This window comes from Prinia subflava, chromosome 2 (assembly GCF_021018805.1).
Source record: "Prinia subflava isolate CZ2003 ecotype Zambia chromosome 2, Cam_Psub_1.2, whole genome shotgun sequence".
Taxonomy (NCBI): domain Eukaryota; kingdom Metazoa; phylum Chordata; class Aves; order Passeriformes; family Cisticolidae; genus Prinia; species Prinia subflava.
In genome coordinates this window covers 55,707,163-55,848,060 of record NC_086248.1, presented here as the reverse complement: position 1 = coordinate 55,848,060, position 140,898 = coordinate 55,707,163, and the positions used below count along the sequence as shown (strand labels likewise).

General features: G+C 40.8%; 8 protein-coding genes, 1 long non-coding RNA gene and 3 other non-coding genes across 21 annotated transcripts; 8 read left to right on the top strand and 4 right to left on the bottom strand.

Annotated features, from left to right (window-relative positions):
• Nucleotides 1–5,639: 5,639 nt before the first annotated feature.
• On the bottom strand, nucleotides 5,640–9,629 carry RPS12 (ribosomal protein S12). The gene is made up of 6 exons (XM_063390041.1): nucleotides 9,539–9,629; nucleotides 9,348–9,399; nucleotides 8,815–8,931; nucleotides 7,020–7,122; nucleotides 6,445–6,546; nucleotides 5,640–5,734 (listed from the first exon to the last, which is right to left on the bottom strand). Exons 2-6 carry the CDS (start codon nucleotides 9,359–9,361, stop codon nucleotides 5,672–5,674), a joined length of 399 nt encoding a protein of 132 aa, XP_063246111.1. The 5' UTR covers nucleotides 9,362–9,399; nucleotides 9,539–9,629; the 3' UTR covers nucleotides 5,640–5,671.
• On the bottom strand, nucleotides 6,029–6,163 carry LOC134547845 (small nucleolar RNA SNORA33). The gene has a single exon (XR_010079634.1). It is a non-coding gene; the product is annotated as a small nucleolar RNA SNORA33 (small nucleolar RNA).
• On the bottom strand, nucleotides 6,614–6,700 carry LOC134547846 (small nucleolar RNA SNORD100). The gene has a single exon (XR_010079635.1). It is a non-coding gene; the product is annotated as a small nucleolar RNA SNORD100 (small nucleolar RNA).
• On the bottom strand, nucleotides 8,000–8,074 carry LOC134547837 (small nucleolar RNA SNORD101). Its single transcript, XR_010079626.1, has one exon. It is a non-coding gene; the product is annotated as a small nucleolar RNA SNORD101 (small nucleolar RNA).
• A 6,134-nt stretch (nucleotides 9,630–15,763) lies between the features above and the next one.
• Nucleotides 15,764–32,101, top strand: SLC18B1 (solute carrier family 18 member B1). Of its 3 annotated transcripts, none has more exons than XM_063390039.1 (14): nucleotides 15,764–16,152; nucleotides 16,551–16,690; nucleotides 17,728–17,823; nucleotides 19,509–19,582; nucleotides 20,334–20,481; nucleotides 23,342–23,498; nucleotides 24,966–25,102; nucleotides 26,121–26,204; nucleotides 27,121–27,212; nucleotides 28,359–28,454; nucleotides 29,023–29,097; nucleotides 30,529–30,622; nucleotides 30,723–30,769; nucleotides 31,583–32,101. In XM_063390039.1, exons 1-14 carry the CDS (start codon nucleotides 16,116–16,118, stop codon nucleotides 31,653–31,655), a joined length of 1,350 nt encoding a protein of 449 aa, XP_063246109.1. In that variant the 5' UTR covers nucleotides 15,764–16,115; the 3' UTR covers nucleotides 31,656–32,101. The 3 variants fall into 3 exon arrangements, with proteins under 3 accessions (XP_063246109.1, XP_063246108.1, XP_063246110.1); XM_063390038.1 differs by having other exon boundaries at nucleotides 15,769–16,152; nucleotides 26,121–26,222; XM_063390040.1 differs by lacking the exon at nucleotides 15,764–16,152 and adding an exon at nucleotides 16,321–16,461 and having other exon boundaries at nucleotides 26,121–26,222.
• Nucleotides 32,102–36,708: 4,607 nt separating this feature from the next.
• Nucleotides 36,709–50,364, top strand: LOC134546840 (pantetheinase-like). Of its 2 annotated transcripts, none has more exons than XM_063390033.1 (9): nucleotides 36,709–36,935; nucleotides 38,677–38,908; nucleotides 39,013–39,143; nucleotides 40,876–41,068; nucleotides 42,482–42,773; nucleotides 43,898–44,271; nucleotides 46,455–46,625; nucleotides 46,996–48,540; nucleotides 50,128–50,364. In XM_063390033.1, exons 2-8 carry the CDS (start codon nucleotides 38,696–38,698, stop codon nucleotides 47,113–47,115), a joined length of 1,494 nt encoding a protein of 497 aa, XP_063246103.1. In that variant the 5' UTR covers nucleotides 36,709–36,935; nucleotides 38,677–38,695; the 3' UTR covers nucleotides 47,116–48,540; nucleotides 50,128–50,364. The 2 variants fall into 2 exon arrangements, with proteins under 2 accessions (XP_063246103.1, XP_063246102.1); XM_063390032.1 differs by having other exon boundaries at nucleotides 36,711–36,935; nucleotides 38,667–38,908.
• LOC134546841 (pantetheine hydrolase VNN2-like) lies at nucleotides 48,405–61,448 on the top strand. Of its 4 annotated transcripts, none has more exons than XM_063390036.1 (8): nucleotides 48,405–48,540; nucleotides 55,214–55,445; nucleotides 55,550–55,680; nucleotides 56,725–56,917; nucleotides 57,512–57,803; nucleotides 58,692–59,065; nucleotides 59,222–59,392; nucleotides 60,733–61,448. In XM_063390036.1, exons 2-8 carry the CDS (start codon nucleotides 55,233–55,235, stop codon nucleotides 60,850–60,852), a joined length of 1,494 nt encoding a protein of 497 aa, XP_063246106.1. In that variant the 5' UTR covers nucleotides 48,405–48,540; nucleotides 55,214–55,232; the 3' UTR covers nucleotides 60,853–61,448. The 4 variants fall into 4 exon arrangements, with proteins under 4 accessions (XP_063246106.1, XP_063246104.1, XP_063246107.1 ...); XM_063390034.1 differs by lacking the exon at nucleotides 48,405–48,540 and adding an exon at nucleotides 52,971–53,308 and having other exon boundaries at nucleotides 60,733–61,377; XM_063390037.1 differs by lacking the exon at nucleotides 48,405–48,540 and adding an exon at nucleotides 53,870–54,193.
• A 5,931-nt stretch (nucleotides 61,449–67,379) lies between these two features.
• Nucleotides 67,380–77,429, top strand: TAAR1 (trace amine associated receptor 1). 2 transcript variants are annotated; one of them, XM_063391862.1, is made up of 3 exons: nucleotides 67,380–67,610; nucleotides 71,432–71,559; nucleotides 75,068–77,429. In XM_063391862.1, the coding sequence occupies exon 3, from the start codon at nucleotides 75,168–75,170 to the stop codon at nucleotides 76,167–76,169; it is 1,002 nt and encodes a 333-aa protein (XP_063247932.1). In that variant the 5' UTR covers nucleotides 67,380–67,610; nucleotides 71,432–71,559; nucleotides 75,068–75,167; the 3' UTR covers nucleotides 76,170–77,429. The 2 variants fall into 2 exon arrangements, with proteins under 2 accessions (XP_063247932.1, XP_063247933.1); XM_063391863.1 differs by lacking the exon at nucleotides 67,380–67,610 and having other exon boundaries at nucleotides 71,379–71,559.
• Nucleotides 69,835–73,382, top strand: LOC134547616 (uncharacterized). The gene is given in 5 exon segments (XM_063391762.1): nucleotides 69,835–69,933; nucleotides 72,861–72,882; nucleotides 72,885–73,022; nucleotides 73,025–73,309; nucleotides 73,312–73,382. Coding segments are annotated over 5 exon segments (615 nt in total).
• A 3,499-nt stretch (nucleotides 77,430–80,928) lies between the features above and the next one.
• TAAR2 (trace amine associated receptor 2) lies at nucleotides 80,929–81,931 on the top strand. Its single transcript, XM_063391761.1, is given in 2 exon segments — nucleotides 80,929–81,636; nucleotides 81,638–81,931. Coding segments are annotated over 2 exon segments (1,002 nt in total).
• Nucleotides 81,932–86,309: 4,378 nt separating this feature from the next.
• LOC134547738 (uncharacterized) lies at nucleotides 86,310–92,770 on the top strand. The gene is made up of 3 exons (XR_010079585.1): nucleotides 86,310–86,387; nucleotides 87,104–87,161; nucleotides 92,150–92,770. It is a non-coding gene; the product is annotated as an uncharacterized LOC134547738 (long non-coding RNA).
• A 3,373-nt stretch (nucleotides 92,771–96,143) lies between these two features.
• On the top strand, nucleotides 96,144–128,001 carry STX7 (syntaxin 7). 3 transcript variants are annotated; one of them, XM_063390028.1, is made up of 11 exons: nucleotides 96,215–96,267; nucleotides 102,480–102,558; nucleotides 102,654–102,794; nucleotides 117,374–117,443; nucleotides 118,990–119,080; nucleotides 120,706–120,843; nucleotides 121,494–121,546; nucleotides 122,224–122,314; nucleotides 122,956–123,028; nucleotides 124,006–124,088; nucleotides 126,632–128,001. In XM_063390028.1, the coding sequence occupies exons 3-11, from the start codon at nucleotides 102,713–102,715 to the stop codon at nucleotides 126,728–126,730; spliced, it is 780 nt and encodes a 259-aa protein (XP_063246098.1). In that variant the 5' UTR covers nucleotides 96,215–96,267; nucleotides 102,480–102,558; nucleotides 102,654–102,712; the 3' UTR covers nucleotides 126,731–128,001. The 3 variants fall into 3 exon arrangements, with proteins under 3 accessions (XP_063246100.1, XP_063246098.1, XP_063246099.1); XM_063390029.1 differs by lacking the exon at nucleotides 96,215–96,267 and adding an exon at nucleotides 96,342–96,701; XM_063390030.1 differs by lacking the exon at nucleotides 102,480–102,558 and having other exon boundaries at nucleotides 96,144–96,267.
• The last annotated feature ends 12,897 nt before the right edge of the window (nucleotides 128,002–140,898 follow it).

Here is a 140,898-nt window from a genome sequence, read left to right as displayed (position 1 = left end):
CACTGGCTGCTAACAATACAATCAATACAAAAGGTTACTTAGGGGTCATGGCTTTTTTTCTATCCTCAAAATACAAAGCTTATTTCAACAGGGATTTGAACTCTTTCATTGCAGAAAATGTCTTAGAACCACTCAGGTGAGAAGGGAAAAAAAGCATACTGGAAGTATGATTTTTTAATATGAAAGCAAGTAATTTAATAAACTTTTTTCGGTAAATCCACATAAAGTACGTTTTTTCAGTTTCACAACTTGATTGTAAATTTTACAGGACAGCAACCTGGCATGCCAGGCACTGACATAAATGCCTTTTTCATCAGTTTTGGAACATAGTTTCTGCTTGCTTACACATAAGTATATTGTAGAACATCAATATACTAACTCTACTGTTCTACCTCAAAGTGTAAAACTTACCTTGCCTTAGATCTTAGTCAGACTACAGCAAAGACAAACAGATTCCTGACAGTGACTGAGCTATAGGACAAACTAGGTTGATTTGTACCTGAACATTTTCTCCCTTATACATTTTTTTACATAACTTTTTTGTGCCTATTAATCTTTCAGCAATATAAAATATTAGATATCAATAAAAAAAAATTAAACCAACCCATCAGGTACAATCCAAATTGTGCCTAAATTTTTATGCCTAAAAGCATACTTGTTACTTAAAGTATGCCCATTTCATGTAATATTGTGTTGCTCAGAGGTCTCAGTGAAAATATTTTAAATACTTTTACTTACAAACTATAAAAAGTCCCCTCTAATTGTTTTTGAATTAGAAAGGAGGGGGAAAACTCCTTAAGGCAAGGTGATTTTCAGATTAGTTTCCATTAGGTCATATAACATAACATGACTTGGACACTTTCAGAATGAAAAAAAAGCATGGTAACAAATGGCTGAAAGTTCAGGTATTTGTATAGTGATTTATTTCTGTAAAAGACTGTATCATAATTTAGAGTAGATCAGATATATGAAGCAGTTGATATGTGCACTTAGGGCTTTCTGTGGTGGACTTTCATACACAAATAATGCCAGCACACCAAGAAATTATGAATGCATGTGGGATCATTACATACAACACATACTAACCACTCCAGCTGCCCATTTTACTAAAGAGAATCTCAAAATAAACATTTGCTTGTTGACCAATGGCTGAAAACATATCTGTGCATTACTTAAATGTCTAAAACCATTGAAAAAATAATTTGTCCTTACTTCTGCTTTCCTTAAGGCTGAAAAATACAAACCACATCTGTGCTCACCTAACATCTGCTATCTGGTTCAATGGTCTTGATGCCTAAGATGTTTAGCTTTTTATTTTTCATGTATTTGTAACTTTGTGAATCACTAATGCACAGCTGTAGCTCCTAGTAATTTTCCTATCCTCTTTCCATACATTTAGGAACAATAAGCAAACCTTCTAGACACATTCCTAAAATATTGTTTAGTCTTATTCCAAGACAAAAAACAATCATGAGGATGTTCTGTTTTCCAACCAGAATCAGGACTGGGGATAACAGAATTGGGGCAAAGAAGCCCCTGGGCCGCTTCCAGTGGGGCAAGACTCTGGGAATTACTACCTAACCAGCCAACCTTTTAATTGGACAATATGTGCTAGGTATACTGATCAATTAACCTTATAAAAATTGTAGAATTACTTTGCCATGTACAGTTTTTGGCATAGTGTGTACCTGAACGCTTTCAAGTTTGCTTTTATGTTAGCACTCTAATTTGTTAGGGAAGTTCTATTTTCCAGGCAATATTCTAACACAAATTACAAATCCTACCAAGGGTTCACATCCCAAACATATCATCTTCAAGATATCTTCAAGGCTGATAAACAGATGTATGTTCAGAGTTCCTTCACACCCTTGGGTGAGAGACCTTTGCAGTCTCCAGGAAAGGGAGCAGGTTTCAGGGACAATGCTTGCACCAGCTTCAGGAACACAGACACATGAGGAACACTGGCTTGCAGCTGGCATAGCCAGGTTTTCCAAAACTAACACGGAACAAAATCAGACAGGTAGAGGCAATTCTCAACCAGAAATGTTATTAAACAGAAAATATTGGGACCTATGCCTAGTTTTTTACATATTTTGTGGATATTTTGTTGTTTATTATTAAATATATTTTTTCTATATGTGAGATTAGTTCTCACCCTTCATAAAATACTTAATGCATTAAATAAGACAGGAACACACTCTTTTCTTGGCAAAGCAGGCAAAGTAAACAATGCTCTCCAAATTACTGGCTGAAGCCCACAGAAGTGCTTGTGCAGCAGCAGGAGATGTGCTGCTGACAAGCCCCGATGCCCCAACAGTTGCGCTACTGCAAAGCACATCAGCACATTCCAACAGGACCCTGCTGCGAGCGAGCTGTCCTAGAACAAAACTCCCATCAAGTGAGCTCTCAGGCTCACACCTCGGAAACATGCATAACCCCTTTTAGCCAGAAGTAGCACAGTAGCTGTGCCATCATCCCAGACTCCAAGGAGCTGCACCAGTGAAATATGCACCGCCATTGCTAAGAGGGGAGGCCAGGTACTGCCAATTCTCCTACAGGAGCCACAGTTGGGCCCATCACTCCATCAAAGCAGCAACTCTGCAAATTGGTGGTGGTGGTGCTGCTGCACAGATACCCAAGCTTTTATGACCTGCAGCAAAACACGTAACAGACAGAAAAACAGTAGTGGCTCAGATGACACACAGGTGGTTCTGACAGAAAATGAGCTTAACTGGTTTCAAGACTTTTAAATTAACACATCAGATGTTCTCCAATGCTGTTCCTGACACCTTCACAATGACCTACCAGAATTTCTTAAAAGCACTTCATTAGCTTTCTGCTTCATAGTGAAACATAATTTAGGCTTGGAAACACCTACCCTTCCACACAAAACCACCCAAGCCTGCTATTCTAGTTCAGGAAAAAAATCTGATGCTTTTGCCAACCAAAAGCCACAAAACATACATCATTGAGCAAATCATTGTATTATGAGTTTCAAAAGGAAAACATGAAAGTGACATTAAATATGATGAACAGAAGAAAAGTCAGGGTCGGTCCTGGAACCCTAACTCTGAAGTCTTTAATTTCCATTCCCATGTTTAATGCTGTCTGACCACATCCATTCTGCAGACCAGTAATGTACCCCTTTGGGCTGGAACCTCAAGTAGAACCCCAAAGCCTACTCAAAAGACTTACCCGAAATCCTGCAGGACATATCAAAATCAGTACATCTTCTACAGTTAAATAAAAATACCCTTGATCAAGAAAGAATGAAGATATGGGGTCTCTTTAGTCTACAATGCAAAGGCCTCAGAGAAGCATTTACTAAGTGATGCAGCAAGAAGGACTAGTAATCACTTCCTTGCTTCAGCCAATTTAGAAAAATAAAATAAACTTTTAATAAATGTCGAGGTAAATCAAAAGCTGTGAGTGGAATTTGGTTCTCAGGAAATTTTTGAAAATAAACAAAACCCTAGGGATAATCTTAATTAAAAAGCATAAAGCAAACTTAGTTCTCCAGTGCTTACGCTGCATAAACTCCAAGGTCACTTCTTGTCACGATTCATTTCCAGAAAAGCCCTTATTTGACACCTAAGCACTTTGGTAAGAAAATCTAGATTTCAACCTAATTTATTCTTTCAAAAAATACTTAGGAAGTCTTGATTCCACTCCAATGAAAAAAAAACTGGCACAAGAAGGTGCCATTCCCTAGTACTAATATTCATTGCCATGTAAAATGGCAAGGTGACAGTAAAAAAAATAGCATTCCTAAATGTTTACTGAGGTGTCATTCCACTGCAGCAAAAGAAACACTGCCTAACAAACTTGCTTGTAAACTACAACTCCCCTTACTTGAATCCCTTCATAGTAATTCAGAGGAAATATAATAACCCAGCTACTGCTGTTGCCATTCAACAGGCATAAATCAAGCACAAAAACCACTTTGATGTTATTTCTCTCACCGAGTTAAAACATGTTAAATGAGTGTTTTGTAAACCCATAGTTTGTGTGAGCTGGACTCCCCTCAACTTGGTTGCAGGCTTAACACACAAATTGAATCATGGAATAAATTAGGTTGGAAAAGATCATGGAGACCAACTGCAAACCAAACACTGCCAAATCCACCACCAAACCATGTTCTCAAGTGTCAAACCTACAAGTCTTTTAACTGCCTCTAGGATTGCTGATTCCACCTTTTCCCTGGGCAGCCTGCTCCAACGCCCAAGCATATTCCAGAATACCCAGTTTAAACCTCCCCAGGACATTTCTCTTAACTTGTAACTTGCTGCTTTGGAGAAGAGACCCCCACCTCATTACAACCTTTCAGATGGCTGTAGAGTGGCATGGTCCCCCACCAAGCCTCTTCCAGGATAAACAACCACAGCCTCCTAACTGGCTCCAGACCCTACACAAGACTTGCCACCCTCCTTTGGACAAATTCCAGTACCTTAAGGTCTGTTTTCTGAGAACATGCATGAAGTTTAGCAAAAGGATACAGACCTCACAGATTTGAACAGGTGACTTTATTGAGTACACCTGAAAATGTTACTACAGAAACCTTTTCAGCAACTGAAGTCACCCAGATCTAGCTACTACAAAGTAGTAGACAAGGCCAAAACTAAGAGCCTCTCCAAGAGCCTAAAGAGGACCTGTAAGAAAAGTGCATCTGAGCCTGGCTGGAGAAGATGCCTGCCTTCACTCGTACACTTATGACAGGGATATCAAGAGGGGTTACAAACCATAATGAAAATTGAAGTTTAAGAGCATGAACACAGGTGAACATTCCCAGCTCCTCAGGCATAGGTGCTCAGCCCCACATATTCACATTCAATCTTACACATCAGCATAACAGTCCAATTCTTTGTGATTTACTTCACTTAAGAGCTACTCTGCAGAAAATTTAATTCACGTAAAACTTGCAGGAGAGAAACAAATCACATCTTCCAGTCTGAATCACTTGGTTCTAAAAAACAGACAAAAAAAACACATTCTGAACTTTAACTACTGCAGAAACCACAACAGTGGGCAAGTTAGGAGTTTAACACTGCCTTATCTGAGCAAATGAGAACTCACCTCTTTGGCTACCCTACCTACTCAGAACTACATAATCAGATCTACAAGTGCATGACAACACTATTTAGAAGATGCTATCACCTATAATCTGAGGCAGAGGAACACGGAAAACACATCTTGTGTCTTTTAAGTCCCCTGGATAAACTAAGAAAGCATTTATAGAAATCCTGCAACATCTCAGAAGACTTGGGAAACAGTTAAGGCTGTTCTCATCTGTCTCAGCAGAGGGGCCCAAGTTTTTATCACAGAGGCAGCAATACTTTAGACAAGTTACTCAGAATCCTAGAAATACAGACCAAAGCACTACCAAGCAAGGACAGTATAACTGTCTGCACTATTGCAACTTGAATCTGTGCCATGTTCTAGCTAGCAACTTCTGGGGTAGGAACTGGAAACACAATTACCCTAAACAGGAATGGGAGGGATCCCCATGATCTTTTTAGCAAACTGGAACAGTTAAAATGCTAATAAACTACACCAGCATTTGCAAAGTTTCTGCACTTTCTGATGCTATCCTTTGCAACTCAAAACAACTGTTTTACAGACACCAAATCATTAATCACACATACACTAGACTGGTTCAAAATTTATTTGTCATTCATTTCTTGCACTTGAAGTACTCTTCGATGACATCTTTGGCCTGAGATTCCTTGCCATAGTCCTGTAACACAAAATAACCCATTATTAACATACAGACCCATCCTTAATTTTACAAACTGTTTTTTTTTCACAAGGACAAATGGGATTCTGACACTTTTTCACAAGGAATTCCCAAAACTACACACAAGTAAGCTCAAGCAATTTGCCAGTTGTTCTCTTGTTCTTTAATAAGGCTGTTCTAATAAAGTACTGTTCTACTACATTCAAATGTAACACCCGTTGACAAGGACACAAACAAAATCTTTTCTGCCTAAGTAACTATGAAGATACATGCAGATACTAGTACTGATTGTGAGGATGTAGCCATCTCTTGGGACCTCAGAGACCACAAAGTCTTCAAGGCTCGTACTGTGGCTTTACTTTGCCAGTGTTCATGTGAAATAAGCTCCGCAAAACACTTTCAAGTTGAGCGGACGCACTGAACTGGCTTTTTTTTCTGGAGCAAAGCTTCCTATCTTCTAAGTAGGCCTCTCCCTTAAATGACTACTGGCAGGTAGGCATGGATACTTCGAGGACACAACCATTTAATCACAAAATGTATATGAGTAAATAAACATGACAGGGACTATGATACAGGAAAGCAGCTTATCAACAATATAAAACCGTTAAAAAAATTAGGAGCTGTATTTAATGGTCCCTTATCTAAAGCAACCTTTTGTTTACTACAGATTTTCAGAAGTCAAGAAATAAAGACATAATTAGCAATCTTACTTTGACAACCACACAACTGCAGCCCACCACTTTGCGAGGTTTTCCTTCTCTGTCGATCTTGCAGAGACCCACCCATTCTCCCAGCTTCTTGTTATCGTCCACCTGTGCAGGGCATCACATCACATTAGAACCTGCCATTTCTGGCACACCTGGCTCCAGCCCAGAAGCTGCTGTACTGTCAGAAGTATTGGGTAACGGATGGCTGCTCTCCTCACAGGCATCAGCAGAGGGAGCCAAAGTATCATCATTGTACAGCTTGAGCCTCCCTGGAGTCACTGAATGCGCCCCCTGCCCTCCACTCCCAGCAATCATTTCATTTCTTATTGCACAGGACACCACCAGAATTCACTTTAACTGTGCAAAATACCCAATCCACACCCCTTGCCATTTACATCCACAGGTCTACTACTTGGAAAAATGGTAATTACACAGAACTAGAACAATCTGCTGCTAAGGGAAGTTCTGCCTAGGTAAGCCATACAGAGAATTACAGCAGTGTTCTAAAGGTTCAGCTCTCTACATGCTGAAACAAGAAGCATAACTGTTCCAAACTTTTGTCTCAAATTGACACTCACCTTTATTAAGTTGATCTGATGTTCTGCACAGAGTGCTTCAACTAGTTTGACATATGTGGGTTCATCACAGTTTGAAGCCAGAACACAGAGATGGGCTTGGCGTCTAAAAAAAAAAAGAGAACTGAGAGTTGTTACTTCAGTAATTGAGATTTCTTGATAAACAAAACCAAAAATAATTGAATTCAGCACATGCATTTCTAGAGAACCACTTCCTATGTTTAAACTTCGCCGTGATACACCACAAGCTTTTGAAATACTTTTGATGTGATTTGTCACTTTTTAGTTTTTCATATATACATTACAGGCTATTCATACATTGTTAGCTTTACCCCCAGATTCTATTCCTGTTTTAAAAGCTTTTAAAAATGCCTCTAAGTAAATTCTCAGCCATTGGAAAAAGGTTTGATGACTGGATAAACACCAGGTCCCCTACAGAACTGTCATTGTTACAAATTAACCAAGCTACAAGTCACTTTTTCTTATTTACCACAGATTATAGTAATTTAACATTAGAAGTGTAATCACTAAAAGCTTGAATTTCCATGTCAAGGTGTTGTGAGTTCTTCAGAACAATCTTTTCTACTTACGTTCAGAGAAGCTGTTATGACAGGGCCCCAATTCTAATTAGGATCTTTGTATACTGTGGTACAATGTTAAGATACCAAAGGGATACCTGACAACAAAGAGAGCTGAGTAGGTCTTCTATGCTTCACCTAATGCAACGTGACCCCTGCAAACAAAGTCATTTTTCCCTAGAAAGACCTTCTTCAGCAGGTGTCACCAGAATGCCAGAAACGTTTCCAAGCAAGAACCATCACACACAAATGTCTACAAAGCTCACACACACATCATCCTTTTAACACACAGCTTATAAAGCTGTAGCTGAACTCAGAAGAACTCATACAAACCGGCTGTCAGCGACCCAAGGTGAATTTCTCTGCCCTTGATCAGTGCCTTGTCCCAGCGGTTTCTGCATACAGGTTTGTCAGACAGCAGTTGTCACTCACAGGACGAGTGAAGGGGTATCCGACTAACTGTGAAGTCATCACCCAAACACTGCAGCTTTACATTTAGGCAGACTTTTCTTGCAAGGCAGGTACGGATTTGCATATAAACACACACACACAGGTGTGTATGTATACCTATATATATACATACACACATACCTACATATATATACAGATATATATATGCTTTGCCCTACAAAAGACCGTAACTGATTACTCTAGGACTGGCACATAAGTTTAATATTGTATCGATATTGCACTTTGACAAATTATTTACTGTTGCAATACTAAAAAAAAAAAAAAGAAAGCTATAAATTTAAGGCTTTTTCACAAAAACGAAATAAACTCTTCAAGAAAAAGTCTGAAATACATACCAACCCAATTTAAGTCTTATAAAGTTTTGAGAATGCTTGATTACCTTCTAAAATACAATATTCTTGAGACCCAGATTTTCATAGCTACATAGAGCAAGTATCATTCCATTTTCTTCACAAAACCCAAATACCCACATGAACACTCAATGGCACTGCGGCCACAAAAAGACAGGACCCAATACACCAGAGGTAGTTGAATCACCGAGTTTAGCTTCTATATTTTAAGATTGTACTTTAAAGCCTCAAACCAGACATTACAAAAGACAAAAATTACTGGCAGAGAACTATAGTCTTGTTAAGTCCTAAACTAAACACCTGGACAAAATGGCCACTGCACGTGTTTAACACACCTCATCACAAGGTCTCACATGGTTTTACTGTTCACATTAGAGAAACCAGTGACACCACACTTACTTGTCCAAGGCTTTGGCTGCTTCACGGATACCGCGAGCAAGGCCATCGTGGATAAGTGCGGTCTTCAGCACTTCTTGCAGAGCGGTGTTAACATCCATTACACCTCCAGCAGTAATGCTAAAGAGAAGACACACAATGTTCGGATCGTGCCATCAACTTTAAACGAAAAGCAAAAGCTTCCCGTTCACCTGCAGACACCCGGCCATTAACAAAAGTACAGAAGAAGAGCAAGTTAAAAAACTAAGCCACAGGAAGAACCGACGAAAGATGAACTCGAAAGAAGCTGTAGCATCAAATCCTCCTGGCGAGCACCGGGCCATGCTGCCTGCATGCTCCTTTAGGGAGGAGAGGACGCCATGCGCACCGCGGCCCTGCCAGGCGGTCCCCGCGCCCATCTCCCGGCCTGCAGGACGCACGCAGCAGCACCGCGCCGGGGCAGCACACACGGCACTGCCACAGCTCCCAAGCCTGCCGCGCAATGGAGCGACCCGGCCCCTCCGCCCGCCGCCCCCGACGGCCCCGGCCCTGCTCACCCTTCCTCGGCCATGGCGCTCTCGGTGGGTGCGGTCCCCGCCTGGGTTCCTACTGCAAATACAGACACAGGCCGCCCCGGTGAGCGGCGCCGGCCGCCCCGGGGCCCCCGCCCGGCCCGCTCCCGCCGCGATGGCCCGAGGGCCGGGGGGATCCCGCCCGGCCGGGCCCCGGCGCCATGGCGGACACTCACCCGGCACCACCGCGCGCCGCTGCACAGAGAGGGGGCGTGGCTTCCGCCGCGCGCTCTTATAGCGCGACAGGACCCCCGGCCTGCGCGCGCATGCGCGTGTGCGCCGGGGCTGCCCGCCGCGGTGCCTGATCTTCGGCCTGCCCGCCACTTGTCCGCGGGAGAGGGAGATTTGTGCGGGTTTGAAACCAAGAGCTGGGACCTGGTTTGAAACAGAAATTAAAGGATGAAACTGAATGGCTGTAAGCAATAGCTGCAAATGGCTTTGTCAAACAAATACTCTGTGATAGATACTCCTGCTGTTATCAATGACTGACCCCAGCAGTCACAGCAGAGGCCCTTCCTCAATGAGGGTTAAATAAAGCCTCACAAGAAAGTTATTTTGCTATTTTCCAGGGAAAGAATGGTGCAAATCAAGTCCCTGAAGGAAAACTATAACCCAAGAAGTTGCATAAAAAGGAACAATGTTCTTTTAATGGAAAAAGACACTTTTAAGTGCCTAAAGTATCCATTTGATTTGGGGGAGCAGCCTCTTGGGGGAAAACCAAGTGTGGGAGCTGGGCAGGAGTCACCGAGGGGTGGTCACCAGCCAGGGGTCACCTGGGCTGCTTCCCTGGGGCAGGAAGTGCACCTGGTGCTGCCAAAGGAGTCTGTCCCCACCTGACACCATCCCTCTGTCGCTGGTAGATGGGGAGCATGGGGAAAACTGATTCCCCTCTCTGCCAGTGGGTCACAACACTGAGCTGTAGACTGGAACCCTCGAAACTGCTCACTCCTGTTCCCGTCACACACACACAGGTGATTCAGCTGATGGCGAGTGCAGCACGGCCACCACACTGAGCGTGTTCCTTGCTCAGGGACTGTCAGTCTGGCACGGGGCTTTGTCCATCCCAGCTGCTCCAGACTGGATGACTTGACTGTTGTGTGCTCTACATGTCACCGTCTTTGTAAAAATAAATAGTGACAAAATAGAAGAGAAATAAGTAACAAATATCGATAGCCGTGGTTTGTGGCTAGCGCAATCAAACACATTTGTCACCAGTGTTGTCAGACACCTTTTACACAATGTGTTCTTCCTTGGTCTTCTGGTGTTACCAGGCAGCAGGATGTAGGCTAAATACAGCTAGGGAAGAGACACTTATGCACAAAGTGAGTCACTGGAGCTGGTCAGGGCAGAGGAGGACAGAGAGGAAAAGTGGAACCTGCTTGGCTGTCTCAGAGCCACCCCCCATGCCCCAGTTCAGGCAGCACAGCCTTTCAGAGCCTGCCCAGGGGAAAGGCCCGGCTGGGGGCTGCAGCACTTCCAGTCTCCAGCTGTGAGACACAGCTCATGTCAGCTCTGAGGCGGTCACATACTTACACCGCAGAGGTCTAGAAAGGGCAGAAGCCAACCTCTGAGCAAGTCATGGAGAGAGAAGCACAGTGGGGGCTGTCCTCTCCCTGCAAGCTGAACTACCAAGGACAAAGTGGGTAGGAACAACAGTGCCCACTGGTAACATGGGCACCCTCTGAGATGCATTTGGCACCTCCAATGCTGCCATATATTGGTTGAAACTCTGAACTGCAACTCCTGTTGCAATACCCCAGTGTGTTGCAACCACTGCAGTCCTAACACAGATATTCTAATGTAGCAGCTGTGAGACATGTGGTCCTGACTTCTTCTCCCCCTCCACAAGAAGTGGGAATGTGTGATTTCCTTTGTACTGCTCTGAAAGGGTGCTACCACATACAAATAATGCTACCAGGTTTTTTTTCCCATCTCCTCAGGGGGTAATGTTTTTCCCTATATCCACCCATCACTTAATCTTCTTGTGCCCTTGAAAAGCCCCAAAGGCACCTTATCTATAGGGTAGGTCTTGTACTGAGTGCAACAACATACCATTATCTCCCCTAAAGGTCTTGAAAGGATAAGAAATCTGTATGCAGCCTAAGACACATCAGTTTCTATATAAGTTCAGCCCAGGAGATGGTAGTATGCACATCTGAAAGCTTTGTATTACAGCAAAAATGATGGTAACAGTCAAAGTATTGTCTAATATTTTAGTAGCAGAACACTAAAAGCAGTTTTCTTAGAAGAGTTGCAAGAAAACAAAGCCATGGTGAGATAAGTTATGTATGTGTAGAGAAGAGGTTTTCATTGACACTGAATTCAGTGTGGAAATGTTGGTAGAGCCTAGAAGGAGTCTTTTATTTTTGTCTAATAACTAATGAAAGTGTGTGATCCTGTTGGAAGTTGCGCTTCATTGCACAGTGTGAGCTCAGCGTTCATGTGGGCATTCTGTATGCTCTTGGTACTACTCCACCTGCTCCACCTTTCTGCCCATATTCCTAGAAGCAGTAGCCAGTTTCTTAAGCTCTGCATTTTCCCTTGGAGTTACATTCATTGAGCACCCCACAGTTCAATGCAACCATGGGGAATGACATGTTTAAGCCAAAGATTGCAGTCCAGTGCTAAAAATATTTCTAGTGCACTTGAGGCTGGATGGGTGGTGTAATGAGAGTGCTAAAAAATAAGGAGCTGCCAGATGCAGGGCAAGAGCCTGCCTGGGTTCTAAAGGGCTGAGGTGGTATCAGTGCAGATGCTGACCTGCAGCTTCAGTGAGCAACCAGCCCGAGCAGAGGAACTCGGTCCTCTCAAAATTTGGTTATATTACAAATACCATAACATGCTACCTGTAAACTTGGATTTGGGGAGAAGAAGACAAGCTGCTGTCACATGGCATTCAAGAATTTTGATTCTTTCCAGCCTGCTGCTCTGAGTGATCCATTTGGACTCACCATCTTGCTGCATGTATTTAAAAATCTTTTGGTTATAGCTACTACCCTTTGAGCTTGCCATTCAGTTCCTTGATTCTCCCTGACTGTCTCCCTTTCCAGGCTGGCAGCCTTCCTTTCTTTCTCAACTCTGATAAAAATGAGAACTGAACTTTTTCAGAAGAGCAGTACTGCAGTTCACTCTTGTCTCAGCCATCCTCTTCCTGCTTCTTTCTCCCATTATCTCTCATTGTCTCTCGCTCTGGTAACATTTATCTTCCTCTTGTACTCACCCTGGCAACCACAACCCATATATTCTTCAAAATGCCAGACTTCAGGGTTAAAGTGCCATATTGTAAACTGTGGAGACTCAGAAACTGAGTATTGAGCAGTTTAGACAGTGGAACAGTGTGGTGAGGCAGCCCCGAAGGCAGATGAAAGTATCAGGTATTGCAAACTCCCAAAAGAGGTCCATGAGAGGACCTCCCAAGAGAGGACACTGCTAAACTCTGAGCAGTAAGTTCTGATTTCAGTTCTGGACAATCTTTGCAAAAACTTACTTTCATCACACAGGCATGGACAATAAATAAATGCCATAGGATAGAATTATCTCATTTTCCTTGCAAAATGATTTCTCAGTCTTGTGGAAAATCAAGCTGGAAGCCTTCTTGTTCTAAATCCACAGAAGTTCTGCTCAGTGGGGAGAGATGTGTATTTCCAAGTGCCTCCAGATGTAGAAAAGAACAGCCCCTCACATGCAAGAGATGTCTGTGTCAAATTGCAAGTGCTTGGAGAAATTATGGAGAGTTTGTTCTGGAGTTTCAGAGAGGGGACAAGCTATGGTAATTCAATAGCACTTTGAAATTAACTAAGGCCTTGATACATAATAACTGAACAAAACAGTTTTCTGGTTTCTGTTGCCTTCCACAGATTTTGCAGGAGATGCTAAAAGGATGTGGTTATCATGTGGTCACACTGGAGTAATTTTAAACTATTTCCCAATAGCATTGTGCAGCTGCTGACAAAAAAAAATAGTAATATGATATAAATATGCACTAAGGATTTTCTTGATTGCAGTGCAAGTCTTTCTAAGATCTCTACAACTATACAGAGCAATAGTAAGGAATATGTATTCCCACATGTGCTGAGCATTTCATAGTGTTCTGGATATCCATGAAGGAAGGTATTCTCAATGCAATTGTCCTTCATATGTTTTTACCTTGTGGACATAAGCCATGAATTTGACTCTATGTCTAATATTTATAGAGAACTAGTGCTCTAAGCCTTGATTTCTACGTACAATTTGGGATCTGAGAGAAAAAAATACATGTTATTAAAATTGTTGCAGTTGTGACATAAGCAAGAAAGGCTGGTATACTTTTAAAAAATATATATTTTATTAGACTTGATAAACTGTTGTAATAGGCTGGTAACAGGCCCCGGTTCAAAGGTTAGCAAGTATTTGTAGCTGTACTGGTTTTGGTTCAGGTAGTGTTATTTGTCCATACAGTGGCTGGTATGGGGCTGTGCTTTGGATTTGTGTTGTAAACATTATTGATAACGTAGGGATGTTTTAGTTTCTGCAGAGCAGTTCTTGCATAGAGCCAAGGCCTTTTCTACTTCTCAGCCCACTACAACAGTGAGGAAGCTGGGGATGCACAAAGAGCTGGGAGAGGATTCAGCCGGGACAGCTGACCCCAACTGACCACAGGGATATCCTATAATGTATGGTGTCATGCTGACCATATGTAGAGGGGGAAGAATAAGAAAGTGAGGGACATTTGGAGTGATGGCATTTGTCTTCTGAGGTAATGATTACATGTGATGGAGCCCTGCTTTCCTGGAGATTGCTGAACACCTGTCTGCCCATGGGAACTGGTGAAGAAATTCCTTGTTTTGCTTTGCTTGCATGCATGGCTCTTTCTTCACCAGTTAAACTGTCTTTATCTCAATGCGTAGGTTTTCTAACTTTTGCTCTTCTGATTCTTTGCCCGATCCCACTAGGAAGGAGTGAATGAGAGGATGTGTGGGGCTGAGTTGCTGCCATTGTTAAACCACAATGATAGCTTACTAAGAATATGTGAGGAATTAACGAATGTGTTCTATCAATAAGTTTTTTTGGCAGTAATGAGCAGTGCATAAGCAAGGAAGTTCATAGCCATGTTTCATTATTGGAGTCACGTATCACTGCTACCTCCCACATTGTGCACACTGACTCTGTCAAAATCTGACTCTGTAGGCCTTGTTGGGTTACTCATATGTAATTATTAATGAAAGGAGGATTGGGTTTGAAAGTAGTTGGAAGCTGTGGAGTTGACTGGAAAGAGCAAGTAGTTGTAATAACTACTGTTTCATCTCCTGAAGATAACTGATTGCATCTCCAGCCACAAAAATGAATACTTTATTCTCTTGCCACAATTTTATTCTTTGTAAGTTTCTCTTATTCACTCTATTTGTGTGTCATACTTGGAATGTATCATGCTTTTGTTATTGTCCTTTTGTGAACTCATTTGCATTGAATGGCAACAGTGACCATCGTGTCCAGGCAGGTGCAGCCGCCGGCAGGGAAACAGACAAGTCGGTGTTTTGTTAAGCTGGAGAATCCATCTTTATTTCCCCAGGACCAGGGAGGGAGAAGAAGGCAAAGACAAATATAGAGAGGGGAAGCAGGGTCAGGGTCATGGGGTTTTATAGGATGGTGTAGGGGCGGAGTTTTAGGGTTTGGGTCAAAGGAGTAGTTAACACAAGGAGAGTAAGATCAAATTCCAGTGAACTTGAAACGGGAGCACTCACAACTCATGATGACTTGCAATCGCTCTTCCTTTTTTTTTTTTTTTTTTTTTTTTTTTTTTTTTTTTTTTTAGATTTTTTTTTTTCGTGGAGGGCATTCCTAAAGAATTGCTCAAGAGGCAATATCTATGGAAAGTATTTAGGTTTATGTCTTTTTCTGAAGGCAGACAGGAAAAGTTCAAAGTACTTCTTAGGGACTTTCCAACAGCCATAATATATGCCACACAAAATATATTCTCAAAGTAGGTCTTCAGCAAAGGAACATGTTGCTGTTTTTCTTTGTGGCTGCTAAATAGCTTTTAAGTTTCCTAATCTTATGATAAGAAAGTTGTTCTGCTTTTTCCCGTCATGCGGAATGTGGGATTCTAAATTAGGTACATGGCAATGTTCTGAAATGTCCTTTTTAAGCATCTTAATATTGTAACTGGTGATTAGGTGGAATACTGATAGTTTAGTTAAAATAGTGTTTTTAAGATGTAATTACTGTTTTTTCTCTCCAAGAAACAGGTGTTCTGTCTCTTATGATGTTTGGAAGTTATCGTCAGCTCACACCTCATCTCCTTCCTCACTTTCCCGCCCTGTGGATAGGACCTCGTGCTAAATGCACTGCTTATACCACCTCTTCGTCATCTCCAGCTTGAATTTACTCCTGGCCAGTTTATAGCTATTAGTTCTTGCGGCAACGTTGTCGTTAAGCCCTTGTGTCATGAGTCCTGCAGCTTGCTGGAGGCTGTGTAACAACCGGCGATCTCGCTTGGTCTACGAAGCTGACAATGCATCGCGAATGCCCTGAGCGGGTGTGCACGCCCCGGGCCAGGTGCGCAGGGCACCCCAGCAGCGGGCACGCTGCCATCGGGCTGGGCGAGCCCGGCGCTGCCCGGCCCGTGCGGGCAGTCCCGGCGGCCCCTCCCGCAGCCCGGGCATGCTCAGTGCCGGCGGCCGGGCTGGCGCTGGCCCCGGTGCTCGCTGTGCTCGCTGAGCCCGCTGAGCCCGCGGCCGCTGCCACACGGGCGGCGGGAGGCGCCGCTGCGGCCCCATGGGCAGCCGGGCGGCGGGCGGCGGGCAGCCCCCAGGTGCGAGGCGGCGCCGCCCCGCGTTCCTCCGCCGGCACGGGCCGCGCTCCCCCGCGGGCTGCGGCCGGGCCGGGGCCGGGAGCGGGGGCGCAGGGAGCGGGACGGGGCTGCCGCCGGGGCCGCGCCGCCGAGGTGCAGCGAACACGGCGCGGGCCGGGCCGGGGAGCTCCGGCTGCAGCCCCAGCGCCTCCGGGGCGGGCTGAGCGGCGGCTGCGGCACCTGCGCCGCGGCCAGGTCTGCGCTCCTGCACGGGGCAAAAGGCAGCGAAGCTCGACTCCGTTCTCAGAGCCGGGAGGGTACAAGTTTTGTGTGGGTTTTAATTTTCCAACCTGGTCTGTAAATTGTTCCTCTTTGTCAGTCTGTAATGCTTTGTTATTCTTTTTATTTGGTATTTTTAGATGATGGCGTGTCAGAAGCAGTTGGTGAGCAATCAAGACGGCTTACCAGAGAACAGCTTTTTACAATAATTGCAGCAGCTTCTATAAATTTCAGTTCAATGATGTGCTACTCAATCCTGGGACCCTTTTTCCCTTCAGAGGTAAACAACTTAGTCAGCTACTCTCTTCATTACTTTTTTGCATGTTGAAACTTTCAGAAATATCTTGAACTCCATCGGATATTTATGGCTGGGTGTAAGCTCCGAGTTAAGACTTTCCAGTTATGAGAATTCAGTGATTAGATGATGCTGGTGTAGTGCATAAAAGGGTGACCTGGATCTTGTCCATGGACTAATCTTCCCTATGACTGCAGAGGAGACAGCAAACTAATGAGATGAGACAGAAGTCAAAGTGGATTCTTTGAGAAGTGAAATAATTTTTTGCTTAGTGTTCCATAGTAGTTTTGTAGAGCTAAGATTAAACTCTGCCAATGTCCTGACTTGGATTTCTATGCCGTAGCCACTCAATGACTTTATTTATAGCTTTCTCTGTAACATTAACTGTGCTAACTTCCTGACCTAGGAAGGGAAAAAAAACCCCATCTCTGCTTGTGTTGAATGAATACAATGTTTAAATATAGCATGAAATAGATGGTCATGGTGCCTTTCAGCAGAAGGCCATTTCTCTCATGACTAAGTTATTACCTAGTATTTGCAAAGAAATATTCTTTTTTGTCTAAATATTCCTATGTACTTCTTGTGCCCAAGTGAGTGTATTTGGACAGCTAAATAAGTAAAAAATAGTCTGGTGCTTGTTATGGGGTGGCACGTCACAGTGAAGATAACAGATATCTCCATTTACTGCCCTCTCACTGTGCAAGAGATCAAAGTTTTGTAGCTAGTGCCCTTGCACATCAACTGAAGCCACCTTTATATAGTCTGGCTGCCTGTTAAGCAAATAACACAAGGTTTCCATTCACTAAAAAATTAACCTTGGTTTTCCCTTCATTACGTATTAGAAGCGCAACATGTCTTTAAATTTTGTTGTTATTTTATGAGCCCCTGCTGTCTTTGAGAAAAGAAATTGCTTTCTGACTGCATTAATAGACAATTAAAAAGATTTAAATGTGCAAGACATGAATGTTATTCACCTCAAGAATTTGGCTGTGTCTTTACATTGTTGTGATCTTTTCTTGCAGGCAGAAAAAAAGGGTGCCAGTAACACAATTGTTGGCCTGATTTTTGGATGTTTTGCTTTGTTCAATTTCTTGACTTCAATAATATTGGGGAGTTATGTAAGTAAAATTGAAGCTGTAACTTTTTTCTGTGATGACACAGGTTGGTACATGAAGACAGTTCTGCAAGCCTGAGAAAAGAGATGTCTCTTCAGTAGTGCTCCTGCAATTTTCTGTCTGCAGTAACTGGAGGCTGACCAGTCAGTCTGAATGTGATCTAAGTCATGTCAGTACTCTTCTGTTGTTTCTGAGAGTAATACAGGGCAATGGACATGTAACTGTTTTGTTTCTCTGGTTAACTGTTCTGTTTGCTTTAGAGTAATCTGATGACCAATTCTGCTTTCTATGCCCTCCTTCCTCCTAACAGCTTCATTTTATTTGTTGCACTTAATTATGTATTCTGTTTGCCTTTGGCATCACTCTTAAGGTGTTTTGTTTTCTGTTTTGTTTTTTCTTTAGTTAGCTGCACCTCCTCTTCTTTTCTGGTATGTTGTCTTTTTTTTTTAACATTTGCTCCTGTTATGATTCTCTGCTGTTTAACTCAGTTTCCCCTTCAACTTCTTTCTATAGTAATATGAGAGAAACGTCTCCAGTTCTTGCAACATGAGCCTTCCCAAAAATTCAGGATTTTTCTCATGTTGAAGAAATCAAAAATAAATGACGTAAATGTATGTTTATTTATGTGTTGGAGCACTGCAGTCTGTGCATTATTTGCTAGGGCTGCTCAGGATCATTCCCTAAGCTGGGGCTGCTGCAGAGTCAAAATTGTGTCTGTCTTTGGCTGGGCAGCCTCTTTGCTGACTCTGTGGTGAGTGCTTTTCTGTGGTGCTGAGGTGGCTCATAAAGTGTCACATAAGTGCCATTACTAAGTCCAAATCTTGGTGCCTGTAGTGGCATTCAAGTATGGCACAAGCCTCACCAAGTACTTCACAGGATGAGTGTGCCCTGCCATCCTCGTTGCAGACAGCTGAAGTGAGCATCAATAGACCTGGACAGTGCAGCATTCAGAAATCCGAGCGTTTCAGTGAAACTCAGCAAAATATAGGCTTTCCTAATAATGGCTGAAAGGCAGGGACTTCGTTCAGGCCTGAACAAAAAGAAGCCTGAAATACCTAGTGTCCTTAGGGGAAGTTGCAGCATGGAATTAGAAGCTCAGCTGTATTTTTGTTGTGGGATTGAGTTTGCCTTATGGCATGCTTCCCGTCATCCTTCATTCTGGTGAGAGAGTCTGAAATGAGGAAAAGTGGGGTCCTTCCCTAATGATGAATGGGGAGGCCTGAAAGTACCATGCTTCCCATGCCAAAGCTTGGTGCTGTTAAGGGTTGTCATAAATTTCCTTAAAAATCAGCTTGCATTGACTCACTAGCCAGATACGTGATGAGTATTGCTGGCCTTGCCTCAGTGATAGACTGGAGGGGAGGTTTGGAAAAACTTTCTGTTTGTTTATAATGAGGAATGCTACTCTGCTAATTGCTGCTCTGCAGAAGCTGCAGCATGCTGCTGTGAAATAATTAACTGCAGCATTATCTTACCTTTCTAAACTGGGTTAAGTCACTTAACTGTTCAGAGTATTTTTAGATTCGTTATTGAATGAAGGCCCACCAGCAGAAGCAGTGTTTCCCAATCTTATAGCTGCAGGTGCTATAAAGTTCTCATAATTTTTTGATTTCTTAACAGTAACTTACCTTGAAAATTTTTGACCTTTTTTGAAATACTAACATGTAAAAATGGTATTTAATTTACAGCTTTCACAAATTGGAGCAAAATTCATGTTTGTGGCAGGGATGTTTGCTTCAGGCTGTGTGACCATTCTTTTTGGGTAAGTAATTGCTGTTGCTTGATTTTGTTGCATTTGTCTTCTGATCATTTTCATACCTCTGAAAAGATGGACGCAAAACAAAGTAGAAGCTCTTGGGCATCTTGTGTGTTTGTTAGGCATCTAACTTCCTGTATCTTTTATTTTTATCTACCTCTTGTAAAGCAGAATGAACACTTCTCCCTTTCACTAGGTTTCAGAGTCTGTTTAGTACTTTGAAAAACAGAGGAGGTAGGTTCTGTCTATTTAAGTAGTAGTTCACAGACAGGAAGAAGCTTGTCAAAGTGCATCAATAAGAAAACTATTTCTGCATAATGTTTTAATTATTCTTTCCTTTAAAATATTTGGCTTAAATGGGAAGCATTGCCTGGCAAGTGGAGAGGCTAAGTCACTAATTTTAGCAAAATAAATGCTTTATTAACAATGAAGGAATATCTTATTAGTTAGTTCTAACACATTGTATCAGACTTCTTGCACAGGTGCTTGGAAAAGCTATGAAATACAACAAAAGTTATGGTTTTCATGCTCTTTTCACTGCCAAGCAAAGGGGAAAAGGAGAAAGCTGCCAGAAATATTTCGGTGGAGTTGGAACAATTTCACTAATGTGGTTCAAAGATAAGTGGTAATAGAAAGCATTGAGTGTCTTGTAACTGTGTCTTTTAATAAGCAAGAAATTACACTCCTGAGCCTTTAGTAGATGGCTTCATCTGTCCTGAGAGAGGTCCAATTTACTGTTGGGATTTTTCTTTTCCAGAATGCTTGACAAGGTGCCAAGTGGACCAGTGTTCATCGGTTTCTGCTTTTTAGTAAGAGCAGGGGATGCAATAAGCTTTGCAGCAGCAATTACAGCATCATTCTCAATCCTTGCAAAGGCATTTCCCACTAATATAGCTACTGTCCTGGTAAGTTCAGAAAGCACTGTTACAGCTGAGTACCAGCAATATGACAAACTGCCAGTGGGCAGCCTAAAATCAAGAGGAGAAAATCTGTTGTCTCTTATGCAGGCTTATTAAATCATCACGTAAAGTTTTGTTTGTAATCTAGAATCACAATCCTGGAGTGAGTTTAGACCTTAGCATAACTCTGGTTAGATATAAATTAAGCAGTATTTATTAGTTGCTTGTGCTTTGAAGACAGCTGACCATTAGTGGCAGTAGTTATTTCTTCAGTGAAAATTAAAGCAAAATACTAATAAAATACTAGTACAGCTTTTAGTGACTACTTCTACTTGGATAGTAAGGATCCATGTGAGTTGATTAAAAAAATGATAAATTAATTCAAATGGTGTTGATTTAAATGACTGGAAGATGCAAAACTGAAACAGTTTTGGCTTAATTTTTCTAATCTGTTGATAAAAGTTATGTATGAAAAGATGAGAGACAGAATTTCTTGAAATATAGAGGGCAGTATTTCTGATCATCAACAATTCATTTCAACCACAGATATTACCCTTTTTCAGTTGGGGTTTTAACGTGTTAAAGAAAAATTTTGTGTTTAATAAAACGCCGCTTTCTCCGTCTATTTTTCAGTACATTCTGGTTTTCAGTTCAAATATATTCTGTCAGAAGTAACTGGGTTAAATTTTAATGAGTGAACAAATTTTGAGAACTTATTTAAGAACATTAAATAAAATTAGAACAGTTGCTGCTTTTATTAATATTGTTGTTAAGCTGTTTAATTACTTCTATAAATAAATGTGTATCTATAAGAATATGTCTTTCTAACTAGAAAAACCTACTAAGTTGCATCAGCGGTGATTAGCTGACGTTTTCATTGGAGAACAATTTATATATTGTAATCAGGTTTTAGATGTATTCAGTTAATAAGGTTAAGGTTTCCTGCTTGCAAATTTTAAAATGTAATTTAAATAGATAAGTAAAGTAACGTTGACTTAAAGGGATTTAGTTAGCCATTTTATAATCAGAATTAAAAAGAAAAAAAATTCTGTGGTGGCAGCACAGTAACCACGATGCATGGCTGAAAATGGTATGTGGTGGTGAAGGTCATCTCAAGACCAGAATCAAAAATGCTACACAGCTGTGGCTTAGTACCTACCTTTGTTTAAAATCTAGAAAGGATGCTGTAAAAAGACAGATGACTTCTAAATGTTTGTCTTTTTACCATTATGTGTACTCTAGTGTCTTGTTCTGCATGAGAATAAAACCTTTTCGTATTTATTCCTGTAGATTCAGTGTCCTTAAATGGACATGATGGAGAGTTCTTGTCACTGTGAGCTCTGAGGCAGGAGGCAGAAGAGCGAGCTGATTGTTTGAGCAAGGTCCATCCTAGGGTAAAATTGAAGCCTGAAGGAGTGGATGAGGTTTTTTTAGCCTTGCTCTCTATTGTCCTTCTTGACAGTGCTAGATGCTGAAAAGCACCTTTCCTCTCCTTATCTTTTTGGTACCAGTTTTCAGCCTTCCTTTTACTTTTTAGGTACCCTAGAGAGTATATGGGGAAGTTATTAAATATAGGCACATTAGCCTTGTGTAAAGTGGGAAGTTGAGCATCTGTCAATGCCTCTGTGGGAGGAGTTACAGACTTCAGAACATAAGCAATCTCACTTGTCTTACAGTATCAAGTTTATTTTATCCTCTGATCTGTACATTACAATGTCTCAGCTTCCCCCTCATGCCCTCCCCACTTCATTAACTTAGAGGGGCTAAATGGTGTACTGTCCCAAATCATGTAAATTATTTGAATCAAAGTCTCACAAACCAAGTATTTCTTATGGTTGGTAAGCAACAAATGTGAATGCATCATCTGGATGCAGTGATGTTAATGGCCATTCCACATAGTTATAGTTTTTCAGAATGTCTCAAATCTACCTGAAAATTTTGCATCATACTAGTCATATGTTGTTACTAGTTTTTTCTTTGCTAGGAAAGAAAAAGGTTGCAATGCTCGACTGACCTAGAATAAAGAACTTGGCATTTGCTGACTCTGCCTGTTTTCAGGACATCTGAGTACTCTGACTTGTTTCAGTGAAATTAAAGATGAGGATGATTCCTTGGAGTTTCTTTCCAGGTTCTGGACATTATCAGAACTTTTATCTGTAAGCAGTTATTACCACCAGCTTTTACTGGTGATCTAGGCATTGATTAATCAAATGTTGAGGCAGATTTTGACAGTAGTGACCCTGACATTGCAGCACAAGATGTGTCTATATTACTGTCCTTCTACAAATCAGCATCTTATAAAAGATATAAGATTATTAAATTATATCCAAAATAATCTGAGTTGCCCCCACTGCAATTTAATTATTTTTTCCTACCCCTAGGGAGAGAGTCCAAACAGTTGTTTATGAAGAGAAAGCTTTAACTTGGCACATGTACTTCATCCCATGAGAGAATGTCCCATCTGAGTAGGTTTGTTTAGATCCTTTCCCTTAGGCTGGAGTGTAATGGCAGGTGGGAAAGGTGATCCTTTCATCCTGAGTTGTCATGTGGATACTTTCTGCCACTGGATCCTTGCCTCAAGACTGAGATCTGTTAGGTGACAGCAGAGTTGTGAATGCTGCAGTACAGGTGGTTCCCTGTAGTGAAGCAAAAGAGGTCATGGCAGTCACACACATAACTGTGGAATTCCTTTGGCTATTCCACCCTATGAATGTCACTACTAGCTCTTGTTCTAGTGATGCAGTGTCTTGTTTTTCACTGTCCTGGATATGTTGTGCTGCTCCTCAGACACATGGCTTTTTTGTTTTGTTGCACTGTATTTTCTGAACGTACTGACTTCCTTTCTGCTTGCTTTTTCATCCTTTAGGGCAGCCTTGAAATTTTTTCAGGACTTGGACTGGTGCTGGGCCCACCTTTGGGTGGCTTTTTGTATCAATCATTTGGTTATGAGGTCCCTTTCATCACACTGGGATGCATAGTGTTGGCTTTGGTGCCTGTGAATATGTGCATATTGCCAAAATATGGTAAGCACCCTTCTACCTGCTTCTTTCACTCACATTAACTTCTCATGTACTTAAGTGTCGTTAAAAAAGTGTCAGCTTCTGGAGTCTGATCCAAGTCAGAGGGCAAAACTCCAGTTGAATTAGCTGACCATCTTGATCAGGCCCATGTTTAATGCTAACTTAAATTCATGAGATGGGCTGGAATTAATACAACTCCTCATGCCCCTTTCTGCAAACACTAGAAACTCTGTATGGAAATGAACTGAGATATATTTTTTCTCTTTTGTCTTAGATTCAGGGCTTGTAAAGGACCAGTTGTGTCTTCTTCCTATAGGTTTGTCATTGCAGCTAGTTAAAGAAAAGCTGGAGACAGATTTTGCCTAAAGCAGGAGAATTCAACATGTTTGAAGAGTTAACAGTGGAGGGGAAAACTAATTATAGGGAGAAAAAAAAGTGTTTATTTGTACTGAACAATGCAGGATCTGATTAATACAAAAAAAGTTAAAGTTAATAAAGGAGGGGTTTAATGAAGTGATGGAGGTCATATAAATTTATTAAATTTTAGATGATCCTGCTTGGACAGAAAACTAGCTTAAAGATAAGCCCTCACACAAGACTAATTGTAAGGTTCCAGTTCTGTTATTCTTTTCTAGAGAAAAAAAAAGCTAGTAACTTTTAAATGCTTTGTAATATTTTTTATCCTTTAACATGAAAATCATGGAGAATAACTTCAAGTATATTGACTTTTAGAAGAAACTTACAATGATTAACCATGTTTTGCTACTGCTGACTTTCCCCCTGACCTCTCTAAGCTCTGAAATCATCATGATATAGCTGCCAATTTGGAATTATGTTACATAAATGTTAGCTCTGAGCTGGTGGATGCTAGTGCTTGAACTTTTAGTTCTTTGTATACTTTGAGACCACATTCAGGTATTACAGGGAGAGGGCCTGATTTAAAATTCCCACATAACCATGACATCTGAAAGAAGTTTCCTGAGTACAAATTGAACATGTCGGAGTTCAATTAATTGCTTTAAAACTTGGATAGATCTCAACTGATAAATAGCAATCTTTTTATCTGACTCTCAAAGCATGTTTCTTTTATTGGATATGAATTCTTCATCTATGTGTTCATGTATCAAGCTGAGACATAACCATGAGGATTTCATTGTATAACTGCTGGCAGAGAAGCAAATAATTTTTTCACATAATTGTAGTAATATATGTTTCAGTTCTTTTCACATTGGGGATTTGCAGTGTTAAAATCTAAATTGTATACTTTTCTTCTTCACCTATCAATTTTTGGTTTTTACTATAAAAATAGTATAGCACCTAATAATTAACTATTGACTTTCATCTGTTGTGCAACAGGACTAAGAGGACTAAAAAAAAGGAAATACTGTTTCTTTTCTAAGGCAAAAAGATCAATCATGAGCTTCTGCTGCTGAAAATAATGCACTTTCCCCTCCTCTTCTATTGAAACAGATTCAACTCCTAGGAAGGAATCCTTCTGGAAGCTCATTCTTCTGCCGAAAGTCTTAATACTCTGTCTCACTATATTTTCTCTAAGTGCATGCTTGGGTTTTTTGGATCCCACAATGTCTCTATTTATCCTAAAGAAGGTAAGTCCTGCTAACATGCAGTAAAGTCTTGACTTAACAAATAGTAACTGGTTATAAATGTAAATATCCTTAACAAAATTGAGCTTCATCCAATTAACACTGTTTTAGTTAACTGTTAGTTGTATGAATTCCAAATAACTTGATTTCTACAGTACTGATAAGTCAATATCCACTGCACCATCTCAAGACCTGCTGGGTTTTGATAACTTTGAGAATGAAGAAATGTAAAGCTTTTTAAAATGGGCTTTCTCCACTTAAATGTCTTTCAGCTGCAAAGTACTGTCTCTGAATAGGGCATAGAAACTGCTTTTGTAAAAAGGGACTTCTTCCTTCCCAAAATCAAATTCTTGACAGCTGCTGCAGTCACTGACAGTGTTACATCTCTTGGTGTGAACCCCTTTAAGATTCTCTTCCTAGGTGAAATTAAGCAATAGTCTTTGAGGGCTTTATTTATGAATTATTTTCCTAAGGAGTGGTGTTTCACAGATGGCAGTGCTGCTTTGTCTGCCTAGTCTGTACTTTGAGCACTTGTCCAGGGTGGAGGGGAGTGGATGCTAACCTCTTTCATCAGTGGAGATGTGAATGTACATCTTCCATCTCCCAGGAGGGATCTGGAAAGGTAGAGACTAAGTCCATTGAAATTTCAGTGTCTGAAGTGTCTGTTTCAAGTTTGTTAGATTTTAATGTTGGAATCCAGTGTGCTGCTGTACGGGACATAGCATAATGTTTTCTCCTGACATAATTTAGGTTTTATATCAGTGCAGTTGTGTCAGGTGTTTCCACCACTCTATGCTTAAAAAGAGTTGGTGAAAGCAATGAAACTGAAGCTCTGTGGGTGACTTCAAATACTTAAAAAAACTCCGTGTGGTATCAGTAAAATACTTAAAATTGCTCATTTCAGTATTTTGACTTAATATATTAAGTCTCTTTTGCAAGGTCCAGGGTAATTATATTCTTCAACGAATGTAGCATACATGGTTTATCTTGGTTTTTGTTTTATTTGTCTTCCTTTCCATAGTTCAAACTCCCAGCTGGTTACGTGGGCTTGGTGTTCCTTGGTTTGGCACTCTCATACTCCGTGTCTTCTCCCCTCCTTGGACTCGTAAGTGACAAACAGCCGGTGAGTCCTACCCTGCTGTGTGTGCAGAGTTACTAAAGTACTCTGTGCATTTACTTAAAGGTGGGGGCAAGGGATGAAACAAAGCATGTAGGTCTGGTCCTGTAAGGGCATCTGCCTTTCAAGACCTTGCACATGCACCCATTACTGCCACGTGGGAAGTCTCTTTTGCAAGGTCCAGGGTAATTTAAGAATGTCCAAGTCAGTAAAAGGAAATTGGACAAGCAGTTAAAGTGTGCTGAGCTTTTCTAGTGGACTAAGCATAATCCTTTTCCAAGCAATGTGGAAAAGAGAGTGGGAAAATATGTCCCAGTTATCTATGGTTTTAACCACATCTGATTTTATTAGCTCTTGAGAAGAGGAGTAAAGATGTTCTGGTTAGCTGTGTTGACTTCATCTCTTAAAAAATGTAATATTCAAATTAGATCAGCACAGTGGGCTGCCTATCCTTTAGCCTGGTCCTTTAGCTCTTAACAGCACCATAGAAAGAGACTTTGACTGTGATACACCTAAAACTGCCAGTGTTGATTGTCCAAGGAAAACCTACACTTTGAATGCTGTGCCTGAAGGATAGTGACAGTTTTCTGACACTTTTTTCTTGACACAAACTAGTAATGCCCTTTGTACATGAGAATTACATAGAATCATAGAATGACCTGGATTGAAAGGAACTTAAAGATCATCATGAAATGCTACAGGGTGTTTCTTATATTAAACAAGACTAAGACCTAAAATACTCTGGGAACCGAGAAGGACCATTGCTCAGTATCCTGAAATCTCTCTACTAAGCCACTGCTGCCAGTGGTTGCATTTGGGGTGAGGAAACAAGAATTTATTGTTTCTTGATGTAGATGACAAATTCCCAGTTTTAAATTACATAGCTCTTCCTTTTCTTACACAGTACATCAGGAAGTGGCTGCTGACATCCGGAGACTTAATGACAGCAGTGTGCTTTTTCATGCTAGGACCTGCTCCTGTGCTGCACATTGAAAGGTACTGCCTCTACCTGAGCCTGTCCCGTTGTACGATGTTTTCAACCATAGTCGTGTATGCCCGTAAGTCTGTAATTAGCAGCTCTGACTGTGAAACAGATTTGGTTGTTAACTTCTACCTTTGACCAGAAACATGGTGGTTTTTTGATGTGTAACATGAGATTGTGAATGTAAAGCAGTGAAAGCATCTGAAAATGGAGATTTTACAGCTTCATAAAATAGAGCCTTTTCTTTTGCTTTTTACTGTTACTGTGTTCATGTTAATGTGTATGGTAGGAAGAATGTTGCTTTTTTTCCCCTTCCCTCACAGTTTTGTGGTATTTCCAGTTCAGCAAAACAAAGATCTCATTTTGTCTTAATTTCCAAATTTTTCTATTTCATCAGTGTTTTTTAACTATGGGGTTTATTTATTATCAGCAGTACGGATTTTACTTTTCTCTGTCTATAGCTTCTGAGAAAAGTGACAGATTATAGCTTTGTTTTCACTAGCAAAGACAATGCCTGTTGCACCTGAATGCTGTAATGTCATATTTCTCAAGTTAATTCACAGCAAAATGCTTTGCTACATTTACAAACAACTACACAATCCTTTTGTCCTAGGTTAGATCGTCTGTTAAAGTAATAGGCTTGTTAATGCGTAGAACTCCTCTTAGGTTGCTAATTTTTAGAGATCATAGGTTTGAAACTGGTGCAGTTTCAAATTTAGATCATAGATTTGAGCTGGGGAGAAAAATAAATTAGTAAAGTCTTCAAAATTCTTTAGCTAAGTCTATTTGGTTGTAATATATTAGGCTACAAAATTTTAACTTCGAAATCCTTCACTTCTGCAACAAACCAAGTCTGGTGCTTGCACAAAGGCATTGCTCAGTTAACCTCATTTGTCTACCTCTTCCCTATATGTACCTCATAAAATGAACCGCATTTGATAAGAAAACATATAATTTGAGCACAGGTTTTTCACATTCTTTTACAAAGTTTTTTTCTAAAGCATAGAACTGGATTTTTCAAGTATTAGTATTGGCTTCAAGACTTCAAAACATAATTTGCTCATCAGTCAGGGAGAGCTGATATAACAGCCTTCAGTCAAATGCAGTCCTTACTGGAAAGAGTCTTCAGCAGCTAATTCTTGTAAATTCCTCTCTTTCAGTCAGCTGTGGATGTTTGTGCTGGTGTTGGTTTTGATTGGCTTTTCCCTTGGCATGAGTGCTATCCCAGTGTTCCCAGAGATGCTGCAATGTGCATAGTAAGTAACTCAGTCCAACCTTTCTTTCATGTTACTGACACTAGGAACCTGCAACTGTTTTTCAGGGGTGAATGTGAAATGTGGCTTTTTTGCCCCTTTTTGAGGCAAAGGCAGATAGTGACATTTAAATGCTTCCACTTGTCTTAGTTTTTTTCTGACTGAGCTCCCCAGTCATTATCCTCCCAGTATAACTTTGTTCACGTGTACCTCAGTAATGACCTAGAAGGGTCTTGATTTACTCTTTGTAGTACATGCCTTTTGGAACAAGGTCTTTGCTTCTAAAAAGCCACCTGTCACAGTTTCACACTTGCCATATGAAACATGAGGAATTGGTGCAATGGTGTGATCTTACCTGGGAGAAATCAGAGATGAGGTGTAGCACTGCATTCCTCCAGAGAGGCAGCAAAGAAGAAAGTACTGCGTAAACAGACATTCTACTGTACACTTTTGCTTGTTAACTATTTATGTGGTGTGCACATTAAAAGGACAGGGAAAAGTCTATAGGGAAAGGCTACAGACTGAGACACAGTATGTATTGTACTACTCTAACTGGTCTGTCTTTCTGCAGTGAGAATGGATTTGAAGAAGGTCTGAGTCTTCTGGGACTGGTGTCTGGACTCTTCAATGCCATGTGGTCCCTTGGGTAAGTGTAGCCCTTTTTGTAAACTCTGAGAGTTTAGCTGTTCAGCACTACTGCCAGGTAGAAACCTGGCTGTCACTGTGTTGACCTTGATTCAAAAGTTTCTTGTTTGACAGGTGCCTTGTAGGCATGTTAAAACAAAGCTTTTTACCTAAGAAAAGATAAAACTTTTGTTTTGACAGTGCTCTGAACTTGTCTTTCTTGAAACATATTGCTCTGTATATCAGAAATCTGCAGTGATTTAAGTGGATGTTTGCTTGCAGTTCTGTGTGATCATTTTTTTTTTTTCACTAAAATCTCTAATGCTTAATACTGAGAGATGTGGACCTTAATTTTTTTAAAAAGCTAAGTCTACCCAGATGGAGTGAGCTAGATGTCTGCTCCTGACTAATTCTGTTTTCTATTTTCCACATTTCCTCCTTTTATGTGGGATAGCTTAAGGTAGAATCTTCTTTTTAAGCAATTCTTTAAGGTCTGTGTTTGTATAACTCAGCAGAATATGTCTATATAACTCTATATAATGTGTTTATAACTCAGGGTCATCATCCCAGAAATAAGTGAAAGGTGCTACTGGCTGAGTGACCCTTCAGAGCTGTCCCTCAGTGTGGAGGGACAGAGTGCCCCTCTATAGACAGCCACTTACAGGATATTTTTATCTGTCCTTGTAGTCTTCTGTGGCTGCAGGTATGTTTCAGTGGCACAGATTTGCACCATTTTTTTCCAAGATCCCGCTGTCTGGAAGTCCTGTATGTTTGGTATAGGATTCAGTACAGACACAGGTAGTATAAAGTTAGCAAACCCCAGGTTTATGCTGCTATCAAGCCTGGTTTTATAATGTAACTTGTTTCCAGGAAGTCTCTCTAGTTTTACACAATTTTGTCTCTTTCTGTTTTGAGAGACCATATAATGTAAGACCTTTCATAATGAGACAGCATCTGCAAAACCTTTAGAACCTGCATTTTTAGACAGGTTTAGAAGGTGGAGGGCAGTTACACACAGCTCAACCTTGCAGTGACCATGTCTGTCACATTGTACATCCCCTCCTGCTTATATTCATCAGATCTTTGTCTTGAAGTTTAGAAACTTTGTGTTTTGAGGGATTGGACTTTGAATTTCTCTTATGGTAGAATTGATCAGTGTAGATGTTTTCTCAGAGCATGGTCCTTAGTGGGGTCTCTGTACTGAAAATGACTGCATTCAGCTTTCTGATGTGGATCCTATTTCCAGATGAGGAGGTAATTAGATTTATTAGGGCCTTGGCAAACAACAAAATCATACCTATTGTGCATTTTAGGAAAGAGGTCTGTGGAATAAAATCTCTTTCTTGTCAAAGGTGAGATTCTATGAAGGAAGGCCACAAAACCCAATAAAACAGTTCTCTGAGAATATGGTATGTTATCCTTTATGCCAATACCTGATTTTGATTTGATGCAGGTCATTTGTAGGTCCAGTTCTGGGAGGATTTCTAAATGAAGAGCTGGGTTTTGAATGGGCCGCAGCCATCCAAGGAGGATGGCCACTGTTAAGTGTAAGTAATTACACTTTTTTTTTTCACATCGATTGCAGTTATGAGCTATTGTATAAGGTTGTTATAATTACTACAATTGTAACTGCCTGTTTCCTCAAAGGGTCTTGCAACTGGAATATTCTATATCATTGAGGCAACAAGGAAAAGGTATGCTGAGATATTTGTTCTTTATTTTCCTTGCAATCATATAAAGCAAACCTTTGAAATCTGTGCTTGCATTTTTTCCTCACTACCAACTTAATATTGAATGATAAGATGAGCAGTAAAAACATTGCTTAAATAATTTGTCTGTATGGTTTCCTAAATCCCTACTGACCTGAATGGACAGCTAAAACAGGCAATGTCTATTCTATACAAGCAGCAGGACCGTAGCATTAATGAGCAATCCCTACTGATGGTTCCTCCAGGAGGGTGTCTGTGAGCTGGAATTGGTTGGATGGTCACAGGCAGAGAGCAGTGGTCAATGGCTCAATGTCCAGACACAGATTAGTGACAAGTGGTGTCCCTCAGGGGTCTTCCTTGGGACCAGCACTGTTTAGTATCCTCATCAACAGCTAAAAGAAAGTAGATTCAGACTAGATATGAGGAAAAAAATTACCATGAGGGTAGTGAAACACTGGACCAGGTTGCCCAGAGCGGTAGTGGATGCCTTATCCCTGGAAACATTCAGGCCCAGGGCGGAAAGGGCTCTGAGAAATTTGGTCTAGTTTAAGATCTTCTACCCATGGCAGGGTAGCTGGACTAGCTGACTTTTAAAGGTCCCTTTCAATCTGAACCATCATATGATCATAGGAATGAACAGTACATGGTTCTGTGCAGTAGTAGAGAACCAAATCCAGTGATCCAGGTAGCTCTTTGCATGTAATGTGCTCTTTTGCTTATTATGTTGGTATCACATCAAAGTATCTAGAGAATATAAAATCTGTGTTATCTCTCCTGTTCTTTTTCTTATGCAAACAGTTCCAGTTCCAGCCTGCAAAATCCTCCTGGTGGTAATGAAGAAAGGACTCATCTAATGGGCAATGAAACGTAGCCAGACATACTTTTAATTCTCTGGTTGCTAGTGTGGTTTAACCTAATATTGAGGTGACTGGCATTAACAGTGCTTCATTATTCTGGAGCTGGGACATGATCCCTTATGAACAACCAGTTGTGGTTTAATTGTAGAGGCATTACTGTTTTGAAACACTAAACACTGACTGCCTTTCTTTTGGAAGTTCTCCTAAATGATGAGTAACCCTCAGCTGTCAGCCTGTTTGTGTTCCATGTACAGTGTACCACTATATGTGAAAAGATGTATTTTCAAATGTCTGTTCCATACTTGCGTGTGCTGTGCATTATTCTTGGGTAAAGCTACTATTTTGCTGCCATGACTTTCTGTATTTTTTTAAAGGAAGTTCATTATCTTGTAAAAGCACAATTTGAAATTATAAAGGACTAAGCACAATATTGTTTTCAATAAAGCAACTTTTTTCCTAAGTTTTGTAAATTTTCTTTGACAACTAAAGTCTAAAATACTTATTGTCTACTAGCACTTGTGTTATCTTGAGAGTGCCTGAAAATGAGATTCAAAAATAATGAATATTTGCCATGTCTGTACAGAAAAAACTGATCTTCAGTCCTGAGTGAGACTTGGCATCTGGTCTATACATTGATATAAATACACAATAGATAAATGCATGTTTGTATTATATATGAAGACTCAGTTTGTTAATTGTGAGACTTATTTTGCTAACAAATGCTAGTTGGAATGTTTGTAATAATTGCTTCTGCAACAGCAAATCTATCAGAAGTTTAGGGCTACTTACGGGGGAGAAAACCCACATTTCCTCACCTCTTCCAAATGCTCAGCTAAAGATATTCAAGGGGAACTGAGACAAGACACTTGACAAACTCACACTAGACTTATTGACTTTGGTTATGATAAAAGTCTTTAAAATTGTCATTGAGCCATAACTGGTTTCTGAAAGAGGTTCTCTGTGGTGGCTTTTTCCCCATAAATAAGTTTGTGAATAGTTCCTGGATTTTAGATAAGAAATACTTCTTTCTCTGCCAGAGCTCTTTTGGACTAGAAGGGAGAACTGCTGTGATAGTCTGTGAAACTTCAGGATACCAAAGGGGAGGCTTCCCCATGGAACATCTTGTTAATAGCTTCCTTTCCTTTTTGTATCAGATGTTAGACTACTGAATCCAGGAATGTACACCTCAATTTATTAGGAAATGCTGACCATGCTGGTGCTGATGATGAGCCAGGTGAGAAGGAGCTGAGAGGACTAGAGTTTGATGCAAGATACAGATCTGTAGGCATGGGACTTAATTGGCTCATTTTGTGCAATTTGTTCACTTACCTGATGTGTGCTGTTAGGACTTGAGAGTGTATAAAAAAACAAAAAGAGCACAAATGTCACTGAAATTATTGAGCTGCTTTGCAATGTGTGAACTTCACCAGACCACCAGTAGAAACAAGACAGGCTTAACCAACCCTTGTAACAGAGGAGTCAGGGCTTCTGTGGGAAGCTAAGCCACCACCCAGGTTAGTGCAGGCGCAGGTCTAAATACCAGCCTGCCACTGCCGACACAGCTGTAGAAGCTGTGATGGGCAGACTGCACCAGGTAGAGCCAGACTGCAATTGGCTGGTCTGGGGCAGCCCGGAGCAGGAGGCCGTGTGGCAGCACTGAGCTCTTCCACAGCCATGCCTGCGCCCTTAGGTTTGGACAGTGCTGGTCTCTGCTGAGATTTCCCAAAGTTGTTTTCCTGCTGGGATCCAGGCTTGCCTCATGCTCTGTCACTACAGCCTGGCTGACGCACAGGTCTGGCAGGCGATGCATTTCTTTGGCTGCAGCACAGTGCTGACTTCCCTTCTGTTCCCAGCTGCTTGGGTAAACACCCTTCCAGTGCTGTCAGCCATCCAGCTTCACTCAGGGTGGGCCATGGGAATGGGGGTCAACTTCCTTTCAGCAAATACACACAGCTCCACTTCAGACATGACAGATAGTGTGAGAGTGCTCTAACTGATCCTTGTTCTCATGGGCAACATTTGTATCTGTGTAGTGCAGCTGACCTGAGCAGAAATTTCCATCAGCTTCAAGCATGCATACTCATCTCAACAGCACAAGGACATGAGAACTTGTAAAGTTCTTGATATAAAGGAAATAAAAATGTGCTATGTAAGAACCTGGAAATCTCTAAGTCGATCACAACACCTCTAGTCTTTGTTAAAGAATTAGTCCTGGGAGTTTATGAGCGGTATTCTTCATCTTCTGACCCTGGTGTTTTATTGGTGTTTTGGCCATGTAAAGACCCAAACTTCATTTTCTCCACTAGATGGAACCCTAACTCTGACAAACGTTCTTGTAAGTTATGCAAATAGTACTTCTGGGCTGTAGACCTTGTGTCTCACATTTTCTTTGTAGGCTTTGTTTTCACTGTACATTTTTCCTGAGCAGGTGCTAGAAGTCAAGCACAAATTTTGCGTGCACGTGTTTTCAGAATTGAAACTTACTGATAAAATGTAGCTCTAAACTTGGCCATCCAAATAAAAGGAGATGTGAGCCATTCCTTTAGTTCTCAGTTGTTGATGACCCCATGTCATACAACTCATGTTCTTTATGAATAGGTTTTACTCTGGGCTCTAAAAATTCCTCTATTTGTGTAAACCACTTGCATAAAGATGTGAATTTTGGTAATAACTTTTCCTTACAGAACTTTTTGATTGGACAATGTTACCACCGATTTTAATCAGAATTACTGATTCCTAATGCAGTTAAAGTCAAAGAAGAATGCAAAGCTTCAGCCACTTAAATAATATATAATCAGGACACTAATCTTGTCATTTACAATACATGAAACATCAGAGTTTGATCTACTTTCCATTGATGGCAAAAGCCATTAGGTTAAAATTGTAGTCTGTGAAGTAGTTTCAAAACAGTCTAGTAAGTATTAGAATTAAATTTTGCACGTATATAATTAGTGACTACTGCATACCTGTCCCATATATTTGCTTTCAGATTAGAAAATTTCTGGTATTACATGTTTGCTGGGAATGGTATTTATGCCCCAGATGGCCCAAGAGCATATTACTACAATACTGAAGTGGATAATGGTCACCTTTTTGGTGCTAGAATGAGTTCACACCCACATCTCTCTCCTGACTATGCTGCTGCTGTTAACTGGACATTGTGTGCCAGCCAGATCAAACAGCCTCCATCAAACACTCTTTCAGTGGGGTCGTTTACCATGATCTGCTTCATGGAACTCACTGAATCTGAGGGAAATCGAGCCATTTGCCAGCAGGACCTCTGTTGCCATCTGAGTTACAAGACGGTGGGGAAGCAGCAAGATGAAATTTATGTCCTGGGTGCCTTTAATGGGTTACATGTTGTTGAAGGACAGTATTCTTTTCAGGTAAGAGTCTTCTGCTATTATTTGAGCAATGGGAAGCTGCAATATTCTCTTTGCAATCTGTTTGCCTTTTTTTTTTTTTTTTTTGGGGGGGGGGGCATTTAAGACCAGGCATTTTTAGCCCCCTCCCCCCCCAAAAAAAAACCCAAAAACAAAACCAAAAAAACCCCCAAAAAACCCCAACCCATTTGTCTTCCTCATGATGCATTTTGACTTCATTAGGAGTGTTAATCTGATTTTCTGTGTTACAAATGATGGAAGTGTAGACCTTGGGTTGACCCTATGCTGTAACACCCTTGAAGGTGAGGTCACCCAACAGTTTTGGCAAGGACAGGACAGGACAAGTATGTATGTTTCTCTGTGCTGATTGTACCTCTGCAACACATCTTGCAGAAGTTGTTCTTCAGGTTTTGCAGGTTGTAGGGTTGTCAGGAGTTATTGCTGAGGGGAGATTTTGCTTATTGCTCCCTGCAGCTACCTGAAAGGAGGTTGGCGAGGTGGGGGTTGGATCAATCACTTCCCTTAAGTGACAAGACATGAGGGAGTGACCTCAGGTTGTGCCAGGAGAGGTTTAGATTGGTTACTAGGAACAATATCTTCACTGAAAGTATTGTAAAGCATTGGAACAGGCTGCCCAGGGAAGTGGTTCAGTTACCATTCCTGAAGGTATTTAAAGAATCTATAGATGTGGTGCTTAGGGACATGGTTTAGTGGTTGGTTTAGGAGTGCCGGTTAATGGTTGGACTTGATGATCTTAAAGGTAATTTCTAAACTGAATGATTTCATGATTCTAAACAGGTTTCTGTATATGTATACAAAAAGGACAGAAGAATGTACATCTCTCCATGTCTTCATAGGAATGCTCTTGACACAAGAGAGCTGTTTTCTGCTCAGTGGTTTCTACCATTCTGCTGATGTGATTATCTACCATCTGGTTATCTAATAAAATAAGGAAACTGAATATGGATATACCATTTGTATTCACCTGACTTTTCAGTGTATTGATTCTTCAAAATTTTGCTGCTAGGCTTCTTCTTAGTGTGGTACAAATAAATTCTATATACATAGAAATATATACAGAACTACACAAAGTGTACAATAAATAAATGCATAGATGTATTGGATCACTTTTTCATCATGACAGCTTTTCTTGCTACCAAATCCAGCTTGTGGTTATGGAAAGCTTAGTGTGTGTTGACTTCCTGTCTCCTCCTCCACACAGATCTGTACTCAGCCCACTTGAACACGTGTGGGCAGCCCGTGGAGACGGCTCAGACCAAGTTTGAGATGTTCTCCCTCAGTGGCACGTTTGGCACCAGCTACGTCTTCCCAGAAGTGCTGTACAGCGGGGTGCAGCTGGCCCCCGGGGAGTTCGAGGTAATGGGACACCCTTGTGATTTGTCAGACATCAGTGGTCAAAAGGGACTACAAGAGCAACTCAGTTGTTATCAGTGCATATTAGTGTTTTTTTACAGTGGAATGTTTTAAAAGTAAGATTGTAGTCTGTGAAAGGAGCAAACTGAATCCCGCTACAATTCATGTAGGAGAAGTAATGGGAAACAGTCTACTCGTGGGGAAGGAAAAGCGCTGCATCTTTAAATTTCTATCTGCGCCCTAGGGAAAAAGGTGTCCTGTTACGGCATCAGTAAGATAACTATGTGCTGTTGGCAGCAGTGAGCGCCTCCTGACTCGCTGAGCCCTGCTCGCTGTGCTCAGTGCTCGGCAGTGCTTGCGCGGCTGCCGGAGTGACCTCTCACACCGCCCTCTCCAGACAAGCCTAACCCTTGGAATGCGCAGCTCTCTTCCTCACGCTCTCCCGAAGAGCACGGAAAGAAGCCGGCCCACAGTCTGACGACAGACTCCCTCTGCAGCTAAGCTGATTTATCACCGAATTGCATCCTGCTTCACAAAGTAAGTCCCCAGATAGCCCCCACCATGGGGCAGTAGCAGAGATGGGGGCGGGTGCAGTACGGGGGTGGGAAGAGTGGATTGGGAGGAGAGAGGTGTGGAAAGTAGGCGGACCTCTAGATTAGTTTCCCCTTGCATTGTCCACTGCCGCCTATAGCCTGGATGCCTGCAGTTTTCTTCTGTTTATTCCGTGGATTTGTTTCTCTACCTGGTGTCGGTTCCTTGCTCCTGGGCGAGCTCCCGTCTCCGCAGGAAACAGGGAGCGGTGCCTGCTGGTGCAGAGGCAACCAGGGGAAACTCCACTGCACCTTGTCCCGGCACTGGGACCTGAATTCTGCGGGCATTCCCCTGGCACCGCGTTTGTAAATATTTCTGTTCAGCCCTGGCAGGACGGTCCCCTTTGTGGCTGATGTCCCCACTATTGCTAAACAAGGGAGCCTCTGCTACCTGCTCCTTCCCACCCATGTCTGATGGTGCCTAATGTGACTCAACCGAGATTTCATGTGGTCAGAAGAGCAAGGCAGAGAGGGAGGAAGGCTTCCAAGCTACATTCGTTCAAGTGTTACTGAAATCTCTGCTGCAGCCTTTAAAAGGCTTGTTATTAAGGCTGCTGAATGAGCATGCTGGATCTAGTAATGTGTGTAGAGGAGTACTTAGGGATGAACATGACCAGATAAAAATCCAAGTTGCTAAAGATTGAAGCCCTCTGTCAACACTACTGTCTGAGAGAACTCTGTGCTATCTGCCTTCGTCTGCTGGTCTGTGTTTTCTGAAGCAGCTGCCCCGGGCCAGTCTGCTGTGGCTGAAAGCAGGCTGCCCGTTCTGCTTCCCACTGCTCAGCCAGCCTTTTCCCAATGAGAATACTGCAAATACTAGAAAGTCAAAACCTGGAAAATGTCATAGCAAGAGATGAATTGAAGATGCAAAGTGAAGGTGTCTCAATACACAGCAGGTTCCTGGGGACAGAAAGGTGTGCAGAGGAGCAGGCATGGTACTGCACCTGGTGAAATATCCTGCTCTTTTGCTTCAGGCTAGTGAGAGCCAGGCAATGACGTACTTACATGCCTTATTTCAGATGACTAATTCTGTTCAGAATCATATTTTCTGGTGGAAGGCTGTTGGGAAGTAATGGCCAGCTAAACAGGAGTGACTGGGAGAGATCTTGGGATGAAGTCAAGAGACAGTTCTATTGTTGGCATGTTGGGTGCATGACATCTAAGTACAATGAGATGAGCTGCTAATGCGATTTCTTTGTTCTAAAGAAACTCAGAAGCAAGCTGCATGTACTGACACATAGCACAGGAATTGAGGAATATGAAAATACTAGAATAAAGAGGTTTTCAAGACCCTGAGTTTTGCCACTCATAATTCACAGAAGACTAGCTCCAAGGGTGACAATATCCACCTGGGTATCAGAGCTCAGCCCATACTAATATAAAAAGTCTTGCTGTAATCAGTGACAGAGGAAACTATAAGAACAAAAATTGGGCTGTTTTTTCTATGTATGTTTCTAATGACTTATTTTTTACTGGCCCCGTTAGTCTTGGCATTGCCCAGCACTTTGGGTTTGTTTTATTGTGACATCCTTACTGTGTACTGCAATACTTTCTTATATGTCACTCTTGGTTCCAAGGTAATGCTTTAATAGACCTGTGGTTCATTCCTCCCTCTCTCAAAATAAACTTTGTCCCCATTCTCTTTTCTGTGCATATTCCTTTGGCACTGTTTGTCCAGAGCACTCTAGGATCTGGGAGGCTGCAGCCATGCTCCCTCCCCAGGCTCTCCTGCCTGCTGTGGTGTTTGCACTCACCGCCCTTCAGGCCCTTGCCTCCGACACCTTCATCGCGGCCGTCTACGAGCACGCTGTCGTCCTGCCAGAGCCCACCGACAAGCCCGTCTCTCCCAGCCGTGCTTTGGCCCTGATGAACAAAAACATGGATGTCTTGGAAGGGGCCATCAAGGAAGCTGCCCGGCAGGTACGGGGGGTACCGTGAGGGCTGTCCATCGGTGTTTTCTGTTCCTACTGACCCTCGTGGCTGTCTGTTGATGGGTGACCTTTAAATGGAGCCTGTTGTGACAGGGTGCCCACATCATTGTGACTCCTGAAGACGCCATCTATGGCTGGCAATTCACAAGAGAATCCATCTACCCCTACCTGGAGGATATCCCTGATCCGGCGGTGGACTGGATTCCCTGCACTGACCCCTCAAGGTGATCTCTTCTGCAGTGGTTGAGTTGATTTCAACCTATTATCTCATGGAGTCTTGAGCAGCTCACACTAAATGAATAAGAGCTGTTAATTACTCTGACATAAATTTTAATTAAAATTGAGCATGAAAGTAGTTAAATGGTTAAATATATAGCATGTCCATGACTAATTGATGAGAGAAATATTAAGGTTTTTTTAATTTAGCCACTTAAAGAGAAATTCAAACTACATACAAATTTGGGTTACTAAAAGTTGAGGAAATGTCTCTTTTTGATGCCAGAATATCCTGCTTCTCATTCTGCTTTCAATTTTCCACACTATTTTGGTTAGAACTGACTGTAAATTATTAACACTAGTATTCCTCTGATTTTTTTATCTGTCTTTTACAAATGACATGTTGAAACAAAAGCACACAAACCATTTTTGTGGACAGCCAAGAAGTAGTCTCTGAGCAAATAAGAGGTGATTAGGTCAGTAGTTAAAGTCCAAACTTCTGAATGATAAAAACCCAGGAAATTTTAATCTTGGTTTTCCACAATTAAGGTAAGATAAAGTCTGAATTGCTAGAGACATTGTGCTGTAGAACATGATCGGTCATTCAAGCAGCATGTTCCAGCAGTGACAAACTAAGCTATAGCTGAGCACTGAACTTTAGACTTTTACAGCAAGCAATAAGTGTTCAGCCATGGAATTACAGCTGTGATCTGCCCTTTTCACCACAGCTTTCTGCACCTGCTTGATGAGGATCAGGTTATTATATCTGTGACAATATAATAACTCAATGCTTCCAAGAAGAGTCACAATGGGGCAGAATGTGCAACTTTTTGCTGAGCTATCAGTAGCTAAAATATACAGTCTTTCATTGAAGGTAGAGTGTGGGCTGGCAGTGTGTCTGAGCAGGTCTTTATTCTAGTGCATCACACAGGTTTAGCAGAGGTGATCTGAGTGCCTCCTCACTGTTCCAAATCGGGGCTTTCACTAGTGGCTTTTGGGAATATAACACTTGCCATCAGTGTCTGGCATGCCTTATTCCTGGTGCTGTATGCGTACCCTGCATGCAGGTCCTCCTTGTGGCTCACGCACACCTTGCAAAGCCATAGGAATTGCCACACTACAAAGGGGGATGGCTGCTCTCTTTGTGGCCTGGTATGGGTGCTTCAGAGTTGCTGCCAGTTTCTGGCACATGCACCTTGTCAGATCTCAAAATTAATAGCCCACTGCTCTTCATGCCATGGTTACAGGTCTTTGTGCTCCTGTCCATGGCAGGAAATGAATTGCTGAATTGCCTTGACCATATTATCTGTGCTATCTCACAGCTCAACTCTGCATAGCATGTTAAGGGCTGAGCTGCAGTCCTCAAGTGCCAGTATGACTGATGATAAAATATTTGCTTGTATGACACCAAGCTAATGTCTTCCTCTGCCCAGAGATTGCTCTCCTGCCCTCTCCCAGCCCAAGGATAATCTGTTTACTACAGAGCATGTTCCAGGTGCTGAAGGGGACTGGCAGGCATGTCCCTGCAGAGGCTGACGGGAGGTCTCCAGCCTACCCCAAGGAGCAGGAAGCAATCTGAGGAAGCACTGCAGCAGCTCTGTGTATCTGTCTACCCTGCCACGGCTGCAGGGTTGGAGATGCTGCTGATGTGACCTCAAGCACTCCAGAAATGGACACCACTGAAAGCACAGGTTTTGGGTTTGTTTTTTTTTTTTCTTCTCCTTCCCTAAAATACATTAGATTTGGTCCAGCACCAGTGCAGGAACGACTCAGCTGCATGGCCAGAAATAACTCCATCTACGTGGTTGCAAATATCGGGGACAAGAAGCTGTGTGACTCCAGTGACCCCAAGTGCCCCGAGGACGGTCGCTACCAGTACAATACGGATGTTGTCTTTGACACGCAGGGGAAACTGGTGGCTCGTTACCACAAGGTAAAGTGGCCTTGGAGAGACAGGAACTAATTTTCCACTACTTCCAAAATGTCTCAGTTTGGGAAGAGAATTAGATGCCAGTCATTGTCCACTGGCAGAGTTTTGCTTTTCTTTATAATTTGAAAGAATATCTCTCATGCTCTGAAGCATGGATGCCAAATTTGCATTTGTTGCCATGTTTCTCAAAACAGACTGGAATGAAAAATGATATGCTCAATTTAGTGGCATATGCTTTTAGCTGGCTTCCTCAGTTCATTAACTCTGTAAATTCTGCTGCTTGAGCAGTTTCAGTTTTCAATGCCAGCTTTTCACCAGACTACCCCTTCATGTTCCAGGATTTCAATGTTCATCTCCATTTCATCGTAGGTGAGCAGTCTGATTTCAGAGAGGCAAATCCCTTTTTTTCTGGTGCTGTTTTGGCACAGTTTTTGAACAGTGGGAATTATTTGGACAAAACAATGGACCTAAGATGGGTGTAAAACAAGATAAGGATATTGAAACTTTTGCACCCAATGGAAGTTCCTCTTTCAGTATTATGTGCCTACCTGCATATTCCATCAAAGCTGTTTATGAATCGTGTGCCAGATATAATGCCAATGTGGGTAGAAGTCAGTTCAATGCACTTTGGGCCCAGCATTTCATCTGGTTGTTTAGAGACAATGCCAAGATGCCTATTTGTGAGCAAACTGGGTGAGTGAAACACTGATAATGCAAGTCTGTCCCCCAGCCTGCCGTGGCCCAGGTGCTGAATTACAAGATAAGGAAACTTGAACTTTTTGTCTGGTTTGATGTCCATATTGACTTTCAGACCACCTGGACATTAATAAAGGACTCTTAAAAAATATGTATGTGAAGGAAAAAGGAAAATGTTGGAAAGCTGAGAATGGCACAAAATTCAATTTTTTCTGTTGGCTGAGATCATCTGCCTTTCCCCTATCAGCACAGCCTTCGTTTTCTACTCTGCAGTGTCCCAAATATTGTCTTGTGCTTCATGCTGGTGCTCTGTATTTCCAGTGCTTCTGGGCATCTCCACACCAAGGTCACCAATTTTGTCTCTTGGCACCACATCCCCCATGCCTCTCTTACACTACCATTCCTCTTCTGGTTGCATTTGGGTCACCAGAAGTATAAACTACGTGGGGGGAATGGAGAGATTACTCTTACACAGCTGACACCAACAGACCTGAAGGCAGTTGGCTGCTTTCCTAGCTAGATGCTAGGACAATACGTAATATGTGTTCCATATTTTGGGTATGATGATCATATAACTTTAGCCTGATTTCCTACCTGTGAGGGCTTCCAACACAGGTCAAAAATTTTCTCTAGTCATTCTGAACAATTTTAGGGAATGACTCTAAGACATATGGTTAGCAAGTGCCTCTAACTGGTTTCTCTATTTTCCTTCCCCTACAGTATAATCTCTTTGTAGTAGAAAGTCAGTTTAATTATCCAAAAGAGCCACAAGCTGTCACCTTTGAGACTCCTTTTGGGAAATTTGGCATTTTCACTTGCTTTGACATCCTTTTCTATGAGCCTGCTGTGGTCCTGGTGAGCAAGATGCAGGTGGACACCGTGCTCTTCCCAACAGCTTGGATGAATTTCCTGCCCTTTTTGACTGCAATTGAGTTTCACTCTGCCTGGGCTATGGGCATGCGTGTCAATGTCTTAGCTGCCAATACTCACAACACCAGCATAGAAATGACAGGTAACTTAATTTTCACTCTGTGTAAAAACCTTTATAACCACAAATTCCTTATTCCCTGTTCTACAGAGTGATTTTGCAGAGGAATATAATGTATTTATCTGGAAGGTGAAGAGTCTAGTCACCAAATTTTAAAGCTGATGGATCCCGTTCCTATTGGTTTCATAAAAGACACAACAAAACCTGTAGAATTTCCTTTGCCCTAGATTCTTAGGATTATCTTTTCTTTTAGTGGCTCTAAATAAGTAGTAGGTTACTGCCCTTATACCTGAATAGAAATTTTTGAGGTTTTTAAGGCTCTTTTCCTCTCCACTTCTAAGTCAATGGTTGAATGTCAAACTGTAAATATACTCAGAAACCATATATGTGGCTACATTTATTCTGCCAAATGAGAGACTTATTTTTATGTTAAAGAAAATAATTTTAAACTGCTGTAGTAACACTACTAAGAAGTCCACATCTTCATTTTAGAATGTAGCATTGATTATTTTAGAGCTCAGCTTACAGAATAGTATATTTCAGTTAGACAAGTATCTTCACTGGGCTGTGCAACCACCATATTGTTTTGGGACTTTTCATTTGAAATGCCTGATGGCCTTCTGCAGTGAGGGGTTTGACAGAACTTTGATTTCCCTCTGTTGCTTGGTACTGGTCAGATATGACTCACCCATGAGGGGAGGAGTTCTCAGCCAGTGTAAAGGGGGCTGGACAATTGGTCTCTCCTGTTCACCAGAACAGGCCTGTGATACTTGCCTGTGTTGTGTTTTGGATCATCTCTATCCATAGCTGGTCCTTTCACATCAATCAGCTGAGAAAAAAGGAATTATCAACTCTATTGCTTACAGGAGAAATGAGAACCGAGGAGGCCATAAATATAATCATAACATAATATAAAAACCCAAACATCCTCTGCCTTTGGCTACACTGAGCAGACCTCAGCTAAGACAATAAATGCTATTCTTTGCCAAAGCCTGAGTTCTGTGTACTGAGTTGCTAATGGTCACCTTTGATGAGACTAAAATTACTGTAATCTGTGTGGAATAGTGGATAAGCTATCAGTAGAGACACTTAGACAGACGACATGATTTTTTAAATTCTTCTTGGACTGACTATTGTGCTCTCCTCAGGTAGTGGCATTTATACACCAGCTGGAGCCAAAACATACTTCTACAACATGGAAACTGAAGATGGTCGCCTCCTCATTGCTGAACTAGATGCACACCCTCGTCTTTCTCCTGCATCCCCGCCTGCTGTCAGCTGGAACTCATATGCTTTGAGTGTTGAAAAATTCTCACAGAATGACCATGAATTCACAGGAGTCATCTTTGACGACCCCTTTACTTTCATGGAGCTCTCTAAGCCTGAGGGAAATCTCACTGTCTGCCAAAAAGACCTCTGCTGTCACTTGAGATACAAGATGGCAGAGAAAAGAGATGACGAAGTTTATGTGCTGGGCGTTTTTGATGGCCTTCATGTTACTGAAGGACAATACTATCTGCAGGTAATTTTGGAGAGGGTTACTTACTTTAGGAAGCTTATTTACAGGGAGAAACCTCCAGCTCTGTGGTGGAAAAAGAGAAGACATTGACTCTTCTATGCTGGAGTCCTAGTGCCCTGTTTGTTAGTAATGGAAAGGAGTTACTAAAACTTCCAAGCCTATTTGCCTTCAAATCCAAGATATGCAGTAGAGAGGTCTCTAAACCTCTTGTAAGTGCTCAGAGTGCACTGACTATTTTGGGGGGTGTGCAATATTGGCTAAAGTTAGGTTCTCTTCTGTGAATATCTGCAGTAAGCGTTCTGAATCTCTTATCACAGAATCACACAATAGTTAGGGTTGAAAGGGACATCTGAAAATCACAGTCCAATCCCCCTGCCAAGGCAAGGTCACCTAGCACAGATTACACAGAAATGCATCTGGGTGGGTTTTGAGTGTCTCTAGAGAGAGAGAATCCAAGACCTCCCTAGGCAGCCTGTTCTGATGCTCTGCCACCCTAAATGTTCTACTTCATGTTGAGGTGAAACTTCTTGTGTTTTTATGGCCATTGCTCCTCATCCTGTCACTAAGCACCACTGAAAAGAGTCTGGCACCATCTTCTTGGCACACTCCTTTAAGATATTTGTATCAGTCTTCTCTAGACTTAACAGGCCCAGCTCCTGCAGTCTCTCCTCGTAAGAGAGATGCTCCAGACTCCTCATCATCTTTGTGGCCTTGGCTTGACACTCTGCAGTAGGCACTTTTCTTTCTTGTACTGAGGAGCCTGGGCACAGTACTCCAGATGTGGTCTCACTGTATCTTCATCAAAGAGCTGCTGCTAAAAATCAGTTGATCATAGTTATCTTTATGAGTTGCTCTGATAAGTTTGGGTCACAGAGATGTTAATTTTTTGTCATTATCCAAATCATAGCAATGAAGCTTACTCATATGGCTTATGACTTTTAGTGGAAATATCGTCTCTTCCTCTCTTTATATCAAATATTTGGGAAGACAGTGAGTTACATCCTGGTTGAATTTGCTTAAAGCCATATTTGAAAATATCCTTTGCCTTCATAATTAAGTTATTTTGTCAGCAGATTATACTTTTTTTAGTTACTTCTGTCTGTCAGCATGGCCTTTTTGGACCAGCTGGTACAGACTCCAGTACAAGACTGAATAAATTCAGTTCTTGGTGAGCTTGGTTACAAAATATATTTCAGTGATTGTGGAAGTTGCCAGATAGTCTCTGCCAGTATTGAAAGTTCTAGAGAATACAGGAATTTCTACTCTTCCTTTTTCTGTCAGTATTTTTTTCATTTCTTCAGAACATATTCCTCTTTTCTCTGCTTATTTTCATTTCAACACAAAACCATATTTGCTGAGGAATAATACTTCTGATTCTTGCAAACATGCTTCTAACCCCCAATACCAGACATGTAGAAAAACTCCATCACCTATCAGCAAAACCAGGCAACATCCTTCAAATCCTTCCTGAATCAGAGGAGTGCTAGCTCTATTTCATATTTCCTCATGAAGACCATAAATATTTTGTCAGCTGGATAATTAACTCTCATGACAAAAAGGAAACAACATTGTGAATCCTATTTTCCTGTATGAGCTGCAGCTACTAACACAAAACTGAAACATAAGATGCTAACTTTATCTCCTTGGCCTATATTAACTAGGATTTGGACAGGGAACATCCAATTCAGACTTCCTATGGACTACCAACCATCTAAGGAAGTACCATTAGCAACATGTACAGTTAACAGTAAGAGGACCTTGATGTGCACTTGTACACTACACCTATGTGCAGGATTTTGTTTCATTTGCCTAAAATTTCCATTCACAAACTCATCTTACTAAGACATGTGGGAAAGAAACCTTCAAACAAGACAACTGGAGATTGAAAGAATTATTGAAAGAGACAGGATCGGGCTTCAGAGATGAAATAAGGTGCTCTGGCTGCACTTACGTCAGAGACAATCTATTTGTAAAATTATAAGACTAAGGAAATGCAGGTCTGGTATGCTCCCAATCAGACCAAGGGGTAAAAAAATAAGCTACAACTGAAAAGGAGTCACCCAAGGATTATGAAAAAGATCCTGTGACTGTCACCTGCTCTGACGCACATTAGCTTTGGTGACACAAGGCTTTCCTACCAGTGCTACTGTCTTGCTAAATACATTGTTATCTCCTCCTCCCCACAGATCTGCACTCTGCTCAAGTGTCCCAGCACAAACCTGAGCATGTGTGGGGAGTCTGTGGAGACGGCTCAGACCAAGTTTGAGATGTTCTCCCTCAGTGGCACGTTTGGCACCAGCTACGTCTTCCCAGAAGTGCTGTACAGCGGGGTGCAGCTGGCCCCCGGGGAGTTCGAGGTAATGGGACACCCTTGTGATTTGTCAGACATCAGTGGTCAAAAGGCACTACAAGAGCAACTTAGTTGTTATCAGTGTCCTCTGTCCTCTGCTGTGAGTTCAAGGCAGCTTCATTTCTGCCTGATTTTCTGGGTTGTATTCACACCGTAAGTCCACCTTGCCAATTCTCCTCTGCCCTGTTCCCCCAAATCCTCTAGAACAAGATTTCTCTCAAGATAGAAATGTAGTTCTTCTCCGACTTCCTGCTAGCTCCAGCTGAGACTGGAGCTCTCTCAACTAGATCAACATTACTGAATATATTATTTTGTGCTTGCCATACAATAGCAATGCTTTGATGATGCTCCTGTTTATTTTACTTTTTCATAACCAGGTGCTAACTGATGGACGTCTGATAAATCGGAATACTACATCAAAGGCAGTTTTGAGTGTAACACTCTTAGGGAGGTGGTATGAGAAGGACCCACCACACACAGATCAAGCTTCACCATGATTTCACTGCAGATCCTTCAAGCTTTCATCTGCTTGTTTCTGTGATGATAATTAATCCCAAATAATGGTAATTAATACTAACATTGATAATTAAAATGGCATTCTGTTTCTCAAATTGCCTTATCTAACAGCATAGTCACTGCATTTGGATTTGCTGACTTGATTTTGCAGAAAAAAATCAATACTCTGAGGGGCTGGTGTGTATGTGTTTGTATATGTGGCTTTGGTTGGCATAGGCTTGGCCTTAACACTGGGAACAACAGAAAATAAATTCCTCTAATTTCAGTAGTGTAGGATTCAGTGGATTGTGTCTGAATAAAAAGCAGTTTTTAATAATTTGAAATTTTTGGTGGAGTATTAGCAGCATGACACTGTTCCCAGCCCATTTCTGAATGCACACTTTTGTAAACAAGAGAGTACCAGAACTTTTGAAGATTCTAATTTCCTTTGAAAAAGAAAACAACCCTCAAAACCATGTGCCTTGAAAAAACATTTGTTCATCTCAGCACACAGCAATGTGTTATCATACCACAATACTTCATGAGGGAGGAGTCCACTTTAATCTTCCTGGCCACATTTTTAGGATATGGAAAATCTCCCTAGCACAGAATTGCTGGTGACTCTTTATAACACAAATGCTCAAAACAAGCAATTTCTCAGGAGCATGTTTGTCTTCTCATGGAATGGTTGCTCCTCCAGTGTGAGGGAGGGTTGGGACTGTGCCGGCAGGTTTTGAGAAAGGGGGGTGAACAGCTGGAGCAGGTAGGACACGCTGGCACGTGTGCAGATGTGAGCCCTGCAGGCTGTATTTTTTAGGCAAGTGGACCAGATTATTTTGTGTTTCCCAGCTAAGAGTTCTACGTGTGCCTGATTCTGTTGTTTGTTCTGCAGGCATGTTTTGAAGCACAAACAATGTTTACATTTAATCTGACCAACATAATTAAAAAATATAGACTCGTAGGAGGAGAAACACATTAGTGTTTTTTTACAGTGGAATGTTTTAAAAGTAAGATTGTAGTCTGTGAAAGGAGCAAACTGAATCCCGCTACAATTCATGTAGGAGAAGTAATGGGAAACAGTCTACTCGTGGGGAAGGAAAAGCGCTGCATCTTTAAATTTCTATCTGCGCTCTAGGGAAAAGGTGTCCTGTTACGGCATCAGTAAGATAACTATGTGCTGTTGGCAGCAGTGAGCGCCTCCTGACTCGCTGAGCCCTGCTCGCTGTGCTCAGTGCTCGGCAGTGCTTGCGCGGCTGCCGGAGTGACCTCTCACACCGCCCTCTCCAGGCAAGCCTAACCCTTGGAATGCGCAGCTCTCTTCCTCACGCTCTCCCGAAGAGCACGGAAAGAAGCCGGCCCACAGTCTGACGACAGACTCCCTCTGCAGCTAAGCTGATTTATCACCGAATTGCATCCTGCTTCACAAAGTAAGTCCCCAGATAGCCCCTACCATGGGGCAGTAGCAGAGATGGGGGCGGGTGCAGTACGGGGGTGGGAAGAGTGGATTGGGAGGAGAGAGGTGTGGAAAGTAGGCGGACCTCTAGATTAGTTTCCCCTTGCATTGTCCACTGCCGCCTATAGCCTGGATGCCTGCAGTTTTCTTCTGTTTATTCCGTGGATTTGTTTCTCTACCTGGTGTCGGTTCCTTGCTCCTGGGCGAGCTCCCGTCTCCGCAGGAAACAGGGAGCGGTGCCTGCTGGTGCAGAGGCAACCAGGGGAAACTCCACTGCACCTTGTCCCGGCAGTGGGACCTGAATTCTGCGGGCATTCCCCTGGCACCGCGTTTGTAAATATTTCTGTTCAGCCCTGGCAGGACGGTCCCCTTTGTGGCTGATGTCCCCACTATTGCTAAACAAGGGAGCCTCTGCTACCTGCTCCTTCCCACCCATGTCTGATGGTGCCTAATGTGACTCAACCGAGATTTCATGTGGTCAGAAGAGCAAGGCAGAGAGGGAGGAAGGCTTCCAAGCTACATTCGTTCAAGTGTTACTGAAATCTTTGCTGCAGCCTTTAAAAGGCTTGTTATTAAGGCTGCTGAATGAGCATGCTGGATCTAGTAATGTGTGTAGAGGAGTACTTAGGGATGAACATGACCAGATAAAAATCCAAGTTGCTAAAGATTGAAGCCCTCTGTCAACACTACTGTCTGAGAGAACTCTGTGCTATCTGCCTTCATCTGCTGCTCTGTGTTTTCTGAAGCAGCTGCCCCGGGCCAGTCTGCTGTGGCTGAAAGCAGGCTGCCCGTTCTGCTTCCCACTGCTCAGCCAGCCTTTTTCCAATGAGAATACTGCAAATACTAGAAAGTCAAAACCTGGAAAATGTCATAGCAAGAGATGAATTGAAGATGCAAAGTGAAGGTGTCTCAATACACAGCAGGTTCCTGGGGACAGAAAGGTGTGCAGAGGAGCAGGCATGGTACTGCACCTGGTGAAATATCCTGCTCTTTTGCTTCAGGCTAGTGAGAGCCAGGCAATGACGTACTTACATGCCTTATTTCAGACGACTAATTCTGTTCAGAATCATATTTTCTGGTGGAAGGCTGTTGGGAAGTAATGGCCAGCTAAACAGGAGTGACTGGGAGAGATCTTGGGATGAAGTCAAGAGACATTTTTGTTGCTGGCATGTTGGGTGCATGGCATCTAAGTACAGTGAGGTGTAATGCAATTTCTTTGTTCTAAAGAAACTCAGAAGCAAGCTGCATGTACTGACACATAGCACAGGAATTGAGGAATATGAAAATACTAGAATAAAGAAGTTTTTAAGACACCTTTGAGCTGTGTCCTGCTGGGTCCTCTGCAGGATAGCTGTTGAATATATTCTCTCAAAGCAGCCAAAGTGAACCTGCTCATAGTGATTAATCAGACCTATTAAATACATTTTAATGAAATGACTAGTTTCAGTGAGAGATATGGTGTGATGTACCTTCTTCCTGTTTCGTCAGATTTTTATGAGCTCTTAGTTTTTTCATATGGGTACTCCTCTGTTAAACTCCTTGATTCATGTTTTTCAATCAGGTCCTGAATGATGGAAGCTTGATAAGTAAGAAAAAACCATCGAAACCAGTCATTACTGTGATGCTCTTTGGATGGTGGTATAAAAGGGATCATCTGAAGCAAGACCCACAATCAACATGCCTCCCGCATAATATTTCCATAACTGAAGCCCTACATTGTTATTCTGATGTCCAAATGACATACAGTATCCTCTACAACAAGAATCCCAATTGTGCTGCTCATTTCCAGTTGCAAAAACTCATCAATGTGTTTGGTTTAGTAATAATTCAACCATATTACCTTGTTCCTACTATTTATTGAGAAGAATATATGCCATAAGATTACTCATATTTTATTAATTCAAAACAGCAGCTGTTTTTCTCCATTTGCTGGATTTTAATTTTTCTAACCCTCAGAAAGCCTGAATTGTAGTCCAAGCATACATTCCTATTAAAACAGCATTCAATATTTTTTCATTGCAGATTATTATGGGACCAGTAAATAAAACAGTTAAAGATTTGATTTGTGGCATGTCTACAGACATGCTCAATATTTTCTTGTCTCTGGAATATGGCTGTGCTAATATATGCCAGTCTGCCCTTTTACCACAATTAGACCTTTTTTTTTTCCCCGATTTGTGTTTCTCTAGTTTTATATCTTTATGCTATTGGTGCATATCATGTAGTAAATGGCAACACAGCGCATCATGGAAGCTGAATGAGGACTCCAGTCAAAGAGCCCCTCCTGAAACAAAATATGACACCACTTTGTGGCCAGAGCATGATTTGAATCATTATTCATATGAAACCTCTGTTGAAACAAAACTTAGAATTGAAACCTCAAATAATCCTGGTTGTCAGTTCTGAAAAACAGCTTGATGACACCTCTTGACTGCACTGGATGCTATTCAGTGACAGAATTTTTAATGCAACCAGTCAACAAGTCACTGAGTGACCTGGTATCTCATAGCAGCTCTTCTGTCCCATCTTCTCTGTTTCTTTCTAGTCACGTAACACCAATGGATGTGAAATAAGCCTTGACCTTTGCTCCTTCTTGTTAATGCTGGGTGGTGCTGCCCTGCAGATGAATTTGCTATAGGAATTTGGGGATTTAAAGTTCTATTTCAGACCAGCTATTCCTGGTGAGATGGCACTGTTCACATTTTTGCTTTCTCTTCTCCCCAGTGACCTGTGTTTTGTTGACACTGCAGGACTTTAGTGACCTTCTTTCAGCACATTAGTGTATATAAAGATGTGCATGTTCCATGGGCGTGTCCTTAAGCGTGGTCAGAGACCTCTGTTCATGTAATTTCTCCTTCCTTTTCCCCACACTGCTGGTCTCACCATAGAGACCATAGAATCATAGAATCTCCAGGGTTGGAAGAGACCTCTGAGATCATCCAGTCCAGCTGTGAACTTGGCATTGCCATTGTAACCCCTAAACCACTAAACTATCACACAGTGCCAGATCCAGACCCATCTTAAACATCTCTGAGGCTCCACCACCTCCCTGCACAACCTATTCCAAAGCCTGACTACCTGAACAGTGAAAAAAAAAATTTCTAATATCTAATCTGAATCTCCTCTGTCTTAGTTTAAGGCCATTACCTCTGGTCCTCTCACTGCAGGCACAGCAGGAGAGACCAGCCTTCACTTCACTATGAACTCCTTTCAGGGAGTTGTAGAGAGTGATGAGGTCTCCAGTGAGCTTCCACTTCTCCAGACTAAACAAATCCAGCTCCCTCAGCTGTTCCCAGTAATACATGTTTTCTAGACCTTTCAAGGGCCTTGTTGCCCTTCTCTGGACAGGTTCCAGCACCTCAATGCCCTTAAAGTGAGAGTTCCAGGACAGAACACAGCACTCAAGGTGCAGCCTCACCAGTGCTGAGTACAGTGGATGATCACTTCCCTAGTCCTGCTGGCCACACTGTTCTTGATACAGGCCCAGATGCCATTGACCTCCTTGGCCACCTGGGCACACTGAGCCAGCTGTCAGCCACATCCATTTCTGCCAAACAGCTCTCGAGCCACTCCTCCCCCAGCCTGTAGCCCTGTCTGGGGTTGCTGAGACCCAAGTGCAGGACCTGGCCCCTCACCGTCTTGAACCTCCTGAAATTGTCCTTAGTCCAGTGGTCGAGTCTGTCCAGGTCTCTCTGTAGACCTATCCTGCCCTCAGGCACAACACTTTCACCTAACTTAGTGTCATCTAGCCATTTTTTTATTCATCAGAGATTTTTACCATGATGTTCTCAAGGTCCTCAATCCCATGTACTTCTGTTCTGGAGCTGGTGAGACACTGGGAGTGTGAATACTCTCCAAACTCCACCACTGATTACCACTGCTGTGCGCCTTGTGACCTTTTTTTTTTGTTTCCAAATGTAAATAGATGCTCACACGTGACATAACAGTGACATGTCTCACATAATGACATGTTTATCAAAAACCCCAGACAATGTGCTCTGACTCGCGGAAGCACAACATTATTGCTGCTAAAGTCACACTGTCTTAAGATCTTATTCACTGTTTTGATTCAGTTACTGTGTGAACACAGACTGATCTCAGTCCAGCAAGGGATAGTCCAGTGTAGTTCTCTTCCCATGGCTACTATCAGTGCAGAAACTGTACTTGTCCCCAAGGAACCTGGTGGGTGATACCACAACTCTCTCCCAGTGAAAGGATCTGGATTTAAGTGAAGTTATGGCACAAAAGGAAGTCTCATCTTGCAGAAAGGATTCAGCAAGAGTGTGTGGCCAGTCTCAAAGATGAAAGGTGGCTTCTTCAGCTTTGTTCACTGCCGATGCCAGTCCTCTGGATAATGGAATGTGTTGCAGGTAGTGTAGGATCCCAACCCTAAATGCGGTGAGTATCTTGAATCCAGGATTTGGTTGAATGCTGTTGTGGTTTGGTTAAGGTATATTTGTATGTTGAGTATTTTCCTACAGAAGACTGGCAAAAGCCATAACAACACTGAATTCTTTTTGCTACAGACATTGTGTAACGCTTACCATTGTGAAATGTGTTTTGTGAGAAGTGAGTCAAGCGTTCAGAAAGTAATCCTGTGCAAGTCCACCCACTATCCACATACCAACTCCCTCTGTATAAAGACAAGGCTGTGTGTAACCACCGATAACAATAAACACTTCTTCGAGGGCAGTGCAGAAAAAACCCTTTCGTTACCTGACTGCTGAGTCAGAACAAAGAAGGTAAGAAACTTGGGTGCCAGCTACACGATAAAGATACAGATAGAGATACAGATTTTTGTGCACGTGCAGCTTTAGCTTCAAGATTTCTGCTGGAGTGATCTACGGATATAAGAAAGGACATTGCAGCAGGCAAAATCTAGAAATTGTGTCTCCTATTAACGACAGTCTTCCTACAGAGACCTTTGAGGACCAGAGATCTTCAGAGTTGGGTTACTGAGTGGTGGCTGTGCTGATGGTTTTGCTCAGACAACCAGCCTGCCTGGCAGCTCCCTCCCAGGATATACAGCAGTCCCCAATGTCCCTGCAACTCTGAGCTGTGCCATGCTGAGCTGGGGTGGCACAGGTATTACCCTTGCTGGGGCCTGGCCACCTGCCTCCCCCAGCCATGCCTGCCCCTCACACCCTTGAATTTGGGCAGGAATGTGTCCCTGCTGGTCACTGCTGAGATTTCCCATAATAGTTTTCCTTCTGGGACCCAGGCTTGCCTTGAACTCTGTTACTACAGCAATATTATGCCGGATTTTTTTGTATATCTGGTAAGTAACATGTTTCTTCAGCTGCAGCACAGTGGTGACTTCTCAGTGACTTCCCTGCTGTTGCTGTGAGGCAGAATTGCTCAATGCTGGCAGCTGCCTTGCTTTGATACTGAGTCTTTCCAGACAGGGTGATTACACGGGTGTCAGCTTTTAGCCACCCTGGGGAATTCCCAGGGTTTGTGCAAGACTTCCTGTTTTTAAAGTCCCCTGCCTTTACCTGCCTGCAGACTCCTCTTGGGTGACTTCCAGGCTCCAGACATGGGGCTTCCTAAAACTTGTGCCTCTGCTGTGCTTTTGGTGCCGTCTGCTCTGGAGGCCTGTGCCCTGAACACAGATGTTGCAGCCAGCTGTGAGCAAAATAACATTTTAGAATCATAGACTTGATGAAGTGTTGGTTTCTTCTGAGGAGGCCTTGGTGCCGATGGAGAAGAATCATTCTTTTGGGTGACACTATATAGTGAAGAGGAAGATTTCACAGGGAGGTAGAAGGGTTTTTTTGATTTCTTGCTAAGCAGTAAATGATGAGTCAGGTTATGTTCCTTACTTTCACTGATATACCACAAGTCCTAACTAAGGTTTTTCTAGGCATCATCTGAAACTATAGTACAAAATACTATGTTAAAAACTTCTTTCCCTGAGAAAAAAAAATGCTGTTTTCCATGAGTAATTTCAAGTTGCTTATTGTACAAAAACTTCCTTTTGAAAGGACCATCATAGAAAAATATTGTGTTGTTGCATTCTTTCTCACAAAACAAGCAAGTCTGTTAATTCTAGTCAGAGAGGTCAGCACAATTCAAGAGATAGTTTATATTGCAGTGTGAGCCCAGTGGGGAGGACACTCTCAGGCACCACTTGACCTGTAACAAGCCATTGACGAAAAGCAGGAGGTACGGTATGGTGGGACCACGTCTCATAAACATTGCTTAATTATCTGCACTCTGAAGCAAGAGGGCTGTACCCCACACAGGTGGTCTGTCTTCAGCACTGGCTGAAGTTTTCACTGATGGCAGCCATATGCAGCAAGGTGATTTGGAGCAGTGTATCCTAGTAGGGGAGTCTGGGCTTGCCCCGAGATGGCTTTAAAAGCCTGGAGAGGGATGTGCGAATTAAATGTGTAAGTGCTCCTTCCAATGTACCCCTTGTAGAATAACATGGCCTCTGACAAGCTCTCTTAGCCTTTTGTTCTACTTTTATTTACAACATTTCGTATTGTAAACAAGATCAAATTCCTAGAAAAGCTTCTTTGACTTTTTGGCCGAAATATACTGTACCCTCTCAGATTACTCTGCAGAAGATTATTTCCAAAGCAGATTTGTTAACCTTTACTCCTCCTCTTCCTCTCTGGTTTATATTCCCCATGCTGATCCAGGATCTGGGAGGCTGCAGCCATGCTCCCTCCCCAGGCTCTCCTGCCTGCTGTGGTGTTTGCACTCACCGCCCTTCAGGCCCTTGCCTCCGACACCTTCATCGCGGCCGTCTACGAGCACGCTGTCGTCCTGCCAGAGCCCACCGATGAGCCCGTCTCTCCCAGCCGTGCTTTGGCCCTGATGAACAAAAACATGGATGTCTTGGAAGGGGCCATCAAGGAAGCTGCCCGGCAGGTACGGGGGGTACCGTGAGGGCTGTCCATCAGTGTTTTCTGTTCCTGCTGACCCTCGTGGCTGTCTGTTGATGGGTGACCTTTAAATGGAGCCTGTTGTGACAGGGTGCCCACATCATTGTGACTCCTGAAGACGCCATCTATGGCTGGCAATTCACAAGAGAATCCATCTACCCCTACCTGGAGGATATCCCTGATCCGGCGGTGGACTGGATTCCCTGCACTGACCCCTCAAGGTGATCTCTTCTGCAGTGATTCAGTTGATTTCAACCTATTATCTCATGGAGTCTTGAGTAGCTCTAAATGAATAAGAACTGCTGCTAATTCTTTAATCTATAAAAATTCACAAGTACTGCAGTAATGAGATGCATCAAAGAGAGTTCTTAATTAAATGGTAATGGGAATATGTCAGGTAAAGCATTGAGACAGCTTTGCTTGTAAAAGGACAAAAATGAGGACTTTTAAGGCAAAACAATTATTTCAAAAACATGCACAATTTTATCCATTCAGATCACTAGTGAAAACCTTCTGTAAGTAGAAAGTAAGTTATTATCATGTTAGATGCATAGATCAGACAAGCTGATTCAGTGCTCAGTTCAGGTGGCTGAGTGATTTCTAAACCAAATTGCACAAAATGTTAATCTAGATCTGAAAGAAATATCTTTTGGAAATCCAGCCCCTTGCACAGTCTGCTCTGTTACAGAGGTGGCCCCAATGTGTGTCAGCTGGGGACACCAAAAAGACTGAGTTCATGTCTAAGCTAAACTTTTATGTTCTCTTCTGAGGCCTTATGAAGCTAGATTTCATGAGTCCTGAGCTCTAAAGCTGTGCCTGCTTTTTACTAAAGGCTTACAGACAACAATTCTTAGAAAAGGCTAAAATTGTCTTCTCAATCAGGGCTTAGAGCTGCTTGGTAATTTGCTTTTAAGCTATTTAAAATGTATGTCTCTGTACCGATTTATTCCTGTCTTTGCTTTGTGAAGCTCTCCACATCTTTGTATGCATGTTAGCTGGGAAATCTATCCACACCAAAAATAACATTGTAATGGGTACAGGAAAGAAGAACACAGGGAGACCATTTTTTAAAGATAAAAGAGACTGGCAATTTTAAATTATGCTATGAAGAGAGAAGAAAATGAACAGAAACTATGATTTGATCTATTACTTTTTCAGCATCTGGGGATGTGCAGTTAATGGAATAGTAATTCTGAATGCATCTCTTCTATGTGGGTACTTAAACTTCTAAAAGATTTTTTTTTCTTTCACTAAAAATGCAATAGATTTGGTCCAGCACCAGTGCAGGAACGACTCAGCTGCATGGCCAGAAATAACTCCATCTACGTGGTTGCAAATATCGGGGACAAGAAGCTGTGTGACTCCAGTGATCCCAAGTGCCCCGAGGACGGTCGCTACCAGTACAATACGGATGTTGTCTTTGACACGCAGGGGAAACTGGTGGCTCGTTACCACAAGGTAAGGAGGGGCTTCAGCATCAACCTCTGATTTATTATCAATAAATTATTCAGCTCTCTGGCACCAATTTCTGATGCTTTACACAATAATTTTTCATTATTATAAAGTGACAACCAATCCAGGATGATTTCATGATCTGATGGCCAGAAGGAAAACCAAGCAATTGTTTGACCAGTCATGCAAATTATTCCCAGGAGCACTGCAGCTGCAGAGTGCATTCCAGCTGCCAAACACTTCAGGGCTACATTTATGACAGTAAATGGTAAAGAAGCAGTGACAGAATTTTCCATACTCAGTGAACACTAGTTTTTCCTTGACACATTCATAGCCAACTTAGACAGTGCTTTTGCATGGGCCATCTTGGTCTTGGAATTCAGCAGCTAATACTGGATGGCCATTGCTTTCAGGAGGTAGATGGGGCACAGACACTCCATTTTTGGAGGGGAGGATCAGCTGGATGGATAAAAACCAGCTGTGCCAGCCAGCTCAGGTACCTCAACTCCCAGTTCTGCATTAAAACCTATCTCAGATGCAAAAGCTGCTCATAATTCAGCTTCTTTTCAGCTTCTAATATGCCGTTTTCTTTACCTGCAGTACAACCTGTTTAGAAGTGAAACTCAGTTTAATTATCCAAAAGAGCCACAAGCTGTCACCTTTGAGACTCCTTTTGGGAAGTTTGGCCTTTTCACTTGCTTTGACATCCTTTTCTATGAGCCTGCTGTGGTCCTGGTGAGCAAGATGCAGGTGGACACCGTGCTCTTCCCAACAGCTTGGATGAATGTCCTGCCCTTTCTGACTGCAATTGAGTTTCACTCTGCCTGGGCTATGGGTATGGGTGTTAATTTACTTTCAGCAAATACTCACAACACCAGCATGGCAATGACAGGTGAGTTGCATTCAGAAACAGGGAAATTATTCCCAGATTCAGAAGAAGGCTGAAATGTTTTATATATAGCAAAGTCTCTGAAAAACAGTGTTTTAATTGGACAAAAGAATCTTTGTGATTTGGTGCTGAATGTAACAAACAACCTCAGGTAAGAAAATGTTAAATGTTCTGAAAAAGATAAAAGTAGAAAGCCCATTACATTAAGTTTTGATAACTTAAAAGTGACATTTATTTCAAAAATAGCACAAAGTTTCACTTAAATTTTCAGTCTCTCATCTAGAGGCAGCATTTTCTGTTTAAAATTCAATCAACAGTTAAATGGAGAAAAGTATGTTTTAATCAGACCCTAGTAGTGTAAAACCAAAAAGGAGGATTCCTCTTGTATACTGAAGAGAACATTCTCTTTTTTTTTGTGGCTGCTGAAGACTGAGAGATATTATGTTTTGCTTTGCTCTGAATATATATTTACTGTCTTTTTTTTTTCTCTCTTAATTGAGAAAAGGATGTAGCTGCATCTGTTACTCTCCCCTGAAGCAAAATGAAAACTACAAAGGAGCATTTTTACCTGCCCTAAATAGACTGAGCTGAGTTTAGGCCACAGCCCTGTGTTTCCTTCAGTGAAACTTAACTACCCCCATGATTGCCTCCTTTGTAAAATATGCCACTCTGAGAGCTATGCTTTATTTTTAAATGAACCTACGTTTTAACACTAGGATGGGTATTTCAGCTGTTCTGTGGTTTAAAATTGTTCCAAAACTCCCGGTGACATATTGAATGAAAGGAGTATCACTGGAGAGCAATTCCAGTGTGGTGTGGGGGTGACTGGTGTCCGTGTTAAGCCGTGCTGTGTGGTGCTGGCTAAGGGAGGGCTGGTGGTGTCCTCGGCAGGCAGCGGGCTGTTCACACCAGAAGGACCTGCCACCTACCACTACGACAGTGCCACCGAGGAGGGACGGCTCCTGCTGGCTGAGCTGAGTGCACACCCCCGTCTTTCCCCCACCTACCCTCCTGCCATCAACTGGAGCTTGTATGCCACGAGCATCAAGGAATTTCCTGGAGAAAACGACACTTTCTCGGGAGCTGTCCGGAAGGATATATTCACTTTCAGTGAACTCAGGCACAAGGATGGAAATTACACTGTTTGCCAAGGAGACCTCTGCTGTCATCTGGTCTACCAGATGTCAAACAAGAGTGAAGATGAAGTCTATGTCCTGGGTGCATTTGATGGCCTTCACGGTTCTCTCATAAAATATCATTGGCAGGTAATTGCATTTTTAGAGGTGAGTGTGGCCACGTGCCAACCACCTAAAAACATTTGTCCATTACTGCATCCTGGAAACTTTTCTTGCTGTCAAATCCAGCTCATGGCTGCAGCAAGCTTAATGGTGTTTTGCCTTTCTGTCTCCTCCTCCCCACAGATCTGCACTCTGCTCAAGTGTCCCAGCACAAACCTGAGCATGTGTGGGCAGCCCGTGGAGACGGCTCAGACCAAGTTTGAGATGTTCTCCCTCAGTGGCACGTTTGGCACCAGCTACGTCTTCCCAGAAGTGCTGTACAGCGGGGTGCAGCTGGCCCCCGGGGAGTTCGAGGTAATGGGACACCCTGGAGCTGTTTGTTGCAAGGTTTTTCGTGCTGTGGTGCTGAAAACTGATCTGACAGCAAAGTCCCTTCCAAGAACTGCTTTCTTTGGTTCTGCAGGCTGTAACCCAAGGGGACAGATTTAAACAGGCGGATTGAATCAATCCTTAGTGATGAGAACATGCCAGTGCTGGAGCTGAAAATCTCTTCACTGCTTTCTTTAGCAAATCTTCCTTCCCACTTCAGGCTGCAAATGAGTAAACCACAGCTTTCAAGGAGCTATTTTCTACAGTTTTGTCATGGTAGGCATTTTAGGAGAAAATGAAATAAAATACTCTGAGAAATTATCCAAACAAAAAAAATTACTTAGAAGTGTCATGTGTAAGAGCAAAGATTCTAAGCAGTTAAGAATGTTAAATGATTTTTGAGGGGTTTGTGGAGTTTATTTTTTAATTTGGAGGTTCATCTTTTATTTTTGCCAAAAGATGATTTCATTCATAAACCCTAGAATAGTTTTATGCAATGGGCTAGATGAAATCCTAATTGATTTGGAAGAAGTATTTAACAGCTTACAAGAGACAAGGAAGACAGTGAGAAAGACCTGAAAAATTTTAGGGGAAAGAAGGGTGATTTTTTTACCAAGTAGGAAATTTAAAACCATTATTCACCCTTCATACTTGTTTTTGAATGAGACTTCTGTAAAAATAGGCACACTAAATATTAGTATGCTAAAAATATTAGTATATTATGCTATTAGTATGCTAAAAATGCGATCATGTTCTAATTTTAAAACAATAGGTTGTGTTTTCTTAACAAATACATGCTTACCTTTTGTCAAACAGGCAAAAAAAAAAAGTTGTTACAGGTGTTCACAGCTGGTGAACAGTGATTTCAAATTGATATGTAAAAAGTAACTAAGAAAAGCTACATGTGGCCAGTAGCTTGAAATTCTCTATTTCCTTCTGAAAGTTTTTTGGGGTCTACAAATCAAAAAATGTTTCAAATAATTCCTACATGTGTATATAACCTTCATTGCCTTGTATGAGCAACTAAAGAGAACCTGAAAATTTAGATATTCTCACTCTTACCTTCTTATGAGGTGGAGAAAATGATCTTTTTTTCCAAAGATGGAGGAAGATTTAAGGACTTCTGGGCCCAAAGAAGTGTGGGAAGGCTATAATGGGGAGGCTATGGCAGAGCCAGAGAGAATTCTGTTTTCTTGCACAATCATGACTGTTTTTGAAGGTGTTGCATCAAAATATTCAGCATCTAAGGTCTATTCTTTCTGTACTATGCATTATTGCTACTCCGTTAGTTGCCTATTAGTGCCATTCTTTCTCTTTTCCACCAGGTGCTACGTGATGGGCGTTTGAAAAGCAAGCACAGCACGTCGAAACCGCTCATAACAGCGACACTTTTTGGAAGGGTTTATGAGAAGGACCTGCCACATCCTCTGCGAATTTCCCTGTAAAGTATCTCCTTAGCAGTTACACACTGACCAGAGTGTGAGGGGAATTTCCTCCTGAGCCACAGCAGTTACCCTGTATGATTCCTTTTTCTGCAATATTGCATTTCTGCTCAGCAGCTGTGGCAGTTGGGCTTATTTGGGACAAAGTGATACGCTCACTCTGCTGTGCATGCCTTTTTAACAGTGCTTGAGCCAGTGCAATTATTTCTTAGTATGCATGGTCTGTCACATGAACCTTTTAATCAGAGGTTTTGTTTCCCCCAAGATATCATATAGATTGCTGTGATTACAGTGGAAAGAAGACTGATACCAAAATCTATGAAAAGTAGTTTGTCATTTTGTTGGAAAATAAATTCTCTCCAAAAAAGCCTTTCTGTCCCATTTGCCCCTTCCTGTTTTTCAGACTGTATAATCATTAAGTTTTTGCATTTTTCAGCCTTACAGCTCAATCAACAGGGCCTACTTAACACTCAATGAGCCTTGGACCCATTCTGACCATGGTACTGTACAATAAAGAGACAAACGGATTTGAAATTATCTTAGGTGCAATGTTAGAGAGAGAAAGTGGTCCTCCACAGCCCACCCAGATGTTGGGTCTAGCTAAGGTCATAAAGCACATCCAGTTCTGCAGTCCCTCTGGTCTTGCACTTCTTTGTCCATGGCAGATGGGTGTTGGGTCCAGTGCACTTCACATCCAGCTTACCAAATAAACACATTACTCCAATACCTTCTCCTGGGTATATGGATAATTTCTTCAAAACTGTTAAGATATATGAAATAGGCAATCTTTTAGGACCTGAAACACATTTCACCCAGTAGAGTGAGAAGTGGGCCCTATTTTCGATTTCTAGCAGTGATAGGTCAAATTTGGCAGCCCTGAGCCTCATTTCTGTCTATCTTGTTATGGAGCAAATGAGCTATGTTTGCATCAAATGTGCCTTGGAGTGGTCCCTGTCTCCACACTGATCCCTCCACACTGATAGCATTTTGCCTCTACTGCCATTCTTACAGCCTGCACCCAGGTTAGCACCGAGCTGTGCTAAATGTGGCATGTAAGAAACACTCCACATACATGACTTCCCAACCCCCACAAACACCTACCTATGTTATCCAGATGTTGTTGAAATCACATGATTTCTGTTTTTCCCCATGCTGCACCTTCTCAGTGTGTAGCTTTAGGGGCTCTTTCTGGGAGCTTTTTCATCCCGAGAATAAAAGAGCTGAGCTTGCACTCAGTGGGGGAACAGTAGCACATGGGAGCAGTTACTCAAAACAGACAGGGATTCTACATCATGCTTGCAGGTTCCTTGTTCAGTACCTCACAACAGAACACAAAAATCTCTCACATATTGCTTGCTGGCATTTCTAAAGTTCTGGGTACTTCCGAGGTACATGCAGAGCTGACTGTCTTGGGTTATCAGAGCTGGACACAGGTAGGATACAATTAATATTGCTAGTTAAATATAGGATATCAGGAAAGAACTCTCAAATCTCATCCATTAGCAGTGCAGAAGTCCAGGATTCTTTGAAAATTACACTAAAAGCAAATTTGAAGAACGGCGGACCTGCAGTTTTTGAGATGTGCTGCACAACCTTCCTCTCCCTGAGAGGGTTCCAAGGGTGCCATACAAAGAACTGCTGAGGAGTTTATTAAGCCCTTTTCCATTTCTGATGACAAAGCAAGAATTTGGACAAGCAGAGGATGAAGTTGCATGGACTGTTGCAGCAGCCTCAGAACAGCTCCATCATTTCAATACACAAGAAACACAAATCCTGCTTCTGGGAGAGGATTCCCTGAAGGGGTTGCAGAAACCAGCCAGACCTTCACCTCAGTGACTGGTGGTCACAAGTGACTACACAAAGTTCAGTTTAAGGAAATGTGAGGTTTTGTAATAAAGGGAAATTTCAATGTTCAAATGATGCAAATTACAGAAACACTCAGAATAGAGAAGCAGAGAGGTAATGAATGCCTGATGCAACAAATGGCATTTATCTTTAACAGCAGCAGTATTTACTGACTCTGGGACAGGTGTGCCAGAGTAGAAAAGTCAAATTAATTTATAAGTAACTCATGTCAATGACCCCACCCCAAAAGCTACTACAGATGGTATCTTAATGAGACCCATCCCTCTCTGAGCTGGAAAAGCATGCTCTTCATAGATCAATATTTCCTCCTTACACCTCGATGCTGGCCAAAACAAACAAGACCCACCTGTCCACAGGGTTTCTAACCACACAGAAAGAAAAACAAGTTCATAATAGATATTATTGATGCAAGACTTCAGACGAAGGTAGAAAAATACTCCATTTAAGCAAATATGATCCAAACCTTGCAGCTAACTTAAGCGAAACTGGTAACAATTTTGGGGAAACTTTGAGTAAGATCCAATGTACTTCATTTTATATATTGAATTACAGTAAGGAGGCCTTGGGAAAAAAATAGAGAAACAAAATCTTAATAATATGGAGTTTTTAAGAGAGAAGGACTCTTCAGCCACGTACTTGCACATGTAGTTAAATCATCATGACCTCAAGTTATGCATTAAATAATGTGGTACATTGAGGTACAATCAGAGGTAGCATGACTTTTAGACCAAGTAATTCAAAGCTTAATGTTTATGAACAACTCATGTTCTCATGGGTGAATTGCTGACAGTATGGGACATCATTCCTAGATACATTGAATCAGTGCAGGTATAGTGAGTGACAGAATGACAATGACCTGAGTTTGAACTGCAGAATTTCTAATTAACCAACAATTGAATTGTAACCCCACTTCATTCAGACAGTGTTTGCAATGCCACTGTCCACCATCAGGGCAACAAAGTTGAAAAAGAGAAATAACTGGAGAAGTTCAATAAAGAGAGCAGCAGTTATTGTAAGGTTTACCACAGCTAATACTGGAATGCTTTTCTGTGGCTTGTGATGGACTGTGAGATGTCATGGAGCCCTAACAGAGAGGTAATTATAGTACACCTTCTAAAAATTAACCTTTTAACAGTGTAGGCAAACACCACCTCCAAGTGAAGCCACAGATGAGCATGACAACATTAGAAGTGTTGTCTGTCTGTGAATCAGACACAGCTGACTGGTGAAACAGAAACTTTGCATACTGACAACATGATGTAATTTTCTCTTTCAGTCTGGGAAAAAAATAGATTAGCAGCTGTGAAAGTATTAAAATATTTCTTGTAGCCAATAATTACTGTAAAGTTTCAAGAGAAATAATCCATTTTCTGTTCAGATATTCTCAATGCAGCAGGGAATTTGTACTACAAATACGTACAGTATAGGAAATGCATTGTAACTCCATGATTTTAACTTTGTCTATTCATCTTCATTTGCTGCTTCTAATTAAAGTTAAAGTTAATTGATGAATCCCATAGTCTCGGAGAAATGATAGTGTCAGGATGCAAGATTAGCAAGCAGTGTACAAAGCAGGGATAGATTTTGATGTCAAACATATAGCCAATCTTTAGGAAATCCCCTTTCAGAAAAAAAGGGAGAATGAATATTTGCATACAGTTGGTCACCCAGTTTATGTGCTTTAAAATATAATAATATAAAAAAAATTAATTTGAATACCTTTGAGATGGTCTTCAAGAGCAAGCAATGACTTCTGTAACATGAACTTTGAACAGTTACTTCTAAATGAGCGTTAAGAGTATGAGACACATTTTAACTTACCAAAGTCAAATACATGGAAACATTAAAGTCATTTTTTTGTAAGATGGTTATTTTTCTATTCTGCAATTCACTTTGATGTGTTTTCCAGCCATCTGAAATTGATTTTTCTACACTGAAAAAGGTCTATTCAGTTCTAGTTCTCGGCCTCTCGAAGAAAAATTTTTTTCTTTTTTTTTTTTTTTCTTTTTTTTTTTTTTTTTGCAGGGGGGTGGGGAGGGGCAGTTCAGGCAAGACTTTCTTGTCAAACTTACAGGTGAGTTTGGAAAAATCTAAACTATTCTGCAACATTTATGAAATTCTTAGACAAAATATCATACTCACAGACAGTTTCAATTAAGCTGACAAAGAAACTACAGTGAACTCTAGGTGTATGCCATTGCCATGTTACTTACAGATTCTTTAGGATACACTCTCCCATACTTTTTAGAGACCTTTCCAAGTTTTCCATATTACATTTACTCCTGTGCTGGCTAAGTGCTGCTATATAATACCTAAAGCTCTCCTTTTCATTTTGTCTCCACTAGGAGCCAGAAATCTTGACTTAAGACTCTTTTCATTGAGGTCCAATAAAGTCAAATGAGGGCAATGAGTTTGCTGTATTACCACTAAAATCAGTAGTGGTTACATCAGTTTGAATCTACTGGCTGTGCATGTGCAGAAACAGAGCTGTTCTACATTCATGTTTGAACTCAGTTATAATCTGTGTTTTTTTCAGTTCCCTCTGTGTGGAGGGTCTCACACGACTTGCCCGGGTTTAGTTGTGGTTGGAAGTCATTAACTCTGCCCCAAAGAGTCCAGAGAGACTGACTGATATAGCTCCCATCCTGACAAAAGTTAGATGCACTGATCCTGTGAAATTCCCAGTACCTTAGTTTGTCACCCAGCTGACAAAGTGTACAAAAATTGATTAACAAATGTACAAACCTTTATTTTCTTCCCATCCTGTTCTTGTTAAGTCATTGCCTTCTCCAGTTTTCTCAGAGATGTTCTTATGCCAGGTAGCTGCAATAGCTACCACAACAAATGGTGAAAACACATTGTAATTTATTCATGGGAACATTTTTTTAAAAAGAAGAATTATTATTGCCTAAGAAGGAATCAAATATATCTGACACTGAGATGCAGGAGGGAAGAGCAAATTGTGAAAACATGGCCATTAATAGATAATGAGGTACTTCCTGGTAGCTAGGCTGAAAGATAGAAAGATTTTGGAGGATGTGAGTAAAAAATATGTGTGGTCTTTTCATAACTGGTGTCAATTAGCTGGACCTTAAGACTATCAGATGGATTTATGTATGAGGATTGTGTATATACAAATGCTTAAGTTTAATCCATCAGCGTTACCTAGCAATAGGCTTATAATTTTATTTTGTTGAAGAGTTTATGAGACTATCTTTAATGTTACACTAAGCCTTTTAGTTATTTATTTATGTTAACATTAACCTCTGTTTGCAGGAATTCTTCCAAATTCAGCATTAGACTAATCAAAACCAGAGACCTCTTGTACTTGTGTAACACCTAATGTAACCACTCCTGTATGTTGCCAAGGGAGTCATACAACACCAGTTGTTTTCTGCTGAGTCTTTTCTTGTAGATAATTTTCCCTTCTGTCACTAAGGATGTGACCTGTATTCCTCCCTGATTTGCCAAGGCTCATCATTAGATCTTGATGACTTACAAACATTAGCAAGTGGAAGGGAGAATTGGTAACAATTGCAGATAAGAACAAAATGGACTATGGGCAGTGAAAAAAAGAGGGATGAGAAGAAAGAGATGCTTCCTCTTCACCAGTCCTCACCTGCATGAACAAAAAGTTATGCAAGCTGGTAGAGGAATATTTAAACAGCTGAGCCTCCTTTTGCCATCTGTTCCCTCTCAGTGTCATGGGTACTGGCAGGAGCTAGCTAGTCAATGAGAAATCGATAAAAAGTCATAAATCAAGTTCAACTCAACCTCAGTGCCCCCTTACCTCTTCTTCAGTGACCTGATATTCGATTGATATACAGCACCTACTGACAAGATAAATAATGAAAAAAATGGACTGCCCAGGCATGTCTTCCTGAGCAGGGAGTCAGCAGGACAAGGTACAGCCTCTGGCACTGGTGATTTCTGCACTAGCTGTTTTGCTGTTTCTGCAGTGTCGTGATACCACTGATGTTCATGCACAGAATTGCTGCTCCCTGCAGCAAGAAATCACTGCAGAAGCAAAAGATGGCCCTGGCAGGTTTTAAGGGGCTCTGGCCCCCTAAAAATGGCCCACAGTGCATTAGCACTGGCATCTGCAGCCTGTTGGGCTTGCAAAGGGACTACTAGAAACAGTCAGATTCAATATTTCTGGGAAAATAGCATGTGTCTCCTGTAGTCAAAGCCAGCATTTGTGAAAGGAACAGAGATCAGTTCGTGAGAAGGCAAGCTAGAGGACACAATTTATTGACATATATACAAAGTATATAAATAGGAAAGCAACAGCTCTTAAATCCTTGCTACAAAGCGTATCATATGAACACCTGAGCATCATAAATAAACAGCTAGCAAAATTTTTCATTAGAAAGAAACAATATCTTTTAATCAGTCTTGTTGTCAAAGTATTTTGCTTAGAGTTTTGGAAAATATCCAGTCTGGGATAGGCAAATCAAATTTTTAAAGATAACTGAAAGTGTTAAAGTTTGTCAACATTACACAAAACCGAAAGGAGGAAGTGAAATATTGGGCAATCTTAAAAAGAGTTCAGTGCTGTTAGCTCCATGTGTTCCTTGACCATAATAAACATCTCCTTCACTTTTCATGCTTCTTTTCATGAAAGAAGCCTGGCTTTAGCTTACTGTAAATTGATTCATCCTTGCATATGCCAGTGGCGTATCTTTTCTTATAAGGATATTTAATATTTACGTCATCCTGTTGACGAGATTTTCCCAGCAGGCAGTGAACCAGTCAGACCAAGCATGCAGCCACTTAGCTGGGAGAATTGGTGTGGGGTGAGTCAGTAGCACGCTGTATCTGCAGCCTGCGCCGGCTGGCGATGAGGAAGGGACTCCTGTGCCGTTCCATCTCCGAGTCATGCAGTCCAGAATACGGTGAGCTGCTAATGTGCTAGTCTGGGATATAATTTTCTTTCAAAGATGGTTATCACAGAAGATAATAGTTGTTACTCTGCACAGTTCTTTCTGTAGTGAACAGCAATAGCACCAACAGATGTAAGTATGATTTAAAGTATGATTTAAAAAGCCATTCATTCCCAATGGCTGAAAGAGAAACATAGCTAGGGGGCAAAGCTCTTTTCACACACAGCTGTGAATTCAGAGTAAGGCTCTTTCTTTCTGTGAAGTTATTAGAGAGCCACAGGGATGCAGAATGGCATGGTGCCTTTTCAATCTTCAGTGTCTCCCTCTTCTGTTTGCCTCCTCTTTGGAGGTGGTGTTCAGAGGCCAGCAAATATCAACAGAGCGGTTACAGTCAATAACTGCACCTCGTTCCTGTTGGATTGATGGGTGCAGAGAAGCATTGGCAGGGCACAGGGGACCTGCCCTGCTGTGCCTCTGCTCTGTGCAGCAGCCTCAAGGATTCACTTGCCCTGCTGGAGCAAGAGGCAAGGGGCTGCTCCTGCTCTTGGAAGCCCTGAGAGAATCAGAGTGAAGGCAATGGACCATGTTATGGCATTACTTACTGAGACTACCAAATATGTGGAATCCCTCACCCAGTGCAGAGACAGTTCCTTGGCTTTGGATGGATGTGTCTTGCTTTGCTATTAAAACATTATTTTCTTGGAATCTCTTACTCTGTGTATTTCAGAGATTTGCATTTACATTGGAGTTTGGATTTACGGTCCTTATCCAAAGCATTATGCTTGCAGAAAAAGCACAAACATTGCATTACTCTGTATAAACAGCTGGCTTTACTTGGCAAGGAAAAGCAGTGTTTTCCACTGACAACTAGGAATAGAAACCATGGGAAAAGGTCTACAGCTCAATCATCTCATCTATTCTCCAAATTCCTCTGGTACAAATCTGGGCTAATTTCAGTCTGTCTTCAGCGGAATTGCACCAGATTTGCAGAAGTAGCATTCAGATTAGTAGTTGCAAGTTCTTGTTAACCCCTATAAAGGAATAATTATTTTGTACTAATAGCTTATTCTGAATTTGGGCATTTTCCCCTAGATTTCAAGCATATGAATTGAAACTTAGGAACTTTTGGTTTTAGTTGGGGGTTTTGTTTGTTTGTTTGGCTTTCTTAATAGTGTGCTTTTTTTTTTTTTTTTTTTCCTGAGAGCGGCATAAAAAGTTCAAAACTCCTCTTCAGCCATAGGATTACCTAACAGCCCCCAGTATTTATAAATCTATGGTTTCCTTAACAGAGAAACAGTTTTTAAAATTAACTGTGTGAAAATTAACGGTGTGAGAAACTTTCTGCTGATTGACCAAACTGTATCCACAGAAATGCAAACTAAATGAATCACAGTGGAAACCAGTGCTTTCCTGACATTTTTTTCACAGTAACAGTTCTCGTTCTTAAGTCCTTTTCTGTTCTTTCCCATTTCCGGTGTCCCTTCCACAGTTTTGTGTAAGAAGGACATGATAACTTTTCAACACACTTTTCAAATAGGTTTCATGTCTGACAAAAGTGCTGTTTCCATTCCTGTCTGTGCTATTTTCCATTTTAGTTACTTTATGTTTTAAAGACAAAAAAGGACAGTAGATGACTAACAGTATTCCAGACATTGTGACATCTCTCTTTGTTGGTTTTCCAAAACTCTGAAAACTACTTATTGCAGAAATATAATTTCTTTAGAGAGAAAAAAAAAAAGCCACAGCAACAGTTTTGTAGAACAGTTTTTACTTTGAATTTTGATGTATAACTGCTTCACTATACTAGAGATTCAGAAGACTGCCAAACACTGACAATTTGTAAGTGCTTTGTGTTCTCACAAAAACAGAGTTTGACATGTTTCTCTTTGATATTTTAAGTAGCAAGTCTGAGAATATTTGCATTATTCACATCAGCATTAAGGCACAAGAAAATGCTTGTTTGAAGCATCTGCACCAACAGAATGAAAGCTTATTACCACAGTGTTCCTTCCCACTCTAAATTAGTTGACAATTTGGCCTGCTTAATTACTTAATTATCTTGATATACCATAACCTCCTGCTTTACTTTCATTTCAGCCAACACACCATTAAATACCACCATTCCCATGCTCACACCTCCCCCTAGACCTGTGGTTCACTCCTTTCCAATGTGTGTGGTTCTTGCAGTACAATTTTATTGCAAGCCAGGAGATGGAGGGAAGCTCTCCCAGACCGGATGCACAGCCTGGGCACAAGAGGAGGCAAAGCAAAGCCCACACTCCAAGGCTGGCTGCTCCCTGCCCCTCTGCAGCAGGGCAGACCTGCTCGGGGCAGGGTAAGGCTCCCCGGCCCAGGGGGTTCCCCCAGAGGTTCGCAGGCTGCTGCCAGGGAGCTGCCTCTGGAACAAACACTTGAAGCAGAGCTGCCATTCCAGAAAATGCCCTTGAGTTTTGTTACTCAAGGGAGAGAGCACAGAGCACGATGGGAGAGCACTGTGTGCATGCAAGGGTGGCCTTGGACTGAGTGCCCACGATGAGCTGGCTGCCAGACTTCTTTATAACAATGAGTTGTGCAGAGTAATGAACCACGGGTTTGTTCCCCTAAATTTTACCTTCCTGTAAAATGCATATGTGTCAAGACAGTAACTAACAAGGCCTAAACTTTCCCTCCTCAAAGAGAAGTGCCTGACTCTGAAGAAGCGCACAGCATCTCAGAAGGGTGAAGGTCTCCTTCACAGACCAGTATTTGGGACCTAATATGTCTGTTTCATTTTTCCCCGACTCTGAAGAATCACACCTGACTCCTCTCCTCAACATATCCTCTCAACACTCTCCTGTGGTTTCTCTCTCAGCCTGATCATTGTTTCTGCAATTTTTTGGTTGTCAAACTCTCTTGTTATAGCAAAGAGAACCTTGTAGTGCAAAACCCCAGTCTGTCTATGACAGCAGCTTCAAAAACAAACAAACTAACAAACAACCAAAAAACAACCAAAAAACAAAACTGAGTTGTATGCACCCATTTTAAATTTTGTGCACATATCATAATAAAGTAGCTAACCCAGTTCATCATAAGAATGTGCAAGAAGTAGTATCTTAATCCATCTTGTTGCATATGCCCTTGAGGCACTCAGCTTAGCTGGGCTTTAGCTGATGGTCATCACAATAACGCTTTTTTACATTCAGCATTATCACTGTTTTAAAAGGCTGCATGGTCCTTTGCAGAGCAAAAAATTGATGCTCCTCATCCATGACTCTGGTACAGCCAGTAATAGGTGTTTACTTAGAACACTTTTTCAATAGCTGTATCTTGCAAATAGCTGTTAACTGGTGTGCTGCATGATTAAACTTGTTTGTTCAGTAATCGTAGCTAGACCAGTAAATACACAATGTGTCACTCTGTCTACATGATACCTTTCCAAGGAAATCTTACATGCTGCTGTAACCAACCAATACTTATGTATTTTGCTATATTTTAAAAGCTTACAGGAGGTAGACTACATGGTGTCTTTTGTTCTTTGCTTAGATAATACTGGCTCGCTCACAATATGATTATAACATTTAATCAAACAAGTAAACCTACTTCAAATCAATTCAATTTACCTACAATAAGGCCCTTTAAACAAGTAGGAGCGCTACAGCTGTGATTTTGTTCTCTACCTGGGTGACAAAATAAACAGTTTGCGCTACTATTCATTCACTTCAGCAGCTGCTGCTGGGTCAAACAGCCTGGAATGCTGTTCGTCACACCAGCATCTCTCAGTAATACACAGGGGTTCTGGAGGCTCCTCCAGCTGTGGATTAAAAGCCTGTTCTCTCAAAATTTGTGTTACCCAGGACTGTAATGGTGGTGAAGATGATCAGCTGCCTTTTGAGATGGTCTTTAAAAGGAAGAAGTACCACTCAACCAACAGAAAATGAATGAGTGTCAAGAGAAGACTTCTACCCAGCATGAAGTGATAAAGGTAAGACCAGAGGATTTTAATAGGGTGCTTCTTCATATTTCCATTTTATTACATTTTAACCAATATAACTATATATGGAAGGAAAGCATTTTACTTTCTTCTTGAAAACTTCAGAGTTCAGCTCACTTGAACAGTTTGCTACACGTGTTTTGACTTATTTATTTCCATGTAATGCAAAGCCACAGACAATCTCTCCATTTGTTCCATCCTTTGGCTGGAGTTTCTACTTCCTTTTATTTAAAAAAAAAAAAAAAATTCACTTTTTTTTTTTAAGAAAACTTATTTCCTGGGCAGATCATACTTCTTGAGGCTAAACAGTTTATCAGAAAATAACAAAGAAGTTATTAATCTTTTAAATCTTAAGGAAAACTAGAGATAGCATGTTAATTATTTTTGATATGCTTCATAGAATGTTTTATCACAATTGGTTAGTTTATTTATACTTTAATACAGAACAAATGAAGTTCAAAATCTATGTGACACATTTACAATCTTAACAGACTTAAAACCTTTATAATTCACAAAAATGATAGGAAAGAGAATCCTGGTAATTACAGGTCAGTCAGCCTGACCTCAGTACCCAGTAAGGGATGGAGCAGTTTATTCTGAGTGTCATCACCCAGCACTCACAGGATGGCCAGGGTATCAGACCCAGCCCTCATGGCTTTAGGAGGGGCAGGTCGTGTTTGACCAATCTGATCTCCTTTTATGGCCAGCTGACCCACCTGGTGGATGCAGGGAAGGCTGTGGGTGTTTTCTATTTGGACTTCAGCAGGGCCTTTGGCACTGCCTCCCACAGCACACTCTGGAAAAGCTGGCAGCCCACGGCTGGGACAGGAGCTCTCTTTGCTGGGTCAGGAACTGGCTGCATGGCAGGACCAGAGAGTGGAGGTGAAGGGTGCTGCATCCAGCTGGGGCCAGGCACCAGTGGTGTCCCTCAGGGGGCTGTGCTGGGGCCAGCTCTGTTCAATATCTTTACTGATGACATGGATGAGGGGGTTGAGTCTTTCATGAGTAAATTTGCAGACAACACTGAGCTGGGAGCGTGTGTGGATCTGTTGGAAGGGAGGAGGGCTCTGCAGAGAGACCTGGAATGGTTGGATGGATGGGCAGAGTCCAGTGGGATGAAGTTTAACAAGTCCAAGTGCCAAGTCCTGCATTTTGGCCACAATAACCCCTGCACTGCTATAGGCTGGGCACGGTGTGGCTGGACAGTGCCCAGGCAGAAAGGGACCTGGGGGTGCTGGTGACAGCAGCTGAACAGGAGCCAGCAGTGTGCCCTGGAGGCCAAGGAGGCCAAGGGCATCCTGGCCTGGATCAGGAATGGTGTGACCAGCAGGAGCAGGGAGGTCAGGATTCTTCCCCTGTCCTGGGCACTGGTGAGGCCACACCTCGAGTGCTGTGTCCAGCTCTGGCCCCTCAGTTCAGGAAGGACATTGAGATGCTTGAGCACATCCAGAGGAGGCAACGAGGCTGGAGAGGGGCTGGGAACACAAACCCTGTGAGGAACGGCTGAGGGAGCTGGGGGTGTTTAGCCTGGAGAAAAGGAGACTCAGGGGTGACCTTATCACTCTCTACAACTCCCTGAAAGGTGGCTGTAGTCAGGTAGGAGTTTGTCTCTTTCTCCAGGCAGCAGCTGAGAGAATGAGAGGATGCAGTCTTAAGCTGTGTCAGGGGAAATATAGGTTAGGTGTTAGGAAAAAGTTTTTCACAGAAAGTATAATACAGTACTGGAATATTCTGCCCAAGGAGGTGTGGAGTCACCATCCTTGGATGTGTTTAAAAAAAGATTGGATATGGCACTTGTGCCATGGTTTAGTTGAGGTGTTAGGGCATGAGTTGGACTCGATGATCTTGGAGGTCTCTTCCAACACTCAGATTCTGTGATTCTGTGATGATGCCCAGTAGATACAGTTAAACTGGTGTTTAATTCTTTCTACTGTGAAAATTAAAATTTTGAGTTAATAAATATTCATCTGGCTGTGCTTTCTCTGCCTTGGGTGTAAACACAGAGAAAGAATGAATAACAGGCAGGAAAAGAAACATGAAGAGACTGACAAAATGAAAGGAAAAGGTATATGAAGTGATAATTAAAATGAGGTGAAAAAAAGCAGAGATGGTGTTCAATATTAGTAGGGAGGAAAAAGGCAAAGGGAAAACCACCCCAAACAGTACATAAATATACACAGGCTCCATATGTCCCCCACTCCTGAGAGTGCCTTTGGGTGAACCTTTGGTCTGAAGTGCTGGCACTTGGGTGCCACTGCCTGGCCCTACTATAAAAATCCCTCTGTATAACACAGGCTGTTTGCTAGTTGTAGCTGTCAAAGTTTTGCTAGCTATAGTTTTTTGTCTATGTTCATTCAGCTTCCAGTGCCATGGTGTGCTTGTAATAATATTTGGTTTATATGGCAAAGACATTTTTTTAAATTGTGTTCTATCCAGAATAACCAAAGGCAACTAAATCCCAAAGCAAGTGGGTTAAAACACTTATTACTGGCTGAATATGTCAGTATATTTCTGACAACTATTTGATATCATAAGGATAGTGCTACTGAACAACATATGCTAATGATCTCTATTTTTCATAACCCTATATTTCTCCTATTTAAAAGAAAACCAGATTTTTCAAAAATAAATATTACTTGCCAAGTTCTTAAGTACTTTCATTAAAAATTTTCATTAAAAGAGTGACTTGCAAATGGGATATGCTACTGCTTATGCAAGGGGAGCATCCTTAGATGCAAACTAAACCCATGCTCTGAAAATGTTTCTCTCCATGTTTGTACCTTAGCTAAAAAACGATTAATATAATCAATACTCACTGTAATGCTAAAGTACTGAAAAAGCACTGAAAAAAAAAATAGAGATAACAGAAAAAAAAATTGCCTATAGAGCAGATAGTGTTTTGGATTAGTCAGATTCTTCCATTTTATTTTGTCAGCAAAAGGGCAAAAAAGTTTTTTTCTCCTCTTAGATCTTTTCCTTGCATCTCTATTTACAGCTAGAGCATGCAAGGACTTCCCAGTAAAACTTGATCTGTCCAGTCATCACTATCAGGACAGGGCTGGAGGAGAGCTCATGCATGGACTCCTCAGCTTTAGCCTTCTGTTTTGGACTTGTAGGTTTTAGACTTGAGTATCCAAAAAGAAGTTGAGGGAGTTTCAGAATTTTAAATTACTGATTTTCAAGAGCAAAGTGGAGAAACAGGACTCCAGCCAATATTGATGAAGGGGACTAGGACTGAAAACAGAAACAGGAAATATTGAAAAGGGCTTCTCATTTGGACAAGGCACTGCCCAGTGACTCTTGGAGTCACTGCTGTCCCAGTGCGAGGACACTTCATTATGCAGTTTATCTCATCAAAGGAGATTCCCATTTCCAGGGTAGTCAGATGATATAAGTGTCATTCTGCTAAATCATCCTTCATAAATACTGAAATGTGAATTTCCTACACATCCAACTAAATGAAGGTGTTTAGAGTGTCCTTTTATTTTCCTCTCTGCAGCTCTTCCCATCTAGAGAATTGAAAATCAGTCATAAACGTCAGAATTAGCAAAAACAGTACCTGTGCTGCATACCTATGTGGATTTGAGACCCCAGCAAGGATGCAGTTGTGCTGTGACTCCGTGAATGGCTCTTGTGTAAGGAGCAGCTGGTCAAACAGTACCCGTTTTTCCATGTACATCTTCATGATTTGCGTTATTCTGGCCACAGTGGTTGGAAATCTGGCAGTTATCATCTCAATATCACATTTCAAGCAGCTCCACACGCCTACAAATTTCCTGATACTTTCAATGGCTACTGTAGACTTCCTGCTGGGATTCTTGGTCATGCCTTGCAGTATGGTGCGCTCTGTTGAGCACTGCTGGTATTTTGGGGAGTTCTTCTGCAAGATCCACACGAGCATGGACATTATGCTGAGCACAGCTTCTATCTTCCATCTTTCCTTCATATCCATCGACCGTTACTATGCTGTGTGTGACCCTTTGAGATACAAATCAAAGATAAATACTTTTGTCATCGTGGTCATGGTGTGTATAAGCTGGATGGTCCCTGCTGCTTTTGCTTTTGGGATGATCTTTCTAGACCTAAACTTGAGAGGGGCAGAAAAGATTTATAAACATGTCCACTGTGCAGGAGGATGCTTTCTCATTTTTAGCGAAACTTCAGGTATTGTGGCCTCTGTAGTTTCTTTTTATATCCCTGGGTTTGTTATGCTGTACATCTACAGGAAAATATACTCTGTAGCCAAGAAACAGGCAAGATCCATCGATGCAATTAGCAAAAAAAAGATGCAATTTGAAATGAAGCACCACATTTCATTCTGCAGAGAAAGGAAAGCCTCTAAGACTTTAGGTATAATAATGGGAGTGTTTCTCATCTGCTGGACTCCATTCTTCTTCTTTACAGCTACAAATCCATTTATGAATTATGTGATACCTCCTGTTCTCCTTGATGCTTTGGTTTGGTTTGGCTATTTAAATTCTACATTTAACCCAATTGTTTATGCATTTTTTTACATGTGGTTTCGCAAGGCATTGAAGATTATTCTGTTTGGAAAAGTTTTTCAACAGGACTCTTCCAGGACTCATTTGTTTTCAGAATAAGGTGCTTTAAATGGTTGGATTCATGGCCTTGAACTTTTGCCTGGAGGCTGAACTCCCAGATGTAAGAGCTGTGAAGGAAGGAAATACCTGTTTGTTTGCCTATTTACTGAATGTAGTTCAAGCAGATAAGCAACCATGGTGCTTTACCTTTATGTATTCTTTCATTCCAGACTGGGTTTTGTATGTGGTGTCTTGATTATATCTATTTATTTGCAATGCACAGAAGAGCAAGGCTTCCATTTTAAAAACTTAGAGCAGTTTATATCCCTGATTTTCATAATTAAAAAAATATTCTGACACAACAGATTAGTTTCTTGAACAAGGTGTGTTTATATTAGAATATTCGTGTTCACTTGTGTTCTCCTCTAGAAAGAGCAGAAAAACCTTTTCCTTTGGATTTCTTGGTGTCTTTGGCCAATAAGCCAAAGCTCTCTAAGTTTTGCCCTTCCCTTTCCATATGTGTGTAGAGCTCAAAACAGGCCAATAACCAATCATACCAGTACACTCCATGGAGGGAAGGTGAGGCAGAGAAAGGTTGTGCTGCTCTTTCTGTTTTGATATCAACTAATACTTGTCACTTACGAGTCTGTCACTTAAAGGCTTTGCTATTTAATGAGATCAAAAGCTTGTTTAACAAGACCAAAGACAAGAAAAAATATGAAGTATGAAGTGAAAAGAAATTGCAAAAAAAAGGCATTGCACCTGAGAATGCCAGAAAATTATGTCTATCTAATGAATGTTTAGATGTAAAACATTATTTGTTACTTTGCATCTTAGGGAACATTTTTTTGTCTTGGACATATTGTTCTTTTGTCTCATGGAAATGCTGTAAGAGCTTTAGAGGAAAGCATATTTATTCCCTGCAGAAGAAGGTGTTTCCATATACAGATTGCTGGTGACCTTCACCTACACCTTAGAAGGCTGTCCTCCTTGTTCTTAATAAACTTATAAATAAGTTACTTAATAAATAAGTTACTTATAAATAAGTTACTTAATAGAAGTATAAGCCAGCTTTGCGCATGGCCCAACTCAGAAAGTTTCAGAAATAACTTTTTCCTCTTGTGTCCTATTACCTAAAGGTGGCACTCTCCCAAAGAGCCTCCTTGTCTTCTATTTACAGAGGCCTTCTCTAGCACAGTGACTGTGAGGAAGTCCCAGGTTACTTTCTCTCATTAGCTCTGATCACAGACAGTGTGAAGCTATTTCCAAGTGTGAGGGTGATGTGCAAATGAGATGTGTTAATGAGGCCAGAGGGACTCTATTTGAACCCAAGACATGAGCCATGGATAAATTAGGAAAGCATAAGAAAAATGCTTCATGGTCTTGTCCAATTAGATTATGAGTTAGGTCTGGTGGGGCAGAATATACCTTACTGCAATCTCAAAGCATCATAATCCAAACTAAGTGCAAAGGGTATTGTCAAACTCCTTATCAACACATTTAATTACTGTCCTTGTTAAACACTTCCCACATAGCTACCTTTTGCAAAACAAATTATTCCCCTGTGAGTGATTTCAGATGTCTTAACTTCCCTGAAAACTTGTGCAAAGCAATTACTCCAGCATAATGAAAGGCTCTGCTTCACTAGTAAACTTAGGTCTGTTCCTTTTGTCACCAGTGAGGACCATTTGCAATGTCACCTTCTTCCCACACTTGTATAAAACTGACAGCAACTTTCAGAGTCCTGAACTGCTGCCTGTATCCTGCCTTAGTGCCTCATGTTTTGGTGGATCACCTCATGCATGGTGGTGCCACCTGTGTCCAGATCTCACGGTCTCTCAGATACCACAGGCAGGAGGATCAGAAAAGAGGAGGAGCACCAACTGTCCAAGCAGGACCCTTCTGGAAATGTCACAAAGGTAAGAGTCACTCCAAAATGGAGTACTTTAAACTCCTAGATTAAAAAGTCCATTATTGCAGTATTCAAACAGAAAAACTGAGCTGTCAAAATGTGTAAATATTGCAGCATATGGCTTTTCTTAAATAAACTTATCAAGGCAGTGCACACTGAGCACTCCGTCCTCGACAATGCATTAGTATGCATTCAACAAGGTAGAAAATACTGGAAGCAGTCAAACATAAGACACACTGTTCTACTAAATTCTTCTACTTCTGCAGATTTTCTGATCATCTTCATTATCTAAGATGCTACTTCTACACACTGCACCTAAAGAATTAATTCTGAAAAAGAATATGCCTACCTGTAAGCCCTTTGTTTTCATTAGACATAGACTAAAGTTTATTAATTTCTATGATGAAATGGCCTGGTAGGCAAAGGAAGAACAGTAGTTATTATTTACCTAGTCTTCAGGAGGGCTTTCAACCCTGTCTCTCACAAGACTTTCACAAAGAAGGTAATGAAGTATGGGCTGGATGAGAAGACACTGAAGTGGATTGGAAACTGGCCAGGCCCAGAGGTTGCTGATCATTGGCATGAAGTGCGGGTAATTGAAAATATTTCTATGAAATAATTACACAACAGCCTTTATAAAACAAATTAATTTCTTAAGAGACTGGATTCACAAGTAACTTAGACAATGGGAACTCCACAGCCTACTCCTAGATGCTTGACTTCTTATTTCCAATAGGTATAGGAAAAGTCAATTTCCTTAAACACTGGCTGCTCATAGAGTACAGACTAAAAGCTATTTGTCAGTTAGAGAGGGACCACTGAGAAGAGAAGTGGAGCCATACCCTTTGGACTTCCTCAGCTGCTAACAGGAGAAAACAATTCTTTGAGAAAACTTGAGCTTGTCTTTTGCTGTTGTTACTTCAGTGAAGCTAGCCAGAGGAATAAAAGCAGTTATTATTTATAAAATAATCAAATAACTCTCTTCAATCAGTATTTAAGCCCGACATGGAAATAATGAGGCACAACATGACATGTGTCTGTTGCCCGGAACGCAATAATCAACTACACAGAGGCAGAGGTCTTCAGTGAAAGCTGTTCCCCACTGAGAAAAAGAGGGCCAGCTTGTTTATTTCTTTCCTTTTATAATTTTGTGGGTCTGAAAGCACATTGGCTCTTGGGGTTACTACCCTTTCACCCCACTGGCTATGCCAGCTGTCAACCAACATTGTTTTCAGGCTGGAAATATGTAAGCAAAGGACAGTGACCAAAACCAAGAAAGGTTGTTTATGTTCCAAAGCGTGAGAAAGTGAAAGACTGACCCTTAATATTGCAACAGTAGCTAAAGAACTGACTCCATCTTACAAGCAAGTAGAAGGCTTTAAAAAATCTCAGAAAAACCAGGGCAACATGTGTCTACCTTAAGTCACCAAAAAAGCTCCCCTATACATGAGGGTGAAGGAATTATTATAGCAAACAAAAATAATGGTGTTGGGAATACAGACACTTGACTTTCTTTATCTCCTGTTGGAGTAAACCCCTAAATTGCATATACATATATGGGAATTAAGTATAATGTCATAAAAGAAAAATAAATCCCCATGTTTCATTAATTCAAGCCAAGTTACAGAGTGGCTCTGCCTGCCACCCACACTGCAGTTTTGCAGGACAATAGCAAAACAAAAAAATCTACTTAAACAATTTATTTACGGTATTATTAAGAGATATAGGGAGGATTAGCCTATAAACTGGCTGCCCATATCTGTTTTTAATCTTTTGATGCACAATTTCTGTATTTTCTTCATTCCAGGGTGATATCTATTTGAAACAAAGATCAGTGGTCTGAGTGGCTTTCCATGTTCAATTTAAGTGGGCTAAACTGCTGTGAAGAAGAGTATCTCTTTCTGCTTCTGTTTCTAAATTTGTCCTTTGTCCACAACAAGTTATCAGGAAAAGAGGTGGAATAAATGGGTCTGGTTCTCCCCAGAAGAAATGAAAGGAATTTTTTGCCCCTTGAAACTATTCACTAGTGTACTCATTTTTAACTACTGCAGCTGGACCACAGTCTATTGCAGGAGATAAATCTCAAGCTGTCTCCACACCCTTTTAGCCAGTGGGATTATAATGATAGAAAATGAGTGTATATGTAGGGAAAGAAAAGAGTATTTCTTATCATATCAATCTTATGACCTATTTCCATCAGATGCATTCACTGCTGGTACTTTGTGATGCACAGCAGGTGAGTTTAGCAGCATAAATAATTTGATAAGTGGGTATTTGGCAACTGATTTGTGACTCTTAAGGTGATAAGGGTGAGTAGCTTATTAGCTGAAACCTTCAAGAAAGCTGAGGTATACCAGCTCACATAACATTTCTCCCACAGAATAAATACCAATATTCTAAGAGACATGTAAATCCTATATATTGATGGACTGAAGTGATTTGAGGGGTTTCTTTGTCTATGCATGTTTTTCTTCTATCATTTTAAATTTACTGTTACTGTGATGTGTACGAAATATAAGAACCATATTTTACTAAATGCTCCAGATACAAAATAAAATGTATATTATCATATAATTTAGTTAATTTAAGAGGTAATTTAGTTTTCAACTTAACTCTTTCAACTTTCAACTGTTTTGTTTTAAATATTACTTGCAATTAATTTTAAAATAGCTTCCAGTTACTAAATTTTATGTACCATTTCAGAAGAATAATTGCTTGTAGTTGGTCCCTATTTAAATGAAGAGAAAAATTGCCTCAGAATTACTGCATTTCTTATGGAGTTCATGCTCTTGACTTACTTTACCTTGTATTCTCATGTTAGGACTTGGAATATTTTGGAAACTTGTGAAAATTAAATCTGCTGATGGAACTGCACTTCCAAAAGAAAAGTCTAATAAAGGAATGATTATGCTTTCTCCAAATATCTCAAAGGATTTGACTGATTGCTCTGTGTTTAGAAACAGATCCTGTCCTGAGAACTTTAGGTCAGCAGGAACACGAGGGATAATGTATTTATTCATAACAGCAGTCTTCATTCTTACCATCTTCGGGAATCTGGCCATAATCATTTCCATCTCGTATTTCAAGCAGCTGCACTCTCCAGCCAATTTCCTCATTTTATCCATGGCTGTAACAGATTTTCTGCTGGGCTTTGCCATTATGCCCTACAGCATGGTGAGGTCTGTAGAGAACTGCTGGGTTATGGGGATTATATTCTGCAAGGTTCATGACAGTTTTGATTTGATGCTCAGTTTAGCTTCCATTTTCCATCTCTGTTCCATTGCCCTGGATCGGTTTCACGCAATCTGCCGCCCTCTGCACTACCCCAGCACCGTGACTGTCGCGGCTGTAAAACGAATCGTGGCCGTGTGCTGGTCAGTGCCCGCTGCTTTTGCTTTTGGTGTGGTTTTCTCAGAAGCTTATGCTCCTGGAATTGGGGGCTATGAAATGCTGATTAAATGCTTGGGCTTGTGCTCGATTGTGTTCAACCAACTGTGGGGGGCTTTTTTATTTACAGTCGGTTTATTTGTTCCTGCTTGCATTATGATAGGGATTTTTACAGTCTCCTGGGCACACAGGCTCTCAAAAAATAATAAGAAACATGAGCTTTCTAAGAAAAAAAGACAGAAAAGCTACTAAGACTTTGAGTATTGTTATGCTGGGTTTCTTAATATGTTGGTTTCCTTGGTTTTTTGCAATCTTAATTGATCCATTTTTAAATTTTTCCTTTCTTTTACCTCTGTTCGATTCTCTAAATTGGCTTGGATATCTAAATTCTCTCTGCAATCCATTAATATATGGATTTTTCTATCCATGGTTTCAGAAAGCATTTAAATATATCTTAACAGGCAAAATATTTAATCCATATTTTTGTACAATAAAAACTTTGCCTAAAGATCAGTCACAGTAATAGATTCTACTAGTGAGAGTAGCTCTAGAAATGAAGAAGAAACAGTGGATTACTGAATATTTGTGTTTCAGTATGAATGCAATATGAATTTTATGAGTCAGTGCTGTAGAATTTTTTTAATTTCAGAAATTATTTACATACTGCCCATAATCTTGTATTTATGCACCTAGTCTTTCTTAGGGTTCACTCCTAATAAACCTAAACTGAACATATCCCAGGCTCACATAGTGAGAATTTTTTACCTTTTTGTGAAGGGGTCATTAGCAGAGGTGTAGTCTCTTGCTATTCCCAAGCAAATAGAATGGGAGTGTAATTTTGGTTTGAAGTTGATCTTTTCCCCAGAAAACAGTAGAATCAGGATGTCACCCCTTATCCTCTGTGCTTCGTGCTTGGGAAGTTGTACTCAGGAACCACAGCATGACTTGCACTCTAGCTCTGTGCTTGTCTGGTCTTTCTTTAGATGTCAGGCTCCAGATATTATAAAATATGCTTGCTGACAGCTCACTGAACCTTCACATTGAACTGGAGCCTCTAATTCAGCTCCTTGCCATGCTGAGCTCCCTCTGAAGTAAGAAAGAAGCACTGTCAGCATTCACACCAGTTACATGTTTAAAATAAGCTTGACTGAGTGGTCTTTTCTGACTGCAGGAACTGCAATTTTTATTGTGAATTGTACCTCTGACTTACCTTTTGCACTACCCATCCCGTGTATACTCTACCCTTATTAAAGAGTGACTACCAAAAAGCCATCCACATTTATCCACTTGTTGGCTTATCACATCTGCACTAGCATGCCACGCTAGAGATGGCTGCTTGTTGTGTTTGCTAGAAACCTTTTAATGGATCTGTGATAACAAGAACACATGCTATTTTGGATCTGGAGAATTCCAGTTTCATGCCAACCCTAAAACACTTAAGACAGCAAGGATATGGCAGGTCACGGACTTGTCTGAAGTGTTGTGTAAGGCTCTCAACTTCCCCAATAGAAACAAGCTCCAAGGTCTTCAAGTTGACACAAGTACATTCTTTGTGCACAGTTGTCACTAGCTGAACAGTCAGACCAGGGAACAGAGTAGAGCTGGATGGAATAAAGTCTTTAGGCACCTGCAAGTGGATAATATGGTGCCCCATATTATTGCTCCATGCATGCCTAGGGAGACCCCTGGATCAAACACAAGTGCAGTGGGAGTTGTGCTTAGGGAGAGCAGGAAAACTGAGCAGCTGGTTAATTGCAGCCAGTGACTCACTTCTGGAAAACTGGATCTCCAACACAACCCAGCCCTGACTTTCAGAGCCTGTGCTGTTGCCCCAGGTTTTTCTAAACTCATCTTTATCTGGTTTTGCTCCTGCAGTGCATTCCTGAGGGCCAGCTCTTGGGGAAAGCAGAGGGCAACCTTTGCATACAACACCTTTCACACAACACCTTAGTGGCCAGGGTGACATCTGAGATGTCACCAGGAACTTTCTGGTTTTCCTTTTGGAGCTAAGCCATATGAAATACAGAGTGTTTGGGGGTAATATCATAGGGCCTGTAGTGTGTCAGCAATATCAGGGAGAGGCAAACCCTCTGCAGCAGAGATGGGGTTACAGCCAGCTGTGCCAGTTATTGTCTGCATGTGGCTCAACCTGGCTCCTTCACAGAAATTTGCATGCCAGAATTGCCTTTGTGTTAAAACTAGTCCGTTATGGGTTTTTATTGAAAGTTAGCAAATTATATATGGTCCCTGATATCCTGCCAGCAGTGAGACCATGAGTCAAGTGATGGGTCACAAAAAATTATTTAATAACACTGGTCTCGCGTAGGAGAAGGGAATACAGGTGACTTCATCCCTGGTAAGTAACAGCAGTGTTAATTACCCAATACAGCCTCACTCCTGCTGAGTCACAGCTGTGTCCAGTGAAGATAAGTGTGATAAAAGGGGACGGGTTGGCTAGGGGAAGGGAGGATTGTGGAGGGGGTGACTTTGAGGGTCTTGAACAGGAGAATCATGAAGAAATAGGCTCCTGAGTGGACAGAATTACCACTGTGAGGTCAGTCAGGGTCTGCAGTTAAAGCCTGTTATTGGAACCTGCAGTCACAGTCCAGCCAGGTAAAAGCCTGCAGTCAGAGTCTGCAAACGAATACCTGCAGTCACAGTTTAGCAGGAAATAACCAGCAATCAGAGGCTGCAAGGGAAACCCACAGTAGGAGCTTGCTGCAACCAGAACTGGTGAATAGATGGAGTCAGGATGGCTAAACTGTAAAGAGGAATGCTGTGGTAAGCAAGAAGTCAGTGTCTTGACTCATTTCTACTCTCCAACTAGAGGGCTGCTGCAGCTATGGATCCTTTCAAAAATGTCTTCACAATGTTTGCTGCCAGAAGTATTTTCAACAGTACTCAACTATTTTGCAGAGTTTAAATCCCTTCTGTTAGCTGCACAAGAATGTGCTACACTTATGTTAGGTGTTGAAGTCTCTAAATACAAATTTAGGTATTTTTGAAAGGTCTTCTGAGTACTAAATGTCTAGCTGGTGGCACACAATGCAATTGGAGACATTTAAGTAATGATTAAATTACTTCAATAAGATACAACATAAATAATTTAGAATCAACCCAGTACATTACATCTCCTACAGTGACAACTTTTGTCTTAGCACCTCTTCAGGCAACAATGCTGACCTGTCTAAGGTTTCAGTGTGTCATGTTCTCCTGTGTGTTCAGTGTGTGCCCTTGGATGTTAAATGAGTGTCTACTTAGCTATTTTTGCTAAATGACTTGCAACCTGTCAGTAGGTCTTTAGTAGCTCTTCTGCCCAAGGGCTCTTGCAGATCTGTCAGGTGCTGTAATTTGGCTCTTAAGTGACTTTGTGGCATGCAGTGCTGTTCTCCCTGCCGTTAAGCTTGATGCTGGTGTTAAACTTGCTGCTAAAAAAATACCCACTGCTTGGCACAAAGCCTAACACATCAGAATAGAAGGGATTTTTTGTTTTCTGCCAACCACACCTGCTGGTACACAGGAGAACATAAGTGTCTGTGTTGTTTTGTCTTGGTGAGTTTTTTGGGGGGAGGTTAGGGTTCTTTTCCTGAAAAACATTATTGTACATTAATCTATTTTTCCACACTACACAGTGGACTGGTTTTAGTATGAATGCTGGTCTGTGTCAAATCCAGACAGTGTTCTTATTCCTCTGGGAATCAGCCCGAAGGGTTAGGATATCTTGATTCCAGCAATAATTGACATTGCCCTCAGAGGAATGACAATTCTGGTTTCAGGAGGAAGTTCAAGCTTCCACATTCAGGCGAGGGCTTCAGTCTGAGAGCACTTCCATGGTCCTTTTCCTTTTTGGTACATCCCAGTATATGCAGGACAGCTAGATGGGGTTAAGAGTATTCCACCCAGAAAATCTGCATTCAGCCGCCCTCTTGCAATGCCTCAAACAGCAACATTCACAGTTCTCTTCAAAAGCAGTGATTTTTATTCAAAAAAGTGCTATATTTTTACTCTCAAATTATTTGCGGCTCAGGAATTTGCAGGTATTTCTGCAGTGCCTGCTTGTGGTCAGAATAATTAAGCTCTATTTTATTCTTTTAATCTTTTCTGTTACAGCCTAAACATTGAAGAAGGATTTCCTACCCTCTTGTGGAGTCCACAGGCAAAAGCAGCTTTAACAAAAAGTGACACCTTATATTAAGATGGGGTAAAAAAAAAAATAGTTAAATCTTTGAGTTGCAAAAACACCATCTGAAAACTCTGAGAAATAGATTTGTTTTCTTTTGCAAGCTCTGTGTTGATTTTTATTTTGCACCTTAATGCTGCAGAACACTTAAATCATATTTAGCCTTTAGCTAAAAGTTTCAAAATTATTTCTTCAATATTTAAATAAAAAAAATTGGTTTACAGGCATTAATTTTTCTTCTGAATAATAAAATATGCTGAAGAAGTCAGATAAGTTCAGGTGAATTAGTGCTTAATAGCATCCATTTTTCAGCTACAATGTTTTTTAACAAAAAACCAGACAACATTTTAATCAGCTTTAGTGAAAATTAGGTAAATGAAAGTAACCGTTCCAAGAAATTCTTGACAAAGGGGCATGTACAGCTGTAACAGTAATATGTTACAGTAATTTATTTATTCTTCTGTTTACAGAACCTAATCAAATTATCTTCCTTCCGGAAGTGTTGTGTGTCAGCCTTCATGGCTGCAGCAGCAACAGAGAATTGATGAAGCATTACAGCAAACACTGACATTAAAAAGGATGTGCAGTTTTTCGAAAACCACCCATGAATCTTTTTAGCTGTATGTAAACCAAGAACATTCCAGTTTTTCCTTTAAAAAAGGAGGAATGTTTTTACTTTTATTTTTAATTACTTATTTCTACCAAAATACAGGATGAAGAAAAAAGACTCAAAGAAGGGATTGAGTACTAAAGGACATCCTTTTCCCTAGAAAACTTTCCCCAACTTTTTCTTCAATGTGTAAGTAATTTTTTAATCTGGTTTTCTTCCTCAGGACTTACTGTGTTGCAACACTTTGTTGAACACCTCTAGATACCAAATCATGACTTCATCCAGACTCTGGAGCTCACAGCTGGTGTTGTATTGGTCTGATTTTAAGATTTCAGAGCCTAGAAATGCAAAGCGTGGGCTTTGCCCCTGTACTATGTGCACATACAGGTGTGGAACCATCCTGTCAAAAATGGTGGGAAATATGTCTGTGAGTGCTTCCATCCATCATCTCCAGAAATCCACTCTCCCAACAAGTCTCTGCTCTGCTCCATGGTCAAATCTGACATTTCCCCAGTGTCATGCTATGGCACACAGCACAGCCAGCTCCATGAAATCATGCCAGTACCTTGGGGCTCCCTCCTACAAACCGTGCACCCTGTCTTGTGATGTGGTTGTGTGTAGCACCTCACCTTCCTATTGGAGTTCTCTCTCTCTAACTATCCCAGCTTTCACCCATTTCCTTAGATCACCAAAACCACCATCCCTGTGAAAGAAGTAGTTTTCTTAGACAGTTTTCAGTTTTATTCTTGTTCACCTTTAGCTCGATTTTATCAGAGTTAAATACTAGCTGGTTTGTATAGTTTTGGTTTGGCTTTTTTGCTGTTGTTGTTTCATTGGTTGGGTTGTTGTTGTTGTTGTTCTTGACCACCTTTCTCCAGTAGCTGATATTTTTGCTAACTTCTTAGCACCTGAGGACTTGTGCAATGACACCTCCTGGATGGATTATTTCAGCTCTGCCTGCAGGTCTGTAATTTGTGCTTTATCATTTGATTAAAAAACACTTTGAAAACAGTCATTGCAGTTGTAGTACTCAGACTGCCATTTTCAGTGTACTCTACTGCCTTCCTGTTCTTTTCTTTATAGATTAATTAGTAAGTGCTGGAATTCCGTTCAGAAAACTTTGTGAATATTTATATAAGCTCCTTTATCTCTTCAGTATTTGCATTTACTGTCACATACAGTAACAGGTAACCTATGACTGGACTTATGTACATGAAGATAATACAATAACCTAAGAAATGTTATGCCAGATTCTACGAAATGACTCAGCACACTGAAACATGTACAGTATACATTACCCAGAGTCTCTGCTGTGTGTACGCAGTCACAAGTTACATGGCCAAGACACTGAAGAACCATTGTGTCCATGAGTCAGTGGAAGCACTCGTGCTTAAATCACAGGATGTAGTTATTAGATATTATCTGAAAATTAATGCCCTAGTTACAGCAATCTTTCCAAATGAGCTAGGGGATAAGAATGGAGCCAAAACCTTTTCCAGATGAAAACACTCTCATCATCTTTACATTCTCACAGGACTGCAGACATGGTAAACCAATCTCAGCCTGCTCTTATACATGTAATTTTTCATTCTGTAGCTGAAAAATATTTTAAATGTGGGTTGATTTATGGTATGATGGTCTACTTTTGGAAAAACTGCCTGCCTTTCCATGTGCTACATTGCATCCCTTATGAAAATAAGTTATCATTTAGGAAGGTGGGTACATTCCCTCAGAGAGACTAAAAATTAGAATTTCAAAAATGGAATAAATGAAATATAAATAAAAACCTTATCATATTTGTCAAAGGTTGAATGAGCAAAGCTTCAGCTCTCTCTCTCCAGTTACTGCACTGCACCCCTCTCACACAGACAGGACACCATAGTGATGGCTGGGTGCTGCTATGCAGCTATTTTAGTGTGAGGGTGCAGAAGGAAGATGACCCTGTTTGGCGATGCAAGACACTCTGGATCATTTGGTTTTGCTGATATTATGGGCTTTTTTTTTTTTTAATCAGCCCATAATAATAGTGATAGTGATTTTTATTTTTTCATTTCTCATTCTGACAATTTAGCAGAAATCAATAACTCATTCAAGCAATGCGACCAGCAGTGCAACATGGTCCATTCAAGAGGAAGAAAATGTGTTTCTACAGAGTTTGAAAATTATGTTTAAAGTCTGTGGAGCAGCCCTGGACCAGAACATCACCTCTAGTTCTGGAGATTCACCACTGGACATGCAAGGAAGGAATTGCAGGCAATTACATTGCCATTTCTGCTTCCTTTGGTGGAAATTGCAGGGAGTGAGTGGTATCTGCACACCCTGGGACCTGGCTGCAGGTCAGGGCTGCACAGGTGCCTGGAACCAGCAGAATATGGGGAGTAGGGAGGTCTGCCACAACTGGTCTTGCTCTCTCCTATCCTTTGCCCAGGCCAGCTCAGCCACCTTAGCCCTTTTTCTACCACTAAAATATTGCTCAGTGTGAGGAGACAGCTTAGCATGGGCCATATCCAGGTGGTTGAAGGCCTTTTGGTTCTTTCCACAGGCTGGACTTCTTGGTGGCTTGCATTTCAGTGCATTAATTCTTCATTTATTTTGTTCTGCTGGTGCTGTGAAGCACACCACCTTGCCTTCCCTTTTCCTTCCTTTTCTATCAGCTTAAAATAGCCTAAGGTTCTAATTTTTCTTTTGAAATGTGAATTAACAAGTCCTGTTAATACCTTGGTTGTTTTGGTTATGCTATTCCCTGCTGACTTGTGTTTTGCTCACTGCAAGCAACAGCAAAGAGAATTGGGAACTCTGGTTGCAGCTGCAGAACTCTTGTGCAGTTTAGGGATTACTTTTAACAGCTCTTATTAATGAATTGTTCTGCAAGGTACAATTGACCCAAAGACTTTCACATTCAACTATTCAACTCTTTTCTACATGTATTTAGACATTTTCTGTCAGTATTTTGCAATTCCTCTACTTCACCAATAATCACTAAGTATTGTACTTTGGGATCAAAATCGGAAAAAAGTTTGGACAGGAAAAAGTTGTGAAATAGAATGTTTTTAATATGATGAAACACTGGTATTTTTCACTTTATTATGAGAATAATAGCTGCAAATTATTCATAAAAGAGACAAAGGATAACAAGATGAGTAAGTTGAAAGAAAGAACATTTTCTTTTGTATTAAGACAATCCTAGTAATATATAAGTAAATATACGAGTTGTTAATTTCAAAGATATGAGACAAAATATCTGAATTTCTTCTTTTTATTGACTTTCTGAACTGAATTATTCTTTTGTTAATCCTTCTCTAGTTCTTGAACTGACTAATTTGGACAAAGATGCTACAGTTGGAGAAGGCAGTGATTTCTTTTCTCTACATATTCACTTTTAACATGGTTTAAGTTGCAATGGTTAAATTACAGAGGTACTGCTTCTAAAGCTGATCATATAGGTGTGTCCTACCTGGGCAGTTGAATAGATAGAAAACAGATCAATATAATTAAAAACAGGAAAACATAAAAGCAGAAGTTACATAGAAATAGGATACAGCAGGTGGAGGAATTTATTGCAAGTGCTTTAGACTAGAATTTTCCAGCTACAAAGCTTAAGGTCAGATCTTTACATTTGTGCAAGAAATATGCAGAGAAATCACATACCTTATCCTATGGAGACCCCCTGTCTAGGAAGTGGGGTGTGCTACACCTAGCAGGATCTTAAAAGGAACTGGGAGAGTATTTACTCTACAAACATTCCCATCACTCTGCACTAATGATAAAACACTGAACCAACTTTTTCAGAAGTGGTCACTGCTCACTACTAAGGGAGGGCAAAAGCCAGCACTACGGGCTGTAATACACGTGATGGAAGATTTGAGATATGAGTGTTCTAGCTCTGTATAGGTCATTTTAGTAAACCCATAGCCTTCTCAAACTGTTACATTCTATTTAAAGATCACAGATTGGCTCTTTTGGTAGCTGTGAGGAAAAAAATTCACAGCAAAGGGGCACAGATGATGGCCCTTTTAGAAAACCAATAATCCTCTGAAATTGTCTTGTTCTATTTTAAGGAACTCAGACTCAGAGGTTACTTAGAGGTATTTAGATCTTAGAGGTTATGTGCGGCAGTTTAAAAAAAAAAGATATTGGCTATGCATGACTTCACTGCAGATTGAACGACATCAGATAGCATACCTATCCTATTTTTATGAGGTTTTCCTGTGGATTTCTGGGGTGCATAGCACATTCAATAAAAGTTCTGCTTGAGACTGTACCCAGCAATTTTGTCTGAAGAAGGAAGGGTAACGAGAAGGAACATTATGATTGGCATTTTAAAATTTTGTGATAGCATTCTTAACATTGTAAGTTAATATGTGATAAAAATATTTTCTTGTTCCAAACTAGAAAGATGTAAATTGTCATTATTTGACTCTTCTCTTATTTGTGAACTGGTCTCTTTTTCCATAATCAGATGAGAAGAGAGGGAAAAAAATACAAACACTAGAAGAAAAAACAGCTGTAGGAAGCATGCAGCTAACAGCAAGAGACAAGCAGATGCCTGATAGCCTGTTGAAAAGTGGGAAGTTTTTCATAACATGCAGCAGGCAATTAAACCAGGCCCTACTTGTAAGAAATAGAGAAAAGAATGGGACAGTAGATATTCTGTAGGTCACCAATGCAATACAGTAATTGCTGTAGCTGCTATATATTTTAATATGTGCAATAAGATAAATGGTAAAACTCCTTCCCCTCTGTTTTATCTTTTTTTTTTTTTTTTTTTTTTTTGAATGCCAAAAACATTTCACAAATTTTTCATTTCCTAGTCAAAATTAGTTACAACTTTGAGATGATGTCATCTGTTCTGACATCTATTTATTTCAAATCCTTTTTGGTTTTGTCCATTAGGTTAAGGCTCTGGTTAGAGAAAAAATATTGGTGTTCAAATTTGAAATTAGAGCAAATACCTGGAGGAAGGAGACAAGAAAGAGGGCCTATGTGATATTTTTGGGATTCCCTGAATAGGGAGTGATCATAAAATTTGGTGGTTTTAAACTGCAACTTATAGAAAGCCTTGTGCTTGGAATGTAATTTAATCTTTCTTCATTTTCCATGTGTCTGATGTCCCCTAATTTTAGTAAGTTAATATTCATTGTTTCTTGGAATAGAAGTCAAAGCTGCTTCTACTATTCCTCTGTCTATTCATGCTGCACCGAAGGTAAAAACCTGTCCCATAGTGCATGCGGTTGCAGATTTTCTGTGATAAGGTTACCAAACCCACAGGATCAGCTGAAGAGTGAAGGGCAGAACAGAATTCTTATAAAAATTCTGGTACCAAATAACCACAGAAATACACAGGAAAGCCGTGGTAGACACTGAAAGATCTAGACTCTGGGAGGAGTTTTGAGATCAAGACTTAAATTTATAAGTAGGCATTTATAATTCTGGTAAGTGTCTAAGTCCTAATTATAGCTACAGTTGGAATGGCTGTTTAAATTCCAGCTGTAGTGGTCAGTGGCTATTCAGAAAATATGAATCATTTGCCAAACACCACCTAAGGTGTAATAGGGAACCTGAGATACCTACACAGAAGCTGAGAGCCAGGTGAGACACATCTGGGCACCTAAAGTGGCAGTAGGTGCTTCTCTGTGGGGCATCAGGCTTAAGCAAGGCACATAACAGAAGTTTTGACATCCAGCTGTGCAGAAATGTGAAAGCCTCAAACTGAGTCATGTCCTAGGGGCAACTTAACAACATTGACACCTTTTTTAACTTACATAGACACCTTTTGCTCCGAACTCACTGCAGCCAAGGCTATAGAGAAAGGGAATGTCCACCAAGTTGCTAATGATTTTTTGAGATATTTTCTACCAGATCTCAACAGATTACAGAGAGTATATGCTATGAATGCAGTCAATTAGTCACTTTTTTTTTTTTAAGTCCCTTTGCATAATCTGCTTTTACAGGTTTCTTCTGTGGAAGTGGATGAGCTTCCATCCTTCTGTGGGCGACCACCATCTCTGCTGCTATGTGAGATTTGTGCCATAACGTCTTGTGATGGTTGCTAGACCACCTTTTTTGCTAAACTGCAGGCTGGAATGATGAAAAGAAAGGGAAAAGCAGAGCCCAGAGTACTGATGTGTACAGTAGCAATGGCAGAGCAGGTAAGTGAGGAGGAAATACTGCTACAATTCTGGGAGTATTCAAGATTTTCTGATTTTCTGACACTGCATTTTGGAAATATTAAACAACATTTTCCTCACCTTTATAGCTCTGCCCTGTGTCCCCTTACTTTTGATGTCTATTTGGTTTACCTAGACAAATTCTGTCAGGATCCTTTTGTGTGAGTTTCTTCTTTTATTTTGCATAGTTCCAGAAAGCAATCAAGGTAATTATGAATTGAAAAGGAAAAGGACAAAGATCATGATGAGCTGTATAATGAATATTGATTCCTTAACAATAACCTCATTTTCCAAATGAAGACTTATTGGATTCTATCAGAGCTAGTTACAGTCCATAGATTCTTTAATTTTTATTATTTTTCTTCTGTAGGTTTGTATTTCTAGATCTGAACAAAGTAATGCTGTTTCATTTTATGACTTTTATAAATGCTTATTATTTCAAAATGTCTGAAGTTAAAAAAATTTTCAGGTACTACTTAATTAAACATTGGGCTTTGAGATAATGTCAGCTCATTTCACTACTGCAGATGAAAGTAAAACATGTCTTTGAAAATTAAACTGTTAGGTAAAGAAAGATTTAAAAATACGTTGTTAGTGAAATTTTTCATTTTTTTTTAGGAAACATAATCGCTATCAGTGATAGAATTCTCTGTTTATATAAAATGAGCTAGTATGTTAATTACTGTTGCTGGAGAGCAAGTGCCAGCTTAAATAATGTGCAAATGGTCAGTGCTTTTTTTTTAATAAAGAGGTTTTACAGGTCATTCTGCAGTATAATTAACCCATAATTTTGTTCAAGCTGGAAACCATCATCCATCATAATTATGTAAAGGACTGGCTATAATAGGAACCTAATCTCATTTCAGGTTCTGGATTGGATCTTTTGATTAAATTAGCAAACAGAGATGACAACGATAATAACAGGAATTGTTGCTGATGGTGGAATGCATCACTAATAACTGTCTGGGAAGCTCTGCCAGACTCTGACAAATACTGAAAACACTACTCTTCCTATGCAAAGCTAGAGGTGGGCAAATGAGATGTGATAGCAGAGAAGGAAATCGGCCCATAGAGTAAATTACTTAAAGCACGGCTTACGCACTGCTCATGCCCTGGAAAGAGGACGCTCCTCAGGAACATGAGGCCACGGTGGGGCTGCTGTGCCAGCCCAGGGAGCTGCATGGAAATGAGTGCCTCATTTCTGCATCCCCAGAGCTTGTGCTGCCCATGCTTCCAGGCCCATGTGTCTGCTCATTAGGGGCCAGGGCAGGAGCAGGAGGTGAGAGGCAGAAATACAGTCAGGAAGCTGGGTTCTGATTTGGATATTGGGCTGGGAGGAAGGTGTGGTTTTTTTCAAAAATACACTATGCTGGTGTGTTGCTTAACTTCCATCTCTTTCAGATGTTATACACCCTACTGGGCATGTATCCCCAAGCAAGACATCCTTTCACTTCACATGACACATGTGCTGACACACATGACAAGAATATAAATGGCAAACACTCTGACCTCCAGTCAGTAAATATCCAGAGCATCCTCCATAGTACACAGTGACTGTGCATAGCAGGGGCTCAACATTTCCCCTTTTCTTTGCCCAGAGCTTTCTCCATTTAATTCAATCATTTGAAATCTGATTATGTTCCACAAGACACAGGAAAGGTAGGTGAATGGTGATTCTTAACTCAATCCCCAGGTAATGCTGGTGTGAGAGCTGCAGAGAGGAGCCTATGAAATGCCTTTAGAGACACAAATGCATCAGCATCTCCGATAACACTTAGACATGGCTTCTTTACAATCCCTGTCCGTGCACCATTGCTAGAATAGGAAACTGAAGGAATCTTCCTGTTTTATTTAAAAGGGTGAAACAGCTCATGTTTTCCCAATCAATGGCTTTTCTATGGGAATTACCAAAAAGATTCCAAGGGCATACAATGCTCTTGGCAGTCCTGATTAATAAATATGATCAATAGTCTAGTAATTTTACATTCATAATTATTTTATGATTCTATTACAAAGGCTATTTAGGTAATTTTATAGTACAGACATTTCATTGAAAAACTTATTTTATAATCCATTTTTCCCCTCTCAGGTTTTTACATTATTCTTCAACTGATTACTTTAAATAATCATATGACTTTGAGATATTTAACAGTAAAAGGTGGATGCTTATGATAAGTGAGCTAAAAGCAGTGAGGAGCAGGATTTTCTTCATAAAGCAGACAGCTTCACTAGGAAAGCATTTGGATTCCTTGTTTCTGTAGAATAAGAATGATCACCAATGACTGGGTCTTACCTCCAAGCCTAAACAAAAAGTACGCAAGTGATGATCTGCAGGAAAAGTATTCTCACTGATGAAGGGTCACTTTTAAGGGGAAATACACTTTTGAAATCATATAGTAAAAGATATACTGTTTTCTGGAGGAAAACTGAGTGATCTCTGCTGAAGTTTTATAAAGCAGGAGTGACTAGGTCAATCAATGGCGTTTATATGACACAGAAATAATCAAGGCAGGCCCTTAATTTCGAAGGGATATGCATTATACTCTCATTAGTGCACCATCTAGCGGGCTCGTGGGGAAAACACCTGCAGCAATGCTAAAATAGTCACCAATAAAAATAGCCTGGTAAAAATAGATTGACCATGTATACAGCATTCCTGCAGCAAAAAGGGCTATCAGAATGGCTTTTTTCCTTAGTAACTTCAATTCGTGAAAGTGAGAAAATGACACTTCCAACCATCAACTAAGGCAGAAACTTTACATCGGCATATAAGTCTCTCAACATGCTTTGAGACCCAGCAAAAACTACCCGTGTAAGGTAATGGGTAGTCTTGCCTATTTCAGGCCTTTAACTTAACACTCCGTTGTGTTTGCAGTTTATTAGACTTCTCTGTTATTGTTAGGTTAGGATGCCTAGTAAGTTTTCCCCTGCTTTAGCTATTTCTAAATCTTAGCAAGGGCCAAGCTCTATGATGAAGCAGGATTGAATGTGTGCTTCCCAGTTTCTGCAGCTCTTCTTCAGGCGCGGCTGGGCTGTGTGGAGGAGGCGGCGTTCCCAGCATTTGGATGCTGCGGGATGTTTGCTCTGTGCTATTTAATGCATACGGGCGTATCCTGCAGGCGAAGCAGCTCGACCCCGGGGCTCTGGGGAGCGTTTGGCCCTGTCATTGTCCCTTTGCAGAAGTGGGGAAGACGGAGAAATGCCTCAAATGCTGCGCAGGAGCCTGGAGGTCACTTCTCGGGTAGCTGGGCCCGGAGGAGCCCCGGCGCTGGGGCTTCGGCACCCTCCTTGTCCTCCCGGGCCCGGTACCTGCCGCCGTGTGAATGCATCCTTCACTGTTCGTGCTCCTGCCATCGCCTGCCCCCTCTCCCAGCTGTATATTGTGTATCTGTGCATTCAAAGGCACCTTTAAAGAGACCTACGATTTCCCACTCACTCTCTTTGAATTGTCCATTCCCCCTTAGAAAAGAAATGACCCAAGCTGAAGGCAGGGCAGGTCGCAAAGCAGGTTATTAACATAGTAACGTCATATTTTTCACTGTAATATAGTATCCTTCTCCGTGTCTTCCCTTCCTTCCTGATGCAACAGCATTTTTCCCCTAAATGCCGCTCTCCGCACCCTTCACCCTCACTTTTTCCATTCGCACAAGGCTGCGGCTGCCGGTGTTCCCCTCGGCAGCTCCCGGGCCCGCCAGCAGCACCCCCCCCGCAGGCCCGGGCGGCGCCGCCCGTCAGGGCCCGCCCGGCCCCGCGCTCGCAGCCGCCCGGGCGGGGCCGCGCCTCCGCCCTCCTCCCCCGTCACGGCGGGGCGGCCCGGCCCGGCCTGGCCCCGGCCCGCCCCTCCACGCCCCGCACGCCACCGCCCCCCGCCGCACCCCCGGGAGCGGGTTCGCCGCGGCCGGGTAAGAGCGGCGGGAGCTCCGCTGGGGCGCCGGGGGTGCCGCTCGCCGCGGGCAGGGGGGACCAGGGCGGCGTCCGGCCAGCCGGGAAGGGGCTGCCAGGCGCGGGGAGCCTGCCGGAGGGCGGCGGGGAGGGCCTCGCTGGGGCCGGGGCCGCACCCCCGTGCCCGGCCGTGGGGCGAGCGGAGCGGCTGTGGGCGAGGCGGGGGTGGCCGGGCCGGGCCCCAAGGGGAGCGCGGTCGGTCGTGTCAGCACCGGCTCCTTGCCCCGCGCCCTTCCCTGTGACACCCACGGTACCAGGGCTTTGGGCTTGGCGATGCTCTCGGGGGAGGGTCGGGGCCTGCAGCGGGTGTTTTATAGCAGCTGGTGTGGAACTGTGGGGTAGGACGGGCACCCCCGCCTTGTGAAAATGCTCCCCTTGCTGTTCCAGGCCCGAGGTGAGCATGTCAGCGGGAGGAGGGGACATTATAAAAGTGGCCGATGTAAATAGTGAGCCCGGGCCTGGCGCGCCGGGCGGCGTTATCGCTGTTTTCCTGGTGAATCACTCGCCGCCGCATCAGGAATGGGCGCCTCTTCGAACTCAGCAATTCAGCGGAAGGTTTCACTCTGCTTTGCATGCAGTGCAGGGCACTGCATCTTAGTTGAAGAACCCCGGTGATAAAATCTCAGGGTGCTTGGCCAGAAGCAATGTGCTGCTGAGCTGCGATCCCCTCCACGAGCCCTTCCAAGGCGAGGGCTGTGCCAGCAGGGCGAGTGGAGCCCTCCTGACGGGTCATTACACAGGCTTGAGCTTTGCCGGCAGTGCAGCCCTTCTGCTTGGAGCCTGGGGATTGTGCAGTTGCTCTTAATGGAAAAGAAGGAAAAGGGGACCAAAAAAAAGTTAAACCATGTCAAAATTAGAAGAAAGTGGTGCTAAATGGTGGTGTAGATATAACCTGTGTCTGTGTTTGCTTCATGAAGACGCCTTTTGTAGTCTTGGGAAGAGTATGAGGTAGCACTTGGTGGGTGAAGTGAAGTGAAACTCTTGAGAGAGGAGAAGATGAACTGTAGGTAGTCATTAGCACCCTGGTAGGCCTCAGAGAGACTCGCCATGCGTTGAAATCAGATTCTGAGCAAAGATAACTTCTCCCTCGGTGCGCTTGATCTGAGCACTTGGTTCAATGTGAACAAGCTATCCTGAGGGAGAATTGGGTGAGGACAAACAGCACACCAGATATATCAGGCTTCTCATCCATCTTCTTTTTTCCAGGAGATGTTGTTTGCCTACCAGCTGCCCAAGAAACTGAGCAGTTTGAAATGGTCATCTCAGGTCCATTTCCAGACTTCCCATTCCCTCTCTTTCCCCATAGTTCCAGTCCTCAGTGTTCATTTTCCAATTCCTTGCTTCATTGTAAAACCTTTAAATGCCTTGTGCGCTCCTAGGAAACATAATTCTCTTACTTAAGGCATTCTGCCAAGCACAAATATGTTCTCATAGGCTTGTGAAAGCTATGTGCTTCCTTCACCTCGTTCATCATAAATATCAGTGTGGATGAATCAGACAATTACAAGCATGTTAATTTTTATCCATATATGCTAAGCGTTGGTGATGCATTAGGCCTAATAGAATTTCAGGCTTCTATAATTTAGTTTTTCATGCTGAGCAGTTTAAATGTCACTGCTTTAGATTGCATCTTTGTTCAACAGAATCATTTTTAGGAAAAAATGACTAAAACACTGACTAGTGGCACAATCTAATAATTATTTTAAAAAAACCCAAATACAGAGCTGTTAGATGATGCAAGCTTGGTTTTTGTAGATTTCAGCATCAGTAACATGGCAAGGCTAAGAGAATTGTGCAGAGTACATAGGAAGTTACCTTTTGACATCTCTTCTGTTAGTGTTGATGCAGTTTTAAAAAAACTTTGCTTTTTCCTACCATAATGGATTTAAGTTTGACTTCTACCTGAAACTAGAGGATGAAAAAAAATCTGGAAACTTTTCTTTTAAGAAGGCTAGGAGAATTTACTTTTACTGCTACTTTGTTTGCATATTTGTTATGCTCCACAGTTGGTTTTTATTATGGGGGCCTGCAGCCTGTCTGTGGACCAGGATTTCAGCACATTAGGATCTGTAAAAGGAGAAAGTGGGAAATGTAGTATCAGTCTCTAAATGTTTTAGCTTAAGTTTAAAGAAAAAAAAGACTTAAGTCCATGAAAAAATTAGACCTCTTTTGTCCCTTAGCAAAAATAATGACAGATTTAATGCTCACCTCTATCTTACTAAGTCAGTTGCTATGATCAGTTATGAGAATCCCTCAGGTGCTGTAGTAGGAAGTCCTTATCTTTTCTGTAGCTAACATTGTGACTTGCTGAATTTTTTCCCTAAGTTTTTCAGCAGTTCATTGCTTTTGTCTGTGTTTTCACCCTGCTTGAAGAATTTTGCGCTTCTTTTTTTTTTGGGAGGGGTAGTTTATACAGGAAGCCACATATTGTTTAGAAGAAGCTTTGTTATTATGACCTTTATTTAGGAAAAAAAATCCCGTAAGGAAAGCCGCATGACTTATTTCTGGATACTTAAAGGCAGAAAATCAGATTTAAATTTCAGATCAGATTTAAATTTTCAAGTGTTCTATGGAATGCAGTATATACTTTTTGCTTTCTGAAAGTTAAGGGTCCATGTAAACATTTCTAGGTCCTAATGCTATAATATTGCTTAAACAGTAAAACTATTGCTAAAGGGTTCTTATCCTAATGTATTTGGGCTAGATTTCTGGGAGCAGGAGGATTCTTCAAATATCTAAACGAGAAAATACAGAATAGATTAGGTGCTTATTAACTGACTGGACTCTGCAAAATATTCATGTGACTGCTGTGAAATCTGACATGCAGTGCTGGTCACCTTTCGTCCTGATGGAGCTTTCAGGAATAATACTGGGAGCTGCTTAGATGTGGAGACTTTCTTTCTTTCTGTCTCTACATTCATAGCCAATGGAAAAGAGGATTTTTTTCTTATGCCTGACAAACACCTTTCTAGAAAATATGTTGATACTAAGGTTCATTTTTTGTTTTGGTATGGAGTGACCATGTGATGTAGGAACTAGCTAATGCAGAAATTATGAAAAATATATTCAGTCCTTTGAATTCTTTAAACCTCAGTGTACAGTGAGGTCCTGCTTCAGTTAGTGTTAACAAAATGTTCTGATCTTTAATTTGTGCCTGTGGACTCAGTTCCTTGGACTTTCTGCAGCAGCTTGACAAGTTGAATTGGCACTAGGTTTACTCCCATTCAGAGGCAGAGATTTTGAGCAGAAGATAAAATGTACAATCAGAAACTCACACCTGACTGAAACTTTTAGAGGAACTGAAGACTACCACAAGTGCAGCTGCGTTCCAGTTTGAAGGCAAAGTGTACTTCCTGCAACTGCAGCAGGCTTTTAACTTCCCTGTTTTGTAAGTTATGCAGCCAGTCGTACCAAAATACGTCAGGTCACGACAGAGCAGTTAAATGCTGTGAAAGTGAAAAGGGGTAATTTCTATGGAAATTCAGGGTCTTGATGAATGCTCCTGTCACCCTGGATGGAAGGAAGTGCTTGGTGCATGCCTGTTTTGTTTCCTGGTGGTTGAAACCCTGACCTTGTCTAGGTCATTAGCATTTGACCTTCCAAGGGTTCAGCTTATCTGTGTTTTCAGAGGAGTCTGAGTAACTCAGCGCTAACAAGTGAAGGGGCTGTGAGTGGAAGTAGGGTGTTCGTCTGGTTCAGATGCCTGTGTTACTGTGAGAACTAGAGGGAGAATTGTGGTGAGGATTGGGAGGTGATGACAGCTGGTAGCTGTCCTCTTACCTCTCTTTCTGTGTTCCCCAGACCAGTCACTTACTCTGTCACTCTGAATTATTGAAATACTCAGGAATAGCTCGGTTAGCAGAAGAATGTGAATGGAGTAAACCAGCTGTGAGTTTACATGGCTATCCTACAAATGTACTATAAATCTCAATTTTTAAGTATGTGAGTTTATAAAGAGAATTGTGACAACAATTAGAGAGGTCTACATGTGTAGATGAAAAGCTGAACTATATCCTGTGGTTTTTGCACTCTGTCATCTGAACATCTCGCTATCTATTGTGTTAGGCTCTAGTAAAAAGTTGAAAAATTCTAAAGTCTTATGTATTAAACAATCTGTACTTAGTGTAGTGGAGTGTAACTTCTTTAGAGATACTTAGAGTTAGCTGTAGAAATTTGCAAGACAAAGAAAAGCAATAACTTCTTTTGTCAAGACTTGGATGAAATAGTCAGTATATATCTCTTGATTGTAAAAGCATTCCTGAGAACAGTGTTACAGGCAGCTGTTTGGTGAATACATATACGAAAGAAGAAAAACCAATTATGAAATACTATTTCAGTTAATTCTACACAAAGGAGCTTGGTCTTTTGCCATCTCTTCCTAGCATTTTAACATTACTGTTAAATATACATTTAACTTTTAACATTAACTATAATATTTAACTAAAATTTTTTTAGTCAGTAGCATTGTAGTTAGCATGCTACTGAAGTATCTAGAAATAGTAATAACTTTAAAAAAAACCTGTCAGCAGTTCTGAGCAATCTTTTTCAAAACTATCCACCTAGTTTTTAGGTGGTTTCTTTGGATTTTATGTCTATGATTGCATTTTTCACTGAATTGGTAGATTTCCTTATTTTGTTGATACACCAAGGTATAGAGCCATTTATTTGCTCTAAATTTTGTGTGGGTTTGGTCTTACAGTACAAATTCAATGAAGTGTTGCCTGGAGTTTCCAAAAAGATCAAGGGTTGTAATGCCAGCCTTGGCCCAGATAAGTGGGATTTTGGCTGGCTGGCTGACTGTCTCCAGACTTCAGGCAAAATTATTTCAATCTGCATGTGGTACAGACAAAGTCAGGGAACGACACTGCAGACAGCTATCATGACTCTGGGGCAGCAATGCAGCAAGTAGAAGAGTGCAAATATACTCCCTGTCGCCTCGTCTGCAGTCAGGTTGTTCATTACCAGGGGAGACCTCAAGCCCTGAAGACTCCAAGCAGGATTTGGGATCGTAGTGAAGCAGCCATTTAGAAATCAGGCAGGGTTCCTCTTCACGGTAGCAGCAGCTTTTTCATGGGGCACAGGTGATGTCACCTGCAGGGCAGCAGGAGTGGGCCTGACCTCTGCAGTTACGGCCCTGGTGAAGTTTGGTGGATGTACAATGTCAGGACCAGTGTCTTGGCTCCACTAGAGATCATTTCATATTACAGAGATATGAAACCAGTCATGTTTTAAAGCAGCCTGGGTATTGCTGCCTGTATTAATACAGGCATTTCCAAGGGAAATATTTGGCAACAAGGACTGTTAATTGTTTGTATTTAAAAAGAAGTTAGTAAGGATTTGAGTTTCCAAATTGTAGCACAGCTGCTGTCATACAGCCTTTGGCCTTTTCATTTCCTTCTTTTCACACAGTAAATGTGCTTTCTTTTCCTCTATACCTGAAACTGAGTTTTAGAGGTGTCTCTTAACCAGAAGCTGATGGGCCAGGAGAAGAAGATTGCTTAGAAGGCACATGGTTTGGGTTGAGCAGTGGAAATGCGGGGAAGTGGTGAAGTTAAAATGTTCAACCTGTGAAGGTGATGTGCAGGAGAGCACAGCCTGGATGAAATTGAGGGATTGTGTTGGATATGTATGTGCTTGATTATTCTTCATTCTCATTGCACAACAGATAAAGTTTGCAGTTTTGATTTGCACAGGTATTGCAATCTATGTCTTGTTGATTTCGATTTAGGTTATGAACACATGAGCTTGTGCTGAAATTTGATCTGTATGGATGGAAAAATACCCCTAAAAATGTGTTTGAATACCCAAGTTGTTGAAAAGTGAATTCATTTTGACAAACACAGCAGCTGAAACAGGTTAAAAAGCTAATTCATAGAACTTAGGTGGCACTGGGTTAAACTAAAACTGAAGTTGATACAAATGATTGGTGTTTAGAGGAAAATGGGTGCTGCCTTTTTTTTCTGATGTCTTGTGTGATATCTGCTGAGGTTTTTTTTCCACTGGTTACTTATGCTGGATTATACTGGTGGGATGAGTGATATATGGTCTGTAAATAACAGTGTAATTGGTTTGGGACATAATTCTTCAGAGGGTTTGGCATTTTCAGATTAAACATACAGCTTTTTTTCTGGAATGGCAACAAATGAAAATTGCACTCCTTCTTTGATTGCAGTGGGGAAGATACATAAGAAGTTTGACAAAGAAACTCTGTCTTTGAAGTACAGTGCTTTCAGAGACGATAAACAATTAGTGTAAGGAGTTTTCTTTGATCTTCTCCCGTGTATTCTTTAAGAAGATTAAGACCTTTATGAACCAATGACCAAAACATAACTATTGTTTTCTGTAGGTAGAGTCTGTCTGTCATTTTCCTCTTGTGGATGACGGTGACAGCAGATCTCCTCAGCCATGTCGTACGGACCGGGTTTTGGGGATCCTAATCAACTAGCCCAGCGCATAACTTCTAATATCCAGAAGATCACACAATGCTGTAAGTTGCATTTGTGCATGTTTTGTGTAAAATTTTAATAATGGTGTACCCCCATTCGAGGTAAGTTTCTCAGATTCATTCATGGGAATTAATTCCGACTCTGCCTACTCATTTGGCAGCTTTGTGGCACCCCACACAGCGTATCCATTCCTTCCTTCATGTGCATGGTTAGCAGTGATCTGCCATGGCAAGTACAGATAGTATCACTCTGTATTCACCAGTTTTGTCCTGGCAGTTAAAGGGCACTTTAAAATGGTAGACTGAGGTCTTTGCTTAGCAAGGATTCCATCAAGTATTTGCTGAAGCTTGAATTTTTTAGCAGGGACAGAAGCTATGGCCTTGCATCTTCCCCTTGTCCCTGTACATCTTAAATGTGTAAATAAGATTCTGCAAGTTTTAATATACCAGTGCTTAGTTTCATGTTACTTAGTATATTTTAGGCACCTAACTGGGCTATTCAAGCTAGAGGTAAATTAGGCTGCTGGGATTTTCAATCTTTTGTCCCTTTTCTGTCATTTTCCATTTTATTTTTAATGTGTGTGAATATGAAGCAAATACAACTTGATTCACAAATTATGTAAAGTATATGGTTCATCAGAAGGGAGGTAGTCATGAACAAAACGTGGCTAGTTTTGGTTCATGTGTTTTATGTTGTGCAGGATGCAGAGTGCATGCAGAAATGCGTATTTTAATGTTAAAACTTCAAATGAATTCTGGACAGTAAAGTATGTCAATTTTTTAAAAAAATTTGATCTTTGTTTTGCAAGACAAGGTTTAGAGGTTGGTACTTGTAGCATAGGTTAGTGGCACAGATTGGGTTTTTTCCTGTTTTTTCAGTTACATTTTGTATTTTCTTCCAGAAAGAATTTCTTAAGATCTTAACAGACAGGAACAAAAATTGCAATTTTGCCTTATTGAAAAGTTTCTGTACTTCAGGGTTGTATTTCCACAACCTAAAGTTAACAAACCAACTCTGTAAAAGTCCTTGTGCTTTATTTCCTAAAATCTGCTCAGTGCATTCATTCAGTCTAATGGCTTCTAACTTGGTCTTCCATAGCAGCTGTCAACATGTGACAGACTGAGCCTCCAAGATGCAAAAAAAGGGTTTTCTGTCAGGTGGAAACATAAAGTCAAGTCAGTGATTGAAACTGAAATATTGTGAAAGTTGCTGAACATAATTAACTGTCTTGTGCTGGACTCAGTGATTCCTTAATCTCATCTTTCCCCTTCCGTCCCTTCTCTTCCTTCTTCTGTGGCTCCTTCCCAAGGCAAGCTCACAGCAAGCTGCCCATGCACAGATAGGAGATATGCGAGAATATTTATCTGCAGTGCTGCTGTCTTTTGTATTTTGAAATTTAGGTGGCTAAAGCCTGAGCAAAAGACAGGTGCTACTGCCATGCCAAAACCAAGTCCAAATGTCTCCTAGCCTCACTGCTGCACGGCTTCAGAAACAGGAACTTTGCTCTGCAAAGCTCTAGCCAAGGACTTTTCTGGTTCTGGTGGGCACACAGCTGGATTCCATCTCTTGCTCTTCTGTAGATCTGACTGAACTGTAACCACTCAGTGACTCTTGCAGCCTGTTCTCTGTTAGATTTTATGAAGATCTGGATCTTATGGACATCTTGAATGTGTTTTCTGAATTGAGGTGTCTAAGGACTTATGCTCTTTTCTAGCTTTCTTTTTTCTCCCGTGTGTAATACCTGCCCAGCTTTCTATTGGAATGTGTGAGCTGCAGGAACTTCCAGGTCAAATGGGAAGACACCTGCAAGCTTATGCACCTGTATTGCTAGTGAGGTGCTGAACATGTCTCTTAGACTGCTGTTTATCATCTTGGTTAGGAAGGAAGGGGAAGAGACAGGAATCTTGACCCTAAATGCATGGGTTTCCATTTAAGCAGTTGACGTGGGTTTTGCACTTCTGCTCAGAAATGGCAAGCATTTGTGAGAGGTGTCAACACATTTGAATTCTTCTTGGTTAACCTGGAGCTGTGTAGATACTCTGGTTTTCAGAGCAAGATTAATAGAGGAAGAGAATTTCATTTCAGTTCATGAGGCTACTTCAGGAGGTACCTCAAAACTTGTTCAGACTTCTGCTAACACGCAAGCAAAGTGGGAATACTACTACAGAGATGGAGATGAGATACAGAGTAGTTCAAAGGAAACAGGCCCTTCCAGCTACAAGCTGGCCCTTTAACTTGTTGGACAATACAGAACTTCCTGTATTAGATAACATTTGCAGCCAAGATTTCGTAATACACCTAAGTTTATAGGAAGTAGCATGGGTGAGAACAACAATCTTTAACATTTCTTCAAGGCTGAATTATTACATACTCACCTTTCAAGTAATAAGTCTGATCTGTTTAAAGATAAAATACATGTATTAAGTATCTCAGGCTTCATAATGCATGAGCAGGATGCTGCAGTTGTATTAGTACTCTGGTTTCTTTCCTAGTTTGTCTAGCCCACGGTTACTGATTGACTAGGAAAGCTACTCTCTATGCTGGTTTAACACACTACTTCAATAATTGTATCAGTTACAAGATAGTATTCTTTCTGGTTTGGGTTGTTCTTTGTTAATGGAAGGATCTTACATTTGTGTTTGGTAACATCTTGGTTAGCCTTTTAACTTTAAAAAACAGATTTTTTTAAAATCTGTTGATCCAATCATGCCATTGATTGTTTTGTTGAAGATGTGTTGAGCTATAAATTGCTTCTGCCTTTCTGTACAAACCCTTGTTCAACTACTGCAATAAATGCTATCTGTGCAGGGCTGTTTGAGTTTCTTTGGAGGAGATGGTGAGTCCCTTTTAGGCCCTTGAAGATTGAAATTGAGCTAGCTAATGGGAAGCAGCATATGCTGCTGTCTGTACTGTGAGTTCTCTTACATCTGCTTGTGTTTGAGATCCTGAACCCCAGAACATTCTCTGTATAGAAGCTTCTCTCAGCTGTTCTTCAGAGAAGGATGTGCTTAGTTTCTCATTTCCAGCATTTCTGCAGAAATAAGTGATTATAACATCACTTAACAACATCTAGAGAACAGTGTGCTTTCCTCAGCCTGAAACTCATGCTTTATCAGCAACATCTCAGAGCTGAGATTTAGGGAACTAGTATGTGGGGTATTTCTCTATTACTTTTGTTACAACTGTTTCACTGAGAAGCTGGAGTTGCAAAACTGAAGTCTGCTCTTGACATCTGAAAAGAGCCATGGGCCTCAGGCAGGAGAGAGAGAGTTAGGCTCTCAGACCCACTGTTGGAGTTTTTAGAGTGTCCATGTGACTGTGAGCAGTGCTCTGAAGTCTGGGGAGTCTGAATCACATGTGCTGAATGAGCTGCAGTGTTGTGTGCTGAACCTTGGTGAGGTCAGCGATGCCTGCAAGCCATGTCTCGCTGGTTTGGTTTCAGGTCTGTGTCACCAGTGATGAGAAGCAGATCTGCAAACAGCTAAGGGATCTTCAGATTTAAATAATAAAGCCAAAGGTGTGTATAATGAGCTAGACTTGGGCAGCTGCTAAATTTCTGTCTTACTACAGAACACTACAAGTTAAGGTTTGATGGTCTGTCTGGATTCTAGTCCAAAGTAACTGTAATTCTCATTCCAGGCCTATATCTGTTTATAAAATCTAGCTGGCCTACATTTCATATTTAAAAGTCCAGTGCCTTTAAAGATGGTTGAGGTTTGCCCCTAATTTTCTGAATATGAAGAACAAGAACATAGAGGAGAGAATATGTGGAAGCATATATGTAGGATGTAAAGCTCCAACCCGTCTGGCCTTTGCAGACAGAGAACCTATTTTCAAAGTGGTTTAATCAGTGTTTACTGAAGGAGCAGTTGTTTTAGAACTGGGTTTCACAGGTAGCACTCTCACTTATTTGGCAGCTTAATGGCAATGTTATTAATTTGAGACAAATCTAAATGCCTTCCTTCAATATTTCCTTAAAATACTTCCTCTTGGTTGCTTGTTAACAGCAACTGGGTAGACAAGGAATGAGTGTGATGCACAGATACAAGATGACCTATCAAAATATATTTCTCTGCAAAAAATATTTTCTGTGAAAAAAAAACTCTGCCTGCTTACAAAACTGTGTTTCTACCAGGTATGTTCATTTACCCTACTGGGGTCTGCCTAGGAGAATGAGTGCACTGAATCCATATGTGATTAGTTTTTTGGTTGGTTGGTTGGTTTTTTTGCTTTGTTTGCTTGTTTTTGTTTGCTTGGTTTTTTGTTTGTTTGGGGTTTTTTGTTTTTGTTTTTTCTTTTCTTTTTTCTTTTTTTTTCTCTCTTTCTTTTGGAAAGGCATACAGATGTATAAATCTGATCTTACAACAAGTGGACAGATGAAAGTAGATTGAGCAAAATGAACAAAAAGCCTCATTTAAAGGCTTTAAAATATGTAACTTTCAGACTTCTCACAACTGAAGATGAGGGGTAGCAGTTCTTTGAAATCTGACTATTTTCTGCAAACTGATTATTTTTGTGTGGCTTAAAGAGGGAAAGCATTTTATTTAAAAAGATATTCCCAAGAGGGAGAAAAATGGGAGTTGCATTCCTCTACAGGAACAGCTCCACAATTATAAATGTAGGAAGGATACAGTTAGAGGAGTAGGTGCCTCTTGCTCAGCTGGAAAGATTTGACTTGTGTCTCTGACAGGAACTGTGCAAGAAATAGCAGCCATGCTTTTTCCTCCCCCCACATACTTAAATAACTCTGCCATGTAGAGGTTATTGAGGAAGCAGGCTAGTATGCCTTTGTTTTGCTTTGTAGTTAATATTTTATTTGTAGCTACCAAATATGTTACTTGGAGCAGTCCTTGGAGAAAAGCAAGAACAGTGCAGGCTAGATACGTAACTCTCAGCTTCCACTGGCATCTTGACCTGGGCTTTGGGAGCTGTCCATTTAGAAGCAGTTTAGAATGCTGCCTTTTGCTTGAGAACACAGAATAAAGCCTGATATTGGTAAAATATACCCAGCTTTTGGGTTTTAAACACTTCTTTTAAAGCACTTTTTTGTTGTTGTTTGCAAACAGTGATCAAGCAGCTGGAGACCCTACACTAACTGTAATAATGCATTTATATTCCTTCCCTACCAAACCTTTCCTTTGCTACCCAACTCCTCCAGGTTGTGTCAGCATTTTGTGCAGAGTTGGTTACAAAACCAGTAAGAAAGGCATCATCTACCCTTGCTCAGTATTGGCACGGTAGGTCACTGATGGGGTATTTGACTTGATCATTCCCACTGAAGTTCAGCCCAACTCAACAAACACATTCCCTGCATGCTGCAAAGTAATAAAAATAAAATCAAATAAAATTCAGTAGCCACAATCCACATATGGTTGGAGGGGGTCTGGCTGACTTTGAGAGATACTTTCTCATAGGGACTTCTGCTTTCTGCTGACTTCCTTTGCTGTTTGTTAAGGCAGCACAAGCATCAATTCATATAGAACACATTCCTGGAAGGTCAGCTTAAGCCAGCAGGGATCCCTCTGTCATGTGATACCTCTGAGAACAATTTTTTTCAATTTCTTTTGCATCTCAAGTTTTGTATAAGCTACTATTCTTACTGAATGTTGTTAAAATGGGAGTCAAATTAGATAAACCATATGACTTTGCCTGTCACTTTATCTAACTGTAGAAAATCATAAATGTAGATTAAACCCTGAAAAATATTAAGACTTTTGCTAGATGCCTTTATGTTGTGGTTTAAGCCCAGAAGGTTGTTAAAATGTTCTGCTAAAAAGGCTGAAACATTCACGAGAAGCTGTATCTGTCACTGGGTTTGAAACACCAGCAGGTTCGCATGATTACTCTTGGCTGAAGAAGAGCACAGATGGGCCCATGAAAAGTAGATGAGATCGGTGAGGTGTTGAAATCAGAGCCTGTATGAAAACAAAATTCTGTTTTGTCTATATATCAAGTGTGGTTTTTTTAGAGGTGTGGCTCTAAAGAAAATAGGCTCCCAGTAGAGCTTGTTGAGACTTCTAACAGTGGTATTGTCAGAAATTTCAAATTACCTGCAGTTAACCAGAATTAACTTTGTGGGAACATACCAGCTGAAACTATTTTTATATTAATATTGTTGCTGTTTTCCAGAAGGTTTTTTGGATTTAGAATGACGTTTCTATAAAACCTGGAAAAGGCTGGTTATTTAGGGATTTTAAGCACCATTATATCCTTCCACATTTCATTGTGGGCTTCTTTCAAGGCTGAGGAATTGAGGAGAAAGTTAGCTAATTTGGGTCTTTCTAAATGCTTGTCTTAAATATGAGGTAAAGTTATGAAGCTCAGTTCTTGTAGAAATAAACTATTTCGGAAAACCTCAAGCCTGAATCATTTCCATGCAGTTCTTAAAGGCCCTGTTCTATGTAAAATAGCATATACATTTAGGGATGCACGCCTCACAGATTTGTCTATGAATCTGGAAAGTTTTAAAGTATTTTTCTGTGTTTTGTCTTGTCTTTGTCTTATTTGGATGACAGTGCACAAGAGAGACAGGGATTTATTTATGCTAGCAGCAGAACAGACTGAAAAAATGCATCTTCCATGTATGCCCCAGCACACTGTTTGTGTCAATATGTGCAAAAAAGGCAGGTTTTCCTTGACTGACTCTGTATTGCATTATAATTACTATAGACAGCAAGGTGTCCAGTGAAGACATACACAATTTTACTGCAACAGTTACTTTTGTTGATGGAGCAAGTATAAATGGACTCACCATGACAAGATAACTTTTGCAAAACAGCCTGCATTTGCAGCAGAGGAGAAGGGATGTGGCCAAGGTCCTCATGCTTCTTCCTGTCTCTAGAGAATTGTATTTCAGATCCTCTCTAAAGTACTCAAAGTGCCTGCCGCAGCTCAGTTTTGGTGGATTTTCCTCCTTGTGGACAGGAGATTGCATAGCAGCTTGATCAAACAGAGAGCCCTCTATCAAGTCTCCTATAAAACTGCTGTGCTGGGGGCTGGACACTTGTCAGGGCTTAGAATAAACCCAGGTCAGTGATCAATTGTGAGTGGCCCCACAGTAGCAGCTGCTTGCTTGTCTGTCTGAGGTGTATTGTGTCTCCTTCCATGTCAGCTCCTGACATAGCTGCAGTAATGACCTGGCCTCTTAAAAGCCAGACTTCCTTCATGTAAATGGGTTGGGTTATGGTGTTTGTCCAGTTACTGTTTACTGCAGAACTATGCTTCATTTTCATAATTTATTAAGCTACTGGTATTGTTTAGAGAAATGTTCAAACTTCCAGGTTTCAGGAAGTTACCAGGGACACTTTAGGGTAAGAATATAAAGTGATTGATTTAATGACTTCCCCTTGGCTGAGCTGTAATAATTGATTGCATGATCAGTTATTATGCACTTAAACAATGTGTGTTTAGTGTGTTCTACGCCCACATTAGAAAAACATCCAATACTTCAATCCTGCTTCACTGTGTCCTTGAAAGACCATTATAGATGGGAGTACACTAGAATGAAATAATTACAACAGCACTGAAAACACTGAGGGCAGATCTTGAACTCAAGACATTGTTGCTGGTGTTCCTGGTCACTCTGGGGCATGATTCTATTTAGAAATGCCAGAAGCTGTAACAAAATATAAAGACAACATTACAAGACTGGGTGTTTTCCCACTCTTCCCTGCTTACTGAGTCTTTAGTCCTTAGAGCACAGAGGACAATCTTCAGGCCCATCCTCATTTTGTTTTCTCCTTCTCACACATACATCAGTTACTGTTTTTCTGTGCTGATGCATTCTCCTGCTTTAGAATAATCAGTGTTAAGACAAAATAAAATAAATTACTTCAAACCAAATTACTGAATTTTTTATATATTTGATTCCAATTAGATGAGTTCCCTGGGATGCTTTTGACTGGTGTCCTGGATTTGATTCCTCTGATAAACTGTCACTTTTGGTTAAAGTAGGGCTAGCAATTCAGCACTATGGCATTGTGATTTATGTAAAATTTAAGGGAGTGTGAACCAGACTGATAGCTTTAAAGAGGGTCTTACACAGAAGAATACCTGATGAAGATACTGCAATTAAATCAGTATCATTGAATCATAGAAAGGCTTGGGTTGGAAGGGACCTTAGAGACCATCTAGTTTCAACCCCTGGCCATGTGCAGGGATGCCACCCACTATATCATGTTGCTGAAAGCCCCATCCAACCTGGTTGTGAAGATTTCCAGAGATGAGGCATCCACAGCTTTTCTGGACAACCTGTTCCAGTGCCTCATTACCCTGATGGTAGAGAATTTTTTTCCCAAACCTATTCTCTTTCAGATTTAAGCCATTCCTCCTTGTCAGTCACTAGATGTCCTTATAAAAGGTCTCTATTAATTTTCCTTGATCCAGGAATGTTTTCTGCATCATCTCTTCATCTTTAGTCAAGTACCCTCAGCTGAAGTGCAGAAGAAAAACACATTGAATTGGAATTGAGGAAGTCTGTTGTCCCCAGGCAAAAGCAGTTTGAACTGGTGTAATTTTAACAAATAATTCTTTTGTCCTGATAACCTGCTCTGAAGGGACTCTGAAGTTTATTAGATTCCACACAAATTAATCTGTAACTGGATGTGCTGTTGACTCACTTGTTGGGCTGGAAAGAAGTAGGAGATTTCTTCATAGTTACCCAGCCGGTCGCAGCGCGTGTGAGGTATTTGACAAAGCATTTCTGCAAGGTGACTGTGCTGGTGCTGTAGTCACTGCTTATTTGCCTTATGAAGCCATAGCTGGAGCATAAGGCTCACATGGAGCAAACCAAACGCTGTGTTAGGTGTACACAAAGGAACACTTTGCTGATTCTGTTTATTCTCCTTGGGCTCTGAAATAAGGAAGATGACTGAAAAGCAGTGTCTTTAAATACCTGTTGTTGTTTTAGTCCTGTGAACCTCAGACAGTTACTAAAACCCTGTCTGTCCCTTTTTAAGTATAGGATGGTGACATAGGTGGGACTATTACAATTAACACTCAGGAGGAGCTGTTCTGCTCCTTCTTCCTGTGAGGTCCCAATCCTTGCCGTTTTGTAAGGCAGGTTTCATTGTGCTTGCTCTGCCTGCTTGTCTGGTTCTTGTCCTCTGCAGTGCAGTGCCTCGGTGTTTGTTGCTCCTGTTGCTGTTGGTGTTTCTTCCATGCACACCCAGTGCCACATTTTCTGTGGAAGCATTAGACCATAGCTTTATGAAACTGGGCAGTATGGTGGGTCTGGCTGAAAGAAGCTGGAAGGCTGTAAAGCAGTCTTGTGCCATCTGAGTAAGAAGTGAAGTTATTACAGTGGGGTAATAAGCAGCACTCATTAAACATTTGCCCTCAGTTTCATGCTTCTGTATTGAGGTATATTTTTTTAGAACTCTCAGGATTATGTTGTTGATACATGTCATCCTCCGTCTGTAAAACTGCAACAAGCTTGGTTATGGCCACTTGAGTATTTAAAGTTTGGTTTTCCGAATGTGGAATAGAATGGAGTTTAAGGTAGGAAGACAGCTGATTGTGGGTAGCTTGAGAAAGCTTCTCTCCTGTAGCTGCGGTTACTGGTAAACATTGCAAAGTAAGACCATCCTCAGTTTCCTTTGGCTAGTGCTGTAGATGAACAACAACAACAGTCTTGGACACTTCTCAGCCCTGGCGGAGAAGGTGGGTGACCTCCACTCTATTCTTCATTTCCATTCTCTTAGTCGGTGCGTTGTCTTTCAAACATTAGGATTTTATTGAAGGATTTGGGTGGGGTTTTTTTTTACCTTTTCCTACTCCAGCAGTGCTGTGGTTTTACAGTTTGTACAGTGATTACTGATTCACAATTTGGAATTAAGATTATTTGCACACATGATCTTAGAGGAAAGAAGTTGTTTTCATTTTGATCTTCTTTGTATTAATTTATTTGTGCCTTTTTTAAAAGTTTAAAACTTCCTATGCCACCTTTTAAATGTTCTGATTTCAAGGATCAGAACCAGCAGTTATATCAACATGGATTTACTTGTAGTAATGAAACAGCTTTGCAAATCTGGCTGAAAAACAAGATGAGGAGGAAGGAGAGGAAACTTTCTTCTTTGTTAGCCAGCTCTAAAGCAAAGGTGTGATCCAGTATGTGAAATATGGTTTTATTTATGAAAAAAATTATATGTATTGCAGTTCAGTTCAGTCAACATGTTTCTCAAGTATTCCTCCCTGTTAAACACTGTAAATATTTCCACTGCAACTATCTCTACTTCCGTGACTATTGTAGAGAAAAGGAGGTCTTCTATATCAGACACTACTACTTTCATTTTTATGTTCTCCTTACCTAGAGGAAGAGCCTTCCACTGACTAGAAATGGAACCACTGTTTGGCTTAGTAAAAATTAACATGAGCTGACTCTTGAATAATTTTCTCTGTAGCAATTCAGGTTAGGTCTTAATTGTTTCTCTGGCTCATCATTAACCATGTCTGACCTGTTTCTGAGCATGTGACCAGCCTTAGAGAAGCTGAGCAGCTTTTATCAGCTAATAGTTGTGTATTGTGAGATCTAAATCAGGAATGCTGCAAAGACAAATGAAAAGTCTTCTTAATGTTATGGCATTGCTTCTTTCTTAGACAAGACTAATTTTCAGGTGAAAAAGATGAGATTCCTTTGCATGCAAGACAGCAGTATCTTGGGAAAAAATACATTTTGCCTGCATGGTGTCATGTACCCTGCTTCCTGCTCTGCTCAGTTTCCAAAGTGGACTTGCTTTCTTTTACTACCAGCCCACAGCTGTCGAGGTGCTGTTCCTGCTGGTGTGGAGTGAGCCCTGACAGAGCTGTTGATTTTCATTCTATGCAAACATCTACCCTGATGTGCAAGATGAAGTGTCTGCAGGAGTTTGCAGCCTGTGATGCAGGCTGTTGCCATATCCCAGTGACTTTGGTAATGAATGCCTGCATGCACACGTGGTGTGTGCCCTTGTGCAGCTCCTGAACAAAGTCCAGCAGCCACCTATGTATGCCCAAGGAGCCCAAGTGCTCACATGAACCAGTGTGTGACTTTGCACTGAAATGAATTAAAATCATGCACAAGATCCAGTCCATCTCTGTGCAGGATTGTAATGTCCAGGACAGGAGCCTAGGAACCTGTCAAAGCTTTGCTGTGATCTTGGGTCCCTGGCTGTTACCAGTATGTGTGCAGTGCAGTGCTAGGGCTTTGTGAGCTAGGCCTAAGCTTTTGGCTCTCTGGGACACTTGAGTGTTACTGATGGATTGAGGGGACCAGAGCAGATGCTGTGTGCTGTGATCTGCCAGCCTGAACTCCCTACACAGGGCTGAAAAGCTGGTTAAATGAAGAAGGCAGTACCCTTATAAATACAACATCAGCAGTGAAATCAGGAATGTAGGAACTTCTGTTTTCTAAAGAGTAATCCCAGGTTTTCAGCAGTTTTGCTCTTCATTGCCTTCTTGGTTCTCCCTGCTTGTTTCACAAATGGAGCAGTGGAAGGAGCAAGCAGAGATATTTCTGCAGCCTAACCTTTAGTAAGAGACACCAATGCTACCCTGCTTTTCCCTTGAGGAAAGGAAAGGATATTGTCTTATGATCTAAGAAGTTGCAAAGCTAGTTCTTGCTTTTAATCAGATTCTGTGAGACCTGTGTGCACATGTGAGAGAAGAAGACCCTTTCCTTCTGTGATCCCTGTGGTAATATCTTTATTCCTGTTAAAAAATTTTGTTCATGAAACTATGACTATAAAGTGAATGTCTATAGTTTAGGTGGCTTTGTGATTATATGTATACTATATCAAATATTTGAATCAGAAGCAGCTAAAGTGAGAACTCAGTAAAATAAGCCAAATCAGAAGAGTTAAAAGGCTATATATAAAGAATGTGTTTTTTAGTCTGTAAACACTCCAGCATATTTATATTAATACAAAGGAGTACAAAGACTGGATTTCTTTAACTCATTAACCTGTAGGTGTATACATACACTGTAAATCAAGATGTCAGGAAAGTCAGCTTCTCTATTTCCTTTGTTACACTGGTCCTGCCAACTTGTTGTTGGCTTTTTTATGAAGCATTTTCTGGAGTGCTTCTGAATACTATTGGCCAAAATTTACTTCTTCTGCTCTGCCTTTTTTTTTCTATTTACTTACTGAATAAGCATTTTAATTTTCTATGTGGTATACTTTATATAAACAAATAATTGATTTTTTTCAATAATACCCGTTATTGTGAAATGTTAAGGTGGGAAATTCTGAATTACAGGAAGCATAGGAAAAAAATGCTATTATCTCAGTCCTTACGATTTTTTTTTGTCTAATTTTCCCCTTGTGATTTGAAGTCCTATTAGAAATTCGCTATTTTTACGCATACTTACAGACTTCGTAGTAAAATGTATTTTAATTTTATGCTGAATTTTTGAATCAGAAGACCTGAACTGCCATGAACTCTGCCTCTGGAATTGTATATCTAACCAATTTTGCAGGGCTGCCTTTTAATTTTCTCTCAATTATCTACTTGTGTTCAGCTTTAGAAGTAACTTGGAATTAACTTGGAATGCAAATATTTTAAGTATACGCCATGTTTCAGGGAATTTTTGATTAAAACACAAGCCTGCATTTTCTTTACTCGTAGTTAAATAATGCACCTCTAGGTGGCGATAGGACACACTGGGAGTTTTTCTGTTTTGGTTTTGTTTTTACTCTCCCTTTTAAAAGTACGTGCGGAATAACCGAGCTCCTCGGCTCTGGAGTCAGAAGGGAGAGCGCCTTGGAATAAATACAGCATAATTAGTGTTCAGTTTTATAGCTATTAAAACTCCGTGTTCATGAAGATAACACCAGCCAGTTATCTTTTTGTTTGTTTTAAATAATGCCTTACACTGATCATAAAAAGGCAGCTTAATTACTCCGAGCTGCTGTTGATCTGTGTGTGTGAGCAGCTGCAGCTGCCCAGGAGAAGCGCGGGCAGGCGGACACTGCCTCGCCCAGCACGCAGGAGGCAGGGAAGGGCTGGTCCTTAGTAGCCAGTGGTGACTGTAGCCAAAATTAAAACTGTTCACTCATGTTTTGCTGTTTTTCAGCTCAGTTAAAATACAAGCTGCATGCAACCCATCTTACCTTCCCCACAAAAAAATCTGTTAGTAGTTTATGCCATTTAGTTGTCTCAAAAACACTTGCCTTAAGCATTTGATTTTTTACCTCATGTAAATCTAACTTTCCCAGTTTGATGCATTCATTACCTGGGTGTACACACAAAGTACAGGCTATAGCAGTTGTCAGCACTGGAATGTTTTGTAAAGTAGTGTAGATAATCCAGTATCATCTATACAACATTCACTGGAGACTTGTTATGAAGCAAAGATCGGGATTAATATTATTGCTAAAAATGCATTAAAGAATTAAAGTTTTATCTAACTGGTTAGCATAACTCATAGCTTATTTTCTTATTTTACTTGAAGCCTGTCTCCTACAGATTGCTTCTATAATGAATGGAAAAGTACTCTCTTTTTAAAATATGTTTTTCCTCCTTATGTAGAGTTGTCACTTGCTGCATTTTTAACTGTGTTTAGGAGAAAAAAAACAAAAAACAAAACAAAAACAAAAAAAACACCCCAAACAAAACAAAATTTTAAAAAACCAAAAACAAACAAACAAACCAAAAACCAACAAACAAAAAACCCCACAACAGATAGTGAGCTAATGAAGTGATGATCCCACATAATATCTTCCCATATCTGTCTGTATGGTACACCAGTCTGCCTGGGGAGAGCCACAGAAATACAGGGAAGACAAATGTACTCCTGGCTGAAGTCAAGCAAAATGAATACTTATTATTCTGAATACTTATTGTTTTGTTTAGAACACGAGGTTGTGAAACTGAGATAAAGCATCTGGAAGCTATGAGTTTTGCAGTGTGAAAAACTACCTATCCTTTAAGTTTCTGTCCATTTTTCCCTTGCTGTCTCATGTGACAGTACAATATATTAGGCTGAAAATAAGGCTCAGACAATATGTCACTTCCTGCAGTTCAAAACTAACATGTTTTATGAAATACAAACTGCCAGTGATTTTAAAGTGTATCCCAGACTTAAAAACATAAGATTGTCAAAACTGCAATTTAAACCTGGACACATGAGTTTCATTTCCTTTTTAATGTACTGTAAACCCATGAATGCTTTGTTGCTGTCTCTTAATTGATACATGGATTCTGAAATATTTGTGTAAAATAATAGAAGTCTTCCATACAGTTTTTCAAAAAGATACGCATAAAATAAACCAGAATAAGAATGGTGCTGTTTATTTTAAAAAATATAATAAACCCCCTGATTTAGACTTACTCTGATGAAATTATTGACTAATCTTTAAATTGCCTATTTCTACCTAAGGATTTGAATACATTCCCATCCTTCATCAGAAACACATTCCCATCCTTCATAAGAAACTTCAGGTTTTGTCTTTGACATGGCAAAAATCATTCAGTAGTTGTTCTGGGACTTACAAATGGGATCTTTGTAGTAAGTTGGAAAAGTCCTGCATATCTGTTTCTGTCAATTTATTTATATGGCTTTAGAATTATCAAGCAAAAATGCATAAAACTGAGTAGCAATTGTCTCTGCACCATTCAAATTTTTCTTCCTCTTCACAAACAGCTGCTGAAATACAAAGAATACTACATCAGCTTGGAACACCACAGGACACGCCTGAGTTGAGGCAACAGCTGTGAGTACTTCACATGAAAACACTTAATTTCATTGTATCGTAAACAATCTCCTCTGAGGTGATGAGGTGGATTTCTGTTAGACAGGGTGCTTGATTTCCCTGAATGAGGTGAGCATAGAGAAATATTTGAAACTTAGATGCTGGGCTGTGCTTTCTAAAAGTAGGATAGGCTGTAAAGTTGAATCACCTGATTTGCCTGTGCACATTGCCTGCAGTATCAGTGCATCTGTAAAATCTCTGCTGTTTGTTAGCAAAGTGGCACAACCAGAAAGCAACATCACTGTTCAAAAACATACCCCCACACCCCTCCATCCAGTCAGTGCTTCCAATCTGCCTGTAGAAGTGTCACAAGGTAATGAATATATTGAGGTGGGTTTTTTGTGAAGTGAGATACTGGGAGAGGAAGGGGGATGTCATTTTTAGTGATGAAAGCTACAGTAAGGGATAACATTAATATATACATACCAGAATATAATAAATACATACCAGAAATAGTAATGTAACAGAAGTGAAATCAGACTCCAAGGCAGATGCTCTGCTGGAGTTCAGTCACCTAAAGGGGGACTTTCACTCATATGCCTCTAGGAGAGAGAGCAGCTGCTCTTTACTTCTCTGCATTGTCTAATGAACCAGTATGATTTTTTTCATTTAAGTCCTTTACCAATTAATCTCAGCATCACAAATGCATGTAAGCAACGTGTTGTGTTCCCCCTGGAATTTTTTGTGTTTCATGCAGTACCATGGCCATCAAGTAGTAGGAGGAGGTGTGTGTTGGACTCAAGTCATCATGATGTTCATTTTGTGTGAACAGTCAAATTGCTCCATAATAGCCTGAGTGCAGGGCCCATAGCATTAGCCAGGTACAATCCACAGGGGATATTCTCCTGGGGACTGAGAATAGGTGAAGAACAGCATACACAGTTGATGCAATAAACCAACAGGATCTAGGCGTAAATTCACACCTAAACAGGCAGAAACTGTTGTTAAGGACATGCGTCAGACCCTTATTGGGATAATCTACTTATATATTGTAAGCTTGCTTGAGTTTTTGTCTGGTTTTCACTTGTCTGAATATCTGGCCTTTCCAAGAGTTATTTGATTATTTTAAATATTGATGCTGATGGCTTGATAATCATTTTCCAGGTAAAGCTTTTTTGTATAGACTGTGCAGGGAGGATGCCAAAGCACGTAAAGAATTTGAGTTGCTTCTGAAAAAAAAAAAAAAGTGAAGATTGGTAAAGGATAGTGTGATAATATCAGAATTATATTTATGTATTCATAATGACTACAAATGTATTGCTACGTATGAATAAAATAAAGTAAACCTAAGGGAGGGGGGGAAAGATTATTAATTAGGCTGTCACACTGAGGAACACACCTTCTTCAATGCCTGTCCTGCCTGGAATCCATGATTTCATGCTTTTACAGAATAAAGGTGGCTTTGTGTGCTTCAGAGAAGATTTTAGTACTGATGTTTTTCTGAGAATCAGTGAAATTTAGCAAAATAACCGAATGGTCTCTAATGAAAATTTGCATTTGGTTTTAGGCAACAGAAGCAGCAATACACCAACCAACTTGCCAAAGAAACGGACAAATACATTAAAGAGTTTGGATCTTTGCCTGCGACAAGTGAACAGGTATAAAACCAAAAAGCATGGCTTGTTTGACTATTATGTTGGCTCATGTAAAGTATTTGAGTCACTTCAGTTCTTTATTCCTGTATTCAAAGCACTGTTTAGTTAGTCAGCACATTTACACAATGCAGGAATACTTAAAATGTAAGAATATTTTGTTGCTGTCCAGACTTGTCCCAAAGTTGTTTTAATGTATCACAAATTAAGTAGCATGACTGAAGCAGTGGGAGTCAAGGCAGTGTGCTGTGCCTTTCTGCTTTTTCAGGTAGCTGGACACTTTGTAATCCATTGCAGTGATGCTGTATCTGACTCTGCCAGCGCTCAGACTGCTTCCAGGGTCAGGGAATTGTGGGCCAAAACGCTGTTCACTCACTGTCTGAATAATTTGATTGTCACAGTATGTCAGATCAGCATATGTACTATGTCTTGTCACAGGCTTTTCCTTTCCCAAGAGGACTAGACAGGAGTGTTAATAAATCAACCTGTGCAGTGTTTAAACTGCTTCTTTCTGAGGTGTGTGTAAAATCTTTCAGTCAGAAACATGTGAAGTGCCTGTTGTGGTTAGCACACTCGTGTCTGCCCTCCTGTGGTTTCTTATCCTAGCAAAATCTGTCACTTAAATAAGGGAAGAACAACAGGATCCTAGAAAACATGGATTCGGGTTATTGTCACCTAAACAACTTGCCTGGTCTGTGGGTAGTTACTAAGGAGCCTTTGGAAAAGTGAATGGTCTTGAAACACTGAGTTCAAATGACAGGCCATGATCCATGTGTGCTCATCCTGTCAGGCTGTAAATTTCTAACAGCAGTGTTAAAACTTGGTCTCGGTATATAACCTCTAGTTCAGCCAAAGTATCCTTAGTTTGCTGGGGTTTTTTCTGTTTGCTTATCTTGGAGTTGAAAAGTTCACAGTGAAATGTTTTACTGTTTGATTTTACCCTTTTATCAAAGCTATTTCTTAATTAAATGCCTAAATAACAGATTCATGAATAATAACAACCTATCAGAAATTTGTAAGGGTTGATGTATGCATGTATTTAGGAAAATATGGTGGAGGCTCTCCTGAGTGCCCAATATTCCCCTTCCCTTTGCTACATCTTCAAAAAGAAGCAAACCTGAAAGGTTAGAACAAGTATTTCTGCATCTGTTCCAAAGCGCTTGAGGAGTATATGAACCCACTTCTGGATTCAGTTCAATATGTATTTCCAGCATTTCTGTAAAATACATATGAAGTGCTCTGTTCTTTTCTTCACTCTTCCCCTCCTCTATATTCAGTCATCTCTGCATATTTTAGCATTCCTGGTGTCCAAATATTTCACACCGAAGCAGAATATTTTACAATCAGCAGGTAATAAGGAAGGTAGAAGCTTTCTTATCACTGTTCATTTCTCATTTCCAGCTGTTAAATGAAAGCAAACATTGACTAACTTTTTAAATGCCTTAATTTGTGTGGTTATGTGATCCCAGAAGGAAAGGTTTGTCCATGGAATTGGAAATGGTTTTGTTGACAGCCTTCCCTTACACCAATTTAGAAGAAAGAGTATCTGCCTTGGTGTTTAGCAGACTGGAAATAGTAAAGCCTTGAAAAGCCTGAGCTCATTTGACTTGGTAAAACTTTTTCTCCTACAGCGTCAAAGAAAAATACAGAAAGACCGTCTTGTGGGGGAGTTCACCACAGCACTAACAAATTTCCAGAGACTCCAAAGGCAAGCTGCTGAGAAGGAAAAAGACTTTGTAGCCAGAGTAAGAGCCAGTTCAAGGGTGTCTGTAAGTATCAGAAAATATGCCACTATATTCTTTACATTGGTGTTAGTGGTGTTCTGTGTCAGGTTCTCCTCTACAGTGCTCCTTAGATTATAGCTGAGTCTAAATGCTGCAGAACATGTGCTGTATGATTTTATGGTAAAGGCTGAATTACATTGTAATAATCTCCCTGGACAACTGCTACTTTTTCCTTGCCTTTGTCACAAAGGAATGAACTGTCCATGTGTGCATGCTATAATCTTGAAAAAGCAACTTCCAGTAGATCTTGAAATGCTTTTGCTCTACCTTTAGATATCAGCAGATGTTTTCCCTTGGGGAAGAATGACTTGCCAGATTTCAGTGGAGTATTAAGGTGGAGAATGCTGAGTAGCTTCAGCTCTTGAGCTTTTCCTTGTCAGTACATCAATTTTGCCTTTTCACTCTGTGCCAAATACACATTCTGTACTTGTAAGTTATAGCAGGCAGTTGAGCTGAATGCTTTTGCTTCTATTTCAGCGTTATGCATGCATAGAGTAAAATCAGAATGAGAATGTGTTGAATCATATTTCAGTTTGACTTACTAGAAACCTTCTAATATTGACTACAGAAATGCTGCCAATGCTTTTATCAGGGCTATAATGTTTTATTTATATTTTTAAACACTGATCATATAGGGTGGGGCTCCAGAAGATAACTACAAAGAAGGAACACTTGTCTCTTGGGACAGGTATGTTGAATTACCTAATATGCCTTAACTTAGCTCAGAATAATAAATAGCCTGCAGGGAAGAGCGCTGCCCATGATTTTTTTTTGGTTTTTAGCGTAAAGAAGGTACTTTGATGGCATACATGGGGAGAAAAAGGAGCAGTTCACATAATGTCCCTCCTTTTGTCCTGATGCTTCAGCTGCAACCACATCCTTAAGCTCCCCTAAGCAGCATTTGGGTTTTCTGGAACCCAAACTTAGGGAAGAAGAGTCCAATTTGAATAAAGTAAAGCTGTTGTGATTAAGAGCCCAGTGTTTACAGGGAACTCCCATTACTTCCATATTCTCCAAGAACCGTTTCCTACAGAAAAGAACAAAAGAACAGATTCTTTTTTATTGCTCAGATGGATGTAAACTCTGCCGTTGATAATTCAGAAGGAAGTTTGACCTTGTATTCATACTTAGAATTTCCAGTCAGCCACCTGCTCTGTACAGCACTGCTCCAGCAGCTCTGCTACACCAAAGCTGTGATGGTTATACCATTTCTGTTAGCCAGGGACAGACAAGAGTAAAACCACGCATTTTGTTATCTGATAATGCAAAACATTCTATGTACTTAACTGTAGTTTTATCCTTCTGGATAATTTCTCATTGGGTTTGTTCAATTCTGCATGGGTTTTGTTTTTTTTCATCTGACAGTCAACCACAAGCACAGGTGCAAGATGAAGAAATTACAGAAGATGACCTCCGTCTTATCGAGGAGAGGGAATCTTCCATTAGGCAGCTTGAAGTAAGTACAAGTGGTTTTACAGCAGAATATGCTTTTGGTGTTCCAAAGAAATAGCATTTTAAAGGACCGTGAGCATTAATTGGAGGCATGAATCTTGAGGAGTCTGGGTTTGTCTGTGGGTGTGGTTTTTCCCTTCAAAACTGCAAATATTGTCTGTAGATGTGAAATGTACATTTGAAAGCTACTGTATGAGAGCCATGTTTTAACATACTATGTTTAACTTCACTGGTTCTTGTGGAATAACAGTGCTCATGTGATTGCAAGAAAAAGTACATACAATATTTTTCCCATATGGTCATATTATAGAACCATTTTAAACAGTGAATATAAATGTAGCAAAATTATACCTCTCCTCACACGTCTTCCCAATCTATTGTTCAACACGTTAATTTTTAAGTGGATTTTTTTAACATTTCTGGAAATACAGAAATTTTCTGTTTCATTGAAACCTTTGTGAATAAGGACTTCATAAACTCAGTCTCAAAGTACCAGAAAAACCTTCAAAATAAGCACATTAAGGGTTTTTTTCATCCTGTAGTATAAAGAGTCATGGATACATACCCTGGAGGAGAAGGAACAGTATACCTAAAAGCACACAGATGCTAAAATGTGTGATGTACATTAATGATTTCATTTTGCAGGCGGATATTATGGACATCAACGAAATTTTCAAAGATCTAGGAATGATGATTCATGAACAAGGTGATGTGATAGGTAAGTCCAATTCAAATATTACCTGAATTTTCTTTATTCAGTTTCTCTGGCGAGCTTCAGTGTAGAATTTCCTTTTGCTGGAAAAATTCCTTTAATGACACTATCAATGCTAAAGCAAATCAGGTACAACCTAGTAATGGGTAGGCTGGCTGAGATGACTGGGAATGCAGTAATAAAGAATGCTTAAAATCTAGTTTAAAACATGTAATTTTTCATGGGTATAAAATGTCTTTAAAGTAGTTTTTTGAACTGCTTGTACATAAAATTGGAGTTTATGTGGGACATTTTACTGTGTTTGTTAGTGGATCTAAGTGTGCAGATTCAGCAAAAATTCATGCTTTGCCTTTCATGCAAACAGGTTTACTGTTTTAACAAAATGTGATTGGAGAATCCATTTTCTGTGTCAACTGCTAAGCCATGCTCTTGTCTATGTCCAGAATATATTTTCAGGGCTTTTTTTATCACATTGACCCATAATTGGTTCTTGTTTTTCTACTGAAAAAAATACAATCTGTGCCAATATGATAGAACACCAAACTAGAATTATGACTCCTGAGGTATTGTTTGGTCCATTGCCTCTGTTTCATAAACTTTAGGGCTGCTTTTAATCTGAGCAGAGAGAAGTAAGTAACAAGATGGAGGGCAAGTAAAAGGTAATTTGAAAAGAGAAAAAAAAAGGTAGAAGTACTGAAAGTTTCTGCCCTGGATGGTATCTAACTTTTAGCCTTGCATGCAGAACAGGAGACCTGTTACCTGACATGAATTCAGCCAATCATTGCCTAGGCAGTTCTGGAATTAACTCAGGCATAAGTATAGGAGGGGTCAAGCTTTTATACAAGGTACATTGATGAATTCTGATGAGTGCACCAGCATTTTGGGGCAGCTGTTGTATATGCTCTCAAGTATATTTCAGCATTCCAAATCTTTGTCGGGGTTATGACTTAGCAAAATTTGAAATCTTTCTTTTCAAAACAAAGACAGCATAGAAGCCAATGTGGAAAGTGCAGATGTACATGTGCAGCAAGCAAACCAGCAGCTGTCAAGAGCAGCCAACTACCAGGTAATGCCAGTTGTGTGAAACTGTCCTGCAGTAGTCCTGACTTCCACTTTCTTATGCACTTCAGATTTTGCCTACAAGTTCCTCAAGGCTTGAAGACTTTATGTTAGACTACAATGGTATTTCTAGGTCAATATAAAATAAAACTTAGGGACTTTTGAAAGCTTTGGGTTTCCTGTGGGGCTGTTTCCAGCCAGACTGTTTCAAAGCCTTCTGCGATTCTATGAGAGCACCTGGAGTTACACCTTTACTTAAAACAAACAAACAAAAATCCCTAAACCAACAAAAAAGCCTTACACAAACAGACTCCTACTTTTATAATTCAAGAAGTTAAAGGTTCCTGTATATGGGAGAGCAAGCCTTTGAAGATCACTGGAGGAGTAGGGAAGACAGGCAGGAAAATCTTCTGAAGATGTGGCCAGTTAGCACTAATTTTTTGCTGTCTAAAATCTTCCTGAAGCTGTATATATCCAGCTTTTTTTATTTGCTACTCTGATGCTGCAAATATATTTCAAACTGTGAAAATTTTTTGATAAGCCTTTTAATACCTTTAAATGCCACTTCTTTATAACATTTTTAGAACTTATTAGAAATAATCTTATTAGTAATTAATCCTCCCCTTTAAGTTAGAGTTAGTCCTTAGACTTTTTTTTAAAAAATCCTCTTACGTGTGTTAGTAGTAGCTAGGACAGTAAATGAGTGACAGAATGTCTGAAAGACTGCCTGCTGATTTCAGAAGTGGTGAATCCTTGAACTGTATTCTCAGTAGGACTAATTGACACATTAAGTGCACTTGATGATTCCTATTTTGATACTTAAAAAATTCAGGGAAAAAATAGCAGCAAAAAATTTCAGTGTAAGGTATAAGTTTTCTGGTTGAAATTTAAAATGAAAAGCTTCATGATTTATTTTGAGGAGGAAAGGATCTTCAGATCTCATAGGAAGATTATAGATTATCAAGAATTTACAAGCTTCTGTTCAGTGGGTCTTGCAGGAGGTACTAAACACTGCAGAGTTGCTCTGTGTTTGGATGAAAGGACTGTAATTTGCTTTGGATTTAAACTTTCCTTTGCTTGAAAACTTCTCCTTGTTCCAAGGTACTGAAAAATTTCTGCCTGATCCCCTCAAGGAAGTGTTAGAGGCCCAGGTCTGCTGGGAGGGACAAGGCTGTTGATACCCCTACAGCTCCTGTTGGTGGTTGGATGAGCTCTGTATCTCTCATCTGCCCTGTGGAGTGCATTCACACAGCAGAGCAATACAGGCAAAGCCAGGCTGCTTCAGCACTTGTAGAAATGATCAATTGAATGTTGAAATAAGTTTGGCATGCCATGTAGTATTACAGGGGAAATGGTTGACTTCAGTGCATTTCTGGTAAGAGGGGGTCAGCAGAATGCAGAAAGAAAATATAGTGAGTGTAAGGACGTAATGGAGACAGGAGGAAGGTACTCCAGCAAACTGATTGAGTTCTAGCAAGTAAAACAATGAAATGAAGAAATCTTTGCCTGCTGGTGGGAGAAGTAGCAATGAAACAATAAAACTAGAAGAAGAGAATTGTTACGAAATTTGGTGGTCTGGGTAGTAGTGGCCAGAGAACTGACAGCTTCAATGAAGAACTGACACAGATGTTGTTCTTCAGAGAGGAAAATTTAAAAAAACTCAAAACATGAAAACCACCCAGGCAGAAGAACTTTTGCCAAGTACAGCACAGACTGGCTTTACTTCTGAGGCCATGGCCTAGAATCCCAAGATCTGAGTGTTGTTATTCCTTGGCTATCAGCAAGAGCCCAAGAAACCCTTTGGTAATTTTCTGTCAGCCTGTGAAGGAAACCTTCAGATTCCATACCTGTCAGATAAAGGATGACAGACTGCTGCTGGTCCTCAGTGCTTTGGTATCTCAGTTTACAGACCAATATGGGAAATGTGAAAGTTCTGAACATGCTCATAATTTGGACTTTATTGTGGTGACATCTATATAAGTGGGAGTCTAGTCACGTCTCTTTGGTTTGGGTTTTTTTGATTGTTTGTTTTCTCAAAGAGCAAGTTATACCTAAGAAACTTGGCAAAAACACCTTTAAAATAACTGTGAATGGATACACAGCAGTCTGAAATTGTAGTCTATAGTACCCTTCTGTGTACACACTGATAGTCTTTTTTTTTTCTAGCAGATGATTTCTACCTCCTCTATTGTGCAACTGATTGTCCATTTTCCTCTCTATGCTGTCACCCATGCTCATGTTACTTCCCCCAGAGTTCTAATTACATTAATTCATTACATTACTGTGTTTTCTTTCATTAATTTATTATGTGTACCAGAAAATACCCCTGAAATCATTCTGTTGAATAATATAGCCATAAAGTAATGTAGATAACTTTGCTTTCTTTTTTTTTTTCCTTGAACATCTTTAGATGACTTGATCATCTTTATATGTAAGGGCACAATTTAGTTAGATTGCACAAGCAGTAAGACCATAAAAGATACGGAATAGTTTTCTCATATTCTAGTGTGGTACAGTTTTCAATCAGCTTGTTTTTTTCTCTATTGACAGCAAAGATCCCGAAAGAAGATGTGCATACTCATTATTATACTTACTGTTGGAGCATTCCTTATTGGAATCATCATATGGTTATCTACAAGAAGTTCATAGTCATGGTTTGCTCATTGTGAAGCTGAGTAAAATAGTGGTTCTGTACTTCATCACGTTTACTTTTTTATAAGACTTTTTGTTTTAACCTGAGAAACAATGTGCTCAGTACTGCCATCAGTATAACTGCCTGCCCTCTCAGATGTGGGTGCTGCCTTTCCAGAAAAAACTAGTCAAGATCATAACCTGTTCCGTTAACTTAAACATAAAACATCCTAAGGTTTTGGGGGCTAATCAAAGTAATGATAATTTGTGTTGACAGGGTGGGTAATTATCTTTTGGGATACTGCTAAATGTTGCTGCCAAAACAAACCCCTGAATTGTTGCTTGAGGCAATGAATTCACATCTCAGAATCTATTTTTAAGTTAGAAATATATTTCTTCTCTCTTTCCCTTCCATCACATTAACCTACCCATTTGATATGGGTGGTTCAAAAATAAAACATAGGTTGCTGAAGTTGATGTGATCTCTCTTTTATACCTGAAGCCTGTGAATTAAACCTTCAGTTTGCTTGAAATCTTCTAAATGTTCCATTTATCTCTATATCTGGCATCGAGTATGGTTATGTCTGGAAACCTCCTGCAAAGGTAGGTAGGTTGAATGATGTAATTATGTGAAATTTTTGTTCTAGTCCTTGCATTAAGAAATACTGTGTTTTATTGCACACAACTGGTATCTTTGCATCTGAAGTGTGCATGAGTGGATTTGGTTAGATGAAAATATGCTCTAGTCTGTGACTTCATAGACTTACTGGGAAGAATAGAAATTCCCAACTTTCTAGCTGCACTTGAATGCCACTGTTCTGAAACTGCTGTGATTTAGTTTCCATGAACAGGTCCATAGTTTTATGTGATGTCTTTCACACAGCTCAAGAAAAGAAGATTACAGGTTCAATTCCAAGTTCAACATTGGTATTTAAAATTAGGTTAAAATGGGTTGAACTGACTGAAAGCATTTAAAAAGTTTGATGCTTATAGCCTTTAAAATGACCTTTTTTCCTTTTGTGCCATTTTGTACTAATATATTAAAAATGTAAAAACACTTTTTTGCCAATTAATCTATTTGCCTTTTTACTTAATCTTGATGAACTAATCTGAAAAGTGTACAGATAAAAAAGTCACTTAATCTGTATTTTATGAAGTTCTTCCATGCCAGACTGATAGAGAATGCACTGTGTACATGGTGAGCTATGAAATATTATTTGGGAACAATCTAATTGTAAGCATAAATGAATTGTAACCATGTAACCAAAATAAAGGTCTTTTAAAGAGTACACTTTTCTAGTACTTGCTTTTTTTTCAGAATCTACCTTTAAAAGCACAGATGTCATCTTTGCCCTTATGTGAATGATTGAAACTTCTCTGAACAACTCCAGAGAATTTTAGCTCAGCTGGGGAGGTGGCCCCAGGGAACCTCTCTTCCTGTACTGTGCTTCACATGGTTAATGAAAATGCTTCTGGATCTTGCATTCCCAGGTAGTGATGCTAATGCCCTGGGATTTTCGTTTTCAGACTACACTAGTCTAAACTAGAAGAGCAGTCAGCATTTTAGCCGGGTAGCTTTCTTACCAGTGAACTGTCTAAAACTGACTGGAAATTTCCTGGCTTTATATTTAACAAACTCTTTGCAGTACTGCAAACATGCACAGAAGGATGACCTGAGCCCATTTGCCCAGGAGAATCTTTTCCCTGTTGCAATACCTCATACCTTCCTCTGTCAGTGATGGATTCCATTGACATGCTGAGGAATGAAAAGAGCTCTTGAATCAAACTTCAGCTCTAATTCCTGGCAGATCAGAAATTCTGTCTGTGCTTGATATTTGTTACATTGCCTTTTTCTTCTTTGGTTTTTCTGCTAGGAGGATTCTCTACTAAAATGCGTACCAACTTGAAGAATATCGTTATGGGGAAGAGACAGTATATTTACTGATTGTTTACCTTATAAAGGGATGAATACCCTCTTTACTGAGTTTGTCCAGTAGTGACTGCAAGGTGGGATAGCCAGTACATAAAAGCTTCCACTATGAGGAGCTGGTGAGAATCAGCCTGGGGCAACAACACCAAATAATTTGGAAATTCTGCAATTTGCACAGCATTGCATTTCCCAAACCCCGGCTGCAACCTGTGGTCTCTGCTCTTCTGTGTCTGATTTTGTGTGCATGTCTTTATTTCCCACATGGAATATTTTATATGGTCTCTTTATTTTCAGAGTCATGTGCCTGTTCAGCAGCTCTCTGGTGTTTGTGGTTGGGGCACTCTGAGGGAGAAGAGTGCTACTGATGAGAGTCCCTGTGGGTGCCTTGCTTGCTTTCATTCATGATTTACTGAAATAAAACCCTGCTTGTGGTGTGGAGGTGCCTCCCCCACATGCTCTCAGATGAAAGAATTCTTCCCTGAATCCCAGTGGAGGGTGGGACACTGGAGCCTTTACCTCTGGATGAGACAAAGGGCCAGCTCTCAGAAGTCACAGGGATGGTTCTGGCAGGTGTGGTGTCTTCTGCTGCCATCCTGTCTGTGAGACAGGGCTAGAGAGGAGGTCAGTGCTGGAGCGTTTCCACACAAGCTCCTGTACCTGTCGGAGAGACCAGCCTGCAAAGCCCTAATTGCACATTAGGGATCTTGGTGCTGTTAATTATCAAACTTGATTAGGCAGAAACAAAGTGCTGGGAGGGGTTGTATTTAGAGTGTCCATATTGGGGGGCATAAGTACTCCTTTCTAAGCTGCTCTTAATGGAGCTTCTCTCTATCATTTCCCTCCCCTACATGCATACACTCTTCAGGGTATGAAACACAACTTCCAAGTATTTACAGGAAGCTTTGATATCTACTAAGAACCCAATAAAACATCTGGGTGTAACATGTATGAGTCAATGTTTTTAGAACAAAGATTTTGGCAGTCTGAATTATCCATCAATATCTGTCAGATTAGGAAGGCAAAAAAATGCAATCAAAGCACCTTTCATTTTACCAAAGGAACGTGGTAAGAATAGTTCCTTTGTAGTTAACTTAACCACACACCAGGGGTGCTTTTCTGTTCTCATTTTTTCAAAGAGCTGAAAATCACAGGGGCACACAGCTTTTTAAAGACTTTTCTTTTTTTTTCCCTGCACCTCCCCTCTTTTAAATTGTTCTGATAATCAGCAGGGTATGCAATATCCCCAAGCTAACTTCATACCTTGGAGCCTTCTTAAGTCACCCACCTGCACATTGTGTGTGTATTGTCAGCATATATGTTTGATGTCAGAGGTGTGGATAGGTGTAGATTTTGGATATCAATAGTTTGAAACCATGAAAAAAGATGGAGTAAGGGATCTAAAGGTGGGGAGAGAGGATGACATAATCTGTTTGTGAAGTTGAACGAATACCCTTGTAGTTGATCATTGGCTTGGGATGTTTCAAGGACTGTGTTGTTGGGTATCACATTTGAAAGAGATGACTTGCTTTGCTTTTGTTTAATTCTGATTGAACCTCCTTGAGATTTCAAGAGCACCAGGGAGAGAGGAAAGTGCAGAGATCTCCTTGCTGTGAGATATCAACAGTTGATGACTTGCTGTTTCTTATGGTACCTGCGGCACAAAGTGGTGCTTGAGTGGGTACCATGCAGATTTCCCTTTCAGTTTGGAATTTAGTCCAGAGCTCTCACCCAAAGCTGCTGTTGAGTGAGGACTAATTATCCTCTGATGAGGTGCCCACCTGCAGAGCCATTCTGGGTGCTATTGCAATGTAAGGGTTGCAAGAATAAATATCTGAAAGCAATCAGCTTCCAGGCATCTTTGTCCTTGTAGGGGGTCTCTAATGGTGTCCCTGATGCTACAGAGGTTTCTGTAGCTTAAGAATGCAAATAACAAAGCATTTACTTAGCTTTGTGTGGCCTGATACGATACCCTTCTGTGATAAAGGGAGTCCTGTTTGCATAACATTAAAGAACTCTACAAACCCAGGAATAACTAGAAAGGGTAGCAAAATCTTCATTTTTTAGAGTCAGAGAGCAACAGCAAATGATGCTGTAACTTGCTTCTTAATACAGCTCATTCTCAACTTTTCCTGTTGGCTGTATTGAATGTTTAGTCTTGAACACAGCTGCAGTGATTTGGTTTGCTCCTATCCCAAGTATCACTATTTCAAATATCAGAAAGGTACTCAGGGTAAGGGAATGCATCACACTTGTGGGTATGGTGCAGGTACAGAGGAGGGCCGCAAAATGGGTGGAGCACCTCTTTTCTGAGGTCTGAGAGAGTTCAGTTTGTTCAGCCTGGAGAAGAGAAGATTCCAGGGAGACTTAATTGTGGCCTTCCTGTACCTGAAGAAGTCCTCCAAGAGAACTGGAGAGGGACTTTTTACAAGGGTGTGTAGTGATAGGACAAGGGGAAATGGCTTTAAACTGAAAGTGGGTAGGTTTAGATTAGATATAAGGAAGAAATTATTTACAATAAGGGTGGTGAAATGCTGGCCAGAATGCCCAGAACAGAGGTGGAAGACCCAGCCCTGGAAACATTTAAGACCAGGCTGAGCTGGGCTCTGAGTAACCTGATCTAATTGAAGACATCACTGCACGTTTCAGGAGGGCTGGACTAGATAACTTTTAAAGGGTCCTTCCAATCCAAACTATTCTAGGATTCTGTGTTTGCAAGAATATCCTAAGAAGAAATATTCAGTCTAAGTGTCTGCTCTTTAAAAGTCAAATCTCTGTATATGAACACAACACTTCTTTGCTACTGCTGATTAAATATTATTTCTGATTTAAGACAAAAATAACCTATATTAAAATGCTTGTTAGCACAAGCAAATTAATAATTTTGAAGCTTTTTCTTTTTATTACTGTCACATTTTAAAATATATTTTTAAAAATTAAAAGGGGAAAAGCAAAAATAAACACAAAGAAAATTGGAAGTCAGTAGCTGCAACATTCACCCCTCCTTCCCCCTTCAAGATGCATTCTGGACTGAATTGTAATTGTGTTTTTCCTTTATTTAATGTTTATGCAGAAAATATTTGGTCTTTAGCAGTAGAGATTGAAGTCTGAAGAAATAATAAGGGTGGAAAGGAGTAGGAACACTGTGTAATCCAGTCAGTATAAATGATAATCCACCTTCCCAACCTTTACTCAAAAGCTGCTGGAGCTTACTGTAGCTGCCAAGTTTGCATCTTAGAATGAAGGACTCCCAAGACCCACAGGGAATTCCTCAGCATCAGCTTCAGCTGCTCCCAAGTCCTGTGGGCTGGATGGACCTTTATCTAAAGGAGGTCAGCAGGGACAAGGAGAGGATCCTTTCTCCTGCAAAGGAGAACATCAGCCAGCAACCTGGGGAGAGGGTAGAGAAATATCCTCCCTGCCATCTGCACCATGTTTGCTCCCTTCCCACCCACCCCCTCTCCCCTCTCATAGACACAGATGTTCTCAGTGCAGAGGAAACTGAATCCCCAAAACTGGGTCCTTTGTATCTTGTCTTCAAGAACTTCTCTGCCACGGTATTACTGAAATAAGGAGGTGCATCATTGTCTAATATGTTGTTGTCCAGCATCTTTTCTTCAACTAGATAAAGAATTACTATTATCTAGGAGAATAGCCACTGTGTTGTCAGGGAGAACTAGGCTGAAGAAGTTTGGGGGATCAGAAATGGTTATTAAAAAGAAGATTTATACTTTGTAAGATGACAAAAACAAGTTGATGCTTTCTTATTGCGTATCAGCCATAGTTTTGATGTCTTCAGTGAATGATTATTTAAAAAAATTGGAAAACTTTAAATGGAGAAGCAAAGTAGACCATTTGTCCTTGATTTGTATTGTTTCTGTTAGTTTTAAAACTAGTCTGTAAATTCCCAAGCAGGGATTGCAAGGCTTTAGGCTCTAGGGAAGGGGAGATGTTTGCAGCAGTGAACCGCTATCCATCATCTACTGTAACCCCACAGCAGCATCCCTGTAAAAGGGTGGTCTGGCAGCTGAGTGGCCACACAAAAGAACAGGGCATCACTAAGTTTCAATTAGCTCAGGTCCAAGGAGAAGTAAACAAGGCTGGGGGAGAAGAATGTATCCACAAGGAAAGTCAATTCAGCAGCTGTCCTGAAACTCAGCTCTGTCTGGTTGCGGCGAGGGGGAGGCCATAGCCCACAGACTCCTTTGTTAAGGCCAGATGCACTCGCTCTCCCCACAGCTGAGGGGGAGGAGGAGAGCTTTGGGGTGTTCGGGGAGTTTGGGCTCAGTTGTAAAGGAGGCAGATGTCACGTCTTCGAAGGGGTCATAAACCATCAAAGACCCCCCAGACTCATTGCTGAGGCCTTCCACCAGAGGCCTGCTCCCTGCAGGGGAGGTGCTTGGGCATTTCTGCATATACCTGAACCTATGATAATCCATTGAACTCCATGTTTCCTGGGACCCCCCACCACTGGGAGCAAGGTGAAGAGGAGCACCAGAATGCCACTGGATCCATGGGGCTGCTTGCTATCTGCCTACTCAATCTATTTCTCACCCTCTCCTCTCTTCTATTTCTCTGTCTCTCTCTACCTGACGTTTACTGTTAAATAAAATCTGTACTATTGGCTTTGGCACGTGGTCTCATCTGCACCTTAATTTGGGCAGAGGCATCTCTCTAGTAAATATAATAATGAGATCTTAACATTGTGTCAATTGACCCAAACAGGAAGGTGGGTTTTTTTAAGCAATACTGCATGACTTTTCTGGATCTTGCCTTTTGTACTGCAAACTTTTCCTCTGCTCCAGCCTTTGCCTGGCAGCCTGTACAGGCAAGACCAGCTCTGCTCTAAGGCTCTGCCCACCCCACTGTGACGACTTTCTGCAAATAAGGTCAGTTAGGTTGGCTACATGATTGCTGTGCACGTCAGTAGTTCTAGGCTGGGAACAAACATTTTATTCACTCACTGTCAAAGGCATTCAGTGATGAGGCAATTTGACATAATCAATTCAGAAACTTCCATGAACTTCTCAACCAGTTATAGCCTTGATCTTAGCATACTCTTCCCACTAAACAGAAGAATTCAGATTGTTTGTTCTAGCAGACACTGGAGTGAGAATTTTTGTTATTTAATCCTTGCAGTTCTAATTTTATGATGGAATTACACCTGAAAAAAGGCAAGTGCCCACTGAGCCAAGCATTTCCTTGCAAGTCAACCCTCCTGCCATCTCCTCTCCCCACTCTTAGTCCCAAATTTACTCCTGAACATTGCCAGGACTATAGATGTTTGACCTCAAGTTTCCTTTCCCTCAGACATAAGATATCCATAAACACTCTAGTTAAACTGTGATTCCTCTGCATTTTAGGTAGAAATTATTTCTCAAAAAAAAAAAAAAATTATGAGGTTTATGATTCATCCATTTGCAAATACAGCTCTACAAAAAAAAGGCTAAAGGGATATTTTGTAAACCATGCACATAGACCAGAAGAGTTCTGAAAACCCAGAAATATTACAGAAAGACCACAAGACTAAATGAAAGTAAGAAAAATATTTGAGAGGAGAAGATGAGGTAGGGGAGGCAGAAAAGGATCTTTCTGCAGCTTGTGCTACAGAGAAGGACAGAAACAAATTTAATACTTGTAGGTCTGAGAAACTGGAGGTGACTGCGGTGGGTTGAACTGAATAACACTATGCAACATTGTTCTGGGCAATAAATGGTGGCTGACTGTCACCCTGTACAGATGTCTCAAATTTTGGAAATTACTCTTCTATGAATAGCCTTCTGAAGCTGGTCTTCTCTACAGCCAGAGACACCATCTTTGCTGTTGTTGCTTTACAGTTTTGGGAGAGGAAAAACAGGAGCTGTTCTGCATGTTGTGTTTCATTTGATTCCTGAGAATTCAGTCATTTGGTGGAGTCATTTTGGCTATGACTCTAGGGAAGTGGTCAATTCTCTGAACTTTTATTGACTTGCCAATTGTTTTCTTGTTTTCTGGGAAGGCTGCATTTGGAGTAAAAATACAAGGAGGGCTGGAGCAGAAGCAGGATGCATTAGGAAGGTTTGCAAAAGGATTAAGAAGACCCAAGTAATGGCATCATAGTAATATGAAGAAATTGAGATATACAGCCATAATTCAGTTTGGCTATGCATGAGTTGTTACAAGACAAATGTATATCAGTCTCAAAAATTTAAACACTTAACAAGTCAGATGTTTTATTAAATCATATTCAAAATTTCAAGCAGGCATAAATATTTCTGGCTTGATAACATCCTTGAGGTTGCAAAGTTAGAAGGTGTTGTATTTTAATTACTTTTTTTTCTTCATTACTTTTATGCCTCATCTCTGCCATTCTGCCAGGAAGGTGCTGTTGAAATATGAGGTGATGCCTGTGCAAGTTTGTTCCTTTGTGCTTTTCAACATGATTCCTTTACACCAGAATCATATCTCCAATATTCCTGTTCCATTCTTGTGGGATGTTTCTATCAAGAACTCTGCCCCAAGCTGTGTTCTCTGCCTGTATGCAGCAATTCCAATCCCAAAAGGAATGCAAGGACATGACTCTTCAAGACTGATATAATTTGAAAGCTGTGTACAAAATACTATGGCTGAGGTAGTATACTATTGAAGAGGTAACAAAATCTTATGCTAATCTGACTTGCTGCTCTTTGATGCTAAGGACATCTTGAATATTTTCATCTGGCAACTAAACTTTGCTGTTTGTTTTATTTGTGCTGGCCTTCAGAAATTGTTTCTAGAGGGAGAAGGGAGGAGATGCCTCAGCTAAGTGCTGTGTCTTTCCTCATTAGGTTTTGCCATGTAGGTACACAGAGGATCTTTTGACGAGGTCCATAACAAACCAAAAGCTTTTAGGGAAGGCAAAAAGTACAGCATTATCAAATGCTCTACCAGGAAACCATTTGTCTGATAAAATTTTCTTTATCTGACCGATACAGAAAAAGACAACATATGGGGTTTGTAAACCAAAATGAGAAAGGAGAATGCAAATTGTTTAAAAGACCTTTTAACCCAGTTCTAACACAAGCTCCTTTTAGGAGTTGCTTGTTTTGTTTTTTCTTCTTATACAGGGTTGCAAAAATTTCCATGGATACTCATTACAGAATACTTCCCACTGTGCTGAGTAGTGGCTAATGACTGTTAGTCATTATGGTCCTAATAGTACTGAAGTACTGATTTGCTTTTAATGGGTGCCAAGGTAACTTGAGTGTTTATTCCGTGAAAGATGCTGTGGGCAGGGGGATGAAGAAGACTTAACAGGATGGCACAGGACTGGGGCTAGTCTGGGCTGCTGCGTGGGAGTCATCTTGGATGAGAACAAGTATGTGACAACTGCACCTCTGAACTGTGCTGTTTCTGAGGTAGTGATAGGGGAATCATTTATTTTAAAAAATCCAACAAACCAACAAGGCAAATCAGCAAACCCAAAGCATAGACTTGAAACTCAGGCAACAGCCTAGCAGTAGAGTCTGAAACCTGAGATGCTGTGGCATTCCTACCTAGGCTGTCTTCTCCCTCAAAGAGGATCAGAACAACCTGGACAAGCTCCACACCAGTCACCCTATTGGTGACTTTTTTTTTCCCCCACCAGATGTAAGAACAAGGCTTGGTGACACACAGAGCAAGATCTGCCCAAGATCTGCAGATGTTATCTGAAAAACCCTCAATAACTTTTGTTTTAAATTATTAGCCCAAATGCAGTTTTTCTGGAAGAATAAGCAGGTGACTGTGGATATCCCTTGAGCTGGCAGAAATGTACTTCACAGAGAAAACTCTGACAAGAGGCTGTGAGCAATAAACTAATAATTTGCAGGGAAGTCTGGGTTTGGACTGCAACCTCACATCCTACCAGGGATAACAAGAGTATGGTGATAAAATAACACAGATGGTCCTGAAAATGCTGAGGAGTCAGACTCTGGTCTATACTTAGCACCCTGAAATTGCAGTACACCACCAACAAGCTAACATTCATCACATGTAGACCTTCCATTTAATTGGAAACCGAGAGTTTGGCGATTGCAATGTCAGGCTTGTAAGAATAGAGAGAGATGAATGAAACTAAACAAACAACAAAACCCGTTATGATTTAAAGTCTGTGATTAGTCTCTGATTTAAATGCCACTACTTACTGAAAATGACACATTATGTATCTAGGTTGGAAAGAGGAGGTCATTGGTATCAAATGAGCCTTCTGAGGTTGTGACCACAGATGGATGTGTACAGTGACTGCCTTTTCCAGAGGGTCTGGGAAAGATGCTGAATTTACTTTTTCCTTGAGGAGTTCTGTTTCTAAAGTTGAACCATTATGGGTCCAGATATGTGACCTCCAGAGGGTTATGCTGCCAGAAGAAAATATTGATCTCATTATGGTGATATTTTTCTCCTGCTGATTGAAGGAAAAGGGAAAAAAGAAGAAGAAAGCAAGCTTCTTTTCCTGGTAGTGTATGAAAACATCACTTATCTTCAAAACACTCTATCATAAAGAAATCATGCACTGGGGAAGAATTTTCTGTTTACAAGATGTTTCACAGACTCCATCATCACACAGCAATGCCTAAGTCAGCTACTTGAAATCTTGGCACCAGCACAGAGCATTTAAGGCAAAATCCCCAAATCCTTTGCAAAACTGCAGTATGGGGAGACCTCTGATTTCCCTTGGCAGGGATGATTGAGAAGGATGTTTTGTGCACCTGTATTCACATATCTGGATTGCACAAAAGCCACTGCTCTGATATTTTCATTGTTAATGGTTTGTATGTGAAATTGCTGCCAAAGTCTGCTTTGAATACACCAGAGCCACTGGATTTACCAAAGGAGCACCCCTGTTAACTGACAGTTTGTAGACTAGATCTGACCCCACAGTCCTGCAGGCATAGGAGAGAGCTACTTTCCTATCTTTATGGGGTTTTCTCACACAAATCTTTTCTCTTTGGCAGTGGGAAAAAATAACCCCTGCTCTGGTGTTTCTGTAGAGGAGTAAGAGTGGAACAGAGGAGCTCTCTTTCTTTTTGTGCAACCTTTCCCCTTGCTTTCCTCTACCTCAATCACAAGATAATCACAGAACCTGAGCTGAAGTAAATTTAGGAATCAAGTAATCAGTCTTGAACCTCATATTTAAAGTAAGTGTTTATATAAATTAAAATTAACATGTAAGATGTTCTGGGTGGGGTATTTTGTCACCTTTTCACATTAAAGCAGCAGCTCCTGGAAGTTAGAAGCAAATTTGGTTACCTGAAGAGGGAGTTTCTTTTTTCCACAGCCCATCAATGTTTTGACAAAATGGGATTATTACTTTGTTAATATCAAGACTTGTGGCTAATACAAAAGAAATCAAAGCTTTGGTTAAAACCAGAGCCAGCAAACAGGCAGATGCCTCTGCATGATGTTTGTTCCCCCCTCTCACCCACACACCTTAGCTTGCCTGGAGCCAAATGATGGCTTATAAAGCAAGCAAGGACCCAAACTGGCATCACCTGCAGAAAGTGTTAACTACAGCTCCTCCCAGAAGTCCCCATAAATAGTCCCTGGTAATTGGGTTCAGCTGGTACAGTCACATGTCCAAAGGTTGCTTATATAAGTCTGAGTTTCAGGCTACAGTCTCATGAGTCTATTAACAAACCTGTCATCGCCAAAAATTGAAATAACATGTATTCACATTGTGTGCTCCAAGCAATGATTTGTTTAGTTATGTTTGGAACACTCCAGCTTTGGTGAAATGAGGCCTAACTTGAAAAAGTTTGTGCCTAGGAATGTTAGACAGCCGCAAATCTGTCCTTTAGTGCTCATATAGGAACATCAGACAGCTGCTTTTCTCCTGATGTTTAGAAGAAAAGTCTACTGTATTCTGGAGTTCAACTTTCTCAAAAAGTCTAGGAATCTGTACATCATACCTACTATTTTTCTACAGGACTTGCATAGTGTCTTTGAAAAAATGTCAGTGATTTGTAAAATAATATGTATTGGTAACAGTGTATCCTAACTGTACTGTTTTGAAATCAAAACCAGTGAGACTCTAAGTCAGAAATACAACTTAACAGAGAGAGAAGAACAAACAGCAAGAAAGGTAAAAATAAAATAAGATAAATGCAATAGTACAAAGGACAACTGACAGAGTCAAAATGCAAACCTGACACCCTGTTGGTCAGGGTCTTGGAAGTAGCCTGAAGTGAGTCCTCCCAGAGTGACAGTTGTGGCTCCATTGAAGTAGAGATGATCCTCAAGAAAAGGGTCCAGTCATCCTCTGGGAATCCAGTGGAAACAGGCTCCCTTGGTGTTTGGGATGGCTGGTTTTATCCCAGTGGAAAGGCTTTGGCTCCTCCTGCTGGGTGGAGCATCTCACAGTGGAATGAGGCAATGTTATCAGTCATGTGAGAGGCCTTAAATGGCCCATTCACAGGTGATGTCCCTCGGAGGAGGATGGGTGGAGGAAGAGATAAGGAGGCACTGCCGTGTCTGGTGTTATCAGGAGTCCCATTAACAGAAGGCATCCACCCTCTTCCCCCGCTACAGTTACAAGAGATAAAGAACAATATCTCCCAACCAGTTTCAACAGATGAAAATAGAATACACATTTTTGGTTACATTTTCAACCCAAGACACTAACATAGCTGTTTTATAAAAGAATAAGAATACAAATATGTAAAAATTTGTATTAGAGTAACTCTTTAAAATAACCAAATTGAGCATCAAACTGCCTTTTCAGTGTGTGGATCCTGGCAGAGGGGACAGAGCACAGCAATGCTTGTCTTAGTCCCTGGTGGCAGAGCCAGTTCTACTTTGTCTCATTATTTCACACTGGAAGTTCCTGCTCAGTGGATTATTTACCAAGGGTTAGGCCCAAGGGCCAGTCTCTTTCAGCATCACAGCTTTCAGGCTACTTTTTCTATCATATACCTGTGGCTTCATTTATTTTACACTTAGTCTTGTCCTCCTGCATTTTTTTATTCCTTCTTCAAGGCTGTTGTATCCTTGGATGTTATTGATCCATTGATGACAATGTCAATAGGTGATGTAATTTGTTAATTTTAGGGATCTAAATATCATTGCTTTTTGTCATATTCCTTTCATAGTAAGAGTGCTTGTCATTCTAGCTTGTAAACTTGACAAAAACATCCATGACCATGACAAGCCACTCAACAAATTCAAGAGAAAGGTCCAGACACTCTCATGATGGCCATGTTGCACATCATTTCTTGGAAATCTTACATTAAACTTACTGTTGAATCAGCAAGAATCAGGCAAGAATCTCATCCCTCAACCTGTGTACACTTTATATGCACACACTTTATTTATAAACTCCACATGTCAACAGAATTTTCTTTGCTTCAGTGCAAGTCATCCTGTGTGTGTGTAAGTGCCTAGGGCCGGGGATGGGAGTGTTATATATGCAGGAGCAATATGTATTGCATCAGTTCAAAGTAAAAAAAGCTCATCAAAATTCTTAAAAGTTTTAGAGATGGGTATTTTTTTCCACCATAAAATGTCTTCCTTCTCAAAAGAAAGGTTACTTCTCCTGTTTGCATTAGGAATTTACCACTAACTTCAGTGAAAACAGGTTTGGGTTCAATATTTTGCTTTGTCAAAAAATTCTGGAGACACTTTCGTTAGATGCAGCAACTGCGAGCTAATCTTACTTTGTGGGAAAGACAGATGTTACTGTGGTTGTCCAGAAGATGCAGAGATTTGGCATCCTCTTACTGCTACATTTTTGGGTTTTGTGTGCCTTTGTAGCCTTGACTGGCTATGCAGGCTGTTTGCACAGAGGGTAGGGCATGGGGATGCTCTCCCTTTCTGCGGAGCAACATATGCCCCCAAAGGCACCAAGCTCCTCCTGCTGCTCTCCTTCTGTTTTGTGTTTGTTCTGCTAATTTTAACATTATAAATAGGAGGGGGAAACTAAACCCAGAGGTCAATTATGCTTTCTGAATCCATCTGTCCAATTAGGAAAAAAAAGTAGAGATTGTTCATCTAAATTTAGAAAACTGGATGCCTATTGAGCTTTGTGAAGGCTGCAGAGGAGAGATGCTCTTCATTTTCTTACAAAAATCACACAGGCTGAGAACCTATATCCACCAGCTGCTTTGTGAATGAGATCAAGACAGAAAACAAGGCAGTGAGAGGTAGGGACCAGGAAGTGCCTTCCTGCCCTCCAAAAGCAGCTGTGTTGGCTTCCACACAGGCAAATAAATACATAAGGTGAAGAACAGCAGTTATGGGCCTAAACTGCTGCTTCCAAGATCAGCCA

Bases quoted from the DNA above. Each gene is read 5' to 3' on its own strand.
- STX7 (XM_063390030.1), top strand. From the start codon at position 102,713: ATGTCGTACGGACCGGGTTTTGGGGATCCTAATCAACTAGCCCAGCGC. The intron at 119,081-120,705 runs GTATAAAACCAA...TTTCTCCTACAG, and splicing joins TGCCTGCGACAAGTGAACAG to CGTCAAAGAAAAATACAGAA. The intron at 121,547-122,223 runs GTATGTTGAATT...TTCATCTGACAG, and splicing joins ACACTTGTCTCTTGGGACAG to TCAACCACAAGCACAGGTGC.
- LOC134546841 (XM_063390036.1), top strand. From the start codon at position 55,233: ATGCTCCCTCCCCAGGCTCTCCTGCCTGCTGTGGTGTTTGCACTCACC. The intron at 55,446-55,549 runs GTACGGGGGGTA...CTGTTGTGACAG, and splicing joins TCAAGGAAGCTGCCCGGCAG to GGTGCCCACATCATTGTGAC. The intron at 55,681-56,724 runs GTGATCTCTTCT...AAAATGCAATAG, and splicing joins CCCTGCACTGACCCCTCAAG to ATTTGGTCCAGCACCAGTGC.
- SLC18B1 (XM_063390038.1), top strand. From the start codon at position 16,116: ATGGGCAGCCGGGCGGCGGGCGGCGGGCAGCCCCCAG. The intron at 17,824-19,508 runs GTAAGTAAAATT...TTTAATTTACAG, and splicing joins CAATAATATTGGGGAGTTAT to CTTTCACAAATTGGAGCAAA. The intron at 25,103-26,120 runs GTAAGTCCTGCT...TCCTTTCCATAG, and splicing joins CTCTATTTATCCTAAAGAAG to TTCAAACTCCCAGCTGGTTA.
- RPS12 (XM_063390041.1), bottom strand. The intron at 7,123-8,814 runs GTAAGTGTGGTG...TTTTTTTTTTAG, and splicing joins GCAGCCAAAGCCTTGGACAA to ACGCCAAGCCCATCTCTGTG. The intron at 6,547-7,019 runs GTGAGTGTCAAT...TGCCCTGCACAG, and splicing joins ATCAGATCAACTTAATAAAG to GTGGACGATAACAAGAAGCT.
- TAAR1 (XM_063391862.1), top strand. From the start codon at position 75,168: ATGCAGTTGTGCTGTGACTCCGTGAATGGCTCTTGTGTAAGGAGCAGC.
- LOC134546840 (XM_063390033.1), top strand. From the start codon at position 38,696: ATGCTCCCTCCCCAGGCTCTCCTGCCTGCTGTGGTGTTTGCACTCACC. The intron at 39,144-40,875 runs GTGATCTCTTCT...AAAATACATTAG, and splicing joins CCCTGCACTGACCCCTCAAG to ATTTGGTCCAGCACCAGTGC. The intron at 44,272-46,454 runs GTAATTTTGGAG...TCCTCCCCACAG, and splicing joins AAGGACAATACTATCTGCAG to ATCTGCACTCTGCTCAAGTG.